The sequence below is a fragment of the Larimichthys crocea genome, chromosome III (assembly GCF_000972845.2).
Source record: "Larimichthys crocea isolate SSNF chromosome III, L_crocea_2.0, whole genome shotgun sequence".
In the NCBI taxonomy this organism is placed as follows: domain Eukaryota; kingdom Metazoa; phylum Chordata; class Actinopteri; family Sciaenidae; genus Larimichthys; species Larimichthys crocea.
In genome coordinates this window covers 26,948,207-27,082,603 of record NC_040013.1, presented here as the reverse complement: position 1 = coordinate 27,082,603, position 134,397 = coordinate 26,948,207, and the positions used below count along the sequence as shown (strand labels likewise).

The 134,397-nt window shown below is 39.6% G+C and overlaps 1 protein-coding gene across 3 annotated transcripts; it reads right to left on the bottom strand.

Annotated features, from left to right (window-relative positions):
- Window positions 1–12,707: 12,707 nt before the first annotated feature.
- On the bottom strand, window positions 12,708–115,594 carry edil3a (EGF-like repeats and discoidin I-like domains 3a). Of its 3 annotated transcripts, none has more exons than XM_027278011.1 (10): window positions 115,144–115,594; window positions 89,817–89,846; window positions 78,554–78,682; window positions 59,713–59,826; window positions 51,507–51,688; window positions 44,805–44,960; window positions 43,574–43,718; window positions 43,181–43,365; window positions 24,731–24,886; window positions 12,708–15,940 (listed from the first exon to the last, which is right to left on the bottom strand). In XM_027278011.1, the coding sequence occupies exons 1-10, from the start codon at window positions 115,205–115,207 to the stop codon at window positions 15,791–15,793; spliced, it is 1,311 nt and encodes a 436-aa protein (XP_027133812.1). In that variant the 5' UTR covers window positions 115,208–115,594; the 3' UTR covers window positions 12,708–15,790. The 3 variants fall into 3 exon arrangements, with proteins under 3 accessions (XP_027133812.1, XP_027133813.1, XP_027133814.1); XM_027278012.1 differs by having other exon boundaries at window positions 89,817–89,843; XM_027278013.1 differs by lacking the exon at window positions 89,817–89,846.
- Window positions 115,595–134,397: the final 18,803 nt, after the last annotated feature.

Genomic DNA, 134,397 nt, shown 5'->3' with positions numbered 1-134,397 from the left:
AAATGTTTACACCTAGATTCAGCAAAGCACACAATCGACAGAAAGAAGAGGATTACATTTGTGTTACAGTATATCCCCCAGTATACTTCTAAAACAACATTTGAAACATCACTGAAGATTAAAAGATACTACCCTTATTGGCATTTGGCCTTCTGACACAAGTTGTCAGAATCACATTTGCCACCCTGGAGCATATTACAATCTACCTGCTGTTTACAACCATTAACCAGCAATCAGCTTTACCTTTCTTTCACAGGATAATATGTCTCGCACGCATATCATAGCTCCATTTAGTTTCTCTGAACCCAATTTCAGCGCTGAATATATTTCATGCAATGAAACATGTATGACTGCTGAGATGATCTCAGCGGTTATTCCTTTTCATTTCCTCTTCATGTCTTTTGCTCCCTCTTGATGTCGATTTCAAGTCACAATTTTTCACTCTTGATAAAACTACTGAGTCGCTTCCTGTGTTTTGGCATTAAATTTTAATGACACGCAGCATTCATTGGCAGAGATGAGAGGGCGGCTGGTTTGAAAGGCTCTCTGATGTGTAACGCTGCACCCAAATGGCTTTCATGGCAATTTGGTATGATCTCTGCCATCTCAAAATGTAAATAAAAAAAGCTTATGCAAATGGGAGGGATTTTATATTTCTGCAAGGATTTAAATGTTTGTTTACTCATATGACTCTCTGGGAGGATACATGTGTTTTTTTTTTTCATATGAAGCTGTTGGGAAAACTGTATGAATATGCAGATAATGTGGCTTATTTTAGCATTCTTTGGTTTTGATTATCTTTGTGGACATGACATGCGAAAAAAGGGAAACAGAAACAGATATGATACATTATTATTATTTATTTTACAAGAGGACAAAATTAAGATGCCAGACAACATTGCTTTTACTTGAAAGACTAGGAATATAGTTACAAGTCTGAAGTCAATTTCTTTTGGAGTGAAACGCCATGCCTAGTTACATTTTTAAAAGTCAACTGTAGACCTATTTATTCATTAGTTAATGTAGTACTTTATCCTTTTTTGTTGTAATTTTTCTGTGCCTATTTATTAAATCTTTTTTGTATTTTTTTTCTCTGTTGTGTTTTGTTTTATAGCCACTTTTCATCTACTATATATTGTGTCTTGTTTAAATACCATTTATTGTTTTGTTTTTAAAGCACAAGAGCTGCATTTCCTGTAGCGCTATAGAAACAGTAGTAGTAGTAGTATTATAAATATTGCTGTTAAACTTGATACTCTGCCTTTAAAGTCAAAACACGTTGCTTTCTGCTTGTCACTTATTCCTAAAAGATGCTCCTTTGTTTGGAGGAGATCAACATTTGAAAAAAACAAAAAAAAAACATGAATATTAACACAAACCAGAAAATGACCTGACACTGAAATGCCACGTTAAATTAGGTTGTGCGCATTCACTGCCGTTGTGCCACTGTGTGTTATCAGTGAAAAAAGCCAGTGCATCCATCACAGTGACCCAGGCATTCAATCTCCCTCTCTCGTTAAAATGTCCTTGACGTTCTGATCATGAATGAGATAGTATGTTTACCCTCTAGATAACAAAATCACCCTTCAAACATCCCAACAAAGGGCATGCATTCAGCTGTGATGTTAGAGGACAAGCTCAACATTGCACATTTTACAAGGAAGAGCCTCCAGTTAACCTCATGCAGCTCAGTCAGTTTGTGAAGCTGTTTAGCTGTTATGACACTATTATGCTTGACTCTAAACATTGCATTGCTTTAGCAGCATACACAGGCATACATGCACATAAGAACATACACATAGTGTATGTACACTATGGATCCTGCTGATGGTCTAGGACAAAGATCACTAGTTGCTACAAAGGAACCCTGCTGTTAAATCACTAATTCAAGTTCAGTCAACTGGCAAAATATAACCATACGTGGGAATCTATGAGAGCTATTAGACACTCAAATGTGCAGTGTGCTAAAGAATATGAAAATAAACTATACACATAAACAGTGCTAAACTATGAAGATGAAATAACTTAAATGATAATAATCAATCAATATTGAATATGATGTCTAGAAAACATGCGAAAATGAAAATGCGTTAACATTCAACTAAATCAAACCATGTCATAGTTTTATATTACATATCACATGTTTGTTTGTGTGGCATTGTAGCTGTTTTATTGTATTATTTGACGTCTATGAAATGTGTCCTGAATTGACATGAATCTGGTGCGTGTATTAAGAAGTAATTATGATAATATAAGTTGTAATAGACAAATAAAAAAAGAGGTTAACAGCATTTGTCCTATGAGCCAGAACCAGTGAAGGCTTGAATGTATTTAATGTTGGTGCTGTTGTGTTGCAGAGTCAAATATGAATCAAGAAGCAATAGAGGACAATCCCAAATGTAAAGTGATGCAAGGCCAAACTATTGTTACAGAATATATGCAGTGAAAGTGCCGTAGGCTCCGATAGAGCACCCGATATCACTGCAGATACAAATATCCAAACCACGCTTTTAGTACCTTGAGGGATTTTGTTTGTATTATTTGATTCTAATTGGGTCCACAGAGGGTTTAAACACATGCATATTTGAACTGCCAGACAAAGAAGCAATTTACACATGTTGGCTGTGTTTCAGAAGCCTACAGGATCAACAAAACATACGAGCTGCTGTACTTCGTTCTAAAACTGTAACACTTTTTTTTTTCAAAAGTATAAAACTTCATTCAAAAGTCAGAGATGGCAAAGCAGTAGATCAGTATGTGTGACCTTGAAAGTACTTTTCTCCTCAGAGCAACAGAAATATGTCAGTGTGTGAGAAAATAATTAATCAGATTTTTGAGATGTCACACCAAAACATGTATTAATAATATTCCCTCTGATGACAGCAGAAACAGTAGACATGAGAAATAAGGCACATGGCAGCAGGGTAGTCTTACCAGACAAACACGAAGCAGCCATTACATACCCAGACTCTGATTATGTTTGATAAAATGGTCTCTCACATTGTACCATTTAAATGAATTGATGTCTGTAATATAAATGAAAATAAAATCTGACCTTCAAGAAGTTGATGCAGTGGATACTTCAGCGGCAAAGGGCAGTCTTTAAAAGCCTTCTCGTGTTATTAAATGTATTTTACAGTAACTATTTATCTCTTTTCATCTGGGGAAATATGTCTGTTGAAGGACCAATAAAGTAAAGAGCTCGACTGTGAAAAGTGAAATGTAAGTTGACACTGCAGTGTGAAACGCTGACCTAAAGAAGTGCACTGTACACAGGTCTCCAAGGACTATTTGCCCTGATTAAAGCTTTCACTGCGTTTTCAGAGCTTTAAATATTAAAGTACTGAGAAGTTGAGACTATATTTCTGCTCTGGCTTTGTGCGAGTCATTAAAAAAAGCGACTCTCATAGGCCCTAAACTCTCACGCTCCTTTTTGACACGGACTGCAGGCTCATTGGAGCTTGGCTCATGTATCTTTCACAGACTGCCGCAAAGTTCTTGTCACCTACATCAAACAGTCGCATCACGGAGGGACAAAGACTTCAGCTTCAAACGTCTCATCTATCTTGTTCTGTCTTGAAACAGGAACCACATTTACCTCTTTGCTCCTTTAATATATTATATGATTTTTATAATGCATGTAGCAAACCACACCTTGCTTATATTTTAGCTTAGCATGAGAAAAGAAGCTCAAAGGCTGCAAATATATTAAAAAAAAGGGCCTGAGTTGTCACAATTCTTTTATATTGATGTGAAACTAATGCAATGCAGCAATTCATTTTTCCATATCATTGAGAATACCTATTAAGAAAAACTGTTCTGATCAAGTTTGAACATTCAGTAGGTAATTTCAGGCCATTATTCCCTCCCAACCTCTGCTTTCCTTCAATTTTCTTACCAATTATTTGGGTCCTTCACTGTATTGTCTAATTAATCTTCTCATTAACCTTTCACATTCTGTGGCCAGAGCCCACGCTCAGCCCTTCACCACACACAGAAGAATGAAACATTAAATTTAAATCATGACAAAGCAATGAATGAAAATTATATCCAGTCCAGAACCTGCAGATATTCATCGATAAAGCAAAAATGGGTTATTTTGATGATGGCACAAATCACAGGCTGTATTGATATTCATCAAATACATCATAACATCTTTCACAGAACATAGTATACATCTTAAACAAGTTTAACGGCGGGGTTTACCAGTCACCACTCTTCTTCACAAGCTCTCGAGCTGTCACACAGTTTCCTTGGAAGTATGATATTGGAATAATTTCTGAAATCTTGAAATCTCACATTGACTTTGATCTTAAAGTTTGGATAGTGGGTGATGTCAGTTCACCTAACATGACTCATCATGAGAATATTTATTTTATCCAGCGTGCATGCACTGCGGAAAAAAATATGTATACTTAAATACCAGAAGTCTGAAAAATCCTCAGCATGGACACACTGGATCAGTGAACTTTTATCCTATAGTATTCCTGAGAAAGTATTTTATTCCGTCAGAAAAAATCCACAAACTTTGACTCTATCTGGATCCCTTTTTTAAGATATACATATTAGGATAGTTGTACTATCCTAATAATGGACCAATTTTTCTACTGTATAATTATTATTACTTTTATCAATACAATATACAATTTTGAGCCAAGTATGTCATTTACGTTAATTGTTAATGATGAAAAAAGGGAATCTACTTATACTTCTACTAAAATAATTACTACTTACTAATTACTGATATCACTACTACTTCAGTCTGTTTGCTGTTAGATACTGAGCAGGCAGTGTACAGTCAGTTTAATGGAGCTTCTTAGCTGAAGACAGCTGCCTGTTGCAGATGGAAATGAAGGTGATGAGAGCAATGAGACTGAAACAAAACAACACAGCTGCAGACTGTAAAACTAAAACAATGAGATGAAAGATGCTAAAATGTTCTGTAGAGTTTTCTACTGGTTCTACATTACACATAGTCAATTCATCAATTGTTCCAAACATACGTCAATTAAAATGCCTCCAGACATTTTCTGTGTTTGCAAAATCATTACAGGCGAGTTGTTAAACATAGGAAATATGTATATGAAATATAAAATAATAATGACCGATGTCTAACAGCTTGTCTAACTAGCAAGTCCTAGCCCTTTCTGAATACATTTCCTGTGAGCACATACTTGCATTGTTACGCTGTGAAATAATGACTTATCCAGGAGTCATCAGGAAAAAACATGTAGTGCAAATTGGCTTGTAGATGTGCGCCTCCATGAAAAGGTTATAAAAAGTAATGCACGCGCTCCTGTGACATGGGGTGCAGATTCTGGACAAGATGCCTCTTAATATGTCCGTGTGATATCTATTTGAATTGGATTAGGCTTTTGTTCATGTGTTCTCTCTGTAGAAGTTGTTTTATCACCTCAGTGAGGTGAACTTGCTTCTGCTGTGCAAAACAAAAGAAGGTATCCAAGTTGACCTCGATATTAAATAATGAGAATTAGTTTGACACTTTCGGGAAGCTTTTTAGCAGTAATTTCTGTCCCACTTGAATGTTCTACAGGTAGAAAAAAACTGAACCCAAAATAACATTTGCATCAGTTTTATTACAGAAGTGAACAGTGAACAAAAGACTGGCCCAGTTCTGCCAAAAGAAAAGTCCCCAAAGACTACACAAACAAGATAACAAGAGAGATATCACGGGGCACTTCGAACACATTTGCCCTGAATACTCATTGTGACAAACAAAGCGTTATGCAGACAAATTTAGTCCATATGATAAGCCACCCTATGTATAGCTCAAATATTGGGTGGTGCTGTAGAGTTCCAGATATGAAACGCTGTGGATAAAGAACGATGAAATCTGTCATAAGACTTTTTAAAAATCGGGTAAAAACGTTTGTCGCATGCCAGCAACAGCAACAAGAGTAGTCATTTTGGCCACACACAGGCTTTGGCTTCACACAGGAGGCTGTCCTTATTGGAAAGATGAAAACACGATTATAATCACTATACGAACTATAATCACACAACAACAACAATAAATAAATAAATTGTGTTTACAAAACTGTACATGCACGATTAGGGCTCCTAGGTATCCTTACATACATTGGGGGCTGTACAGATGAGCTCTTGGCTGGTGGCCTCCCATCAATTATATACTGCATATTGCTTAATGCTGTTGAAATTCCCTTTAAAGGGACTCATTGTCTGTTTGTCTTTCTTTTCCATCTCCAACACTGTCAAGTTGTTTGCAGAATTTAATGATGTCAACAGAGAATGGAATCATCACATCAGAAACAGGGCTGTCTCCCAATACGTGAGGACTCCAGACATTTGCATTAGGCCCATCTTCAGGGACATGCCAATCACTTTCTCAATTTCCTTTGTATGTTCCATTCTTTTAAAAAGCGGCATGCATTTGTGTTTCTGTCAGAGCATGAATCAAATCTTCTGACACAAACTTCTTTCAGATGCTTTCTAAATTTCAATTTATTGAGCCATCATGGAAAAAAAAGATAATTGGATGGTGAGTCTTATTCCCAGGTCATCAAATACCAACGCACTGGGTCATGGTAAATGGGAAAAATACATTAAATACAATGTTTTGGCAACCCATATATCATTGTTTTTAATGACCCGGGAATGAGACAATCATGCCATTTTTATATTTCTTTGTTTTGCAGAACACACTGTATATTTTGGTATTGGTTAGATTATGGTTATGAAAAGGTTATATAAAATAAATTTACATTTGTTGGAGATTTTAGTTCAAATAACTAATTGATATAAGTTTAATAGTCAAAATAAACAATGTTTAATTACAGTGGTGATTTGTAAAATTGGATTACTTAGTTATTTTGCTCATGTCATGAACATAAAGCAACTCATTGTGACTAATTGCTTTTATTAATGGTTGATAAATGATTCACTAATGGTTAACAGAACAGCCAGGTTGTTAATTCATTTCAGAAGCCCTCTTTCACAGACCACTTGGATTATCTTCTGGAAAAAAAGCTGCAGGGCATCTGGGCCTAGAACCGGTGAAGTGACAGCCCTTTGCCAGGGCTTCTGTCTGTTGTTGCTACGTTGTGTGGGTGTTATCGTTCAGTGTAGCAGGTCCTTGGCTGGTTGGAGCCCGAGGCCATAGGCAGCTGGCTAAAGTCTCCAGGTTACATAAGACCTAGCAGAGAGACATCACTTAGTGTTACACTGGGGTTTTTAAGTAATTTTCTTAGATCACACATTAATACTAGCACATGCCACACAAGTCGTCTTGTGAATAGTATTTGTGTGTACAATATTGTTAACTTCATTTTTTAAACACCATTACAGACCATACATTTACCTCATTTACTTCATGTTTAAGCTTGTAATAAACTATGTAGAGTGTATCAAATATTTTTAACTCATCACACTTCCCTTATTTGCTATGACCCCAGAGCCATAACAGTGGTTTATGATAAGGTTAGAGCTATATGCTTCATGCAGGATAGTGTGACTTTTGGACAACTGTACAGCAAACTGTCTCGCCTTCCAGTGGATGTAGAATTCAAAAAGGCTTCATGAATCGAACGTGTGCGATAAATGGAGCAAAAGGAGACGCTGATTAAACTTAAATTCATTAAGTCACCGTCCCTCGTAGTGCCCCTCCGTAACATCCTGTCACTTAGCTTTACATTTTGAAACATTTTCCAACGCTCTAAGCCACTTGTCAGAATGATACACGAACATCAGTAATGGGAATATTTCATGTTGTAACACCTGCAATGTGAGGCAGGCATCTGCCAATTGCATAGTTTGGTAGTAAATCTTGTTAAGATAGCTACCTTGACCAAGTGCCTCTATCAGGAAGATAATAAAATGACCCCATCCGTCCCTACTCTATACTTACGTTAACACACCTCCAGATAGGAAAGGACCAAGAAATACTCAGAAGCATCCAAACCTGGATTTACAAATGAACAGAACCTATTATATGATCAGCATAATGTTATCCATCACCAGAACTGGCTTATTTGTCCTTGACAATACATTTATTTTCCGTAGCTGTACTTGATTTTGTCTTGTCATACAAAACATACAGTGTTATTATATACAGTGAATATTAAGAGGAGCTACAGCTTTCAACCATATCCCAGTCTTTAAAACTTTCCATTATTTGTATTATTTCTACTATTTAGTTCAGAATAATGGAAAATTCCTTTCCTACACTGAGTGCATCTCTTCTGCTGAGCTAAGGAGAATAAGCAGAATTCGTGGACCTTGACTTGAGTTTGTGTTGTAAGATAATTATTTTTTTTTCTCTTGCCCAAGATAACTTTATAACAGACAGACAAATGTAAAAAATGGATTTTCAAAACAATTTAATAAGCTTTTTTTTCTGTACTGTAGGAGGCAGCTGGATTACACTTCTCTTTTCTTCAGTCCCTCTCTTGCCAATCCTGTTACTTGCCTGTCAGTCAGTTACACATGGGAACAGCGGGAGAGCATTTAATGTAATCCATGTCCTGTCATTTCTGTTCACCTGATAATGTAACATTTTACAGCACAGGGGTGGACATGCTCCTGATGGGAACAAGACCTTTAATTTCTACATGTTCCTACAAATAGCTTTTTGCACATACTATGCACAGGCAGTCAGGAAGAAGCCAGATCACACTGCACTCTCTGCGAACATTTTATTCCTCAATCTTTCCGTATGGCCTTTTGACATCTCTGGATCATTGCTACTTTTGAAGGCTATGCAACATCTATTCTGAAACTCACCTTAAACTTGTGGTTGATTCCACTGATATCTCTGCTTTTTAAAAAATGACATCACATATACAGACATACTTTATTAATCCCTCAACAGGGAAATTCTTTTTTTATTTACATGCATTTTTAACCCAGAACACACACATGCAGTACAAGGGCTACAAGGGACATGCAATGTGGAGAGAGATGTTGGAGTGATGGGCAGCCCCCCTGAGGAGCGCCCTGCGAGTGGTTGGGGGGTGGTGGGGTTCGGTGCCTTGCTCAGGGGCAGTGCCCAGGAAGTGAGCTGGCACCTCTCCAGCTACCAGTCCACCTTCCATATTTTTGGTCCATGCTGGACTTGAACCAGCCACCCTCTGGTTCCCAAGCCAAGTCCCTATGGACTGAGCTACTGCCGCATCTTTTTCTTTTTCCTCAATATACTGTACACTATTTAAATTAACATCATGTGCACTTAGCACCTCCAGTCCCTTGCAATGCCATGGTTGTAACAGTCTATGTGTAATTGTTGTGATTACATTACATATAAAACTAGTCCTCTTTGCCAGGACTGAAACATAAAGCAAATGCAACAACACAAGGCATAGCACTAAGCTAATATTACTTATTAGTCCAACAGGAAGAAGCCCAGCTCGGCGTCTGTCTTTCAGCCTTTTATTTCAGTCCCAAAAGTCAGTCCTAGATTTACTTTACGCCTCTTGTTTGGCCACTTTCTCATTTTCTCAGCTTCCCCTGTCAATATCTCCTTTGCTCTTTGTTCTCTGTCATTATGTCCATAGAGGCTGCTGGGCCCAGTTACATTGCCAACTTGCCTAACCTTGGTTTTGGCATGACACCAGTTCTGCTCCCTGTCAGCATTCCCCTGCACCTGAGCCTGAAAACCTCCTCTCTTTCTGGTGGTCCAAAACGCCTGTGCTACAAACATTAACACTCCCCCGGTGCTCTGAGCTCACAGTCCAGGTAGCCCAGCTAACAAAGTGAGCTAACATGAGCTAACAGCAGCTATATATCACAGCAGTTTGATTGACTTAGTGGGTTACTCTTGTGGGAGAAACCACTGCATGTTTTTTTTTCTACTTCTTCATTTCATCTTCATCTTTTGTAAATTAATGTGTCTCAACCTCCATCCACCTTTAGGTTTACGCAGCTCAGTGATGCTTTAATCTGCTGACTCATTTCATCAGTTTGCAAAACTGAATTCAATCAGTGGGTCACCAGAATAAATACGACTTGCCTTTTGATCGCAATAATAGAATTATGCCCCTTGCATGAGAAAAGATAATGGAAGCGAAATTGGAAGGGGAATAAAAAGGTCAGGTAACGGTTCCAAACAGCTACGCAAATGTGGAAACTGAGATGGCAAAACATGACTGCTCTTTTACACTGAACGTTTTTTTTTTTTTTTTGCATAAATACAACAGCCTCTTTAAACGAAATGAAGAAACAAGAAATTGTTGTACATTCACAGATACACAGGTTGTAGGATGTTGAGAGAACAAAAGTGGGAAGTGAGAAAAGAAGTAATGATGTGTATAGCAATGAAGGGACAAAACAGATATACACCAATACATTTCTTGGCCACAAAAGGGAGCTGTACTAGCAAGGGACAACAAACTGAATTCACAATATTAAATATATTGGTTTTTTTTTTTTCAATATTAAATGTACATTTAGGTGGAGGGTTTGAGTTCTAGCAAACATCTTCTTGCTTCCTGTTTTCCTTTGCTCTGCAGGCTCCACAGAAAGCAATGGAAACCACTGCACATTTATAATACTAATAATTTCAATGTAATGGCTTTAGATACTTTAATACTTTGAATCCTTTAAGTATTTATTATGAGTTCTGTCCAATCAGTGGACTCACTTATTCCAGTAACAAACACTTGCAACTTCTTGAATCAGACAACACGAGAAGACCACTTGAATTCAGTGTTAAGTCCTGTCTGTGTTCTATACTGGTTTGGAAACATCCGTTTAAAGAGGGAACAATTCTCGTCAAAGACCACCAAAAAGTGTCCACTCTCACTTTGAATGTACAATCTTTACTAATCAAGCTTTAATGGAAAGGACAACCCGACTAAACTGATTGTTTTCTAATAAGCATTTAATTGCCAAGTAGCTTCTCTCACCTGAGTTACGAGGCAATTACCTACCCCTGCACTGACACTTTGATAAGAGAATCATTACTGGATATTTCAGCTTCCACCACTGTGTCGGCCCCGAGACTCACACTTTGATCCCCCTGCCACAACTGTGAGAGCTCACCTGAGACACACTGAAACTGGGAATGGCAGGACAAAGAAAATCAATGAAAGCAGCTTAATGTGGTGAAACCATGTTGACACTGAGACAAGCTTGATGGAGTGGAGAGGGCCAAACAGTGCAAAGCCAACAGACTCTTTAACAAGAGGATTTGTATTGGATTAATTAAACATTAAATTGGAAAGCTACAGTATATTCATACTAATTTGTTTGCATAATAGTTTGCAAATGATTTAATTTTTTCAGTTATGTTAACAAATTTAGAGGAGGGTTATAACTGAGTCAGCTATGGCTGGAACATGCAGTCTTTATGTGTTGCATGCTGTTATATACTGTGATTATAGACCTGTTGGATTATGGACATGATGGATAATAAATCTTGAGGTCACAGTTATCATCTGATGCTTCCTCAGATGGCCAGTAAGTTCCAAGGGATCAAACTACAATAATTATATTTAATATAATACATGCATTTACTTGGAATATGATTGTTGCTGTTACACTTAAGTAAAAGGGACAGGACCAACCACAGCATTACATACTTATTCTGCTGAAATCCAGCTGTTATAACTATGATTAATTAGGAACTACTTTCCTTATGTGGCCCTTGAAATAAAGTGGTGACCTGGTCCATCTTTAACTCTGGTAATTCAAATGCAATTATCTAATTTGCATTTGCATAATACATAATGCCTAAATATACAGAAGGGCTGACATCATTTGAAGGGCCACAAACATGATGAAGTAATGAAGAAGTAATTTTGAGTTAATCGGGATTGAAACTCAACAAATGAGCAGCAGTACACATACTGCTGTGACTGGTCAGTTTTTTTTTGGGCCCTTTAACTGCAGACTTACTAATGAAGACGACGTGAGACTTGGAGCCGAGCTGTTTCCCTGTTTTCAGCTCCAGCTTCATATTTACCAAACAAACATGAAAGTGGCATCAATCATCCAACTCTCGCAGTAAGAAAGCAAATGGGCTCACTTCCCGAAATGTCTAACTATTCGTTTAACGAGCCATCTTTAGGTAATCAATAAAGTTGAGCACTGTAGCATCAGCAATGCATCATGAGAGCTCAATTTTTCTCTGAGAGTTAACTCTGGAAATCCCCCACTTGAGTCATTTGTTGGGATGCTGCAGAGACAGTGGTCTGTGCGCTGTCAAGACTTACCATTCATTATTTTTTTCTTACATACACACACTCAGTTGGCAAGTAAATGTCTATACTTTTGGAATTTCATTATTTATTTAAAAGAATAAAACCACAGTGTGCACAGCCACAATCTGCCATAACTGTGTGTAACTTGGTTGTTAGTATTCTCCCCATCCCCTATCCTTGGCATGGGTATAGCTAAAAATGTGATTGATTGTGGCTATCGAGAGAATAACAGAAGGAATGGAAAATGTAACTTTAGAACAAAATCAGAAAAAAGGCAGTCAAAATAAAAAAAATACGATTATTAATGATAATTTCTTTCTGCAACACTTGAGGTATGCCTGACACCTCAGCCTCAGGCTACTGCAGGCGGACCTCTCAGCTCATCAAGATGAGTGACAAGTGCTGAGGTGGGGACTTGATTGACTGAGAATGAGGAAGGTGGAGCAAACACCCTGTACCGATGTAATGTTTCACACTGAAGGAATAAACAGAAGAGGAGATAGGACATTTAAAGAAGACAAAGCAACGACCTTATTTTCACAGATATGTTTTTATTTGTCAAACTGAAAGAGCTTTTGTTTGAAGCAACACATTTTTTTTTTTTTTTGTTGACTGTACACAGTTTCTTACTCTCCTCTGCAGGCTTGAACCTAACCAGCATTTTAACAGGTACGTTTTCTAGATAATGATTGACACTCAGACCGAGGAGGTAAGAAAAAAAAAATACGTGAACAGCGGACACATAAAATACAAAGACAGAATGAGCTTCCACTTGGCTGCTCTTTTGAACTCATGAGATGAAGTTTTACAATGCACAAGACAATCGATGGTGAGTACAAAGTAAAGGCTATTAGATCTTTATGATATGCACGAACATAATGTGCCTGTGGACATCTTTGTTATACTGTACTGTTCAAACTCATACATCATGCAAACTTCCTCAAAGCTTTGTAGCAGGCCTGCTGACAGGAAGCGGACTACAAAGACCAATCAGAGCAGATGCTGGCCAAGATATTAAGAGTGAAGAATCAAAATGGAAAATGTTTCAAGACAAATAATCAGTGAGAAACAACATGTTAATGTTCATCCTGTGTCCATGAACCTAAGGAATGACAGTCACTGATTCACACCAATAACAATTTTCACATATTGGTACAGGAAAGTCTTTCAGTGTAACTTACATTGAAGTACAGATCGAGTTTGGCAACATAACAGGAGATATCCCTATCTTCAAACACACCAGAGCCTTTATAATAGTATCATATACTGTATATCATATTGCAATTTGCCAAACCAGACTACAACTGGATATATTCAGTTCCAATTATCCAGATAATAATCGAAAATGTCTTTGTTTCATTTTCAGACTTCGTACAGTTACTTGTCAACTACAACAACGTACATGTTGATGGCATGACGGCTGAGAATGCCCCGGCACACAACAATACAAAGTAAGCTCCAAAACATTTTTTGACGGTCACACATTTCTTTGTGTTTTTTCTTGCTGTGCTTTTCATCAGTTTTAAGTCCTAAAATGTTTGATTCCGATGCATTTTTTATTTTTTATTCGTTAAATATAAAGTGACGAAAATGACATCTTGTTGGCGAACCAACATTATGCGGAAAGGCTGACGCATTAAATTAAATAAGGTATTCCTGTAAATGTCTCACTTTCTCTTTAAGCATGGGCTGCAATCTCAGAACAAATACACGGTTCCTACTATATGAAATAATTGGGTCGTTACGAGACTGAAAGCTGACAAGTCTTAAGTGAAACATGAAGCATAAAAGTAGACATGGCTCTTATTGTGGCACTTGAGAGCTTTAAAAAAAACTAGTCAAGAGTGGAAACTACTGGAGTATTCCAGACCTATTTTTAAGCCGTGTAGAATGGGCTGTAAGGTTCAACACTGCTGTGATACCTCAGGTACTTGTTTGCTTCCATTTATTTAACCAGCCAAGCATCAGTGTTCGTTTACTGCAGGACGCAGCCAACAGCAGAACCCAGTGAAACATACAGTGAAAATTGCATAAACAGAATGTTTTGACGTGATTGGCCTAGCAGCATCTTTATCCCCGGTTACCTTAATGTGTCTCAATATTTTTTAGCATCCATTTGAACATGCAGACAGCTGCAGTCATGTCATGTGAAAACACTCATGTTCTTTAACATTTTATTAGTATCATCTCCCATCCAGTATTATAATAAAGATCAGAACCCCTGAAATGAAACACTGTCTGTATTTAATTTAGAGCTGTGTACTGATGCCACGGGTCATCATTGTAGGTTAGAGAGAAAATGACATATATTAATATATTATTCATCTTGGACATTTGAGCTCTTTTAAAATTAAAGAAATAAATTTATAATTATTTATCATATCAAAGGGATTAATGAAAATAAAAGACTGCTTTCAATATTTGAATTATGCATCTATGGACATGATTTAAATAATTGCTCTCATTCATTTGCCATTTTTTAAAAAGTTATAACACACAGAGAACTCTTTAAATAGGTGGCCAAAAATCCTACATTTGCAGGTTATTGAATGACATCTATCCTGAGCTTTTTAATTGAATTCAACTTAGATCGCCAAGACAACACAAAGACGCATCTGACAGCTGAGACAAATAAACGTAAATAAATACAAAAAAAAACACACAAACAATAATTCCAAATGTCTTAGAAAAACTTGTAGCGATAATCAGATACAAATAATAATAAAAAAAATCCTTATGAGAGCATTAAGACATTTCAACTAGAGACAGCCTATGAGCCTCAGTGTCAGTGCTGCAGCACCACGTTTGACTGCAGTTGTCTCACATATCAGTCATCTTCAGTAAGCTTTTGCAGTGTGTTGTAATGTTTCAGAACTATTTAAAAATGCACATAAAAATAGGTCCCTAAATCAAAGCCGTTGCTTTCAGGGCTGGAGGTTTTAAATGATTTGTCATAATATACATTTATAATTCACGCACCATGCAATTTCTTAGTCTTTTACATATAATACAAGAGCATTAATAGTGTTTTGATTGATGTAGTAATGTCAGTGTCCATTAGGGTAAAAGCATGGCTTGAGGACGTGTAGTAATCAAAGTAAAAATATATTTGATAATGTGATAACGTGTGACCTCTACATGGCATTTTAGACAATTAAGTTATGTTATGGAGTTGGTTAATCATGTCCAATGAAGCACGGCAGACAGATTTCACATCTTTGTTAAAAAGTGACACTGTACAATAGCTTCCATGGCAACAAGTTAAAACCACAGCGAGACCCCCCTTTCCAACTCCACCCACAACCCCAACCCTCCCATATATATTACAGAAGTTCATTCCAAACAGGATGGTAAATCTTGAGAAGAATAAAAAGACAAAGATCACGCATAAAAGAGGAAACTGAAAGACAAAAGTGGATCAGGGGCAGGTTTTAAATCATTGTACAAAAAAAACAAACAGCAACCCACCACAACCAAACACGTATTCTTGAAAAATCCATTGGAAATTGATTTCTTTTTACAGGTTGCACAGTTTACTTTTGAAATACTGGGTGAGATACTCCAGTATGCCAAGGGACGGGGGGACAATGGCAAGAAAGATGGAGGAAAAGACTTCATTCTTCCTCTGTGCATCCGAGTATCTCTACGCGCAAAGTGATTCTGCCGTACCATGACCAGGGAAGGATCCGGATGAGCCGAGCGTAGATGGGTGGATCTATCACATTCTTTCTGTGTGTGTCATTGTCAAAGTTCCCTTGAAATACCTATAAAGACAGGAGCATGGAGGAATTATTATTTTTGCAACTTATTATGACTGGCCCAAAACAAAACCATCAAAAAACACCAAGAAAAAGAAAGTGAAAACCAATTTAGTGCAGCAGTATGGTAATCAAACACTTTAGAAGCCAACATGTTGTGGAAAAATCTGTGAAAAACAACAGAACCCAAACGTGATGACTATTTACTGAGAGGCAGGTGCAGAACATTCATGCTGCATTTCTTGCCTGATTTCTCCAGACTGCTAGGTTGAAGGCCTCATGCCTGAGCAGGTACTGAATGAAGTGCAGCCAATCACAGCTTCAGTTCAAACACTGCCAATAACAGTTGCACATTTTCTGAGCTCAGCCCTGTCTTTGGTTCTTTTCTTTTTATGCACCACACATGTTCGCACATCAACAGTTTCCCCCTGTGGAAAATTGCGAGTTGTTAGAGCGACACAGCTGGAAGTCCCACCCTCACAATTAGTACCAGACATCTTCCGTTACTTCTCCTGCTTACTGAATAGTATTATTAACATGCAGCTTATGCTTGCTGGTCTTATTTTCCTTCAGCTTTGCAGTGCATGTTTTTTTATTTATGTTTTTTTTATTTTTACCTTGGCAATAAAAGAAAGGTATTGGTGGCTGCCAGAAAAGCTGCTATAAAAGAAAAGCCCTGTTTCTTCAGCATTGGCTCTGAAAAACTCAACATATTGTCCAACAGACTAATACGCATTCTGGATGAATACACCTAAAGTGTTATTATGTAGCCAATGGAATATCCTTTACTGCAAGTACTGAAAATCCAGTTGTCTAGCTTACCACGAGTCCCCAAGAGACATATTTAAGTGTGCACCATCTTTACAACAAGTCATTTAAGAGCCTTTAGATATGCCTTGTAACAACAGTTCAAGGGTTAACCAACTACCAGGTACAAACAAAATAATTGTCATGGGATATGTGCTCTTTTGTTGATTATTACAAGCTTAATTTTGTTGTGTGCTTAATAGACATCAGAATGAAGTATATTAGGAAGAAATGTATCTACAGGGACTGCTTCATTGAAGGATATGATCATTTCAATTAAAGAGACACAATTATGCCTGTGTAATTGGGATGTGATGGGATTCAGTGTTGTGTGGAATAGGAAAATCAGTGGGCCAAATCCAAGCAGGTGCTGGAGACAGAGGTTGACCTTTTTTAAAGTAAAGCTTCAACTAATTCTCTTTCAAATAATCATAAGAACTGGTTTGGATTCAGAAAGTCAGACAATAGCTTCAAGGTTTTATTATAACAAATGCTAAAGAATGGCCATGCACCAAAAATCACATAAAAGATGATGGAGAAAAATAGTTTAAACTTTGTTTGGTTTAACAAAATATTCACACATTATTAAATAAGAATACATTTTAAGCATCACAGACTGTGAAGGACAGAAATAAAAACCTTCTTGCCGTATTTGATGCTACTGATTGTGTCTCTGTCAAAGGAAAGAAACCATTCAAACCTCCCATGTAATTACAAATAGGATAATAGAAATTGACAATAGGAATTGGTCAGACAAATTGACTTATTTCTAAACTCCACCCTGTTATTGTTCACTGAGCTTTAACAAAACATGTTCACACTGTCCACAGACTCAAAAGGCACAATGTGGAGAAGGTCCAATTTTATCCAACCTGGTGACAAGAGTGCTCATGAAACAGAGCATTTTTTTTCTAAAAGACAACCAGAATATAATAATATATATGCCTTTAAGCTACAGTAACATGATATAGTTTCTAGCATGTGAAAAATGCTTTAACAATGCAACTTTAGCCTGATGTTGGTGCTTGTGAAACTAGAAATTCATTTCATTTTGAGCCTGATGCCTCTTTAATTCTAAAACATTAGCAAAGTGAAGCACATTATTTTATAGGTCTCAAGAAGGATATAGTGTGTAGAAGCTGTAGCAAGAAGCATATGGTTTACAGATGTATGAGCCAGTCTCAGGAGAGCACTGCCTACCCAGCAGCTGGACATATAAGATGTAATTGTCTCTGATCAATATGCAATAATGTGTCAAAATATATGAAACCTCTGCCTCCTCCTCCTAGCATATGTTTTCCATTAATATGACTTCTTTAGTGTAATTCTTTACTCTGTCATTTTCAGTGTTTTTTCTTGAGTTATTCGTGCTGCAGACTAAAAGCTGAAATCATGTGACAGGTGCACACTTTCATTACTATCTTTATTTCACATGTCTAACACAAACGAGTACAGGCCACCTTTTCATCTTTTCCACATTGTTTTTCATCATTTTCCACCTGCAGTGAAACCCATTCTCTCCCTGTCTTTCTCAACCTTTTTTTTTGTAGCATGAAGCTTGGACTGTAGTCAGATATGGTTTGCATCTGCAGATGAGCTAACAGCAAAACAACACTACATCAGGAGGCATTAAGTCCTCTGTCATTTCTCCCTCTTTCTCTATATGTGTTATAGTCCTTTGAAGTGACCTAAAAATATTCAAGCTTTCCTCATCCTGGGTGTTATGGTTTCATATTCGAACATTGTTTTTGCCTGAGAGATAATATAAAGACTGTGAGTATCTGAATATAATCACTTTTGAGCAAAATGAAGAGGTCATTTCTACATATATGTCTGAATGAACGTAAACAGCATTGTTACTTCAGAGGAGCCTCCAATTGTAACTTGTTAGGGGAGACCAGGAAAATCTTTCTTGAACACTGTTTGCACTGTCGTCTTGTTAGTGAAGAGAAACACAAGAAATGGTCAGTTTACAGTGAGTATAGATGCAACTATTGGTGTCTTTGTGGTGTTGGATATTATTGGCGAGCTATGGACTGCTATTAATCCTTGTCATAATTGTATATTCAGAGGCTTGCTTACTTTGAAATGGCCACTGTGTGATGAAGAAAGTCTTTTTTTAATTGAATTAAATTGAAATTGAATTGAATATCACAGTGAGCATCAATGAACCTGTGGGATGTAGTGTGGTTTCTCTATGAGGTACACGAACACAGTCTGTTGCAAGTGCAACAGTCTAACAACAAAACACAATTGATTTCCAATCTGGGCCAACAAACCCAAACTACAGATACAACATTTCAGAATCTGAATCAGGTTTATTGCCAAGTGGGTTTTCACACTGCTTTGGTGTTTTGGTGCATAACAAACACAATGTGTTGACTGTGTTCATGCTGTGTTCGGGCTACAGAGCTGGCATACAGGCCTGATATTGACATTTTAATAGAGCTGAATAGTCTGCAGTGCAGTTTACCGTGTGGCCAACCCTGGTATTACACATCCTTGCCCTTGTCCTTTTAGACCACCATTATACAGTAAGAGGAAGCCAGGAAGCCTTGAATAACAATGAGTTATTGCCGCCTGTGTTGTAAATTGTTAAACTGAGATGATTTAATGTTGGTCAAACTTTCTCAGAGGCTGGAAAAACTTATTTTTGGTCACATTTTTTAACATCTCAGTCGGTGTTAAATTTATGGTATGAGCCTCTGAGAGTTTCTGAGAGTCTAGAAACTGCAGCACGTATTAGAGCAGCATGGCAAAGCGATAAAGTGGCGGAAACAGTTGATAGAGCAGCAGCAGTGTGTGTTGGCTCACACCTGTTTCAGTACATGTTCATAGCATTTCCTAACTGCATACTGCTTACATTATGCTATATTAATTATATAATAAACCCAACAGTTATACCAGATTCTAAACTATACTGTGTTGACATGTTTTTTTCACTTTTTACTATATTTTAAAACCGCAATATGTCAGATTGGAAAGTGTGAAATGTGTCACTTCCAGGAGTGTTGCTTGCTATGTGACAACCAGGGCACATGATAGGACAATATAAACGGCAGAGCAGGAAGCCCATAAAAGCAGCAGCTGATTGAAATATGACGAGAATCTGTTGTAGACTGTCTAGGGAGCTGCACAGTGTCAGAGGCAATGTCTGTAAAATAAACTGTCTGGATATGTGAAGAATCACAATAAAAGGACAGACACTGTGGTGCTTGAAGAAAAAGAAAAGAAAGGGATGAGCAAGGTAATGAAAGCGTCCTCAATAACAACATTTTGGCAAAGTTTATGAAATTAATCAGGGGCGGAAATATCAATGATTCACTAATCGCTGATGATACACTTAACAGAGGCAATTACACGCAGCTACTGTGAAGAATGGGTGTAATCCAGCGTTTTAAACAGTGTTGCTGCCATATAAGCAAGTTTCACAAGTATACTATAGCTCTATGTGTATAAACATCATAATTAATATCTGTGCCTTGGTAGATTTTGGTGGATCTTGCCAAATTTCTTTAAAACTGGATCACTCGTACAGCAGGTTGGAACAGCTTTCCCTACTCTGAGCAGGTTAGTGGATGTGGGACATGATGCATTAATTTCTGAATACTTACATATCTTGGCCACCCAGTGATATTTTAAATTCAAATTTGCTGTCAAAGATACTGTCATGTACAAATGCCAAAACAACGTCTGGACATTTTCTGTGGATCCAATTTCAACTGATTATAGCTACTGAAAATCTACAAAATGATGTATATAAATAAATAGTAATACGTAATGAAAGCTGCTCTTGTTTTGTCCTGCAATACTTTTACTGGGTATCCACATCTGTACCGGTTTCTGATCTAGAGAACAGAGACCAAAACTCCAAAGTGCATAGCTTTAACTTGTGACCTAATTGTAATCTGTGTCCCAATAGAGCAATGAGAAAATAACACACAGATACAGCATATTATAAACGTGGGAGTCGCTGCAGCTGAAGTCCAGCCTGCCTGACAGCAGCAGAATCACCACCCACCAGCCGCTGACTGCTGGAGCCCACTGGTGGAGCCCGCTGGTAGTCTTTGTGCTGGACGCAAACTGAAATCATCTCACTTCATCGCCCCCAAGTGTAATTATTTCATCCCGCAATCGAGACACAAGCGTAAAGGGTTCTGTGTGTGTCTTCAGACTGATCCAGGAGCCACAACTCTGCTCCCAACTATTGATTTTCCAGGCGGGTAGTGTCTTGGCTACGTATTACTAAGGGAAGCCTTGTTTGCCTCTAGAGATACAACACTGCCCGTTCTGGTGCAGGTCAAGGGAACAGGTCACTCAGATCTCTTTGCTCTCTGCCCTCATGTTGCCACGGTGATACCAGAAAACTCAGCCACATCTTCATTGAAAGGTTAAGAGTGGCCATCCGGCTTAGAAGAGCCAGTTACACTCAACCAAACCAAAATGCACAAAGGCATCTTCTAAGAGGACGGCAGTACATCCAGTTATTTGTGGTTTTAATACTGAAGTGCATTAAGGCTTGCAGCTAATGTTATGTAGTAAAGAAAAATATGACTTTTAGTGGTTCATCTTCAGATGATTGTATTCACAGCTATCTAACATTTAGTTACCCTCTGACCTGGAGGGGATTGAAGACTCTAATGGCTAATTAACCTCGTGTCACCTGAGTGAAACACTATTAAACATAAATCAATTACTTTTGTGCTTGATGGCCCCCATCAACGGAGTGTGTAAATATTGACACGCAGGAAAGAGCAGTGGTGCAGGAGTGGGAGAGTAGTGACCCAGGTGTGGAAAGTGTGTCCATGCTGGAAAGCAGCCGAGCCGATATGTATAATTATAGAATGTATCCAGGTTTAATTATGTTTAAACAATGGGCTATGTTGTTACTTCTCAGTGCACAGGTATTTGGGCTTTGTGTGTAAAGAAAAGGCGACAAGGCACTCTATGGATTTTCTAGAGGGATACTGTTGTGTGTGTGTGTGTGCAGCTGCTTTGACAACATCTGTATTCTGACAGAGCCTCCTCTCTCAATCTAGATCTAACTGCCTGCAGCCTCTGCCACACAGGAGCTGGAGGGGGGGAGCTGAGGAGAATACTTACAAGCCTCTACCACTGTGCCCGCACCAGACACCCAGACGCATACACATACACACAGTGTACGCCTGCCAAGTCAAGCATTGTGGTGTGGCAGGAGGAGCCTCGGGAGTCCAACAGCCAAATGTGTCCTCTAGCATTAATGGCTGCTTCAGCTGACTGAAGGGGGAAAACACCTTGAAGAATCATACATCTGAACAGCCCCTCGGCTCTGTCTAGGGACAAACTGATTGACATTCTCAGAAGCCTTGCTAAACACGCCCGCCCTCTAATACGGAGCACGCGCGCATACTTTGATTGACTGCCTATCCTTGGTGTTGCTCTGAATTACACAGCAATAACAACACAAGGAAGGCTATAGATGGTTATAGAAATGTCTTATAAATTCATACGGCTTGATGAAAACGTTGCTTTTTTCTGAAAATGTTATTTTCCATATAATTTTTCTCTCCCTCCCTTAGATGATGCTTTCCATGATTTAAAAACTCGTCCAGTGCTCAGTATTCAAACCGTTTGAGTGGATATCATGCTGAGCATGCACTGGCCTGTATTCAAAGATCATCATGAGTGTTGAAATTATAACTCCAACTCCTCAAGCAAGGGATTTGAGCAGCAGATACTGAAAAATATTTCTGAACATTGGCTGCTGGACTGACTCTGTAACAAGCATAGGGGCATACATTGGAATGTAACTATTGAGGGACATTATTTGCCTTAACAATGCGCTATGTATTGCAGCTTTGAGGTCCACCACAATGAGCCAAACAAAACAGAAGTCCTTCTAAACTGAATTTTCATTGCTGATCCTTTTATGCACACAGACGACTGAAGGGCATGTGGTGAAGCTGAACTATGAAATCAGGTATGCCGACAAATTAAAGACTCAAGAATTTTAAGCTATTCAAAACCATCCATAAATGTATCGGGGTTATGATTTTAGAATGTGTAACTTCAATTAGCGTGAATAAATGAGAGTGTTAGAGATTGATCGAGTTTTGACTTAGCCACAGAATAGATTTTAAAGTTCTGCTACTAGTTTACAAATCACTGAATGGTTTAGGCCCACAATACATAAATGACATGTTAGTAGAATATAGACCCAGTAGGGCTCTGAGATCTACTGACTCAGGTCAGATAGTGGAGCACAGAGTTCAAACCAGACACGGTGAAGCAGCATTTAGCAGTTATGCTGCTCACAACTGGAACAAACTACCAGCAGGACTGAAATCAGCCCCAACTCTTAGCACTTTTAAATCCAGGTTAAAAACTTTTCTATTTTCACGTGCTTATGGCTGAGCTCTTTTAAAGAACTTTTAAAGAATTTGTAATCATAATCCAGTGATTCATTTAATGTTTTAAATTGTTTTCAAATTTGCTGTTTTAATGATTTTAAATGACATTCTGATATTTTTAATTAAATTTTCCTTCTTTTTCATTTTTTATTTCTATTGCTATTGCTTGTCTTAATGTCAAATGTTTTTCCTTGCCTCTGTAAAGCACTATGAATTGCCTTGTGTACGAATTGTGCTATACAAATAAACTTGCCTTGCCTTGCCTTGATCTAGCATAATCTAAATCGATATATTTTCAGTTATTAATCAAATACTACACCAACTAAGGTTCTAAACTTGCACTCACACTCCCACATGTAACCTTTACTCAATACTAGTTATGTTTGATTGTTTAATCTCAGCTGTACCCAAACATGAAGACATTATCATTGCATCTGAAAATCTCAGAAGAACTCAGATGTGAATTATCTGTGGAAACTTTTCCACAAAATGTTTTGTACAACAACAAATCTTTCGATTCAGAGGAGCAACTTTGACAAATTCAAAGAACGGGAGTTTTTCGTTAAATCTTCTATACTGTACATATTTGCTGTTATCTATACATGAAAACATCTCCCATGAGTTAAAAAAAGGAGTTTTTATATGGTCGGAAATACTTTAAAACTCAAGTTCAAGACATAGATGAAGATTGCACTGCAAGATTAGAACAGAAGAGATTATCCAGTCTATTATACTGTACATATATCATGATCTCAGTGCACACAGAGTTATTTCAAGCACAGCTACATTATTTACCTCTTTGTGCAATATGTATGTTTGGATTCTACTAGATCTCGGTTTCTTTTTTTCCATAGTCAACACATCACCAATACCAAGTAGTGCTTATCTTTCAATAACACAGCAAGAGAGAAAAGTAAACACTGCCTCTCTTGCCACCAGCATGTGAAAGACAAGGGGCTTCAGCTTTAGCCGTAACACTGTGCCTGTAGCTCTCCTGATATCAGCAGAGAGACGGCTGCAGCCCCGCGCTGTCTCTCTGCTGTCGTGGGCGATTGGAATGGACACGTAATGTTGAAGGGCCGTAAACAAGATTTTCAACGTAGCACTGGCTAGGCCAGGTTGACAGCACGGCCTTATCTGATCCCAAACCAGAGAGTGGCAGTGGAACAAACCTGGCCAACTCAGTTTGAGCCTCAGATAAGAAGATGCTAAAGGGAAATGGAAAGGAAAAGTAGACTGTCCTGGAATGGACATTTTCACTCTTAATACTTTTTGACATTTGCTGCTTTGTACTGTACGTTTGTTGCTTCAGGTTCTGGTCCTTCCTGTGCATTTTCAAATCTGTTAACTCTGTTTTTCTCTACCTTGAATGGCCTTTATCTCTGCTGTGTGATATATAATTCAGAACTTCAGTACTCGCTGTACCCACATACATGCATTTATGATTCCACAGTACTTTTTCAGTATGTTTGCTGTGATTGCATGACAAAAAAAAGATGTTTCATCAACTAAAAAAAAGATTAAAGTTTTGTTAATATTTTGTCGTTCATAGGCTATGATGTGACGGTCATGGTTATGATGCGCTGTGAAATCTCCTTACCTTGTCCTTCCCCTGTTTCTCATCTTGATATACATTCCACCGCTCTCCATCATTACTGTACGCCACTTTGTATGAGCCGACAAACTGGACATGGCCAAAGTCTTTAGCGCCCTGGGTGATGACACCTGTGACCTTGGTAGGAACAAGCAAGTCCACCTGAAAGAGGGAAGAAGCAGAGAGAAAGGGAGATGAAGATGATTAACGTCATTTTTTAAGACACTTAAGCTTGTGAAGAAGTGTCACAGATGCAACATTCTCTTCAATCTAGTCAGCATCTTTTTTTATTTTTTATTGATGCCATCAGAGGATTTACAGTAAAAAGACACTGGGCGCAAAAAGTCAGTTTCAATTATTCACAGAATATTGAACAACAAGACTAAGTCCACAACCTCGCCTCAGCAAAAAAAAATAAAAATCGCACAGCGCAGCAGCTTCTGAGACCCAGACTGCTCCATTTGGGTTAATTTTTAATAGCTTCTCATTTGTTGCAAACAATTTACAGCACAAGGGTGCTAGGCAGTAAACACAAACTTACTTTCATTCACATCTTAGTTCATTTGAGTTCAATTATACTTCATTATGTAGAAAAGAACGCAACACTGCTGGGTTCAGATTCAAAACGTAGTTAAATTGAACCCCACATGCATGACAACAAGAATAAGTACTAAAGCTTTATACCATTTACCTGGTTTGCTCCACTTCAGAGAAAAGTTGGTGCAATTATGTCTAAAACAGGTCAAGCAAGTAAGAGTTTTTCACCACATTAATTATGTCAAATGAATAATGTATGTGAACAATCTAAAGTAGAAGTTAAGAGGAAGGCATTGCTAATGTTGCTACGAACATGGTCAGTGCAGTGCAAAAGTACAGAGCATGTTGTAATGGAACATCAAGGGTAGCATAATAAAATAAGTCAGTCCTTACTGATCTTTCATAAGCAAAAAGCAGAGGATGTTGAGTAAGGTTAGAGTGCTTTCCACATAATGGGAACTGTACAGAAATACCTTTGCATCTCTGAAGCACATTAAGCCAAATGCATATTGTTGTTGTGCTTCAAACATAAAAACTTTGATACATTAAAGTGACAAATTAAGGGTGTGAAATTTACATAAAGTCCCACGTGATACTAAATAATTGATAGCACTGCCTCGTGCCTTTCCGACTCTTAAAATGCTCATAGCCTTAAGTCACTGTGAAGCTGTCCCACTTATCACATGCATCTACGTGGCATCAATTCACAGTCAATACAGCAGGAAAAACAAGGTGCGACTTGGCATTTTGCTGTCACATGGGAAGATAGTGGCAAAATTTAGACGCACAAGGAGAGCAAGAGAGAGAGAATCATGTGCATGCAGATTTATTTCTTCTGCTGAATGTACGCAACAGCGAGACAACCATACATCACACTAATTGGCCTGGTCATAGGCCAACACATACACCGACACCCTGCTCCGACAAAACAAAATACTGCCCCGCGTAGATTAAACAAATAAGCAAACAAACCCAAGTAATACATGAGTTATGACTCAGTTTCATTCCACCTCCTGGTCTCGACACATTGCAGAACACGACTGTGCATCTCAGCACATCACAGCACACTTTTATTGCCAGCAATATGTTAGAAAACCCTGAAACTATTTTTTTTTTCTGAGCAGCGACGTGAATGAGCTCACTGAAAGTGTTCATCTCTCATCACTTCTCTTTCCTCCCAGCTACTTTAAGATTGAGGACTGCTTCCTGGGTACTGGAGAATGCAGACCCCTCGCTGTGTACATAAGCAGGCATAGACCTGGATTCTGACAAGAATGTAGACAAAGCCATGCCTTAGTGAATACAAAGCAAATTCTTGGTTTTCTAAAAACCATCCAAGCGGATAAACTCACTGTTCTCCATTTATTAGACATCAAGCTAATGAAAGTAGGACAAAAGCCACTGATGTTTGCGCGTAGACATAATTTAACTCTTAGAAAATGCTGTGGTTACAGGTATGCAATTATGCAGATGCCACAGTGCGTATGCATGCTTCATTTGTTACACTATACACTATTTATAAAGTTTCTCCTTGGGGCTGTGGCAGCAGTGTGAAATGTTTCCCTGTAATGTATATGAATACTTTTAAACAACAGCTCTGTTATAATGACAATAATGTCACAACAACCCTCCGGATAAAAGGGGGCCCATAAAGAAACAGTGGCAGAGTGTGCTTGGTTGATTTAGAGGGGCATGACACCTTGCATTGTGCGGCTTTGATTATGCTCCAGTTGCAGAATGTTGAGGTAATCTCGTTCTACCAAAGCAGTCAAGTCTGCCACCAAAACAAAGGCAGGCTTGAAGGGGAACCTGTAATTGCTGTCACAGGTAGCGGTCAAAAAAATACAACCGCCCCTAGCGACGCCGGCTCTCAACACATTGATGGCCCAAACTGAATTAGGGAGCAAGATAAGCTTGTTAAAGCAAGGCCTCTCCTCCAGCCTCCACCGTCTGCTCGTTCCTCCATCACACTCTCGACCCCATTCCCTCCACCATGAGCTGTTAACCCAGACATACCAGGAGTGTGTTAAGCCTTTGTAGCAATCACTGAATGCTCGTGGCAAAGAAATAAAACACAAGAATCAATTTTAGTATTTTACTCACTGACATTCAAGATTCATGTCGTTCTAATCTCAGCTAACCAACACAACTGCACATGGAAAATGACTGGTCAATTACTTATTTGTACTTCTCTTTGATGGCAGTTTGTAAAGGGGCAACGTTTCTGCACTTCTGCCAGACAAACACTCATCTCCCCCTGCTCATTAAGACGAGACTTGGTGTGTAAATCTTGGTGAGTCCCTATTTGAAGTGGCTTTGCCAATGCAGGATAAAGAGATTAATGCAGTGAGAGGGAGCCTTATGAGGAGGCGAACGAGCCCCAGTTTCCTTTTTTACGAATACAGCACATGCATACATAGCATCCTGCTGACATCCTCCCTCCAGCTGTGCTAATTTAACTATGTGTTGAAGACTCATTTAATCTTCAAAGCCTGCAGGAAAAATGCGAGTGTGTGTGTGTGTGTGGGTAATGCATACTTTCTATATATTCTCTTAGGTCACAGTGCAGCACACAACTGACTGAGCCATGAGAAGGACATTGTTATGGTCCATCAACCCCACAACAGGGCGGTCATTACCGGAGTGTAATGCTGTGGTGAGAGCTTGAAAACACAAACTCGTTTCATGGCTCTTTTCATTTTCATAAACTGAGAAACCACAACATGCTAAGTCTTTCCAATGCAAAATTCATGTGACATTGCTTAACCCAACTCATATCACTGCAGCTAGCCATTATCAGGTCTGTTTAAGGCTCCTGGGAGACCTTGTTCCTGCCAACATTTGTAACAGATAGGAGGTTTGCGGTTTGAAAGAAATGGGCACTTAGAAGGTAGGGAGGATCTTATGACAGATGCTATTCAGTTGCTTTATGGGAAATGTAGGATCCAGCATTACTAGAGCTTGTCCCACACTAGAGAATGACCAACAGTAATATATCTTTACATCTGCTACTTTCATTTTGTCCTAACTTTATCGACGTGCAAAACCACATTGTTGCAGCTTCCTTTTGGCTCACATGATGTTAATTCAAAGGAAAATAAGTTACATAATTAAATCAAATTAGTTCTAAAAAAAAAAGAAAAGAAAAGCAGACTGAAAACGAACAAAGACACGAGGGATGAGTCTGAAGGCAGACAATTTCCAGACAGAGAGCTGACTGAGTAGAGCACTTTTCTACTGAGTGCAAAGAAAAGCCTGTTTATGTCATGACATCTTTCTGAGTTTAAAAATGTGCCATTTTTACCCAGAGGTAAGCTGGCTGGATGAGCCAATTCTATGAGATGAACCAGGAGTCTGAACTGAGTTTGAGATGTTGTTGTTTTTCTGGGTGAAAGCAAATAGTCTTAGTAACATGAAAGTGAAAAGGAAGAGATATAAAATAGGATGCGGAATACTTACAGACCTAGTCAGTGTTAACATCAGCCCAGACAAATTACTGTAGACTGAAACTCGTATTCATTAATTCTGTTTGTTTTGTTTATGATTGCAGAAAAACAAACAGCCTGTAGCCCTTTACAGACTTAGCCTGTTGGACAAAGAAGCCCTAATTACTTATTAAAATGTAAATTCTAGGGTGCTGATTATAAATATCTGCAGGTCAAACTGAAAAATAAAGGAGGAAAAAAAGTGTCACGATAGCTGAGAGCTTGCTGGTGGCCAGATTTAAATATTCTGAGAAGGTACAGCATTTCACCTTCAGGCAGCCTGTAGCATGAGGCAGAATGTTTGGTAACACCTCCAAAAGCAAGTGCTTTAGGACGAACATTCACAAATGATTATGTCACATCTGACAGATGGAAAACGATTTTTTTATAATGATAATAAACGACAAAGACGGAGCACACTAACGATTAGAGCGCGCTAATTTGCTTTTCTTTTTTTACAGCAAACAAAGCAGAGGTGTCTGACTTAACACCACACAACGTTCCTGTGAGCGCCTCAGGTAACAAGTTAATTACACGGAATGAAAAGATTCCCTGTTTGGAAATGTGTAACTTAATTTAAGGACAGCGTTAGAGTTTGACTTTAATATCACTGTCATGTACTTTGGGTGTCACCAGATTTTCTTACACAATTTAACAAAACACACAAAAAAATCAGGATATATGCTTTAAAAAAAAAGCTGCATGAATATACGTGCAGCCACACTATACGAAACCTGGCTGACATTTCTGTTCATGTTCTCTGAGGAGGCAGTCTCAGCCTCCATCACTACATAATGACTCATTATGACTCATTCTTCGTTGAGATGCACACACAAAACTCTCAATTAACTTTTTTTAACTCTACAGTATTGTCTGATTGATTGTTTTTTATGTTACTATCTGTTTCACTCAGTGGTTTGTCATGTTGTGCAGGACTTTACATCAAAGTGTGCAAGTTAAGAGAGTGTGCACACAGTCACATTTCTGTGATTTCTTTTAAATATCAGTACAGCTTTCATGAGACACACACATGCTATGGAGGACAGACACACAAAACACACACTTCCTCTTCTTCTAACACCTTATTTATTTATTACACCCTATTTCAGCATAGGGTGGTTTGATGTCAGAAGGTATAAATGGCTGCTGAGTGCTCACACATTGAAAGAAAGGTGTGCAGGCAGTCTGAAGTGTGACAGCCTGTCTTTGATTCATTTTTGGATGGGGCAACACTTTATTTCAACTGCCTGATTATAGATAGTTATTACAGTATTTGTAACATTTCATCGGCTTAATAGTTGACAATTCACAAAGAATACCATTTTCTGATATTGCACCCCTGTATTTAAAGAACATCTTGGTTAGGACGTAGGTTCATGAATTGCCACATGTACCCTAAAGATAATCTGTTAAACAACTACAGATGAAGTAACAGCTGAATTAATAATATTCTATCCAATTAGATGTCTCAGGCTGGTCAGGGTGGCAGTAACCAGCTTCCAACATAAATTTAAACATTTTCTTTTTTTCCCCCCAAACATTTGACTTGAATACAGTGTGTTATTTGAAAGTGCTAAATGAGGAATGTAAATCAAATGCACTCTGCTGAAAGAATGTGGAATGAGCTGTCCGGACATGAGGATAGATGTCTTTGTTGCAACAAGATGACTTGTTTTGGCAGAACATTAAGAGAGTGAGCTGGTTGGCTGGTCACGGCACATCTTACAGCCAAAACGCTGGGGATATAAAGATGGGAAAAGCGCTATGAAGTGACTCACAGGAAATTGCAAAATGGTAACAGTTTTACATGGCATGGACATGCTATGCATCGAGCATCCTCCCCCTTTCCTCCTCCTCACTCTAGTCTTCATGCCAGCACACTCATACGCAATAGATGTACATAACCCGAAGCAATCTGCAAAGACCAGAATGAATCTCTTTTTCAAAACAGAGGATGCTCATTGTGGAATCTATCATTTTTAGCCATGGTAGCAGCACAGCTCCAGCTACTTTGGCCATGAAATGTTGAATAGATATCAATGGTGTCCAGAGGATGTGAATCCTACTGCTTTTTGGATCCAGTATTTCTCATCTGGCATCATAAGTGGGTCACAATTTTTATTTATTCAGTGAAATATTTTAATGTCTACCAGATGGAATAGCAAAGCATTTTGTCCAGACATCCATAGTCCCTTCAGAATGAAGTGTAATAACCTTGGTGACTGTCTACTGTCCAGTATTTTGTTTCATGTAAAACTAATGACAAATGCAATTAGATGGTAAACTTAGTAAACATTATACTTTGCATTGTCATTGTGAGCATGCTGAAGTTATCATGCAGCTAAAAGCACAGCTATGTCTAAACATGACTGTAACCTCATAGGGCCCTCTCTTAAATGGGGGACATTGCAGCTCATCTGTGCGGTCATGGTTGTGTTGGCCTTAAAACGAGGAGTAGTCAGGGTCATTGTTGCTGCATTGCTGTGCTCTTGAAGCAGCAGGAAGTGATTGAGCCACTAACCTAACAACAACCTGGTCTGAAGTCAATGGCACACTATTTTCCTTTTATTTAAAGCACACACTATTCATAATAGTAAGATGCACCTACATAGACAGGTGCACACTGCCTGCACACAGTGGATTTGCTCATATGCACTCACATGAGTGTGTGGATGGGTCAGGTATCTCTGTGTGAATCTGCATCTTTTTGCAAGGTATCAAACGTGGAGCTGCAGGGGGAGGACAAGAAATATGGTACTGTACATAACGAGGCCCATACAGGTCACGGTTGTATTATAAGATTAGTGAAGTTATTTTTACAGTGAGCGGAGCAGTTTCTGCAGCTGTCTCCAATGTTTCATGCTTTTCTCCTCCTTTTAGCACAGAAATCGGTCCGTAATCAAAACCGCAGAGACTGCAAACGTCACGGCATGTGTGGCTTTAGTTAGCAGAGGTGCACACGCACAGAAATCTCCAACATTACAAACTGTGGGTCAGATTCTTTCCTTAGACTTTACCTGCAGCATCGCACAGCAACAGAAATGATAAGTGCGTCTAAGTGACGTGCATTTACGCATGTGCCACAGCAGCAGTAGCTTCATTAACGCCGTCTGGGAGATAACGACATTAAACAGGTGTAAAACACAGACTTTGCTTATCCCTTTTCTAAGTCACATGAGGTCTCCTGGTAATACTAGTTCTGTGTGCAATCACTGCATTTCTTTTTAAGTGAGCAGTTTGAGGTCTGTAGTAGAGGTAAGTGCAAATGGAAAGCAGGTATTAGTCATCAAATCATCTGACAGATGCCAGGCAGGGTAAGTACGCCAGCAGCTCCTTTTCTTTAACGGAAAACCGTTCACTTCTCCAACTTGCCGAATCAGCCATTTAAATATGCAGAATGCACTGGATTTTAAAGGGAATGGGAGATGATGCGATGATTAGTTTAATTCATCTCAGTTTAATTCTTCCCAAAAGACATCTGTGATTAATTAAGAGATTAAATGCACCTTGCTGTCCTTACGTTGCACCCAGATTAGAGTTGAACACACCCAACATGCACGTGCACCAATGCACTTTAGACCACGCACTTTTAAATAGGGCCCTTAGTCTTGTTCATCAGTAAAACGTGTAGGGAAATGATTATCCTGTGAGCTTCCTGTCTTATAGATTTAGTCTGTTTCAGGTCTTAATAAATGCTGCTCATTAAAGATTATTGTTAAGAGCAAGTGGAAGAATTGACAGTGTTGTTAAGGCTGTGTTATGAATTGCTGACATTTTTTTAATAAAGTCAGTAAAGAAAAGTGACCCTCTCCTTTAACAGCTTGCACAAACACCTGCATGGTCAGCTTTTTGTTCGGTAGACGTTTTCTCCATCTATAATTTAACACGACGACTTAAGTGCTTTAAAACAGAAAGTGTGCATTTAGACCATTAAAGTATTATTCAGTTCCTATTCTTTCTGCCAAAAGAACGGCAGCCTTTCGTCAAAGCCGATACATTAAAGTACAAAGATTCCTACCTGAAGTTCTAATAGGGCACTTAGACAATAAAAAGAAATAGAACCTTAGTTAGCATGTCAAGTCTAAATGGTTGCACGAAGTGTTGAAAGGAATTGGGCATGGCAAAAGGAACAGAAAGGAAATCAACCATGGTGGTCTGGATCATTTAAAGCTATTACAGCAAGTCTAGCAGCATCTGTAGAACTAGCGGGTTGCATAGCGTGTCAGCGTGAGTGAAGTGAGGGACTCAGATCCATATGCGTAAAAAATGGCCTTGACGCTCTACTTGTAAGGGACTTGTGGGATTTCACACTCTGTTTAATGTTCACTGTGACTAAACATGTGATGGACACTGATAAAATTTAAAGTAGTCTGTCTCCCTGTGTGATCTAGTCTGGAATCAAATTGGTGCTGGAGGGAAAATAAAAACTGTTTTTTTTTTTTTTGCTGTTGGAATATTAAGCAAATGTAAAATGTGAAATGACTTAATGATCTAAAGTGTGGTGTTCTCATTCTAACAGTGATGATACAGGTTTTTAAAGGTCCTACAAAATAGGTGAGTTAAAAATAAAATCGTTTATGACTGGCTGCTGCACAGCTCATCATACCTCTCCCCTCTCCTGCTTCTCACATGGTGTATAAAATATTCATATCAAATTCTCACACGTGTTCACACATACACACAGGCACTCTCTACACAAAAAAAAAAAAAACATGGTGTGCTTCATATGCAATGAAAAAGGACACCGTGAAATTACAAAATAGATTACGTTTATGGACTTATGGAGTTCAATATGATACTTATCCTGAAATCAGTCAATGCCCAGTTTCCTAAGGACTTCCAGCTCACTATAAATGAATCATTATGCTATAGCATGCATACAATATGTAGCAGCGCTGCTTAAGTGCAGTGCAAACTCTCCTGGGTGAGCAACATAAAGATGTCTGTTTTAAATGTGGGGAAGTGAGTGAGGGATACCCCGCTTGTCGATGATGGCTTAGAGACACTCTGAGACCATAAGATACACATGCACAACACACTCGATCCAATCTCAGCTGCACTGATTTAAGCTGTGGCGCCTTCACTTCTGACAATTCCTGCAGATCCTACGATTACAGCAGGCGCTATACTGCAGACTCATGAATCACTCATCCCAAGATGAAACGGATAAATGCAGGGACTGAGAGAGGTAGAGAGAGGGAGAGGGAGATGAGGATCAGGGTGGGGTGTTGAAGGATAAGATGGCTTCCTTGGCTAATGAAAACGAAGGAGCAACATTACACAGGTTCCACACAGACCTGTATATTTAAGGGTGTAGTTGGAAGGAGGGGACACTAAAAACCACCCGACTGAATCAGGGAAGCAGATGGATTTACCATCCCTTCCGTAACTTCATTTGGAAGCTAATTGAATCAGCATACTAGCTGCAGGGAAATTGAATAAAATAGAGCAAGAAAGAGCCGTATTGGTCAGGATTAAAATGAGAGTCTGACGATAATGCCTTAATGAAATTTACATCAGGCATGTTTTCAAATGAGCGTGGATTCTTTCTAAGATTCTTCTTGAATTCTACGATAATGCTCTCAAGATGATTGAATTAGCAATAGCTGCAGGAACCATTTTTGAACCAACATGCTGTATTCATGTCTATTCAAATTAGAATACGTTTTGTAATATGTAGGAGTCTCTAATTTGGTAGCCAGCAGTTAGATATCTGGTATCAGACGGGTCCCATCTGACACGATTCTCCACAGAAGTCTGATAATGACAACCAACAATCCCCCTTTAATATGATCTTCCATATTCAAAAAGCTTGCCAAGTCTTATAATCATGCACACACAGCTATGTGGTGCAAAGCTGATCTTGCCGTTCTGAAACTGGGCTGGCACATCAGCCAAAGCAAGTGCTAGCTGTGCAATTTGCTGTTATGGTTACATCTGTTCTCCTGGCTTCCAACTGTTGTATCCATAGATAGTGCCATAGCTCAGATCCTGTCTACCAATTATGGAAATAAACAAAAGAAAAAAAATATATGTATATATAGGAAAGCAAATTGTTGGTGTTTGCACTGACAACCTGTTCAATTCCTCAGTTGGAAACGTGCAAATACCAGTCCAGTTGGATGATTCATATCGTCATGTAAAGTCCTGTGAAGGTTGAATCAAGGTTACATGTGCAGATGTGTGCCCGATAGATTAGAAATTATGCTTAAGCAAGTGTTCGTACATTTCATACTTTTTTTTCAGCATCACAGCTGCGGCTAAATGGCCGTGTGCTTCTCACTGATTGCAACAGAAACCACCTGGAGACGTTGTCCCTCTAACATTCTGTTTCTTTAATTAGTTCAGCAAGAAAACTTGGCTGCAGGTGCTGTTTCTATTGATTCAGTTTTGTGTGCAGAGTGGTAGGACAAATAATGTTAAAAAGCTGAGCAGACGGTAGAATAAAGGCTGTATCTAACGTGATTAGAACTTTGAATAGTCAGATCTGTGAGGGCTTTATCTTGTTTCAACCAGTAATAAAATTGCTGGATTTAAGGGGGATACCCTCTGTGCTTACTAACAATTCAAAGCTTGAAGGATGCAGAGGATGGCTCACCCTTGAAAAAAATCTTTTGGCCCATTTTCCCATGCAAATAATTTAAACAAAGTAATAGTCATCTCTTGTTCTTGAAATGAAGACATGATCATTGCTATTCCAGATGATCTAAATCCCTCTCAAATCCTTTCATGCTACAATGCTTTACTCTCTCTAAGGCAGCTTTTCTGTTTTTTAGAAAGGACACGCTTCATCTTTGCTGCATAAACACTCTAGAAGAGATGAGAGTTTCAATGGGACAAATTAAAGCCATTCTCCTCCGTGGACGGATGAAACAAACACCAAACTAATTCTATTGATTAAAAGAAATAGAGTGTGTTGTCAGCGGTGCTGTATTTGAGGTAGCGATTTGATTAGGAAGCTGTGCTCGGCAAAATTGTCGTAATGATAATACCCTGTTTGATTGCAACAAATGCATGCTCACAGGCACTGAGTGGGAATCAATCTTGCATTACGTCTGCTTATTGCTCTTCTAGCTGCTACTCCACACGGGACAATGCTCTATGTGAAGTGTCAACATGCATTTATGCTTTACAAACTGTTGGTGAATATTTGGGGTAATTTACTTTGTATAATAATTTCAGCAATTGTAATTCACAAGGATGTTTTGAATTGGACTATTAAATAAAACAGACTTTGAAATTATTATAGAGTGATGAGCACTTTGAAGACAATTAAAACCAATTTCAGAAAAGCATTTGAAACATAAAAGAGACACTTCAACAATTCTGAAACTGATTCACCATTTTAGTTGTAAATAATAATTTCTATGACAAGCCCATACTTCAAATGTACCATGTCTTTGACCTCAAACCTATGGTAAGGGTTAGAACATTATTTATTTTCAGTGAGGATTATTTGAATAACTACTATTTTATTGTTTCAATACATTTATATGACAAACTGCACATAGTTTATCATGTAAGGCATGTGTACTTAAGATAAAATAAAATAAAGACAAATAAAATAAAGACAAATTAAATGTTTGCAAGCTCTAAGGTACACTCCAGTACAGAAATGTAACATTCATTTGATTTAGCTTATTATTGCTTCATCTTAGGAACTTAAAAGTCCATTAAAGATGACTCATAACAAATTAATTTCAGTAATATATTTGCTGTCTGCAAAATACATTTCAACTTTGGACTTAAAATGTCCTAAATGTGTCCTCATTTGCCTCTGCCTCTCTTCCTGTCCCTGTTCCACTATCTGACCAACAGAGGAACTCACTAAGGTCCCTACATGCATTCAGTGCCTCATCTCTCCCTGCCACTAATTACTTTTATACTGTCTGTGTATATCTAAATATACACTGTATATCTGCAGTTTAGTCTGCAATTGATAAAAAAGAAAGAAATAACTTTTATACATGTACATGTATCACATATATACACACAGCCACTGATCCACAAGGCGCAAATCTGCTTGACTTGGTTTGGCAATTACAAGTTGCCATGACACTCTTATTGAGATTAATGAGACAGAAAAGGCTCTGTCACTCACAAGACAAGGAGAAGGTGAAAAGGAGAATGTGACCCAGTGCAGCTGGGCAGTACAAGATTGATCATCCCAGATCAAGTGTCGGGCTGCATCCATCTGAAGTTCTGTATGTACTGTGCCCAGGCTGAACATGACAAGACTATTCTCTGACATTCAGCCTGCTGGCACTCTCCTCTGGCAAAACCAGTGCCACCCCCCTCGGTTCTAGTATACTTATGATCCAAGAACTGCTTTATTTATAGAGGCTTGGGCCAAGCATTAAGTCTATCCACATTACTTTTAGGAATTTAGCCAGTTCCTTGGATGAACAATGTTTTTGGACATCTTATCTCCAATAAAGGCCAGTACTACTGTGCTAAATGTCTAAGTTATGCTACCATGGTATATTTTTCTGACTCCATGGCCTTGACGCAAACCTTTGTAGTGTTCTTTTAATATGCAAATCTGTCATTCAATCAGCACTAAGTGACCATTTTTGCCCACGGCAGACCATACCATTCTGCAAGGCACCACTCCGCCTACACTATATTATTTCACCAAGCCTAAATGATACCCATGGAGTAATAGATTGAGAAGGCACTAGCCACAGATATCACCATCTGCCTTTTATCTCTTTTTGAAGCTTGGCTTTTGCATGCCTATCATCTCATGTTCATTCATGAAGAAAATGAGCGGAAGATGGCAATTAAACTTCACAGTACCTGGTGACAGCATCTAGGATCGCTTACCCTCCTACAGCGCTCAAAGCACAAAACAATGTTTATCATGACATGTTGGAATACTTCGGCTGTGGTCAGGTCTCTTCAAGACCACGGTCAATGTGTTTCCACCGGTGGGGGGGAGGATCATTTTCCTGTCATATCTGAAAAAGTGTGACCATCTCTTTGCTGTGTTTCATCATCCTTGGCAATGGTTTTTACCAAAGTCAGGAAACAAATGGCTGCAACCCAATTCTGTCATACAGTTGGAATGTTTTCTGAAGTCTGCCAACTTTGATCACCAAAAGCTACACTCTGTTTATTGTATTATTCACCTAGACTCCTGAGACCAATACAGTGCTCCACTCCTTTGCATGCCTCTCAAATCGTCACAAGTAGAAAGAAACAAGAGATGCATGCAGCTAAACTGGTGCTTGAGTAATAGCAGTGACAAGCTGCTCAACAGACTTGATACAGCTGTGACTGTGATAGGTCACTTTATTTACGTCTCTGCACTTTTCTTCGTCTCCCCTGTCAGGGTTTATAGTCTCCCACTGTGCTTTCTCCTTGGTCCTGTGCGTTCCAGCTGAGACACACTTTTCCCTCATGTGCATGCAGTGCTGAGCTGCCACTATTTACCTCATCAGCATCTGCCTATGCAAACCTCCACTCTCACAGCACCCATTTGCTTAATTGTTATGTTTGTTATGTCTCTGCATATGTTAGTCAATATTTACTCAAATTCGCAGGATCCTATGATTTTACTGTTGTGCCTTAAACTAAAAAAAGAAAAACAACTGCAGAACTGGGTGTTTTCTTTTTGGTCTAAGCATGAGTGAAAACCAAACAATGACTGCACTTTTTTGGAGAGATCTAATAATACACCCTAACCCTACCCTTTGTTCACTTGATTTGTTCCTCACTATACAGTAGATGCCTAGAATTTATGACAGAGAAATCAGCATCAATCCTATCTCTGATCCCATAAACACACAAATGTATGCAATATATATATAAAGTATATATAAAGTATATATATTTATGAAGGTATTAGGTCTGGTTCCCTGGTTCGTTGTCATAGCGATGTCATAGCCAAGGTATGCACTGTGACAATGCCTGCGTGCTGAATTTTACATTTGCAACAATGTGGCATTTGCATGTGTTACTGTAGTTGACTCAAAGTTTTCAGACACAAGTCTAAGCTCACTCTGCATCATCAGAGGCAGAGGTGATTATCAGGGTGCCACAGCCACACGCCACACATATTTATCACTTTAAGGAGATAATTGGGTGTGAAAACCTCGGAGACAGGGGATAACAAATGAACCACCAGAATGGAATTACTTTCTTAGCTTGTTTTGTAACCTTTGCAGGCGACAAATACATTTAACAAGTCGTTAATTAAGTGACACATTTTGCACAATCTTTTGATAGTTAAGACATTTGTACATTGCATGTTGGGATTTTATGTAAAAGATTAAAATAATGTACGATGCAAGGCAATTGGGCTGAATTAAATCGACTCGTGTGTTCGTGTTACTGTGCTTATGCCTCTTTAACAAACACAGCTGGCTAGATTAGTGAGGGACTGGAGATCCTGTAAGGCAATAGCCAAAGAGTTACTAGAGAACTCCTTCTAAAGAGCTGGGCTGAAGCTATGTGGAACGGCAGTGGTTGTTATGTGGAACCTAATTTGATTATTTGGATGCTGTGTGACAGAAACAGAGTATTTCTTGATTTTAAAGAAAACAACAGCAAAGTATATTTAATGTTAAGTGTTTTAGTGATAAATCTCTTCTGCAGTGAAGTGTCTGCACAACACTACAGTAGCTTAAGGCTACTACTGTACTGTAGCTAAACTAAAGGGTTAGTATTAAGTTTAATCTGGTATACAAAGCTTCTAGATGAAACCTGACCAAAGCAAACTCAAGAATCATTTCTTATTTCTTCTGCTTCGCCACAGGGATTTTTAAGCTTATAAGGATGTGAGAAAACATGTTTAAAGTTCCTCAGGAGAAGGTAATTTGAGACCTGTAATCTTTTCAACCTACTTTGAAAGACAATACTTTGTCGACCAGCCAATGTCAAGTTCACGTCTATACACGTTGAATTATTACAAGTCTGTCAATGCTGAATGGATCAGTGAAGATATTTATAACTCAAAAATTACTTTGAGACATTGTCTCTAAAGTTTTCTGTCTGCAGAAAGGCATTCATTCCTTATATAATACTTGTCTGCAGTCTTTTGAGGGTAACCAGTATCTCAATGTCCCCACTGTAAGAGACTGTTAGATATCTATTAGCTGATAAACTGATGTCCTCAAACTTGATTCAGATTAATGTCAGCATGTCACTACAAAGTGGACCCACATTAAACTTATTTAAGGTAAAGATATGAATAAGTTTGGTATAAGAATTTGAAGTTTTACTTCAGATATTTGAAAGAAATGGCCTCAGAGACTATGTATTGGTGTAACACATGCTAATCTAGATGTCAAAGCGTAGGAAAAGGAGAGGATGACAAAGACAAAGATGATATTGTCCTGGTGTGTGGAGCATTTCTTCTCTGCAACTCAGGAAACAGCACAAAACTTATTTCCAGTTTTCCTCTTCTTCACTTCTTGTCATTGGAGATACCACTCGGAACATGTTCAGTGCTACCCACTAACATAAGATGTGATTCAGAATGAATCATCATGATTCAGGAACAGCCCGGTCTCATGCCAAAATGAGTAATAGAACCACTGATGATACCGTATCAGTGCCACTTTTTTCCTACCTTAGGCGTTAAAGGTTCATACATGTATAAAGGTGCAGTACCAGTGCGGGATGATGATAATGGAGCTAAGGACATGATTCATTTCCTGTGTGAAACTAATAGTAATTGTTGACTCATTTTAACTTCTGTACATAACGCAAGTCATGCCATGACCCCAAACCATGATCTTTTGCTAAACCATTGCCTGAAATGTTTCTCAGGAAGCTTTATTTTGAAAGTCCAACTGAACTTTTCATGTTTGTTATTGCTAGCTTGACCACTGAATGAGAATGTGTACTTTGGATTCCTAAGCGAGGCAAAACGTGACACTGAGACGGTGCACCGATGGTGGACCGGTGGGTCTATTACATATATTGGTATGATAATGGGTGGTTCAGGAAAGTAAATCTCCATCTAATTATAACAAACCATTTACAGTACCAGCCACTCTAACCCTACCGAGTGACGTGTCGCCTTGTGCCTTGTCTTTGGATCTGAATCTAAACTGTTTAGAAGTCTGGGTTTCTGCCCGTGTCAATAACCTACTTATCTACGTCAATTAGATGAACAATGTGACTTTCTGTTGCCATCCTAGGAAAAAAACTAAAATGTGCTAGAACTTAAGAAAAACTGTAATGTACGTGTTGCATTAAGAGGGACATTGTGAAATTTAAAAGTAGCTACTGTCTCTTTGGCAATTTCTCTTTGCAATGTGGACATGTTAATGTGCATAATTAACTAATCAGCTTATGCCAGCTGGAACACTTGGCAGCTCGGTCTGACAGCCTCAGCTTCTCTCTTGAAGACATCTTGAAAGATTCTGGTTCTCCCTGTGTAATTTTATCTACTGCCAGGCCAGAATAACTTTAGCACGGGCAGTCCCCAAACATGTCCATTTACTGGTGTTTCTCTTTAGATTTGACAGTGTTTTGTGGTCCAAAATGTCTATTCCTAAGTGTTCAGTCTGCTGAAAACTATGTCCTGAACTTGTTAATCAAATCATTGCATTCAAATGATCCGTTGCATGTTGGAGTTGTGCATTTCTGTGATTGACAAGACCACTAATTGAAACAATGTGTCGATTTAATTCCTTGTCTCAAATGATGAAAAATAATGTGCTGTCAATGTCTTGTTAAATTTTAGAAGTTCAGTCAGTCAGTTTACCATGTCATGTCACCATGGACACACAAATCTTAAATAAAAATTACAAAAGACCACCAACGGTGTAAATTTATATATGGTTCAAATGCTGTAATAACTGATAAATACATATTCAGAATAATGTAAGAGAGAAAATCTGGGTGTACAGCCCATGACTCTGAGGTTTGCTTTCGAAACTATTCAGTCCTGTGTGTCAAGAAATCCAGTTTAACATTCAGTGTCTGTAAGTTGAGTTTCCCACTGCTTCCATTGCACACAAGAGCAGTTGTCTTGATTAATAGGAATACTTAATTTGTCATTAGGGCTGATTAATTCCATTAATCTTTAAGGTTTAAAGTCACTCAGTAAAGTCACTGAGAATCAATTATCTGCCATAGCAACCAGTATAAAGAAGACACTGACTGTGAAAGTTTAACAAATGCATATGAGATGATCACCTAATGTAGTCAGTTCCAACAGCTGTATCAGTATAAATGTGAAACAGCACTCAACAGTGCTGTCTACCTTTCAGAAGCTAGATATTGTATATGCCAGTGTGCGCAGAAATGGTCCTTGGCAGTGGAAGCCATTGATTTTCTCACTGCGTCTGTATAGCATCTCTCCTTTCTTGCCTGCACAGCATGTAATATGAGACCACAAGTTTTCCTTTACCCACAGCAATCAATTTTGCTTAGCCGAGCTCCCTGGCCTGGATGGGGCCTGCCTAAGTACCTGTCTCCTCCGTCACACAGCCCCGTACAGCCTCACCCTCTGCAAAAAACCTTTCAGCATAATAAAAAACATATCTGACTCGAGACCCGGCCAATCTAATAATGGCCAGACAAGCCGGTGTGACTTACAGAGCGCTAACTGTGTCACTGCTAGGGAGGTGGTATGCATGGAGTGAGTGCTGCAGAAAGGCCAAAGAATCAAAGAAATTCCTCTGATCTTCAATTCCCTGAGAAGATGATCCACATCACAGTTTCTTCTTTACCAGTTTTACAGCTTTAAGTAAGATGTGGTTTCTCACTCTAAAAGCAAAGCACATTTACAGCTTTTATCTTAGAATAATAATTTAAAAAATCCAATATATAAAGCCATACGTGAGGGCATACTGAGCATTATTGAGTCTGATTGATATGCATCTTGAACGGGCCCGGGCTTCCATCAATCTTACATATTGTTAAGCAACAAGACTGGGGGTAAACGTTCACTTAGAGACGTGACTTGTCCCTTTTCAGGAGACATTTTCAGCCATCAGTTACTGTAATGAAAACAAATGGATTGGCTGTTTTCATAGAGATAGGATGCCTGCACTGCAGCCAAAGATACCAAGACTAAACTCTTCCAACACAGGCACTGTGGGTGCTGGATTCAAAAGGACTGAGATGAAAAAAACCCAGAAATGACTATCTATTACTGACCGTTTCTAAGAATAATACTGAAAGCTAGTAAAAAAAAGGGTAGGATTTCAAGATGTAATTTCCTTCGCCAATGACAGTGCATACATCAATGAGGTCTTTCCCTATGAAATATAATTGAATCCATTGGCATGCATTACCATGTACACCATGAATTACTATGCCAGGGTAATCCTGCAGCAGAGTGAAAAGCAGGTGACGGCAAGAACCTGGCTGCCTATTATTCATTTCCCTGCTAATAGTGTACACTGACTAATCTCTACACTAATCTCTACAAGAGCTACAACAGATAACAGATCTAGCTCAGAGAGCATCTTACCTGTAGCCACTGAGACTGGTCACTGTGTCCAGCTGTCCAAGCATTGACCTTTCCCTGTTTGTCCAACCGGGCCTTTCCAGGCTCCCAAGTGAACATATCCATGTTGAGAGTCCTGAAGATGCTGGAGGCCGTGACCTGGTAGTCCTGGATATGGCCTGACTTCATTCCCAGTGGTTCAGAGCAGCCTGGCAACAACACAAACAAACTGTTTCATTCTAACCTTCCTGACCTTACAGCACCCACACCCATCCTCCCCACAATAAGTGTATATTCAGTGTTGTTACCACATACGAAAAAAATGCAGCACTGTGCAGGAGACACAGTGCAGTTGTTTTTTTTAATCAATTTATGATACACTTGTGTGCACAGTGGGATAGAGCTCAGCTCACTCACCTGTTAGCTCACAACCAAGCAGCTCCATGCGTAAGGTACAGTGCCTCCTGCAGACTTGGGGGTAAATGCGCACATACTGGGCTTCAATGGGTGGGGTGAAGGAGTTGGCTGATGGAGCGTTGTTATCGACATTTCCTCTGAAAATCTGTTGCAGGGGATGAAATAACATCAGATGGGGGCGGGGAGGATGTTAAAGCGGATCAGTTTCGCCGTAATGTGGCTGTCTATCTGCCGCTGTCTCTGGGGTCTACTCTACACTCAACAAATTGCTGTCATTCAAGGTCAATGAGCTAGAATTACAGGGAAAAATAGACAATTTCTCGCACCATTTGAGCCCGTAATTCATAAGAACAGTGGTGTGTTTAAAATTAGTGCTCCAATTATATCGCTATACCTTCTGGAGTGTTTTATCCAAATGACCTGAAATAGTCTGACAGAAACTCTCTGATTTGAGTGACGCGCTGCATGGGTGAGGCGCAGAGAGAGGGCGCCAGAGGAAGAGAGAGTGAGGGAGCGATAGAGCAGTGTGTGTTCATGCGATACAGGAAATAGGAGCTGTCACCGGGTGGGCAACAGGTCAAAGTGAAGAAAAATCACCAACTTATATTAGGTCAAGGAAGAGGGCATGTAACTACTTCAAACACACTGACAGCTCCTGCTGTACAGGTGTTCCCAGTCTGCTCATACGGATACAACTTACACCTCCAATGCTTTCTGTACACCAAATTTTGATTGACAGTTAAAAAAGAAAACTATAAAACAGACCGCGAACAAAACTGAAATCACAGAATATTTAACCCCAGACTCATTGTTCCATGTGATAAATTCGAGAAGAAGTTCAGTGGTTTGGGGTCATTCGGAGCTCGGCCAAATGGAGGACAGCCGTGGTTTGCTGTCAGGAATGATAGAACGCCGTGTGGCCTATTTGGTGGCTGTTCATCCCCAAATAGTATAAAAATTCAATCTAGAAGTCATAAAAGTGGAGGGGGGTAAGGGGCAGCAAGATGGGCCCGGTGTGTGCTAGCTAATTAAAAAGCCATCTCATCATGTCCTCCACCCTGCCCTTGACTGAGTGCACAGTCTCTAGTCGATGTGTGTGCATGTGTGTAAGTGTGGGCATGTGTGGATCTTAGTCCGTGTATTACAGAGTGAGTCTAAAGGGAAAGAGCGGAGAGATGACAATGAGTGTGTATGCCTGTGTTTGTGCGCCCACGTGTGTGTGTGTACTCACCATATCCTCATCTTTGCCCTTGACTTTGTACGTTCTCCAGGTCTTCCCGTCATCACTGTAGGCTACTTTGTAAGACTTGACGTACTCTGGGCTGCCGATACGCTTTGCACCCTGGGTAATTAGTCCTGTGACTCTCATTCTCCTCTGCAGGTTTATCTGTGGAGTCAAAAAAAAAAGGCAAGAAAAAAAAAAGGTTCATTTCAGACCGCTTGAATGTGTGCATATGAGACACAGCAGCAGTGTGTGCATGCAAGTCATGGGAATCAATTCACATCCCTGTATCTTTTCTGTCAGGGCCATCCGTCTTATTCAGAAAGTCTGTGATCAAATGGAACATTTAATCAATCCTCACGTTCCAGATCCAGTCTGTCAACCCTGTGCAGACTGTCAATATGGTGCCAATGTAAGCCGATGGGAAGAGAGAAAGTTAAGAAAAAGGGAAAGTGATGAATGTTTTCATAGATCCTGTGTAACGCACACAGGATCATTATTATCTAAGCCCGACGGACATGCTACACATCAGTTAAAGGTTTGCTGTGACATGTTTTCCCACTTTCAGAGACTGCATTGATGCACGATTACACCGATTCCCTCTCACAGATTAACAGCGGCATGTTTGGTAGGCTTGGGACTGTGCCATCATTACAGGAGGGTTCATATATGTAAGTTTAAGTGATGTTTTTGTTGGTCCACACTGGTCCATAAAAATGTAAAGTGCACATGTACAGCTGCAATACATACAATTGCATGTTTCATCTCTTTAATTTCTATCTTTAAATTAAGTGGACATCACACTGTATTGTCAGAGCTAATGGCAGCTACATGATGACTCCTAAATGACCTTTTCATAAAAGGACCAGCGTCTCTCCCAAAAGCCAGTCTACAAAATGTCAGGTTGGCTGGCTTTTAGAAAGAAGGCCCTGTAAAAATGTCTCCAGAGTTATTTTGTTATTTTTCATAGCAGCTGATGACAGCTCACTTCGCTGCGACAACGTGAAGAATCCTGTGGTGGTGCTGTGTTGGGTTACTCACACACTGTCATCAAAGGCACACACACACAGCCTAATTTTTACAGTGAATATTAATTTTGATTAAAAAAAAAGTAGGGCAGGGTAACACAAGCCAATGTCAGTTTTATAATGCTGTAACACACTTGTGAGAGTCTGTGACAAACAAGATAAAGTAAATAAACAGTGATGGCAATTACTCATTAATCATTTTGGCACGACGTTCACAGCAAGTTGTTTCCTTTACAGGAGGAAAAAAAAGAGACTTTGGCTTGTCTAGCTCACCCTCTGACAAAATATGAAAACACAGCTGTCAAGTCTTTCATGGCTGCAGAACAGAAGGCCGGCAATAAGTATTGAATATTAAAGAAAGGATCATTAATCTAGAATGGACAAACCTAAAAATGAAATGCAGACTAAAAAAAAATAAATATTTAAATTACTCTAAGTCAACAAAATCCATAACTTCTGATATTGCAAACAAACATTTCAGTTTATGTTTGTGAGGCTGCAGTTTCTATGTCAGAACATGAAGCATTTTGAAGCTAATCCACGAGAAATGGAGTCTAACTTCACTGACAATGTGACCACATTCAGGATGGTATTCTGGCGGCTTGAGCTCATTTTCCGCTGCAGAAAATGTTACCGTTACTATGAAATAAGGCAATTTACAAGTAAAATATTTGAGAGCGAAAGCTCAAACAGACAATCTCAGCCCACTAAGTTATACTCTCCTTTTGAGTTAATGAAAAAACTCTAAGCTGTGTCTCCTGAGGACATTAGAGATTAGAATATTGGCTCTTACGGATCGAGTAAAAAAAAAAAAAAGAACAGTTTACGTTCACCAACCTTGTCTGAACTGTCAAAAACTAATATAATAATGTATAATAATTATATTGCAGCATGGATTTCTTTTCTAGTTTCCATTTGTAGAGACAAGACTCAATTACACATATTCCTCAACATACCTAAACCAACATATCAAGTTAATTATACATAAGAACCCCTCTTATGGCCTCAGAGCTGCACTGGTCTGCACTTTCTCATTTGCAGCATTTCTTTGCTCTCTTCAGTTTTCTACATAGAGATACTCTCACACTAATTAGGAGTCCTGTCACTAGAAGGACACAGTGGGGGTAATTGGGGTGATCCTTCACATTTTTAATGACCACTCGGAAACATAAGTCTGTCATCTCAGTGCTAATAGTGATGCATTTATTTGTTTGAGTGAGGCATATCCTCCATCAGCAGACCTTTGTCTTCAGACTGTGTCAGCGCCTCAGTGTGAGAGTCACTTGACCTAAAATGCTTGAATTGGCAGGGGGAGAAAAACCACACTGAGAAACACAGATTACATCACAATAAATGTAGTACGTAACATGTTCGTATGACCCAAATACTGTATGCAACTGTATTTTTATTAACCCAAAGTTGCAGAATTGTGTGTCCTTGGCATATGCATGCACTCTACATTTGGTTTTGGGACAACGTTTAAAATGAACTCTTACCCTTTCACCAATTCACCCTTTCCTTTTTCCTGTGTCTTTTGTATAAAGTGCTTTGCATAAGCCTCAGGAGAATATAGGCTACCTTCTGAACTTTATTTGCAACACAAAGAAAATACCACTTGTTTGGATGGTGTGATGTAACCGGATTTCTCTCTGAAAAACATTCACTACTGTGAGAAAATGTTGAGCATGTAACCTCTGGCAACATCCTCACACGTTACCTTCAGCAAACACAATTTTGTCAATCACTTCAGGTCATGGGCTTTCTGACAAACGTGTCTTTGATTTTCTATTGGTCCTTTGAGATCACAGGTTATACCATTTGTAGCAAAGATATTTATTATGCTTGTAACCAGGTAGATCTTGACTTATAGTGAACAAAGACACAGTCTGTGCGAATATGGCAGAAATGCAACACATTATGCAAACAGTACATGTTAACTGACTATTCGGGTGATTCTGGCTTGTTGGTTTGACAAGACAGGTAATTTGAATAGGTCACCTTAGGCTCTGGGGAATAATAGCTGACATCCTATAGACAGCACAGTTGATTGATTAATCAAGAAAATGATCAATAGTATAATCAATAATGAAAATAATTATTAAATGACTGAAACTTGAATTCTTAATCTCAAATGCTTGTTTGGTTTTAGTCCTGCTGTGAGGGACTGGTACACTAACATGTAATATAAAAGCCCTCAGCTAAACAATGCAGAAAAAAACATATTATAACTTTTTTTCATATACATTCCATTATATTCACCCCAGACCTCATTATCTACAGAGGCAAAAACACATTTATTCACAGTCACAGCCTTTAGGTGAAAACACAATTGGCTATAGCTTCCGGTCCTTTATTTTGTGAAGACCACTAACTATTACTAAATAATCAAAATAACAAGCAAGACCTCGCACAAATAGGCTTGCAAAGGTCAGCCGCATATATGGTAAAAAAAAAATATCCTCTGTTGATTACACACCGAGATGAAAACTGTTGAGGGAATTGCAGCACTATTGTAACAATTAAACTGCCCTGTGTCCTTGAAACTACCAAAGAGCCCGTGGCATTGTTGCGTATAAAAAAAAGGCATGCGAGCGCATGCACACATTCAAACAGGCTTGTTTGTCTATTTTTAATAGAGCACTATAACACACACACGTGCACACATTAGGTGCATACACAAAATGCATCAGCCGTTGGATATGTTGGTGGATTTTTGGTGGATTTATATGATAAAAAGTTACATGTCAAGAAAAAATCTTGAGGTACTACTGACTCATTCTAAGACTGGCAATGCAATCCTCTAAGAGCCCCGTGTAAAAAATAACTTTGACTGTGTCGCAGCCTCACAGTAATAGCCAGTGATGTGCAATCATGTTATCACTGTGATTGGTCATGGGGGCATTGCAGTCGTTTAAAGGATTTGAAATAGCGTGAACAAAGAACTCTGACCTCAAACGTCACTGGGATGTTGTGGCAGGATCCAGAATTTGCAGCCCTGTCACTGTCAGTGATTTGAAGCTGTTCTACCGAAAAAGATTGGTCGTAACTGAGATTAAGTGCTGAAGGTGCTTTATTAACTTCAAGCTCAAGAAATCCTGACTCATTTTTACCTAATAATAAGTGTTGGTACGAAAGATTTGATAACATTCTGTCCATGAATGCACTTTTTATACAGCAATGTATGTATCCAAAGGCGTTATCCAGTTACTAATTATTGCAGTCATGCTGTGATCTTAAAGTAAGCCCTGATGAAAAAGCATTTGTCAGGGTCACATCTTAACCACAGATAACTGTTTTAATACATGAAGTGACACTGGAATGAAAAGGGACAGACAGACACAGAATCAGAGTGTAAACAGGTCTCATGTATACATATCGGCACATGCCAGCAAACATCAACACCCTGACAGTGATGTGCATCTGAATGTTATATCTTTAACTGTTTCTCTTAAATTATGTCTAGCCCCTCTTAGCCTTCACGAGTGATTTGGATTGTTTCATTCCTCCAACACAGCCGGCTGCAGCTATATTTTGCTGATATTGGTCAGACTGGCAGCATATTTCCCTTGAGTCTTCAAATGCAATTTAATGTGTGAGCTAGTCGTGGCGAGGCTGTGGAAAACTGATATTCTCATACTATAACAGATGTGTGAAGAATAGCGCACTTTCACACACACAGCTCACAAACATGAACACAAACAAACAAACACATATACAGTGAATGCTTTGTATGCACTTCTGTGATGTATTATTCAAAGTATGTTATGTTTGATTCATTTGTTGAGGTTTATGGGGAGAGAGCTGACTGGCTGGCATCCAAAGGCGCACACTGCACCAGAGAAAAAACGTACAAATAGCCAGACAAATCTGATCCCCCATCCTGATAGGGTTGTCATCTGTCACTACAACCTGTTTCACATGACAGACATGCAAACACAGTCACACCACATCGCTCTGCACTCCAAAAGCACACCACCGACTCCTTAGCATAATCCCAAACCAGTGACATGACTGTACACCTCTGTACTCACGTCCCAATTATCCCGGCCCTCTGTAGAAACACACAATGCCTACAGCATCCCGTGCAACATCCCGCGTGGCATCATTAAAGTCGAACAAACCGCCTGAATGTTTTATGTGCCATTCTCCTCAGCCTTTCCATGTGCCAGGCTCCTTTTCTCTCACTCATGTCAGCTGGTTCTTTGACTCTGTCTCACACATCCATTTTTGCCCTGTCTTACTATTCGCTTGTTGTTAGGTACAGCTGCACTTTCTTCATCATGCTGTCACGCTGTAGTATGTTTTTCTATTATATTTTGGTCACGGTCCACTGGCTCTGTATCATGTATCTGATAAAAGCCCACTTCAAAGGCTGCTGTCAGCATTTCTGCCAACACAACAGTGACTCAAGAATTATTCATATAATAGTTAAGTCATTAATTAAGCTAAATATTTCATTACTTCTACTCATAGTTTGCTTTCTGATTAATGCACTGTCTATGAGATGAAAGCGTCATTGGGACCGCACCAAGCTGTCAGACTGGACTTGGAGGTAAAATTTAAACATCACAGCTATGCATCATCTGAGTTGTTTTATATGCCACAGCGGTTTCAGAACGGAGGCGTGATGTATGACTGTTTACTCAACATAAATCCAGACAATCAAGTTCTACATAGGTCACGTGTTCATAAACTGACAGCATTTTATTTCAGGTGGTGGAGCTGCTGCAGCTTTATGCATTAAATTTTAACAGATCAGGAACAGAAACAGAAAAAAACTGTCAGGAATGGTGAAGACAGAGGTTTGGGGTGTGACGTGCAGCGCAAATTCAGGACCACCAGGCGATCTATGGCATTGATCTGTGTATGTAGTGCTTTGACAATAAGCACTGACTAACGGCACAAGCACGGATGTTGACTTTAACAAAGCTTAAGTAAGAGGAGTGCTTTGCTTCTCTAAACATCTCATTTATTTTCATTTTACAATTCAGAGGTCCGTTTTAGTTCAAGGCCCGAGGTGGTCATAGAAACACAAAAGGACAGAAGGGAGGCACTGAGTTGTTGAACTGAAATCAATCTTTTTTCCTGGTTAACAGAAAAATGATGGTTAATGTTGAGTGTTGTGTAAAATTATACATCGAATCTCTCTCTGCAGCACAGTGATTTGCATATTGGAATTCACAGAAGACGTAACAAAGCATCAGTGCATTGAATAATTACATTACTGTGCGCTGTAGTCCTCTAACACAGGAACCTATAATACTATTTATATGCCAAGTGCCAATTTAGTTACATTTATTAAAAAAAGGTCAAAACAAAAGATGACAGCTGAGTAACTGTTAGCAAATCATCAGCAATTTTCTGCTGACAGTTGTGCCTTCTCACATTGTTCCTCACACTTGACTACACCTGCATCTGTTCAACCCCCAGCTTACACTTTTTATTGCTTTTTATTACCAGTAAGTGAGCCATCAATTTTACAATGTCAGTAATTAACTCTAACATTAAAACAATTGCATTTCCACATTCAACAATTCACACTACCATCAGCTACCACCAAGTGATGTTATATGGCAGGGAAGTTCTAGTGGAATCTATAATTAAGGCTGTATCTTGTCTTAATTCATCTGTGTCTGACCCTGGCTTAGCTTTGTGCGCTTCCTGTCCTGTGACTGTGCTTTACCTGGATCCACGGCCATCTGTCATTTTCGGCAGCAGTCCAGGCATTGACCAGGCCCTTCTTGTTGAGGCGTGCAAAGTACGGGTACCACTTCTGCAAGCCGAACAGAGCACGGTGGGTGGAAGAGGCTGTTATCTGCTGGTTGGAGATTATGCCGCCCTCCATGCCCAGTGGTCCAGAGCATTCTGAGTGAAGAGAGGGAGAAAGAGACAGATGAGCCTTCACATAATTTCAGCAGTCAAAAAATAAAGTAAAAGTCAGTCTACGGAATGCATATAAATTTTTGAAAATACCACAAAGATCGCATTTTCTAATGTCAGTGATTTTGTCCTCCACGTCTTGTTTTATTTTTCTCCAAAACGTATCCACATGAGAGTCGATAACCTTGTTTATCTCAGCCTCCTCTACTTGTACAGAATCAAACGTAGATTAAAACTGCAACCCATCCTTCACCCTCTGTTGTTGTATCTTTGTTGTGGCCTCCTCATCATAGATTTGTTCACCCTGACTCCTGTCTCCCTTACTATAAATATTGCTTTGATTCATCACAAGAATATTTCTAATGTTTCCATGATGCCGAAATCCTTTTGACTCGCAGCGGTCAACGAGAGGCTTCAAGCTGTCCACGTCTGAGGAACGGACAGGTTACTCCTTCATCTCTTCCATCAGTAACAGAGCCCTCAGGCTTCAACCTATGGAGCTGCGGCCACTTTTACGCAGCATCATCCCCCATGTGCTTCTGTGTGTTTCCATTTTAAAAAAAGACTACTATTATTATTTTCATTGCATCTAAGTCTGCTGCTCCAGAAATGACATTTTCTTAATTGTTCACCCGCACGCATCTTTTTCTATCAAAGCCCATCAGAGCTTGCAAGCTTCCACCAGCTGGGGATGGATTGATTTGGATTGTCATATGCATACAAATTGTATAGTTTGCCTCTAATTATAGGATGACTCAGCCTGTGGCATCGTAACTGAGGACTCAGGTGTGCCAAGAAAACAACACAAACAGTTCAAATGGGGTTGAATTGTAGCTCCAAACAGCTGCGGCGTATTGCCATCAAAAGTAAATCAGATGTGTTTACAGGTCTTCAGCCTGAATATATTGTGGTACAGAGCTGTGTAATTGAGACTGTAAATGAGATTGTTTCTCCATTGGATATCATTCAAATCTTAAGTTGCAGTAACTTATTCACTCACAAATGGCTCAGAAATTGGATTCCCACGCTGTGCAATTTGAAGGAAAACAAAACAGCTGAGAGGTGAAACAAACTCCGTTTGAATTTTGCCAAACAGGCAAAATGCAAAGACCCCTGCATCACTGCATTTCCTCTAGCCCACAGTGTCTCGTAAACTTGGACAGCACCACAGCTGTATTCGAGATGTGCCACGTTAGCTGTGACAGATGCTTATGTTTTAATTAGTCTTTAATCCAAGCATGTAGTTGACATAAATGTAAAGATTTCTCGCAGCATTTTTTGTTACCTCCAGCTACCTCCTTCTCAACTAGTACGTTTTTCACTGTATTTAAAAAAAAGTGGCTTGGCAGTATGCAATTCATGGTCTGAAAAAAAAAAAGACGAACATTCATTGCAAAATATGCTCAATATGCTCAGAACAACTGCTAGCCTTGGCTAAATAGTCTACAAAGTCTAAGGAACATTACGAGGAGAGTATAAATGTAGTGGCAAAAAACTGTGCGCAGAATGGAGCAAATTGCAGTCTGGGACATTTAATTCTCTATCAGAGTTGAAAGTCATGGCGTTGAGCAGAAACCTCATGTGTGTAGCAAAATGAAATTTATTCCCCACTGATTTTCTTATTCTAGTAACAGCAGTAAACAAATAGATGACAGTTTGAGGTATTACTGTGATCATTTTTTCATTTATATTTTGCTCTTTAGATTTATTTTCTGAATGAAATAATGGTTTGGTATTACATAGAAGAAAAATTATTACTGATGCCATATTTAATTTCATTGATACACAGTTGCATCTAGTGTATGATGGATATGATGTGGGAAGGATTCCTCCCACTCCGTACTTGGTGTTTATCTCTAATCACTGAATGAATAAAATTATTGGAGTAATAAAAGAAGGAACAGGAAGAGTTTATTATACTTCTTTTGGTGAACAGTGGGGAGTCTGATTAAAAATGTACACAACTCATTTGATATTTCTTTAGTATGTCTCTGGTCACAGATGATTAAATGTCTAAAACCACAAGGGTTGAGAAAGCTGAGACAACTTGGAAGTGTCCCAAAAGAATGAGGACATATGAGTGTTCAGTTCAGCCGGAGGCACTGCTTGCTCATGCCGGCTGAACTGTAAGTGTCCGTCTAAACCAGCCTTCAGGGGAAGCCTGGAGCGATGGTCACCGTAAGGCTGTGATGCTGTCTTCGCTATTTAAGCAAAACACCTAAGCATTTCAAACCCAGCACTGACACACATACAGACAAGGCACACACACACATACACACACACACACACAGATACCAGCAGACAATGACATTGGCAGCGCTGAGAGCAAGTGAAGACTTTCACCACAGAAGAAAGCCAAGAGTCAGAGAAGAATGGAACAATGAAAACAACCCCTGCATGGCTTATCCAGCTGTTAAGACAGTGGGGTTCTAGGCAACAGGGAGCTGGGGAGACAGTGAGTAATGTCTGAGGACAGTCCAGGGGGATCGACTGGAGGCTAGAAGGAAGCAAAGAGTATATCTGTGTGAGTGTGTGTACTGCCAGAGATGTGTTTATACATTCCACTATGGTAAATTACTCTTGCTTCACTAGTTCTTCCTTGTGTGTGACTCATCGCCTCTAGACTGATAGCGTAGGTGGATGAGGTAGCCTACTGCTGAAGCTTCTGATTTTCCAATATCTGTTGGATGAACTTCATTCGGTTCTTTAAAGAAGTCTTAGAAAGAATGAACAGCTTCCATTTTGAGACAATCCAGTTCAAACCCGTGATGCAAAAAGATGGGCGACTTTTCTTTTCAGATTGAAGGCTGGGACTGTAGTCCAAGTCGCATTTGCATTTCAGCATTCTTGGCCTAATCCTTTTAATGGACACACAAGGGGCTTTCTCTCTTTAACACACAGTGAGAAAAAAAGTAGCTTTCTATCTCAACTAAAGTTGTTAAAAAGAAAAACAAGAAGCGTCTACAGCCATGCAAACAGTTCTGTAAAAAGCTGTGTGCATCTCTCTCTCCAGTGCTCCTCTGTGCTGAACCTTCAGCCATCTTGGGACCTCCCTCTCAGCAGGCTTTTGGTGCCTCATCCAAACACTTGGATCTGGATCATCACCCCCAGGAGATCTAGCCTCTCCCTCTTCTCTCCCTAGTTTGCTTGTTATCCCAAGCACCCTCTGTGTATTTGCCCTGCTATAGGTGTAAATGCTGCTGCTCTTCTGTGTTTTTTTGTGCCTTGTCCTTTTGCCAGGTCTCAACGGTGGACAGGATGTTGTGCAGTAAATAAAAGCTACATGACTACCTAAGAACAGTGGTGCTTCAAGCTAAATGCTAATTTCATGTTGTCACATTGTCTTGGTTTATAGTATTGGCAAGCTATTTGCTACTTGCTTAGCGTTAAACACAAAGTACAGCTCACAAAAGATATCTGGATGCAGAACATTGTCCGGAGACCTCAAATGTTACATTGTGTGACAATTCTTCCTGCAGATTTTTGGAGAACTTGCAGCATCACCAGCAGTGCCAAAGGAAAGGTAAGAGGATCATAGTCATTAGGTAACTTAGGCGACTTAATCCTCTGGTGAACCGTGAATGTCTGTTGTAGAGAGATTTCAGCAAGGATGCACCAACATACTAATGTTGCCATGTTTCAAACAGTGCCACAGAGGGCAGAATATCATCAAAGTATACTCTGTCTTCATGAATAATCAGAACAGAATTTCGTTTGTGCCATTATGCATCCATAAGCATCAGTTTAAAGGATGTTGTTGAGTTGAAGGTGATGTCTCCTTGGATGGAAAAAAAGAAAATGTAGAGGGGCGCAAATTAGTACTATACAACATTCTTCATGGATCCTGACTTCCAATTTGTTAGGGCCTCTGTGAAATTTCACACATTATTCTGGCACAAGCACAAAATGGCATATCACCCTGATTTAACTCCTGAAAGTAAAATGGGATCTATTTTTTCTCGTTATGACAGATATTAGAGCTGCGGTGCAATGTAGCATCAGCGCAGTATCATATTTATCTAGATGTTGTACCTCTCGGGCAGCTTTCTTGTAAGATATTCTATCTGGATGTTGTGGCGAGACACTGTTGCAAAGTCGCGGTCCTTCTTACCTTGCGGCAATGATGGGCCACTCTTAACGAGCTGCCTGCCAGTCGTCCGTCAGAGCCGCAGAGCCAGCCAGCCCCTGGGCCTTGGCCTGCTGGCCCCTGAGCATACATCAGCCCTGCGACAGCACACATCACTAACACCACCACTACTGTGATGTGACAGCTGAATCCATCTCCCACAAGCCCTACCTACAGCCTAAACAAATTAGAGCTCCACTGAAATTAATGCCAGCACACCAATACTAATGAGCATGCAGCAGAGAGAGGGGATGAGGAAAGGAATAATAAACACACAAAAGAGACGTCGGCCATACACAAGAGGTTCCACAGGTGACAAATGAGACTGAATGAAATGCAGCTGCATGTATTATTTTGGGTGTATGAGTGTGTCAGCATATGTGCAGTTATGCTTCTTACAGCGTGCAAGGCAGCAAGAAATATTTCAATGAAAAATAAAGGTCATATATTTAGATTTTAATTAAAGAAACATCAAAATTGTGACTTACAGTTGAAAAAATAATGTGTCACAACTCTCTAGTGGAAAAAACAAAACAACTAGTGTTAAAACTTAGCCAACTGCATATTTAATACAAATGAGATAGATCAAGTTTGTTTGCAATGTCTCGCTACATTCCTAATTCTCTTAGTTGTCTTAAAAGTAATCAATAGTAATGATGGTTAAACTAAAAGAGATAAAAGATGTAGATTCTTTAAAAAAAACCTGAGTCAGTTGAAAGAATTAAAATCAGATTTGAAGCTGGCAGGCTTCACATGGACAGGATAAGGACACATCTGGGGGAAGCACTGTTTTTGTTAAAACCGTTGATGCAAACCACATTAGAAATCAAGAATAAATTAAATACAAAGAAAAAAATGAAACAAACAAGACAATAAAACTATTTACACTTTACTGGCATCGTGAAAATGTAGGCTAATTTGCAGTAAACAGCCAGAGCTTTCAGCTTCTTACAGTTTATTTGATACAGGGCCACTGGGTTTTATTTGGTCTTACAGGGTGGATGTAAGTTTTGCTTCTGCTCAAGACAGATGGTTCTACAATCATCTTGGCCTTAAGGTGCTTTTTGGAAAACAGTGCCATGAACAGTCATCAAATTTCCCTCATTGGATCTTTAACCAACCATTTAACCCACATTAGTGTCTGAGTTTGAATGTCTCTGGATGATTACAGCAGCGTCAATACCAAATTTGCTTCAGCAGAAAGACAGTGGAAGTTTGTGCCAAGTGTTATCTCATTATGCTTTATGCCTTCTTGTATATTTTACTGGGATTCATGTTGGCAAATGATATATATGATTCTTCTCACTTCATACTTATTGAAGGCAATTATTTCAGAAAAATCAGCTAATCAGTGAACAGACAATGACCAAGAGCTCGCTGCTGCCTTCACATAATATTCTCATGGTTATTTCTAGTATAGCCAGAAAATGTACAGTGTTTCAGTGTGTGTGTGCAGTTCCTGCCCACACACAGACACCGTGGGATGAAGAAACAAGAAAGTCTTTGCATTCAAGTGCATTCCAGGATATCGACCGCTTTCTTTGTATGTGATATTCATTGGGGACCCCATCGACTGTACGTCTTATCATAAGGCTGCAGCACATTCAATGTTCTAAAGGATTTAGATCAGCTTCCCCATCACATGGACTACTGCGCCGCTTGTGAGCAAGTTGTCCTTCCAAGCTCTGGACAAGCTTTGTCAAATATGGAAATAAAACTCAAATTATGTCACAGTGATGTTATCGGGGTGTTTGAGCAACCAAGCTTCATTTAGCTCATCTCAGCTCCACATCTTTGCTCATTTTTTTGGATAAATGGGAAGCCAGCGGAGACAGGACAGCCGAGATGGCCGAGCCCAGAGCCACCACATTTCACAGAGGCTCTTCAGGATACTGGGGGTGATGTCACGAATACTATATATCTATGTTTTATACTGTCTAAGGTTTGAAGGCTTTAGCTGGAGGTCTGCATTAAGTAGGGCTGTTAAATTTGTAAGATGTGAGTGTTTACAAGGCAGGGAGGGTATAATGAAAATTTGATGGTCACTGATACTAGCTGGAGTCTTTCTGATGTTTTCTTGTAAACATTTTTTACCTTTGTGTTTCTGGTAATCCAGTCCACTGATTCAGGCAGTTTTTTTCTTACATAAAAATAAATAATAAAGCAGCTTCATAAGAAAACAGTCCAAAGGTGTTTCAAACAAAACAAACATCTATATTGGGTAAACCATGTAGGACTTATTGCCACTTGCACCCTTGGGGGGGAAAGGACTGTAGATGTAGACACCATCAAATTAAAGCTGAGAGTCAGCACTTTTGCCTCATGATCATTGTTTCATTCCAAATCTAATGTGTTGAAGTACAGAGCCAAAGTGCACCTCAGTAATAATTATGGACTGTGCTAGAACTTTGAAAATAACTGAAGCTGAATTAATGGTTGTATAATATGCTGTACAAATATTTAATTTAGATAGGAAAATGAAAATGAGCGTCATTAAACAAATAATGGAGCTTAGCATATGTTCAGTCAGCAAGACTCAATCTTTCTCCTGGAGTTTCTCACTCACTACCCCAAACAGATCAGTCAGGCTGTGCCTCTTTATTCCTCTCAATTCACAAATTCCCCTTTGCCTTCTGTCATTCAGTTCATAAAATACAACCAGCAACTCGCAAAGTTTCCAAATGCAGACTTGTTCAAAATTCTAGTCTGTAACAGAGCAACTGTGCTGCACCTACACTAAAAAAGAAAATCTGATGAATTAATTTGTGAGTAGAGGTACAGGGATGGCTCAGGGCTCTGAGTCCACTGATACATTAATCCTAACATGTTCCTAGACTGAGCAGAAAAAATCCCTGTAACAGCTTAATAAACACATGTGGCCCCTTTCAGTTTTATGGCGTCTTGCAAAAAGAAAGTCACTTCAGATAAGACGAAGAAGCCCCTCTTTCCACACAGCCACTGGGTGAAATAATAATAATAAAAAATGAAATGAGGGCTCACAAGCACAAAGTGGCCATGACTTCTCTGCATTCAAATTCATCATTATTAATATGCTTTAGAGTTTGTTGTGTTTGTCTGAACATGCCTTTTTGTTATTCATGTTTTCTGTTAACCTAATGGAAGGAGGTATCTTTATTTTTATGATGTTAATGAAATATAAATACAAGGTCTGCGCATACCTTTGCATATCTTATGTTGCTAAGATCTCATAATCACATTGTAGGTTTGGAAAATCAGTTAAAGTTGTTACAGCTGATAGATGTAACTGTCTCAGCGGATGGGTTTCGGCATATATTGATGCCTGCAATTCAGAAAATATGAATATGGTGCAGGGTGTGAGCTAGCCACATTCATAAATGCATAGGAGGGATTTTGGTTTATGTGTGCACTTTCCCTGGAATTTATCCTGTCCAGTATAAGAAAATATCCGCTCATACCCCAAGAGTATTTTCAGAAATAAATAGGGGGAGAATATTTAATGAAATTCCACTTCTGCTTGTATGTATTTTAAAAAGCCCTGAACCTCAAAAGTAGTGTGAGACTAAATATATGCACCAAAATAAACAGTCAGCTCTCAAATGGCATGTTCAAACTCAATACTGCTGTTGTATAATAACAATAATGGATATTACAAAACGGAACCAAAAGCAAAGACTGAGCAAACTTGAATAACCTCTGAAAAGTTTTCAACAAAGGGTCGGAGCAGGATCCACTGAAGCACACTTAGATGTTCTTTATGGAAATTACCAACAGACTGTCTTTGATCGATCAGTTTGCTTGGCTGATATACTAACTGCAGTAGCTGCAGGTGTGCTATTAAGAATGAATGGGAAGTTGTAAAAGAGTTAAAAGACAAATAAAAGAAAGAAACATGAGCACTTACTGTATTGACAGTTCCTCCCCATGTACTCCCCGGGGCATTCACAGGAATAGTTGGCAACAAGATCTGTGCAAATTCCCCCATTCTTGCATGGGTCCCTTTCGCATTCGTTAATATCTGAAAGAGCCAAGAAACAAAACAAAAAGGTGCATTCATTTATTTGAAACAGACATGTTGGCAATTAGAAAGACCTCATCCTCATTAGAATGCATTGGTCGAGAGCATATATTGAATTTTCTCTGTGTTACTTGATTCTGTCTGCCCATAGAAGCTCTCACAAAGACACTGCTTTCTTGAAACTAATAAATCACATAGCTCCTCAAGAGACTGTTAATGCTGGAACACAGGCCCAAGTTTTGAAATGTTAAAAATAATTAACCTAGTGTACTTTCTTTGTAATTGAAATAATTATCATACTACTCAACGTACTTGAGTGCTGCGCACCATTATCTTGCTGGGCAAACGATACTTGCTCTATTCTACAAAGCTTTGTAATGTAAGCATCGCAATGGGATATAAGTGGTACAGATAAAACTACACATACAATACAGTTTGGCATTGGCCTGTTAGTGTTTTATAATGCGCCAATGCGCTAATATGGATTATGCATAATTTAGAGAGGCATCTGAATTTTAATAATGTTTTCACGTATAGTCTTTTGTGTAAAGAATTGGTTCTGTTCAATATTATTCCAATATCAGCGGCAGAAAATACTTTTCTGTGCTCAATTTCTTTCCAGACACGAGCAAATATTAATCAGCTGGCATCAGGTTTACTTCATTTTGTGCAAATTGGATGAACTACAGCTGGACTCATTCACAGCTGTAGTGTTATTAAATGCCTGTGCTAAAGGAAAAAATGTGGTGCCACTGACAGTAATTTTGCAGTAGGCTTGGTAAATCTCCTCAGACTCACAGAGACACAGAAGAGCGGGACAGACTAAATACGCTAAATTGTCCCACAATTATCATCTACTGTGCAGCCACCTTTACTTTGTAATTGCTCTCTGAAATAGCATTTCTCTGATTGATTCATCTAACCAATTATAGAAGGTGACAGCCCACCCATCACACCCATTTACACTCAGTATTATTATATTTATAGCTAAGGTAGAGGGGATTGCAGGGATAGTTGATGAAGAGAAGGGAGGAAAAGCGGTAAACTTTTGAATGCATTTCTAATGATTTCTAAACTTGCCAATGGCTGCCAGAAGACTTTTAATCCTTTAAAACATCCCATCTGTGACTCACAGGTACATTTTGGCTTCATAAATATGGAACCAGGCTAGGGATTTGGAAAGCTTAAGAAAGTGAAACGTGATTAAAGTAAGTCTGTCATGGTGCTTCATCTCTCTGAGATTTTATCTAATATCTATAATAGTCACTTGGGCACATTTGTAATATCTCACAATATATCTGTTTTTGTCGAAAGCCTTATGCTCGGGAGAAATATAGTCATGGTCTTCACACATAATGGTCACTGAGGTACTGTGATTGGAAGTAGAAGCATCTTTAATCTGCAGCAGAGCAGAAAAGAAAAATAAAAAAATAAAATAATAAAATAAATAAATGAGAGAGGGAGAGAGAAATGTATTGTGATTCGCCAGAAAATCCATGGGGGAGCCGCGAGACAACTATATTTGGGTGAAAAGATGTTTGATGGCATTGAGCTGTAAAACCTTTCCCAAAAGATGAAACAATAAATAAAAAAATAAAAGTTGAAGCACACATCTATTTTGTTTCTATTCATCTGGCATGCAATAGGAGGTACTGTCTGCTATTCATATGGAATAGACATTAAACACCATCTAATACTGTGTTTTTATTTAATGTATTTTTTCCATTGTGAGAAAACAGCTGGCACATTCAAGACAAGGTCTGTTGTGTCTTGTAATGTGGCGGCTACATCCTGCTTCAGATATAGACAAAACAGCCCTGCTACCTGTTAATCCTCTGCCACCGTATACGACCATTTAAATAAAATACAGTAGGTGATACATCAAGTATACTGCACATGGAATGAACAGCAAAACACCAATTCTCCAAAAGTGATGTTACTCATCTTGTACATTTTAGTGCATCATTCTCAGGAAGATTGAACAAAGCAGTTTTACTAGCCGGCATTTCATCTTCAGCTGACAGAGCACAAAAGAGCAGCTTTTCACAGTTGGCGCTAGAAACACAACTCTTTAAAGACGGACTGTATGAACACGCAACTATGCTGGACACGAAGCAGATCAAACACATACTGCATGCTCCACTGAACTTATAAATTATACTATAACAGAGAAAAGTTAGACCCATTGTGAAAATGACGTTCATATGACATTTATTATGAGGGGTGCCTTATTTTTGCATTTTGTCATTGCACAAACAGTTTGTGGTTGTCTGTATATTTTTCAGTGTCTACTTCCCAAGACATTTTTGAAGCCATTTAATTATGCCATTAAACCCCAATGCACAGTTGATTTACAGTCCCCCATCTCTCTAAAATTGGCTGCATCTATGCCATCTACACTCAGCTGGGGACCATGTAGTCATTCTACCGTACGGGGCTTGCATTACAGAGATTCAACCAATATGAGACGACTGGGAAGATGCATTGCATACATGATACTGACTGGAGAATGACGACAACAATGTCATGATCTTACTTCAGCAATAACAACCTCATGATATTTGCACAATCATTACAAACACCTAAAAGAAGATTTAAATCAACCTTTCTGGCGCACATAAGAGAGCCAATTGCTCAATCAAAGACTCAAGATCTCATTAATGGGGTGGGTTTTGGTGTTTTTAGGGTGTGTTGCAACATTTTAGGCAGCTGCTATAATCAGATGCAAAATATACAGCAATCAGTTGTTATTGTCATTCTCGATAGCTAATCCTGGTACCTGTCATTGATTCAGAAACATGCTTCAGGCCAGTTTCCTTATGCTTGCCTGTGATCTCTGATTGTACTCATACTCCAGCCTCCGCTGTTACTGGGAGCTTTGATGAGCTATATCACAGGACAATCCGATATAATTACAAGTCGAAAAACAACCAACATGACTAATACAAGACACTAGCCTCCTACTGACAGTACATTATTAGCATGGAGATGAACAAACAAGCACTTGTTTGAAGGAAACATCTTGATTATGGGAGGTTATTGCAATCAGCGGGGATTATGTTGTAATTATAATAATCATAATCCAGTCGGAGGGGGGCCTACGATCCTGTTAAGAACTGTTAACCTAAGAAATGCCACATACTACAGCTTGCCTTATGGAGAACAACAACGGCCAGTTCTCATTAAACAATTCAGTTTTTAATGGCTGTAATCCTCAGTAACCACTAATTGTTAGCAACTGTGACAACAATAATAAAAATACTAATACAGTTATTAATCAAAGCTACAGCATGGCCACATGACACACCATCCACTCATTTCATAGTGGAATCATTTGTACAGAGAAAATATTTGGTGTTTAGTAATTGCCGTGGCGGAACACTCAAATGGAAATATGATAACCACTTGTGAACATTGAGATATAATGAATTTAATAGATTAGCTGAATGTGGATTCATCTGTGACTAAATGCAGTGGCATTAATGTGAATATCATTACATAAATGACACAACTGTTGCTGTAGATCTTAATTAAACAAGTTCTTAAGTATTACTACAAAGGGATCAAGAAACCAAGAAAAAGAATATAGAAACAGGCATGTGCATCCATCCTTCAGCTGTACATTTATTCTTAAGGCTTGTGCAGGAAAGCACAACTACCCAAGACCTAAGGTCGCCAGTATATATAGTAGCACAAAACACCAGAAACAATCCTCATGTCATTCTGGACACAACACAGTCCAGTGTTTTTTTTTTTCTACCACTGCAATCATGCCACTTAGATAAGTGATTTCGGTGTTAACCTTTAAGTTCATATACTGCTTCGTTGCCACCAATACTCTAGGTTCAAATACAAAAGGTGAGCCAAAATGGGCAAACCAGTAAAATAGCCTGAGGCACAACATACCACAGAGAGAGAAAAACACAGCTAGAGCATCTTACAATTTGCTTCCATTTTATGAGGGGCCATCAGCCCCTGGGAGATCAGCGCAGGGAAAGTGAGACTTAAAAGCGGTGTATTGCCAGTAAATCAGGTGGGAGAAAAGGGATTACTTCAGGGAATGCAGTTAATCCACACGATAAAAACTAGAGAGAGGAGGTGAGAAGAAGCGTGGTGAGGAAGGGAGAGACAGAAAGTGTGACAGAAAGACAGGAGAGGGTGAAATAAATGTACAGAGGCAAAGATGTGATAACCGAGTGGTTAGGTAAATAAACTCTGTTTACACAACTTCTTTAACACAGTAACAGGCATGCATCCAAGGAGTTTCCCTCGCCAATAATAGTCAAAGTCTAACACTGTGCATTCAAATATGCCACTAAAGCCTTAAGCATTGTAAAAAATACAAAACAAACTGATGTCTTGAGCTTAATGGGAATGGTGCTATCTTGGTTGTAACGATTTAACAAGCCAGTTTGAGTAAAGGTTTCCACAGCGCATCAAGACAATAAAACTACCAGGCGCACAGTTTAATGCAATACAACACACTGGCTCTCCAATAACACTGCTTTAGTGAAGCTTATAATGTTAATTTTTTTTGTTGAAACTGTGCCAGAATGATGCCGATTCAACTGAGAGTGTAGTTTAGTGGCATCACATTGGATTGTAATTCTTTGCAAGGTGCTTATCTTATTTGTCCAGCACATACATTCATTCATTGGTTGCTCTTGTGAGAGATGTTTAATTTAAAATTAATAAAAGATTTAATATCATAGACTCTGTCATCAACCTTAATATTATCGTCTATAACCCTTACACAAAAGGCACAGTCACCTAAAACTATGCCACTGAACCCCAAAATATATTTCAGATTCTGACCATGCTCTCATCGGTCCACTGGAACGTCTCGCTCCCTGGCTTTGCTCCTCTATTGCTCTCTAAAAAGTGTCTCAGTTTGACAATAATGAGAGCAATGAATAGTGCTATGTGTCAGGAACTAACACTGGCTGTGAGCATTAAATTGGCTATAGTCTGTCCAGAGAGCAGGAGCAGGCCTGCATTGGGAGGGGTCACCTGTGCCCTCTCCACTGGGCTGCTCTGACCTCTACAGTGCCTGCACCTGCTATCGCCACACCAAACACACGGCCCGGTGAATCTGCTTTCCAGTTCATTCAACAGTAAAGTATTGTGTCAAATCTTGCACAAAGGCAAGGACAGTTATTGAAGACATAAATGTGCCACTAAAAAAAATAATGAAATTCCATCAACTGTACCTTTTGTGCCCGCCTGAGTGGAAATAATTGTGAGGTAATTGGTATTGGGACACTATTCAAATAAGAGGATAGAGAAATGACACCAACCAAAGTTAGAAAACAGACTTTTGCAGCCATATATATATATACATATGTATATATTTACTCACACACACTGTCTAATGTGCGATACATTTATTTGTGACATGTTGGTGCTAGACCTTCATCAGGCAAATGGTTTACGATAATGAGAAGGCATTTTAAATAGGGAGTGGCTGTAGGTCTGCAAACAATCAAGATCCACATGTGCAATAGGGACACATAACTGCCGACCATCAATTGACTATACGATGATATCCATCCAATAACATACACAGTGCTAGAAAAGTAAAGCCTTTGTAGAGTATAAGTCATAATACCCCAGAATTTCGGCATCACATGGGTAGATTCCTCTAAAATCTAAAGGCTAAACTGCAGGTTACAATCGCAGACGAACGTTCTTGGCAAGTGAAAGATCGGCATCAATAAATAAGATGAACCCTTCATAATAAATACAACAACCCCCTCACAAAATCACAATAGGCAAAGAGTAGATTAACCAAGTATTTTGCATCTTTTCATCCACTCGTCCCTCTCCCGTCTCATGAAACAGATGTCCAAAATGTTTTTGTTCCTTTCAGAAATGTCACTGTATCCTCCAAACCTCCTGTTGGCATTTGTAGGTGTTTTTTTTTTTACACTGTCCAAAATGCTAGAGCTGACAAGCTAACAGTTAAATATAGCCTTCAAAATGACGCCGGCATGTACACGTCGTCTCCCACGTGGATGTCGAAAGTGTGTTCAACAAACCAATGTGCAAGACGAGACGTGCTTGAAAAAGATTTCACAGCTAGAAAACTGTTTGCTGCAATTCACAGTTCACGGTTCTTTGTCTGTGTACACGCCACCATTTTCAGATGAACTGGCTATATGCAGATTTTTTTGCCAGAGATAAAGGAGTTTTCCACAATAGAAAATTGAGGGAACTGAATTTACAGAGCGGATTTATAGTATTTAAATTTGTTGGACTTAAATATATATGAAATAGCATCAGAAAACCTAAACTGGCTCCAAACAACAACATAAATCACATAAATGATTGAAATGAATGCCTGCTAATAGCCTGTAATCCTCTCACACTTGTAAAGCCCCAAGTCTTAATTAGCCGAATGAAAGGTAATGTCCCAGCAGTATTGCCCCTACATCTCACCCACTTCCTTCATTAAATTACAGTCAGATGTTGGTTAAAACTCCGTAAAGCCTTCTTTCTGCCAAGACACTGTAAGCCACACAATTGGAGGTTAGTCAAGACTTTGATTTCATGTGGAGCTGTCTCATTATGTTACATCTCTGCATCTGGACTCAGTTTAGCTCGCATACACATTTTTCCTTGGGGAAGTTTCATCTTATCTCATCTGTTTTTATGTCAAAGCCGGTGGATCCATAAATCTTTGGTAAGTGAAGTGATCCTCTTGACCTCTTTATCTAGACAAGACTCCATGGTTTGGTCTCTACGGTCAGTGATCGACAGGAATGAAGTGGACAACGGGTTGTTTTTGCCTTCCACATAATTAACCCCTGACCTTAAACACTCGTACTTCCTTGGAAGTAATCATCCTATTTTTTTTAATGGCGGTTATGGTTTCCCATGGGACAGGCTGCTGCTGATGCCCCGTGATTCATGGTGGTACTGCAGATGTTGGATTTGAGACTGAAGGAAAGATTGCAATCTTTGGCCACATAGAACAAATTCACCAGGGGGAAAAAAAATGAAATAACACACTGTCTGTGATTAACATTACTTGGATGTTGGTCTGAGTAGGAATAGTATGAAGGTATGTTATTCTCTTAGTTATGTGAAAGAGAAATGTATTATGAAAACAAACATGTTATGTCTGAGGATATACATCATTTGATATAATTATATGGGATCCACCTTAAGAACGTAATATACAACACTAGTTTCAGGCTTAAACACGTTTATGGTTTCATTCATTGTCCACCCAGACACATCTAAGGGAGAAGACCATGACATATGACTGAACATGCTTAGAGATAGCATGAAACCAGCGTAGTGCAGCATGTTCTGCCTCCCTTGACATGTTATAAACATGACATACTGTATAAACATACAATACAAAGACATGTTCAGCCAATAATTGAGTTGCAGTTCTGATAAGAACGACACATCTTGAGCTGTCATATCTTCCATTCCCTCGGTGATTAGTTTGCTCATTATCTATGCTGCAATCCTCGCACTCTATTACTTATTTATTTCTTTGGTGAACATTACTTTCCCACCCCCCCCATTCCTTTTTGCCAGTTTTGATGTAACACAGCACACGCTCCAGAGGCAGAGATAAAACGGCTACCTGCTCACGTCTCAGCTGGAAAGACAGGACACCTCAGTCGGCTGTAAGTTTGGATTGAGGGCTTTATTGCCAGTAAAAGTTCATGCAATGTTTTCCCACCTGCTTTTCACTATATGTCATGTGGGATCTCAGTAATTTCATCTTTCCTGTTGCTTTGCCTGTTTCTCACTGATTTTTTTCACGACTGATGTTCCCACAAGCTTTAGCATATACTGCAAACGCAATACACATACATAACCACCTACTGTACAAACAGTATCTATGTTGAATGGATTATTCCTGTCCCATGTGAATTCCAGTCTTGATAGTTCTATAATGTTACTGTACTTCAAGAAGTGCTGACATCCTGACGTCCTCAGAGCTGCATCTCTGTATATGGGTGATCGGCCTTGGATGTTGTGTTTGACAGGTCCTGGTGCAGTAAAAATATGTCTAGTCCACACTTCACAAGGCCAAGACAAGCCCTGTCTCTCCAAGTTGAGTCGGAGGTAGAAGATGGAACATGGAAGTGCCTGTCTCCACTGTCAATCTATCCTGTCAATCTATCCTTCCCTTACCCATGCCAGTGAAGTGACTATCACCACATAAGGCGGGTTTTTCTAGCCTGAGTCTGATGAAGTCACACAACCAGTTGAAAGAAACATTTAAAATCACTAGATGTATCCTTGAAAGGTGTTTTCACAGTGATAGGTCTCAGCCTTGCTCATACGCACCTAGGCTTTGCATGAGTATTGATTTTATTGATCTCTCATACAGAAATTTCTCATCCTAGATGAAGGCTGGCTTTCACAGTGGCACATGCATATATGTTTCAAGGGATATGACCATGCATGAAGCTGTGAATTCAGAATTAAGACCAGTGCATTCCCTGGACTGGCTTTTTAAAGCGGGATTAGCCCACTGAGAAGTTATTCAGAGCAGCACTCCACAAGCCCTTAAAAAGGTATCTTAGGATGCATTGCAGAGAGGTTCTGAGAAGCAAAACACTCATCATTTTGAAGACATGCAGACCGGGGGGCTCCTCCAAAGCTGCGGTGTGCAGAATTTGAAGAGCCCTCAGCTCGGAGACAGAATGACACTCAGAGGAAAGCCTTAAGTGTCATTTTAAGCTTACAGATGGAGGTGCCACAGCAGGTGTGTGAGGGGAATACTGATCTCTCTTAGAACACCACCGTGTTCCACAAGCTCTTTAACATCACAGAGGTACACTTACTAGACGTGAAGTTTGGGAACCATTGAAATGATATGAGGTATCATATGATGTAAGGACAAAGAGCAAATACACTACAACCTTGGCTACATTTTAGTGACAAATCTCAACAGGGCTTTTGAAACAATATATCAATCTATGATGAACATGAATTAATACTGATGGCTCTATGTGATGTACTGTACATACATAATGAAGACCATCAGCAAGAAGATTGGCTATTTCTTTACAGTCATTCTTAACTGATAACTGATACTGGGTCTGTATCAGTCAGACTCCCCTTGAAATCAATTGAACAAGGCAGTGGAAATGCTACCACTCTTGCCCACAGGGGGCGCCAGCATCGACACAAAATGAAAGTTCCAGTAGCGGCTTGAAATAAAAATAAAAAATGAAAAATAAAAAATGCCGACCTCATGGTAGTGCTGGAGGAACAGTCGGGCAATCATCAAAGCCTGTGGATTGACATGCTGGTGGTGATACAGAGGATCATGACAGCCATTAAAATTTATCCTCCAGAGACCTTGGATATTTTTAGGAAAATTCATGGTAATATATTCAAGATTACTGAAATATTTTAGTCTGGACCAAAGTGGTTGACCGACCAACCCACTGAACAACATTGTCATCCATGCCGCTAGCACAGCTAAAAAGTTCCTCACAATCCAAAAAAACAAACAAACAAAATATTAAAAGTTAAGAACACGCATGATTGACCTAAAGAGAAGTACTGCAGGCCTAAATGACTGAATACGTTTAGTTTAAAATGTAACATCTGAAGAAAAAAGTTGCATCAGGACTAAATGTTTAAAATCATATCCACTAAGACCTTTGATATGGGTCGGATTTTGAATTTCTTATGCCGGCTTTAATATTGATAATGCTGCGAGCCACTTCAGAGTGTAATTTCAGAGTAATTTCACACCGTTTTTATTAATTCATTTCCATGCTGACACTCTCTCTGAACTATCATTTTCTGTGTCTAATGAACACAACAGGAGAATTCATGAATGTTTTGGAATAAAGTATCATCCCATAACCACCATTCACACATATTTCCTTGCATGATTGAATCAAAGGTGGAATAATAACAATAATAATAACAACAATAATAATAATACGATCTCCCTGTTAGGCACCAGCCAAACAGGTTTTGCAAAGTGCACATTTTCACAGCATCGACCTTAGTCTGTTTTTTCAGTCACATTGAATGAACTCAGTTTGTGGTAAAACAACACTGATACTAATTTGGCCACACACTGACCATCCTGAATTAATGTAGCTCTGTGAAGTCGAGCTGAACATTTATCAGTGCTCTGTTTTGGCTTGCAGTTCCAGCCAAAAGCCCTGGGCAGGACTGAGTCTAACTCTTTTCCAACACCTGGGATTTGGAAATGCATCTCTATTTATGCTTTGGCCATCTGCCAACAGCTCCATCCTTACAGCAGAGGCTAGGAGGTGACAGCACAGCTCAAGTGTCCGAGGGGGCCTTACACAATTAGGCCCTGGTAACAGCTCGTTCCCAACAACTCCTCCACAGGAAGGATAAACCAGGTGAATGGGTGCTCAGGGACTGGGAACAAGGAAAAAATCTCCACTGCATTGAACAACTATGCCCAGGCTCCTTTTTGGCAATCCTCATCTCATTATTTGCTGTTTTTCTACAGAGCATCCAAAGGACACATTTTAAGGCTTTTGTCGTTTTCTCTTTTAATCTTTACAATCATTACTAAAGAAATCTAAAAAGACCTCAAACTAAACCTCTCCCGAAACACTTCAACACATCCGCATTCTTTCAAAAGCGCTGCCCTTTCCCTGGAAGACTATGCATTGCTAACAAGACCGCACTTCGAGCCACCGGTCTGGCCATTTAATATAGCTTCAACTTCCTGAAGGCATTCTGTCCCATTATATTTGGTTTTAACTGCAAAGTTGCATTGTGGAAAAAAGCTGTCAGACTTGTAATTTTGCTAGCAAAGCATCACCTTGCCAAAGAAGAAAGGTCATCTTTCTTAAAGTATGTTTCAACAGCAGTTTTTATTTGGCAGCATTTGCAGAAACTAGTGCTTACTGAAGGAATATGGAAAAGGTGACATATCACTTTTATATTACCAATGATGGGTCAGTGACAGATGAGGGTGTAAGAACATGCATAAGGCTAACACCGACAGGATCAGGGCTCACCGCGGATATATGCTGGTAAACAGTGTCTGGTATCATTCTTTATATTCAATAAACTTGAGGAAAAAGGGGGTCAGTTTTGATCTGTCAAGCTAAAGGTTCCATCTGGAAAGCTAAATAAAATATATATGTCAGCGGCAGAGAAAAAGTGGCCCTAAACACCTTGATTCTAACCTGTTTCCTCAGCTTGTTATCCAAAAATGCCCTCTGACAGAGGCGAGATAGGGTCAGCTCCTCCTGGGATGGAGGAAGGGGCAGCAGGATACCCAACAAAATAAGACATTTAAAGTACATCACTGATCTTTGACCAGGTCTCCTTCACAAATGCACAAACAAATACACACAGAAAGCAAACAGAACCCACAAAGTATGACTGACAAGAAATATTAATATGAATAAAATACACATAGTGGTATTATAGTATACATTACCATACTCTAAACTGTACAGTACTGTAGGTGCAAGTACATTTAATGATGTGACTGCCCTAAACTGACTGCTTTTATATTTATGAATATTTTATTTTTGTTACACAAATAGGATACAAACCAAGCATTAAGATTATAATAATAAATGACTCAAAAATGAATTACAGACAATAAAATAATACTAGAACTAACAATAAAAACAAACAGTTACACAACAAAAAACAAGGATTTGAGAGGTCACCGCCTTAAAACCAAACACACACATATGAGCAAAAGATATGGCCCTGTTTCTCCGAGCTTTATCTTAGTGTTAATTGAAAGCAGATGTCTTTACTGTGCACCCAGTACAGGTCAAAGCTCAGTTGTTGAGAATTTCTGCAAAACCATCTTTTCACCCACCTACACATTCCATATGTACGGAGGCTCTGTGAGACACACTGCAAGGAGACAATGTCACCAGTCAGCAAAGTAGAATGATGTAACTTTTAAATAAGATGGTGCCACCATCTGCACCCCAGCAGAAGAAGAAAATGAACTATTTAGAAATGATTTAGAAATATATGTATACACACACGTCTGTGTGTGTGTGTGTGTGTGTACTGTATATACATACTTTAACTCAGCAGAGAGCAAGTACGGCCAGACATGCTGTTACTAAGCCAATGTACCCAATGTGCCAGACACCCCCACGATCTTCCCAGCGTGACACTAAGAATGAATCAGTGGAAGTGTCATGTCAACCCAACAGATGCTGCTGACTGGAAAAGGTAGGTGGTCATCCTTTGTCTGCTATGTTTACTTATGGAAACACAAAGCACACACTCCCAAAAGTGGATTCTTGTAGCTTCATTAGACGAGTATAAAAGAAGAGACACTTATCTCAGTCAGAGTGGCACAACAACAAAATATACGTGGTAACCAAACCATCGTATTCTAGTCTATTGTATTCTCTCCTTCATTCATTCTTTTCTTTGCTGAAATATATTGAGGAAGGAAATATTTGTGTGCACAAAGAAAAGTTGGATGCCGATGTTGTGTTTTAAGATATGACATCAGCAGTGATGCATCTGTTTTAGACATTAGTCTGAATTTATTCACACAGAGGAAAAAAAAAACATAAGTCGTCTGAAGGTCATTTTTTACTGACCACATTATGATTGAACCACTGTACACATAAAGACGTGCTCTGCTGTTTCCCTTCCAGTGACACAAATGTGCAGTGCTTTTAACAAAGAAAGACCAAATGTGCTGTGAGCTAAAAACAACAGGATTGCTGGCCCAAAACCATATCCATCTTTCCATTGTGATCTGCAGAGACTCCTGCCAGACAGAAAGAAAGTGCATACACACACTCGCCGTCTCTCCATGAGTAGTTGATCATTGGCGTCTGACAGTTTGGCTGTGGTCGCTTCTTTTGGATGTTTGGTGGACTACGGACCCCTTCCCTCAGGATTCCCTACACTTATTTCTTCCTGTAAATGCAGCTTTCTAGCCACAGACTGAGAGCAGTGGGTGGGCTGTGGGATTGTGAATGCACTATGGAGAGGGTTTTTTGAAAATGGCCGTGTCCTCCACACAGCTCTACATCACAGTAATGGAGCGATGGGGAAAGCCTTGAGGCTTCCAGTGTTCACAATAGTTCTGAGGCTGCTTTTTTTAGAACTGTGATACAATGATGACCTTGGGAAACTCTAGTATGAGTGAATCCATACTTACAAGATAAACAATGTGATTTTTGGAAGAATTTCGCACACAACAAAAAACACTGTAGTAGTAGAATACATTTTAAACTCTTGAGTGAACAACCTAAATAAATGCTATGAAATGGTGCTGTATTGATATGAGGCCAGTACAGACTGTTTGAAATAACACAACAAAATGAACTGCTATGTGTTTGTGACCCAAAGAAGAAGAGCAGAAACCTTCATTTTAGAATATAAATGCGTTATTCTGAGAAACTAGTGTTAAAAGTCATTCATGCTAATTTATGCATATAAAAACTGTGGTGCAGATTAGCATAATTTCAGTAAAACTTCCCAACTCTTGAAACCCAGAGGCTGTGAAAACGAGACAGATTTGCACCTACAAGAACAGACCTCAGGCACTATGACTAAACTGATGCCTCTGTTTATTTTGAAAATTGGTTCACTTTTTCTGGGGTACTCCTTCAGCCTGTTTACCAAGGATTTTTTTTTTCTCTTTTCTTTAACAAACTTTTTCACTAACTTAGACTTGTACTTAAATCAATCTTAATCCAGTTAGCTAAGCCTGCCCCGAAAACGTAATTTGCTTTTCAAACTCAAAGTGAAAATCCGTCCAAAAATTAAATTCAGCTGTATTGCTCATATGATCCAGGACAGTTAGTAGATTTCCGCACATGAACAAGTTTGTCCCCGAGCTATAAACAAAACAGCAACTGCACTTTGTGGAGCTAAACCACTGAGATGAATAGGAGGCTGGTTTTGTGGACACAGTAGCAAACTGAAGCATCATCTGTTGGCTATATGGGACTGATTTCCAGTTAGTTTAGTGTATTAATAAACGTTTAAAGCATATAAAAATAGACTTTAAACACTATATCATCTGTTAGAAAATCAATTTCTGGTTACTAACTGAAAGGATTTGGGATTTTTAAGGCCTGGTGGAGATGCCATTAACATTTAAGGAAATGAGCGCGACATTTTCATGCTTCATTGTGATCTTTGCTGGAGTGACTTGAACGATGCAGCCTCACAGTTAGAAAGAGATAACAACTGCCTGAATCATGGTGAGAGGGAGAAAACCACAAGCCCAATCTCTCTCCACCCCACCTGCCGCTCTTTGTTAGTGGCCCCTTTTGTAGGAGAGGAAGGTATGCCCCCCTGCCATCACAACATTACTGTGAATCCGCCACTACAAAGTCACCTCCTGTGAGGCAGTGGCAGGTTTGAGATGGGCAAGTCATTTTTTTGCTACAAGAGGCTCAGGTAACCACTCGGAGGTGTGCTACTAAAGGGAAGTGGTGGGTGTTCATGGGGGAGTAAGGGCTGCTCGGATGAAACTGTGTGCTTATGTGACAAATACAGTCTATTGTTGCCGTCAAACGTTTAAGAGTTAAGATGAGCATAACCACTGTCCTTTTAATACTCTTTCAAGCTGCCTCAGCCTGTCGTGCCCTTGTCTATCTAAGCAGACGAAGGCAGAAAATGAATCAGATCTCTGTTTCTACCATCCATAAAAATCCATGTGAAGTCACAGGGTCGGGTGAAACATCAGAGAGGAAGAAAATAGACAAGAAAAGGAAATATAAGCACCAATGGAAACGTTCTTATTGGCACGAAAACACACGAAAGAGGTCACTAATGCAGTCCTAAATGTGGTACCAAAGAGTAAGCACAGAGCAAGTCCTTTCTTTCTCATGTGCTGATGAAAGGCAGTCTGTGATGTGTCCCAGGTGAACAGTAATGGCTCCTTGGGGCTTTACAGTCGGCCACAGCCATAAACACTGGCCGATAATGCTGTGGCAAGAAGCTGTGGAGGCAGCAGAGCTAATACAGCATGATAGCAGCTGTCAATACATGATCAAATACAGCGCCACACTTTTAAAAAATCTCACACATCCTACATTTAGCCTCAATCAATCCTGCCCTGCTGGCGTGCTTCAGAAAGAAAGGCAGGGACGTGTATTGATCAAAGAGCGAGGTGGAATCAGCTCAAAGGACTCGCCATGGAAGGATGGAAAGAGAAGCAGCGGGAACACAAAGACCAGGCATCTCAGAGACAGTTTAGCTAAATTAACTTGTTAACTCACTCTTTTTTTTTATTTTACAGTGCCTGTATACATTTCTGCATCACTAACCACCAGCCCAGACTCATAGTGTGGCGAAACAGTTTCTCTATTAGCTTTAATTTTCTCTGGGATTTGCAGTGACTTCCACATACGGCGAGTAAGAGCTTAAAGGAATCTGACAAAACCAACATCTTTCAGAGAGAGTAAAGAAGAAGGAGCGTTCAAGCTTCACTTCTCCAAGAGAAAAGAGGGCAACATATCTTCCTCTGATCTGCCAACTTTTCAAGATATGACTTGGTGTTACTGGGTTCGGATGAAACCTCACCATGAGGCGAGCTGGTCTGTTTATGGTGAAACATTACAGCAAATTTCTATGTGAAGAAACATAAAACACCACTCCATCTCCAATAAAAATCCCAACAGTTTATACTTCATTTGTCCTTGATAGACCAGGGAACGCGTGCCCTAGAAATGATCTGCAACCTCATGTCGACGCAGGCAATCAGTCCCAATCTCCCACACTGTGACAGTTCATTACAATGTTTGGCTACTAGCCCAATAACACGGCACTTGTTCTGTCAGGGACACGACGCCACACTATTCGAAAGATGAATGACTTAGTGCTAATAAGTGCACTAATAACAAAAGAAGTGACACTAACACAATGTTAACCCTGGTTTTCTCAGGTGGTATTGAAAACAGCATCCAGCCAATTTAACATGTTTTATTAGCCCAGAAACAAAACGAGGTAGCGAGGTTTAACTGCATATGAGGTGGCTGAGTGAAAGTGAATTTCCACTTTAACACCTGCTGTGACTTCACACTGCCATCACCTTCAGCTGTGATTGTCTGACGTCCGCCCTTAATATGGAGAAACTGCAAAACCTCAATTTGACTCGTTGATGGCTGTGGTCTGAAAAAGGACAGTGTTGTGTACGTACAGTACGCCATCTCCCTATCAAAAGAAGACTGACATAGCTGGTACTTATCCTAGCTGTCCATGTGTGACATCATTCCTGATCCTGCCTCATAAAACTGGTCTAACGAGCAGGATATGTAGTGTAGTGCATGTATTTAGGATAACGTTCAAAGGTGTGAAATTGGATTTGGCCCTGACAGAGCAAGGCGATAGTAAGAGCAACAGTAAAAATGCACACATACAGTATATTATAATACATTTCATACAAAACTATACACTGATCAGGCCCAATACTGATTTAAAACACTTGATTGAAACAAACCCTTCTCTAAACACTGCATCCTGACTAAAGCTGTCTGTCTCATTAAGAATTTGGTTTAATATTATTTCATGCTTTTCCAAGCAGCACGTGTCATTCTGATGCATTGACAGCTGCTAGTTACTATCATCAGTGGTGAACAGGGGGCACGTCATAAACTGGTTGATATTTATTAAAAATCACACAAACGAGAAGGCAGATTTTCAGCAAGACTAAAATGCCCCTTGATTCTGTGTTGTTCCTTGTAGCCAACATTTTTTTTTTATCCTTTTAATTAAGCTTTTCATCCATTATAAGCCAACACCATACCATAACAACAACAGCTAAGCTGCCATTATAAAGGGAGAATTATTTATGCGCCTTTATCTTTTAATTGCAGGATTTATCCAGACGCTAGATTTGATTATTAATGTCTACAGATACAAAAGTGTTCCTCTCTTTCCCTCTTTTGCTCTCTCACACACTCCCTTCCATTCAACTGTAATGACCGTGAGGAAAATTGGCAGACATTAATGTGTATTCAGTCCATATCGAATCAGTTTCTCACCACCCTAAGGGCTTAATAGGAAACAATAACTGAATTATGACATGAATGCTAGCCAATTGCTCACACTTCTGGCTGGAAACAAACTCAATGACATACCATTGATGTAGTGACTCGCTCCATTTCCTTTTGCATTTTTATAAAATAAGGGGAAAAAAAACAAACAATGATGCCGAAGCAAATAATGACTGACGCTGAAAATAAAAGCCCCTTTCTCCTCGACAGCTTACCTCTGAATTGCTGTCTTTGTTTAACCTTGGTGTAACCGTGGCAGAATTATGAGACACGTATAAATGCTTTCTACAAGTATTGGCTAACATCTCTCTTCCTCTCTGAGTTTCTATCCCTCTCTCTCTTCCAATAATGATCCATCTTACCACACAGTTTGCAACGCGATACATTAAATCCATTACTTACAAGCACACCTGCGATGAAGGACAACTGTGTTGTGCAGGATAATGTAACCCTCTGCCAAGCACACACACAGGCAGGGTAGCCACAGGACTTGGCCTATATATCATACTGCAGGATTTAGCTAGATTTAGCACTTACAGACAGAGCTACTTGCTATTCCAAATCCTTGGATCTACTCAAAATGTACAAGGCTTTTAAGGTGATATATCAATGTATAGATTTGATGCAATGCTTGTGTATTTCTCTTGCTGGCTGGCTGATTTTGATTCTCTTTATTCATTCTGTCTTCTTTTTTAAAAAAATGGGACGTTAACAGGGTTTCTCACGTTAAATAACAAGGGACTGCAAGAAATATTGACACAAGAAAGCCATGACACATCTAATACTTTGGGTTGTGAAACTGATTTTCAACCTCCTGAGAATAGTAACTACTGTTGAGAATACCGGTACTTAAATGTGAAAAACGACTGCATCAGAAAAAAAAAGAAGAAAAAAAAGCAACTTGACTTTTGGAAATGTCAAAACGCCTCACTCTGACTGCTCCTTGCTGTTGCCGTGAACAGTTATCAAGCAGCTCGGATGTGTGTTGTGGGATTTTTTTGAGAGAAAGGCTGGAGGATGCTTTTGCAACAATAATCAATATAGGTTTGTTTTGATTTCGGAAAAGGAATGCTGCCGATTTCCCATCACTGTGATTACTTTTGCTGTAAAAACTTACTTAAAAATACGAATGTATCGAATTATACCATGGTGCAAAGCCAGCAGAGCATTCTGAGACTTTGACAGTGCATGTTCATAGTTTTACATTTCCTTGTGTTTGTTGCATCCACATATATGCTTGTATTTGATGTTTGCATTAGTGTTTACCCTCGTCGACAGTTTCAGGGCATAAGAGGCTTAAGAGTTCAAAAAGTGTGTTTAGGACGGAGCATAAATTGTTCTGAGGTGGAGAACAATGCTCCGGGTCTAACTACAGTATTATCTCATAGGCAGCAAAAACCCTCTGACACTAACCTTTATTAAGAGCATGCTCAACAAAAGAAAGCGAGTTCAGCATTTCTTTTCTGTACCAAACCCACTACTATCATTTTGCTGAACTCGTCTTTTCAACAGCGATTTACTTCCTGTCAGCTGAACATTTATTCGCTGCTCAAGGTCATTATTTGTGTTGGAAAACCTTTGAGATAAAAACAGACAAATTACATTTCATGGAAATGTGTAAAAGAAGACAGAAAGGTTTTCCACAACCTTTGCAATGTCTTTGATTTAATATTCTCTGTTAAGGTGAAATTAAATGTGTCAAGGTTCTTTAGAGAAACAAGAAAGGCAGCGTTCCAACTTACTGTGCTGGCAGTGAACTCCACTGAAGCCTGGTGGACACTTGCAGACATAACCGATGAAGGTGTCGCCCCTGTAGGTCTCACTGATCTCGCAGGTTCCTCTGTTGTGACAAGGGTTTGGATGGCAAGGACCTGTGTGGAAAAAGAGTGTTAGGAAGTAAGTTTGTGTTAGGACCGTGAGACACTGTTAATGAGCTGCATCTTTTACTTTCTCTTTCACTGTGCATAAGTACACGATGTTCTAGGTAATTCTTTCGTTCTGGTCTTGCACGCCGCTTTTCAGTGTGTGCATGATTAAAATGAACGCCAACAGTGACAAAACACATTCTTACACGATCTACGCAGCCAGTGATTTAAAAAATAAATGAATGATGTGTATTTTAGCACGTTTGCAGTGACAAAGTGTAAATGAATAAATGACATATGAGATCTTTTGCCTGTCAAAACAGTTTTACTTATATGTAAAACTGTTTTGTCAGGCAAAACTGAGTATGACAGGAGAGCAGGGTGGAACTTCAACTCTCAGTGACTGCAGCTGGTCTCTGTGGTCTGGAGAGCAGCCCAAGGCACAGTCTAAAAATCACTGAATACGTCCCCTCCAGGAAGGCAACACTTCATGCTCATAACGCTATGAGGGGAGCACAAACTAGCCTCAAGGTAGAGCACTAACACGGCTATGCATAGATCAGCATGCTAATACGCACACAGGAGTGCAGGGTGTGTGAATTGTTCAACCACGTTTGGACTGGCTGAATACCGAGTGCAATTACTTGAATTTAAAACCAGAAAGCCAAAACACAAAACAGGTAGTTTGTAAGTTATTTGTTATAAAAGAAATGAACCAAATGTAACCAAATGATAAGTCCACCCTATTATGCACAATTCAAATGTTAAACAGGCCAAATAGCTCATTTTTGCTCTTTACATCCCCCAATATGGCCTATTTACGTCCACAGTGCAAAACAATGCTTGAGTGACTGCATAGATGTTTCCTGCTCCGCTGGGTATTATGCACAGGCTTGCAGGATAATTAATAACTGACCTTCTGCCACTGTTGATTCTATTTATTCTTTCATAACAGAAGGTGCAGTATAGCGGCCAGTGCTGGCTGAGGACACTGCAGACAGTTATCACATATTTAAGTAGCTTACTTTACACTAATATTCAAATGTAATGTTTGTTAGAAATAAAAATAATGAAAAATATACACTTCTGTGTGTATTACACACATTTATAGGTTGTGTTTATTGGCTACCTGTGTAACATCAAGCTCGAGTCATCAACTCGTTGGACTTGAGTCGACTCGAGGCACTATTATGATGAACTCTTGCGCGATCTCTTTGTGTTCATTTTATGCTTTCAGTTTAAATATCAAAAATATTCAACGTTGTCAATGTTGACATTACAAGTGTCTTTGTAATGTTGCTTGCTGTAAGAGTGCACAATGACAAATGGCATTGTTAGAATTAGATGACTACCACGTTAGTCAAGCTGCTCGTGGCGTGGTTCATGAATCAGATCGACATCATCATGTCTGTTCCAAGAGTCATCATGCCTGAATTCAAGAGTTTTACATCTGAGGAGTGTTGAATGCAAAAGATTTGTGACAGCCAGACTGCAACATCAAATTTTAATGAGAAAGTCCATAAAGTAGCAAAAAGAACTTGACCTTTAAAAAGATATAAAGCACAATGACTGCTTTCAGTATGTGTGTCAGGTTTGTATAGTTTGTGTTAATATATATTTGCTGGAGATCTTTCTTGTTGTAAAATGTTTGGTTTGAATTATACTTCCTGAGAGCTTAAACATTCGAAGAAAAATCTGTCTGGGTTCATAGCTCTGTAATGTTCGTAAGTGGGTGCATCAGTCACGGTTCTTCACGCAGACAAACACTAATCCTCCCTGCGGTTCTATTGTAACCATTTGGCATAACTGTTATGAAAGTTTGCAACACCTTTGAGTATATTGCAAGGTTTATTACACGTGTTTAACTGTAAGCAATCTTAAACAGTGTCACTGCATCAAGGGTGGGAGGAGGAAATACTACCCCCGGCCCGGAATTACAAATTGCTCCTTTAAGTGTACTCAATGACTCTGATCACTTTGAATACGGGCCTGGTTTGTAAATGTTTCCACATGTTGCTGTTCCACACCACACTCATTACAACAGCCCAGCATTCCCACTGAAAATCAAATCTGCGCCATGTGCTAGGGTCAATACAGAGAAGGCTCTCATGCACCAAACAATAATTTGCAAGAGAATTCATGTTCATTGCCACAAAGCACATGCGTTCTTGCTGTGTTTGCAGCACCCCATTCATCATTACCGCTGCTTCTCTGTAATATCTGGGTGGAGTGAACACTGGGAAGCTTTACAGCTGTTAGTGAATTCACACTTTGGGGATTTAACAAAGAAAAGAAAGAATTTCCAAAGAATTATGCTAGTCATGGTTGATAATTTAGTTGGAGCTTTTTTTAAGTGTTCTTTTTTTTCTACTCATTATTTATCTCCCTAGGACCCATGATGATAACCGCAGCCTTGATTCAAAGTTATTACGATTAAATGTATATGATACAGTAATATATTACTTCACTGGCAGTTCCCACAACATCGTGCCATTTGAAATCCCTCTAACCTGCAGCATGGGGCCAAATGTAAATGACAAGGCCTTGACGCAGGGTTATTGGTTTCATAACTCAGGGGCCTGCCAATAGCTGTCTCATCTTTTAAACATCAAGTTGTACAACTGCGCCGAGGCTGTCAAAACTTTGTAGATTGAGATTGGATGAGAAAACTTTAGAGGTCTCCCATTGGATATTAATGCGAACTTGGCTGAAGCTCAGTACATGTTGAACATTAAAATACCAATGTTTAAAAGAAAGCCAGGTGGTTTATGTGTAACGTCCATGAAATGTAAGGTCACATTTTATTAATCTGTTTGTTATATTTTGATTCTTTCTCCTGTTTTACAGGTTGGTGGTGATTTAAACGTATATAACTACCCACATTTGTGTCGATTTTGTTAAGGGTACTGAAAATGTTTGAATGATTTTCGGAACAAGTGGCAAAACATGTAGTTCTCTGTGTGTCACGTGTGACCCAAGATGGCACCGCTGTATACTTGTTTTTCTGTTGTGACCAAACAGTGTTGTAGTTTCTGGCTCCAACACATTTCATTTTGGGTTAAAAACTATTCTTTAGGATACAGTATTTTGTTACATGTGTACATAAATTGAATGTTACAGTTACAGAGATACATTTGGTTAATATCGTCAGCAGTTCCAGTTTTGCCCAGTTGCTAACACACTGAAATGACATGGATAGCACAAATATTTAAACTGACACTGACAGGAAGCAAAACCTCATCGCAAATCTTCAAAACTTTAAACACATTTTCTGCTTTACACACATTTTGCAATTCTAAGTGGCTCTTTTTAAGTGTACTGAACGCGGTTCTCTGCATAAGACACAACAATCTGACATAAAGTCACATGTTTGCAATTTCAAAACACGCCATAAAATAAAATGACACTACATGAGCTCATTGGCCACTATATGTGCCACCTGGCCAAACATGGTGTTTGTAATTGTTAACACTTCAATCAGGAAGTAAGCAATAAAAGACCATAGGTGAGTATCTTTTGATTTTCTGCAATTGTATTTTTCAGCTCACTGTTTTATGAGCACATTTTAGTTCACTCCAATGTAAATATATCTGCTGTGCATACGTTGCACTGACTTGTTTGGTGAAAAATAAATAAAATAAATATTTCAATAGCATGTGTGTGTATCTGCAAATATTTCTGTGCATGTGAACAATCTGAAGAATTCTCTACAGTTTGAACTATGTTAGTATTATGGCAAAGCATACTAAAGATGAGAGTGCTTTTCATTATGCCCAACAGTGTGTAGTTGGTTAGACAAAAATCTACGAATGCGAATGAAGTGTGTGCCATCTGGTGCAAAAGTTTGATTTTGGTTGCAGTGCTTCATTTTGCGGGATGTATGAGGTGTTTTGCAGTTTGGGTGTGTGGTTTGGTGAATTGTGTTAGTATTTTCATAAAACCAGCCTAGTTTTCAAAATTGTGTTTAAGCAAATGGAAAAAACTGTAAAAGGGTCAAACCTTGCAAGTCTTCAGCTCAGGCATTTATCTTGAACCAACAGTTAGGAGCAATATGCTAGTTTCTTTTCATTTGCACTACGAGTGAGGTTAAATAAGGGAACCTGTGAGGGGCTACATGTTTTATATTTCATGGTATTATTTTCAGTAGTTGTGAACTAAAGGGTAGCTCAGTTAATTGACTGAATAAGGATGCATTAATACAGTGGTCCACTGAACTGAAGAATTGGAAAATGTGTGTTTTATTTGGAAACAAGAGGAATATGCTGTAACTAGCCTATATGTATTTTGGTTTCGTTTTGGATATTATGGACGTTGTATTGCTTAATGACATTTGAATATGGAGAAAACAAATACAGAAAAAGGATAAAAGAGAAAAGAGATATTTTGCAAATTGATAAATTCTACTGAGCGGAGCTGCACTGAACAGAAGCAAACGGTTGCCTGTCTCATTCTTTCTCCTGTTTTACAGGAACCTTACCTGCGTACAGGTACTCGGCCTGGGACCTGTTGCATTTGCGATAACTTACTGTAGAGCCAGTTCAAAGCTTGTAAAAGTCTTTCGACAGAAGCAAAACAAACTTGCTTCCATGAGTCCACTTTTTAAGCTTCCTGTCTGTTGATGCAATTTCTATTCTAGTCTTTTTACAGTCATATCTTACCGTTGACAGGTAAACTGTGCTTTGACAGGTCTCTTATTTCATTTTAAGTGATAAGCAGCAAGAAGAAGTCTCAAGGGTGAGACTATCATGCCCTCTTAAGTCAATTTGACAAATGAACAGCCATGGGCACAAAATTTGACAATGTCAAGTAAACGGGCGCAGCCTTGGATTGTATACTACATCATCTGCTCAACCGTTTAAGGCTATCCCCAACACAGAAGATGTGTAGGCTGAAAATGAACTCAGTAAAGAAAATATATAAATAAACACCACTGGCAATCTCATTGTTCTCTTGTTGAAATTGGTAGGCCTCTGGATGTGAATTACAAAGGACTTAATCCTATGTAAGTCATGCCATTTCAAAGCCAGGACCTGTATCAGTAATAATGAGAGCGGTGGCTAATCAGTTGAACAGAGAAACGTATAATAGCTTTCACAGAGGCCCTGCTCTCTGAGAGAGAGAGAGAGAGAGAGAGAGAGAGAGAGGGAGGGAGGGGTGACAGGTTTCAGGGCTGCTTTGACGTGACGATCTATAGTTGCAGCAAAGCATACTGACAGCCTCCCTAATGGAGAGCAGAAAAAAAGCAGAGAGGGAAAGAGGTAGAGGGAGAAAGAGAGAGAGCCAAAGTGAGTGCGTGAGAGAGAGATACAGAGGGAGTGTGTTCTGTGTGACAGCTTTTTTTTTAAAGATATAAAAGGCTCCAAAACATTACAAACCAATATTTTTTTTTTTTTTTTTTAGATTATTTTTTTGGCCTTTTCAAGCGTTATTTGATAGAGACAGCTGAAGAGTGACAGGGAGAGAGAGACGGGGAATGACATGTGGGTATGAGCCACAGGTCGGATTCGAACCCTGGGCTTCCGCAGCAAGGACTGAGCGTTCAACACATGGACATTTTCAATTGCTGAATGAGAATTCTAAACGTACTTGAAGGTGAGGGAAACACTGCATACCTGCAACACCAAAACCTAATGGACTGCAACAATGCTGTGAATCAGGTGCCACAAATACATTGGCATACATGCAAACACAAAACATTCTGACATTCACTCTGCATATTATATTACTAACCGATAAGAGAACACCATGTCTAATTGCCCTGATCGTGTTTGGGTATACAAGACTCCTAAATGTCCAGTGTGCAAGATTTAAGAGGCTCTACTTACAGAATATGGCAGAATTGAAATATAACATATGTAACTATGTTTTCTATGTATAATCACCGGAAAATAATAATGATTTTTTTGTTATCTTAGAACGAGTCTTTCATGTCTGCCGACACCATCAGTCCACTTCCACTGAGTCCGTTAGCCCTGCACAGACAAGCTCAACGCCGACTCTAGATAGGGCTTTTCGTGTTTAGTGGTAACTGTAGTTTCTCCTTCATGCTAGAAAGGATTAATGTGAGGCGAGGGGTGTTCAATCAGTAGCTACACTGCTATATGCCACTAAATCCAACACACTGATCCTTTAAAACTGGAAAATTAACAAAAAAATATGTAGAAATCTGTGGCTGTCCCAAACTTCCTGGCTAGTTGATACAACATGTTTCATTCATGTATTTCCACTGAACATCAAGATGGAACTAGGAACTTTTCCAGGAAAGGCGAGGAGATGGACGTTGCGCGTCATCTGAGGAGATCTCATCAGTCTGTCAGTGGATGCTCTCTTGGTAAGTTGTGTGATGTGTGTCTGTGTGATGCATGTCTGGGGGAAACTTTGGCAGCTTTCTTGTGTGAACGTCAGCTGCTGCTCTGCTGTACAAGCCAACGCTCACTCAGTGATTGATGTGAGCCTGTGTTGTGTCCAGCACCAGCTCTGTGATTTCCTTTCTGGCTGCAAAGAGAGTCCAATCAATCAGCTGTGAAAACCTGACCAATGGTTAAACACAGGAAAGCATCCGTTGTTTCCTTGCAGATCAATCACTGAGGCTTGACATTTTCAGGGTTAAGTCTAGATCTGTGCTCTTACATCTTAGCTGACAACTGTCACAAACATTAGCTTGTTCCAAATGTATGAGCAAATACTAATATTATTATACTGCACCTTATAACATAGGCCCTTATAAATGATATGCACCGCTGAAGCAGAGAGGCTTTAGGTCTTAAGACACACTTGATTTCATAAGAGGGATATCATTAAGTGCTGAGCCTCTTGTTAACATTTTTTATTCTATTACAAGGACTCAGAGACAACATTTCTTTTTTTTTTCCATTCTACAAAAACTGAACAGATATTTCACCAACTATTAAATGCAGAGAAAAAGAAAAGAAGTCTTGTTACAGCTTCTCCAGTTTTCACCCCAAATGTTGTGGTTATGAGGAGGTCTGTTGATCCCAATGAAGTGGATCAGGCTGTGGGGCCAACTGACCATTAACAGCAACCATGGAGGTTTTATATACTCCAACTAACCACAAACAAGCATCTGGCACATGACTTCATGTCCTTTATTGACAGCTACACTGAGCAACACTTCCCCAGTCACACCCACTACCTTCATTGAAAAGGAAGAACTTTATTTCAAGCTCCATAATGAAATAACACGACTGTCAATGAAAAACTCCCCTGAAAATGAAACCGTCGACTGAATTTCAGTTCCAATTTCTCCATCTTACACGGTGCTGAGTTAACAGCGACAAGCAGGCCCATCAACCACCTTGTTAACCTTTTATAAGATCTTTTAAAAAAAGACACATTTTACCTGCCTGCCGAGGGTGAAATTTGCATTAAAGCTCCTCAGCTCTGAATGTGCACCCAGCCACATCACAGAGATATCTGACATGGCCTAATTGTGTCAAATCTATTTTAACCCTCTTTTTCTATGATGGCCTCACTGGTTCAAAGGCTTATGGTCACTGCACCTAGCCTTCACCTCAACTGATGAAAGTTGGCACTGCACCACAGAGATTACACCTGTGCTCTCAGCATCAGCCACTATACATTCATGCTTTTAGTGAATCTTTACCCTCCGGTTCTCCTGTGACCTTGCCACGCTGCCTTTTCAGCCCATAAGCGTTTGACAACGTCGGACAGATGCACTTAGAATTGAAAGTAGTCAGACACACTGCGAAACAAAATGGTTTGTGATATGTAAAATACATATCCAAATGGAGAGGTCACACTGAAGATCAGCATCATTCTTTGAAGATCCAGAGAAAGGAAGAAATGGAGGTCATCCTGTCACAGACTAAATGCCATGAAAATGTCAGAGCGCTGTCCCTGTCTACCAAAGGTCTTTTCTAACAAAGGCATTTGCCTGATTCTAATGTTTGTGAGCGGTGCCAAATTTTATATGCTAGAGAAATTAGCTGTAACCTAATAAGATTTAAGATTATCAGAGAGGCTGGCACCAACCTGTTCAACAGAAGACTACTGTCCAGTCTTCTGCAAAGAGACTGTCAGTTATCCACTTCACTTTGTTAAGTTTCTTGCCGTCTCAGTGGCATCTCTGATAGCATTTCTTGGGGCACTTGCAGCAATATGAATAATTTAATTCAGGTTACACCATCCACAACCTTTTGCAGTGGGGTGGCGCAGCACATATGAAATTCCTGCTGCCCTTGCAATGGGCTTTGCAAAATTTCAATTAGTGGATGGTGCAAAGAAGCCAGAGCGTACCCATCATGGAGCCTCTGCAAAGCACCCTGCATACCACAGAGGACACTGTAAGCATGAAATTAAGTTTGCTTTGTCAATACCAGGAATACTGTGGCTCTGAAGAACTGATGCTGGGCCAAATATTTAATAAAATGCAAGACTCTACAGCCCGTGAGACACAAATTTTTAGACCCAGACAGAAAACCAAAACCCAGTTCCCTAGAATTTTATGCTACTGCTCACAGACATTTAAGCAGAACGGTGACCAGGTTTAAAACTGACGTTTGGCAGTACTTACTAAAAACTATATGAAGTCAAAAGCAGTGGAAGCTATGCAGCATGTAGAACAACCGATGTGGTGCCTAACCATTTGCGGATTAAGCACAAGGAAAAACCAGCCAAGATGGACAACAAGCGCCGTGGTGATGCCATCAAGCCAGAGAAGATTAGCTGGCTCATAAGGAAAATGATAACGGTAGACTAGCTTCCACAAGATGATGGCATTTGTTGAGCTGGGCTACTACTGTAGCTGCTATTGCAGCGAACAAGTGCTGGAGTGGAGAAGATGTGTGAGGTGTGGTGAAATTTCCATCTATAATTACAGGCTATACTGAGATACTTAATGTAGAACATTTCGAATGAATGAATTTTGTACTTAAGATGCACATTGTGAGTTCATATATTAATGCTAAAAGCCACTGATTTTTGAGCATGTGACTTAGAGGACGGATGCTGAAGAGGCTATTTGAGTATTGGAGTCTCTAGATATATAATAAAAGTGCCCATTAAAATCATATGAAGCCCTCAAATGTACTTTTACTAATCAGATTTTGTGATTGTATGTATACGCGTGACTGATCAGACTTGATTAAGAAATCTGCTCATTTAACACATTAGCATTCCAGAGCACACTTAAGAATTTATTTAATCAAAGTAGTAATGTGACTAATTTACGCATATGCACCATTAAAAATGACAGACTCTGTCAGTAGAACAGGTGAGACTCTTAGGGCTCACTGTGCTGCGCACTCATTGCTATTTCTTCGTGGGATTCTTTGCAGTAAACGTGTGCGAAGGCACAAAAAGAGATTTATATTTTTATTGCTTTCAATAGTAATTTTCCATTTCTTACATTATGAAAAGACTTCCCTAGATGTAAAGGAATAATCCTACTTCATGTAGATAAAATGTAGCCAATTTCCTCATTTTATTATTCCATCAGGACGGAGGACAAAATGAAATCCAATATATATTCTGTCATGTTTAACACACTAAGCAGATTTTTCTTTCTCAACGTCAAACTTCCAATTTTAACAGCAGCTTCAAAAGCCATGTGGACTGCGGGTCAGTGTGCATAAACTACAATCAAATCTTCATGGAGATACACACAGGACCTACAGAAATACAGACCAAATGTGCTGAGGAGTACTCCCCTTTATGTGCACAGACAAAGGGTGTGAATATGTAGATTAAAGATATGAAGGCTGTGAAATAGCAGCTGATACAGTGAATTCTCCAAACCTGTCATGAGTAATTTAGCCTCCCGCATCACCCTGTCCTATTTTCTCTCTAAGTCCGGTTCCAGGTCAGTGGTCACACCTAATTCGGGTCATATTCAGATCAGATAATTATTTATTTTGCTTTTTGCTGCATTCTCTCTGTTATCTGAATAAACAGTAGAAAAAAAAAACAGGATTTATTGCAGTTGTTGTTGCAAGCAGATTTAGATTTATAGTGACTAAGTATGCATTATAACCAACTGTACGTCATTTACAATACGTTCACAGCTGGCATTAAAATATGATAAGTAGTGATAAGTAGGGGTGACATCCTGCATTGTCTATGTGCCACATATTGAACTCCATTGCCTTATGTCGTCTGCTCTGTAGTCTATTGTGTATTCAGATCATGTATGTATGTGCCCGGATGTGTTAAAATATAATAAATAAATGCGTTAAATATTAATGAACGAAACATACACAAAGACAGTTAGATGCTGAGGATGCACATAGAACTGGTAGGTTTGCATTCAGGTGCAGTCCTTCCATTTTAATTATATCACTGATGGAGATAAATCAGGTTCTTGTTTACTGTTGTCCTCTGTGGTCTTGCTTTTGTAATGAAACTCTCGTTACATTAGTTCTTTCAATAATGAGAATACAAAATATGGTCTCTGAGGAAGATTGTTTTAAAAGGACGTTTCTGTATGACAATTCATAGATCTTACTTTACTGCAGATTACATGCAGACACTAAGAGCAGCACAAAGCACACTAAATAAACTCTGTAGGGACTGTATACAGCGACTGACACTAATGGCATGCACATAAGAATACAATGCATTGCATTTAAAAGACATTCAGGGTTTGGAGATATTGGAAGTGCTGTATATTAATGCTGCTGTTAAGTTAATGGATTATAAAGTCAAGACTCATATGTGCTAGGAATGATTTTCCAATATAGCCCAAGAAATTATCCTCAGTACTGAAGTAGAAAATTTCACTGGTGATGAAAAAACAATCAAGCTAAAGCAATCAATGGGCTGAATTGGACTGTGAAGTTCTGAAAACAATCTCAAAACTCTGTACCAGACAAAGATAGAGACATTTCTCTTGAGTCACACTATTAGAGAAGGTTTAAACAGGGCTGCTTTATGAACTGAACTACCAAATGATATAATCATGAGTGCTGCTGACCAGGCATGATCAGTGAGTCGATACAGGAATTAAAGTCTGTGGTAATGAAGGAAGGAAAGGGGCTTGGCCAAGATTTAGAAACTCTCTAAATCTCTCCGTCTCACACACACAATCGTGTACATGCACGCACACACGCAGATATACACAAATGAAGCGAAAATCATGTTACCAAGCATAAAAATTTCCCACCTGCTGAAGTTGGTTCCTCACCATCTGCTGCTGTCGGGACACAGAGGAAGAGAAGAGGGAGGCGGGGAAGAGAGAAAAATGATATTAGCTTTATCACAACTATGTCACAGCATTCAGTGCTGCAGCTGTACGAAACACTGCTGATTCAACTATAGCATTAATGGCACTGTGCATTACCGTATGTGCAGTAACATTTTACATGTAATCCAAGGGAGCATACAGTATGTAAAGCCAGATACACCTGCTACCTGTAGGGCACAACAACCCTGCCAGCAGAAATACTTCACACTGGTGCCATGAAGCATAACCTGGCTCTGTGTCACAACCCATCCCCCATTTATACACTCTTACTATGCCATGTCCTGGTCGGTGGCCTTTGACTAATATGTGCTCATCATTCTGGACCAGTGTAGGATTAGCCCCTGCGGCATACATACTGGTTTGCTGCATCCCTGGCTCCTAAACCCCCATCCAGCTCCATAGCTGATATTTGGCCTGTCTACCGTCATTATCCCAACCCTCTATCTCCATCATCACTTGTAAAATTGCTCTGAAAATGTGCCCAAAAGCTGGACACAGTTACAGAGGCAGAAAACCAAGGGCATCAGATGCATGGCATGACAAATAGAATTGGTATTACTGTTGGGGATGATCATTAATGTGGTACATGATGAAACAATTCCCTTGGAAGAGCTCAGTGCCTAGATGGATAGATGGATGGACATGGATGCACTGGGATTTGGGGCTCTGATGACCATATTAAATATGCATGTCTGTTATTTTTCAATAGCTAATGATACTGGCTACCAATGAGCTACTTTAATTAAAGTATGATTCAATGTCATGTACATGTTTTCATCCACAGAGTTGAATACTAATTATGCATTAGCATATGGAGAGGGTTAAGGCCACATAGATCATGAGGCTGACAGGGAGACAGTTATGGATGCCAGCATTTGGTGCATGTGCAAAGGCATCCGACGCCATTACAGAAAACTAATCAAGTCTCATTTCCAATCATAACACGGAGGAACATGCAGGGAGTCAATATTTCTCTCCTCTTCACAAACCAAACATCAGTGCTCTCGAAGTGTGTGTTCCCTGCGGTGTTTTTGAATGTGAAAATAAAATCACTTTGCAAAGTGTTCTAAGAGGGTTTTTAAAAACTTTTATATTGCCAATCTAATTGAATGTGGTGCTCTATTTCTGGGGATGAGATGGTATTCAGTGTTTGTAGCGAAGAACAAGCTGAGCTGATTGTTTTGACAAACTTAGGACACCGCTGGAACAAATGATTTCAAACAGCAGACATGAATCTTTTTCCCAGAATCTGCAAACTAAAGGAGAAAATGATTCACCATTGACACCATTCTGATAAACAGACAATTAAATAGTGAACCGCAGAGCCTTGAATGCTGCTTTGAATGCGAGGTTAAATTGAAGTCACAAGGAGCCAAAGCCAAACACTTTCGCAACCTCTCATCTGTCTGGCGGTAGAAGCTCCTCTTTGTGTTTTCCCATGCACATAGGCCAGTGTAATCCCAGAACCAGGCACATTCCACGCTTCACTCACTGTAGTGCGGTTTCCTTTCTGCCATTTCCTCTCCTCTCTCACCATCGAGGTCAGGACGCACACAGACAGATACTGTATTATAGTGTGCACACAAGACACCCACAAATAAAACAAGAAGAAGAAGAAGAAAGAAAAGAAAACCCTCCGAGTGCAGACAACTATTCACACCCACACATAAATACACATGCTGAGAAGATAGAGATACATAAATTTTTTTTTTTTTTTTGGTTCATCCAAGTGTTGAAGTGGTGAATCATAAGAGTACATAAAATACAGAGAGTTAGGGTACAATACACTGGGCTGTCTTCAGTTGGTGTTTCATATAAATAAGTCAAAAACAGCCCACATGGGTTGCATCACATGGCTTATTTCCCATGGAAATGAACATCACTGTTTATCTATTGTTGTCTGACAAGAGAAAATGTTCTCCCCTTTTAATAAACAGATTAGAAGATGAGTGTCTGCCTCTGCTGTGAGAGTGAAACAGCAGACATGGAACTGCTCAGTTGGTCACAAATACTGAGGAAATGCCTCTGTGGCACACCGCTGCAGATCAAACTGGCTCATGTATATTGTGCGATGTGTAGTAGAGAAATCGGAGGTGTTAGAACTACGAGAGGGAGTATGTTTGCACTTTACAGACAAGCAATGTAACATTATTACAGTCTTAATGGGATGATGGGTTAACAAGGTGCCAGACTATCACACATCTTGTACATTAAATACTGGTTTCTCTGAACCATGACTGTGTTGTTTCTCTAATAAAAGTAGCTTCCTAATCTTATCCAGACTTGAACCATTAAGCAGGCATGAGCAGTTTTTAGAACAACCAGATGGGTTGTTTTTGGAATACACAAGTATAACCTACTTTATCCTCGAAGTATGAAGATTTTTAAAAAAGGTTTTGTTGCAGTCAAAGTTTAAATTTGTCTATTATAAAAGTATTTTATTTGGCTGTCTACATTTATTTCTATATTATCATTCAGTGTTATAAATATTATTATACCAGGCCTTTCAGGAAGGTTGCAAAGATGATAGTATTCAGTGAATCAACAAATGGCTTCACAGGCTGGGTTTTTGAACAATTGCCGTCTTTGTCTGTCTCGCCCTGCTGTTGAAGTCGTTGGAAGCCACAATCATTCTGGTGGAAATGCTTCTAACATTGTACAATATTACAAAGCCACAAAGGAAAGAAAAAAAAACATCAAATGGCATACTACCAGGATAGAAGGAAAGTTGTACAATGCTGTTACTTATACTATAGTAATGATAAGTAATGAAAAGTAATGAAAAAGAAGTTTGTTTTAGTTATATTCCAGCAACATGGCTGACAACGTGCCTTTCTTTAAAGCACTGAAATGTTTCTGTCCTTAAAATCCTGTAAATCAAACATCTTTCAGTTCCCCTCCCCGTAAAAGTCGTCTTCAAAGCCAAACCAGCAGATTTCTCTCAGCAGTGGGGCCATAAACAGATCTATAATGAATCTTGAAACAATCAGCGCTGTGATATAAACACGAACATTGAACAATCGGTGCAGTTTAATGTCTGTCATGTCTTTTCAACCCCCATCTGCACATTAGAGCCATAAGATGCTTAAGATCGAGCAACATAACTTATATAATTCTCAATCATTCAACAATAAAACACTATTATCACACACAACCTACAAATGACTTCATGTAATCAAGTTAATGTGTTACATGGGAATACTGCAGGAATATTTCCTCATGTTTTTCTTACAGTAGTTAACCCAAGGTGCCAAGAGATGCACTTCTTGTGGTTTTACTTCTAACATGATGTATTTATCATAATATAATTAAGACTATAACCACAAGAATACATGATACAGTAGACAGAGGGACAGGCTGGCAAACAAGGGCATTACCTAACATTGTTGTGGGTACAACAGATACTTGACACATGGCTACACCTCAAGACTGCACTAATACATCTGTAAAACATGGAAGGTTCTGGAGATGACTTATTTAAATTGCCCCTCCTCCCCCCAAGGAGAAGGTCCTCTCTGTTGCACCATGAGCCTCCATGCTGGGACATATTGGTTTAATCTGACTGACAGCCGGGAGGCAGTAATAACCATCCATAATCTAAATGGGAACCAGCCAGCCTGTCCAGCATAGGGCCGATATGACCTCAAGGTGTTCAGTGGAGATAGAGGTGCTGGTGTACAGGATGAACAAATACAAAATCCTATAGAAAACACACACGCACACACACAAACACCTATATATAGGAAGGAGGATACACATGCATATATCAGAACACACAAATTAAGGTGTTCACTCATATACTGTAGATGTGCAGGTTTAGTTTGACTCTGTCGCTCACCTTGGAAAAATAATGTCATTTTATTTAAATAAGGTTCAGTTTCCTGGACAGCAACAACTTTAAATGCACACATTGAATCATACAGAATGAATTACATGAATTTAAAAACAAAACATGGATTAACAGTACATTATGCTTTTATCAGCCACAGCAGATGTGAAAATACACAAAGGTGTGTATAACTGAGCTCGTTCATTCAGTTCCACAGAGTAAAGCAGAGACGCTTGTTGCTAAAGTTGAGGCCACTCAGCTGGCGTTGTTTGCCAGTGATAGTTTCGGTGTCACAACTAAGTGAAAACTGGCACATCAGGTGGAACAGGCATGCAACAGATTGCCCCTGTCCATTAAACACAGGGATCGTCTTGGTCCAATGCATATCAATGATTACCACCTCACTGAGAGGATCAAGAAGGACAGAGCAAATAAGACCTTAATACCTTGTTCTTCCGATCATTATAGACCGATATTCAGTGAAAATATGAGATCAGGATTCATGATTCCAAGTCACAGAGTTAATACCAAAAATTGGCACACATGGTATTTCTATACTAGCAGATATTGACCTCTCTAATATGGCGACCTTGCAGAATCCGAGCGGCGACGTACAGCAGGCTCCCTTCCAGTCAAGATGGAGGCAAAACTAACGAAAGTTTATTCATCTTGTATTGCGTGCAACTATAGTGAATCATTACATATCAGGTTTGTGAGCCACGATAAAGGCTAAAATGTTTCCTACAGTAGATTAGGTAAGCCTTGTTTTTAGCCTTGCGGTTGTTGATAACTTGCAGCTGCTATCGGGAGAGACTAAGGAGTCGATATGTCGCTGATATGACTCATAGATGATCAGCAATGTCACGTGTCACACTTTCGTATGACAATTTAAGACGTGAATGGCGAGACATTTGTCACTGCATCATCTGTGATTTGGAGATTCATATAGATGGCGATGTGATATATTTCCGAGGTGCCAAGAAGAAAGTGGAATGTGTGATCACCATTGATGAAACCATGTGATCACAGTATCAAAAGGAATGAGAGGGGGTGAGAGAAAAGACAGAACACTATAGAAACCTGCAGTTGTGTGATTCCTATTAGTTAACCACCTGAACTAAAAATAACAGACCTTTCTATACAGTGAAAACATAATAAATAATCAGTTGGTACTACATGAGGACACAAGAAGATGTGTCTTACAAGAGAGATGTTGTGCGTAAAGTGTTTAATCTGCTCCGCGGTCTGCGGTTCAGTTTTCTTCTCTTTAATGTGGCCACTTCAAATTTAAACAAGCGAAAGCTTAGCCCGACTTAAATTATTGACAGCTGCGACTGTCTGAACAAATTATGTAAGTGATTTTGACGCCAGTGGATACAGACAGTAAAATGTTTACTGATGTATAGAGCACAAGGAGTCGATGTCATATTCCTAAACTATAAGAGCTAGTATTAAGATTTAATGAAGCATATGTAAGATTAATGCTGTGCTTAATTTGTCAATTTTAATAAAAGAAAAAAAATGGATGAAAATTAAATATTGTCCTTTTTTAGTGTTGCTTCCTTAGCACCATAACCCCTTCAACACTTTCATAATAAAGATGATTTGTTGTATTCACATTTATCAGAGTAGGAGGTCAACACAATGGTTTTAAATATTAGCAATTATGACAGCTATCTATCGCACAGTCGTGGGAGCCAGCGTGTTTAGTGATGTGTCTTTGATGGCATTGACCTGGTGGATATTTTGTACGCTGGAAAGGTTGCCTAGGACCTTCAATTTAATGTTTAGTTAAGATGTGTTTTTTTTTGGACGTGAGTGGCTTTTTACATTTAAATATGAAGATAACAGCAAAAGTCTGAGTGTTTTCAGAAATAACAACCTTATAGTCAAGATTGGTCTGGAGGATGATTTAGAGAGATAATTATATATACTTGCTCTACTGAAGAGAATAATGACCCTGTTTCACTAACCTGTCAAACTGCTTGCACACAGCACATCTTAATATATTACAATTTAAAGCATTGACCGTATATTGTGAACCATAATTATAGGTAATAGCTGCAGTAAACTTCTTTGTATTGATTATGTTGCCAAACATTAGTGATTCGCTAATCCCAACGAGGATGCCGGGGACAGCGGTAATATTGAGCTCCGTCTGACATGATGGCTCTGTAAAGCTTATCACTTTTACCTTCATGGCCAGTAAGCCCAAGACAAAGTCAGAAACAATCCAGGTAATGGATCGCATTTCCATTTAGCACCGTAGCATCAGGAGTGACAGGCAGCTGTCACTGTTAATGCTGGCAGCCCAGACACCACTCGCCGGGGCTGACAAATCCTGTTTGCGTCTGTCAAGTGTCTCATGTTATGAATCTCAGGCAGTGAAACTTTTGTTGGGAGTTTTCATTTTGCTTTCCAGCATTTGGCTCTGAGTAGGAGATATGAGCTGTTTTAATCATGATACTGTAGTTTTAAAAAAAAAGATCCATAAAATTATCACACAAGCCAGTTTCATTTGCCACAGGACTGCATTTAATTACTGCATGACTCAAGTCGCAGTTTAAAACCTTCCATGTGTTTTTAGCCATAAACGAGCTGTATTAATTATCACAATCAACTTGACGGGCAGCTGTGGAGTGAGAATGACATTTATTGTTATAGACTTGTTGAAATGGTAATTCCAGGTAAGTGAGTTAAGTGGCGCAATTCAGCAAATCAACATTTACACTCACTAAGTGTTAATGCCACTCACGTTACATGGTCAGAGTATGTGGAGAGGTGGATTCAAATGGTGAAAGAGTGAGAGAGACTTTGTTTTGTTATCAGAATTTATATTACATATTATTTATATGATCTATTTTTGCCTTTTCTGACAGAAAGAAATTATATAACAACGTGTTTTTTTTGCAAATGAGAATTTAGTTAGCTGCACTGTGGCACATATGGCAATCAGTATACATGTGCTACATTAAGCACTACAGATTTCACCTTTCCTTGTACTCCCTACCCACACACACACATTCACACACACACACTCTCCAATCCCCAAGCAGATGCTCACTGCACATTTATCTCCCACATACCATCACCCTTAAAAGTGTTTGTTCCATCATAGCAGAGCTTATTAACATTAAATCATCTTGCTATGGAGTGGGTGGATAACTATGAAATGACTCACAGACACAATACCGACAATAATTAGGGAGGCATTGTTGATGTTCTTCCAACTAATGACAAGGAAGTGCAGTCCTTTACATATCAAGTAGAGCGATAAACACTATCTCTCTGTGTAAGTAAATAACCCATCCATCCTCATTTTATTTTTTTTGTCAGAGGAGCAGGAGTGCAGAGTAAAGTCCTCCATTAACGAATGGCTCTTTGACATGGGGGATGATGGATTTTTTTCCTTAGAGCTCCTCTGGCTTCTCGGGATGCTTTACATGACATGTTCAACCTCTTTTAATAAAGTAATAATACATGAAAGCATAATGATATATATACTTTGACTGTGGTTTGGTTTACAACGCATGCTTGCTTTGGAGGCTGTATTTTCTATTATAGTGATGAAACTATATTATGTGAAAACGCGCACTGCTAAGTAGAGCTGCGATGGATGATTTGTGTATCAATTTTCTAATATTTATTCTACTTTAAAAAACGACTGTGGTGAAGTCAGCCTAACAAAGAGCACTGCAATGGAGGAGACGTTGAATAATCCCAAACCACATTAGTTTCTGAAATGCTGCAAACTGCAAATATAATTGTATTCTTCTTTATGCATGTGGTAAATAAAACAAACATGAGCAAAACACATTTTCTGTTTTACGACATTTGGAATATATTTAAAACTAAAACAGTTAACTCTGTGAATAAAGACAACTACAAACACATGCTGATGACATGCTACTTTCATGAGCAGCTAATCCAAAATCGAACAGGGAGACTAAGTCAGTACAGTCTGTAAGTCTTTGTTAGCAATTAAAACAAACAGTAAAGCAAGAAAACTGAATTTTTGATGGACATATATTGTGCTGTTGAGCCAGGGTATCAATATCGATTTAACATATTGATCCTCTAAACAAAACAGTGATCTTAGGCACACTTGTCAAAGGGAAAAGTCTCTGAGTCGAATGAAAGAAACCATAAAACTGTTTAAAAATCCATATACCATAGACTGTACTGCATGTGATTGCTTGTAGATGGGATGTTCAGTCAAATAGAGCACGGACTTGTTATTCCAAGCATAACAGAATAACAGCATAAAAAGAAAAAAAAACACATTGGGTCTGACTGTCTACAGGAAAGTGTTTTTGTAATGAGGTCAATACATAGTGCAGCCATGTCCAAGGCCTGATTCATACTGCGTTTCTGACATGCAATCAATATGTTTTTTTTTAAAAGTCTGCTCTCTCAAGTGTCAGTGTACAAATAATACGTGTTTTCTATAGTGCCCTGGTCAGTATTGATTGTCCATATCCTATAGGAGGCTTCCTCGAGATTACACAAGTTTTTCTGACAATCGTTGATAAAATAAACGCCTGGTGCGGGTAACTGTGGTGGTGTACACATTTTGAAATTTGATCAACTCCTTGGGCAACAGATAGAAGACACAAGCATGCTGCATGCCATCCGGTTTGAAAACTAAACTATTAATTCACAGATTAATTATTTCTATTCTTCCAGAGATAATTCCAAACTGAATAACGGTTGTTGCACTGTTTAATGAGCAACAGCCAGATGCCTTGGCACGGAGGCTGACATGCATGGCAGTGCAGCGCAAGTGTTCCTTTTCCTTTTCTGTTTTTGCATCTTGTGTGTCCCACTCTGCATAAAAAAAAACAATCTTATACCCAAAACATCTATGGTAGATGACATTTATAAAATAATAATAATAATAACTTGGGTGGTGAGGGTTCAAATCTGTCAAGTTAGAAATTAGCCCAGGAGAATTTGATGGGAAAGAAATTGCAACCTGCTTTAAATGTTTGGTGTTTCTATTTGGAAAGAGGAAACCTACATAAACAGTACACTATAGTATTGCCGCATCTGTTGCAAAAGTTAAATATACAAAATGCCACAACAACACCTGCAGTACGAACATGTGGGCAGATCAAAGTCCCTGCTTCTGTGGTTTCACTTTCCGCAGCATTAAAAACTGCAAGTAAAACATAAAGTAAGACAGTAGATATACTGTATATGGAGAAGCCTCCCCCCTCTCCTTCCAGGATGAATGTACGTATACATTTATTTGATCTCTGTATCGAAATGAATAATGCAAATAAAGATTATAACCGCAACAGTGCCAAGAAGAAGAAAAATGGAGCAGGGAGAAAGGGAGGTAAGGGAGGGGAAGCAGAAACAGCAGACTATAGCAGTACAAGCCAAGGAGCTAATACCTCCATGTGAGACAGCACGCCACCGTCTTAAAGGAACAGTTCAGACCAAATGTTACCTCATGTATGTAAGTATGTAAGATAAGTTCCACCAAAGTGTGTACAGACAATAAACAAAAGCAAATAAACTCCCTAGCCAGAAGCACGCCAACCTCATTATGTTGCTCAAGCTGTTTTCAGAAATTTTATGGTAATTTTCCGCCCCCTTTTGGATCACAAACCGTTGTTTACTTCAATTATCTGAGATGGAACTCAAAAGGTTAACACCCATTGTCTTAGAAAAGAGAGTTATGTACAGCTTTCACTGATACGGTGAGGATTTCTATTATTAATATTAATTATTTGTCGTAGAAATGTAAACACATACTGTGCAAACGTTTTTATTTGAGGCACAGAAAGCTGCTGTCATGGGCTCTGGATGCACTTAATGCAAACACCTACCAGAGCTGCCATCTGTTTTGGAGGATTTGGTTTCTCAGTACTTGACACCTACAGTACAGAACACAATGACGCACAATCCTGGAGGCAAAAAGATTAAACAAAACTATGTATTCATTCCACTTCTTTCATTAATATGGGCTGTAATGACAGTGCTGATGAGGGTTGCAGAGCCTTTTGTGCACTGAAGTGCTCTTTAAATTGTTGGAGGCCGTGGATTTTGCAAAAAGAAAAAAAAAATGTGCTTAAAGGTCATCTTGAATACACTATTCATGCAGCACTGCTTAAAATTCAACTGAAGGGCCTCTCAAAGTAGAATTGTCCATGCAGAGATTTGTCTTACGCTGTATAGAAAGACAAATAAGCAGTGGAACCACATCACCCTCAGTCAGCATAACTGACATGAATACTATCAGAACAACTGACAGTGTTCAAGAAAAAGCTTGTGCTTCAGGGAGAGGGCTTACCAATGCGATGATCATAGCCTGTGACCAGTTATACTGTTATCATCCAAATCCAATTTTAAGCAAGATTTTTTATTTTCCTTTTTAGTTGAAAGAGAATAGCTGAAATAAAAGAAGCGTCAATCCACACCAACCGATCTCTTCTTCCATTGTGTATCTTGTTGTTCGCCAAATGACAAAGAATCCAAACTTGAAAGCACAAACTGGATCTTTGTTCCCTTGCCAAGTGTGTATCTGAAGTGTAATTTGTTCACATCAAACACGAGAGGAGAAAACCCTGACTCATTCCACCGTATTCCACATTGTTAGTGTAGTAAAAGGAGGAGGGGTGAAACTCTCACTCCTCCTAATTGGATGTAATAGCTAGAGGGAATAAGCTAGCTTTGGCCTCGGGGAGGAGAGAGGCAGAAGAGAGAGGGGATGTTTAGGGAGGGCTGAAAATGCTAAACATCCATTGGAGAGTAGAAAGATAGGCAATGTGGTCCTAGGAAGCTGAACACATATAACACACAGTCTACTGTGCTCTATACAGATAGCACACCAAGGAATCAACACGTAGGATTGTGGGCTGGAATTAGGAGGCGCCAGAGAGGAGAGAGATAGAAGAGAGAGAGATTTTTTAAAAGCAGCACATCAAACACATGAACTTGGTATTGATAACAGAGAGCATACTGGCCCGCTAACTCTGTGAAAGCTTTCAGGAGGACCTGATCCACAGAGATCTAGGTCTGCATTGCAGGGACATTTTGATGATGAGAGAAACCTTACGGGGCACCCTGTGAAGTCAGTCAATGACTGAGGGCAGTCCTTTAAACTTCCCCCCTCATTGAGTTCAATTGATTCATACAGCTAGTGGAACTGAGGCAGAATGGGCCAGTATTTGTATTTTAGAGAGGTCCAATCAGTGGTTTCCTCCTTTTCAAACAAGTAAAAATCTAAGGGCTCATTCAGACTGGGAAATATCAGATTGAAGATATTTGCCTGTGATGGAAACTGCAGTGATCAGTGGTTTTGCTCTCGGCTGCAGAGTCAATCTGTGCAGAGCTTTTGTGCAACTTTGACATGTAAATCTGAGCGGCTGACTGACTTTACAGTGCTGACCTGAGACCAGACAGTACAAAACAGTTTGCAGAATAAACCACTCCACAAAAGAGATGCGTCCATGGTTTGCAGTTAACTGTGAGGCAAGAGTGGATGAGGCAAATATATTCTGTTGGCCATTTAGCTTAGCTTAGCAGAAACACTAGACGAGTGATATGTTAATCTTGTTCCGTCATGTTGTCGGCATGAAACAAACTTTTGTTTCCACTCAATGAAATGATGATGTAAGCTCTGTGCTAACCAAAAACCTACAGCAGTCATGGCCCAGAACCAGCATCAACCATAATAAGTATGGTGTGGTTGAGTGTTGGTCACTGTGGGGTTAGAGGCTTCACCCAATATAATCATCACCTCAAAGGCTTGCACACATAAAGTCCTCTTCTTGGAGTCCTTGTCATGAAAACAACTTCAGTTGCCACAAAAGCCTCCAACCAGCAGCACTTAGCGCACTGGGGATCTTTCTTCTCAGCAAGAGGTATCCTACCCTCTTAGGTCAGGATAATCTCAAAGCACTCTTTCTGAGAAATGCTTTTAATCGTTTAAGACCACCTCCGCTGGTCCTCTAACTTCATACTGGGAGTAAACCAGATTTACTTTTCAGACAGTCTGTGCTGAGTTATGTTCCCAGAGGAGTCCTAAATTCCAGATAAGACCATCAAGGCTATACTGCATGGTGTGGTTAAGACCTAAACTGTGTCTCAGACAAAGAAAGGACAGAGTTCAATAAAAACTGAACTAAAATAAAATAAAATAAATGGCCACCTAGCCTCTTTCTTTTCTTTAGTGTAAAGGTCCCCATCCTTGTTAGGAATAAGCTGGTCCCCCCCATTCTGCCCTCTATTGCTCTCATTACTGTGTATCCTGCTTCAGCCAACTCTAAGCCCTGCAGAAGTGCACAGAGGGCTTTTGTCTGAGGATAAGATCGATACCTGTCCTCATCATAGGCCAGGGGCAGCGATAATGCACTCAGCACAGGGTCTGGAGGGTTCACAGGATTTTCCAGCAACCTGGCCCACAAGATTCCAGCTTTGCCTGAGGTGAAACTGTTACGCATGTACAGTATGAACCATGAAGTCACCACGGAATACGAATGTGCCAAGACTTTAAAACTATGGTGATATTTTAGATGCACAGGTTTTAAAGATTTTATTGCACCACACTGCCATTATAAATCACTATAAAACATGAAATGATGCCGTAGTAACACCTAATATAAATGCCAACAGGGTTAATTATTCAGTGCTGGTGTCGTGCCCCTTTCATGAATGCATAATTTGTCTAGTGGTTCAAAACTGGATATAGCAACCTTCAAGCGCTTAACTTCCACAGGGCAGAGCCCAGGTGGTCCAACCCTGCAGAACACCATTCGCTGTACCTGCACATTTTCTTTTATATGCAGTATCCTCCATCCTCCCATGACACTGCGGTCTCAATAAAATATAAATTCAGACCACAATAGTAAGTTGAGCCATATGAGCCACCCCTAGCTGGTCTTACATTGTAAAGTGATTTATTGTATGTGATAGCCTCAGCAGGTAACTGATAAAAACTGCTGAGATGTCAGTTACTTGCTGGGAGTATTTTTCTATTTATTTTTAGGTTTACCGCTTTAGGGATAATTAATAACGATCATGCCACTTGTAATATTGTTACATGGTTATTTATGTGTTATAAGGTTTGGCAGGAATACTGAATCGACTAATATGACTCCTCTAATTTTCTACATGAGTGTAGCCATCCCAAACTATGAACTCTGCAGTGTAAAAAGTAGAAAGGTTTAAAATGTGCCTTAAAATTCTTATTAACCGTCAAGCCAAGAGTTTCTGGGAAACACACAGTCGGTAATTATCGAATTTATTCAGTATCTCCTGTTGAGTGGGAGCTACAGTATGACCGACTGGACAGCTGATGTTACAGTTTGTGGCTCAATTCAGCTTTGCATCATGCCCCTCTCTCTGTTCTCCCTGCCCCCACCACCTCGTTTCTGTGCACGCTCATTACAGATGCCCTAGTTTGCTTGTGAGCCAGGAGAGCCATGCTAGCCTCATTACAAACTTGGAAACCTCCCATCTTTTGTACCTTTTTTTTTTTTTCTTCCCCAGACAAGATCTCACACATTGATGATTGTACCCCAGAAGCAATATAAAAAGATTCATCAAACATGTATAAAGAAGTGGAGCTCACATCTCATCTGAATCTTCACAGCAACTGCTGAACAGGAAGGTGTCGGCGATGGAAAGCGCCAGTGCCGATTAACAGGCGAAGGAAGAAAAAGGGGTGAGGGGGAAAAAAGCATTTTACTCCAAAACTGTGTCAGTAATTCGCAGGATTAATGCATATTCAACAGCACATGCAGGCAATTCTGTGACCCTGTTCGTTAAATGTTTACCTCATTAGCCCTCTTGTTGTCATGATGTTTTCCATGTGGCATTTTGGATGAAAGGGAAATTATGCCACACAAATACACTTTGACTGAGCAACCCGCTGATTTAAATTTCACAAAGGATGACAGTAGTACGGCAAACAGGGAGACACAGAGAACCCTAAAGAACGAATCCACTTTGGTGCATATTTTTATTATTATATTATTATTATTATTACATGCATGTTTATTTGCATTAAAAGAAACATTTTGGGGAACATACTTACTTGTATATGAGACTGATGACTTGATAATGAACAATCTTATGTCTGCCTGATCAACATGTAGCTGGAGCCAGTAGCTAGCTCACTTTACCTAAGCTTAGCACAGACACTGGAAACAAAACGATGAATCTAGTCCGGCACTGCCTGGAGGGGTCAAAATATGCCCCTAAAACTCACAAATTATCATTTATATCTTGTTTATTTGATCTGCACAACAACAACAACAACAACAACAAAAGTTCGTTGGGGGTTATGTGCCAGACTATTTCTTGGCTAGGAGTTGTGACTTTCTGGCATCTCCGCTATTTTCTTGGCAGAGTCATGGTGATAGCAAGACTCCATGAAATAACCCTGAGCGTAGCTGCCTGTAAACCAGCAAAACATTTTCAACCTTGTTTGTTTGGATTAAACAAATGAGATATGAAATAAGTTTGCTGGCTCCAGCTACATACTGAAATAAAAAAATAAAAAAACACAGGGAAATGATATTGACCTTCTCATCTAATGCTTGTCAACAAAGTGAATAAGCGCATTTCCCCCAAAATGTCAAACTATTCCTTAAAAATCCCCTTTTGAATGTCATCTCACACAACACATGGTCCTTAAATATGCTTCATCAAAGCTTTATCACAGCTAATTTAAGCCACATTGATTTTAAAAGGAGAACATATGGGTCATATAGTCACCTTTACGGGGGGAGTTAAATTGGGCCTCAGTGCTGGCACATAAGCCTACGCTCTTCTGCTATGATGCAGAGCCAGGCGGAGATATATACGCTCCCCCCACACCCTTCTTGTGTTAAAGCAGATGCCAATGTTAACGACTACAATGAGAGTGAAATACAACTACTCATTAAGTTGCATGAATGCCAGTGGGCAACAGTATTTGTAAACTGCAATGCACATGCATAAGCAAAAGATGATCTGGTTTAATTGGTGGAAAGCAATGGGTAGGCATTGACATGTTGACATAGTGGCCAGTATGAATGCACATCTCTGAACAAATAACCTTTAAGCATTTAGCCCAGTCATGGCAGTAATAGTATTTTGTATGTGAAAATGTATAATAATGTGAGGACTGGACTAATTACAGCTACACAGCGGTTTGCTGTGGTTTTGTGCACTTATCATTTTAGTGTTCAGAGCAGAGGGTTTTCTCACCGTGTTATATTTTATTTACAGTTTGTCAAATGACATCAGTCACATATGTGCATATGGCGACCCTGATACCACAGAGCCTTCCCGCTCAACAAACCCCAATTTAACCCCTGACTATACAGTTAACATACTGCACCACTTCTCCCTGCACAGCGGGTCTTTCATACTTTCTTTGGTGAAGGTCATACTGGTAATTTAAACTGTGAGGGAAGCTGCATGTGGTGTTGCTCTGTTACCCCATATGCATGTTAGGACATGAAGAAGTAGTTAGAAAATATCTTCTGATCCTTGCTCGATTCATACTTCACACTCACTGGCCTAAGCTGTGCATTGCATGTACTGAAAAGGGCAGGCCTTGGCAAATTGAATTGTTTCATCCTGCTTACCCCTTGGTCAGTGAATTTCATGTAGCAGGCACTACTAAAGAGCCTCAGTGCTGAGTAAGACAAGACTAGTACAGTAGCTTTATGAGTGATGAGGTCAGTCACGGGTGATGATTTGATAACATAAAATATAAATAAATAAATATTAATCTCTAGCTTTAAATGCATATTGTGAATTAATAACGGGTGTATAACCAAACACACAAGCATCAGATACAAATCATCATCAGACAGGCACAAAACTGAAATAAACACGAGTCAACACAGTCCAACACATCTATCCGGTAAACATCAAACCAAATCCTCGCCCAGCTGTGGAAGCCACCAAAGAACCGTGGTTTGATGTGTTATAATTATAACTTCTAGAGTTTGTCTGTATGTGAGAATGAGGAGGACAGACAGAGAGAAAAAGCGAGTGAGATATCCCACAAAGATTCCTCTTTGAGGCACAGAGCCCGGTTAAAAATACGCTCTGTGATTTAAACTTTTGACCCTCTTCAGCTGCTAATTTAACTTGTCAGGCACGGCTTGGAGACAATGGAGAGCGAGCTCTATAAGCACAAACTCCATCCTCCATCTGCAGTGAAGCACACATACCTAACAGCTGTGGCAGGTTGGAAAGATCACACTAGTAAATATTTCATATACCTCAAACGGTGATGAACAACACAGAGTCCATACAGTCGAGCTACCTGGTTTCGAAGCGAAACGGGAGAAGCACGACAACGTTCAGCATGGAGAATTATGTCAGCGGTATTAGACAAAGCATAGGCAGTCCTTTTCAACCTCTCCTTTCCTGTTCCCCTGTGCTGTAAATAGACACTGACAAGCTCTACAAGCGGCTACAGCAACACTGATCAGCTTGTCCTTGGTTTTATTATTGAACTAAATTTAAAAGAAGCTATATAGCAGAAAAATACAAATTGAAAACTGTCCACTGGTGAACCGCATCACCACCCATCGACATTAAGTTGAATTCAGCTTCTTCCTGTCAACAAGTAAGAAAGCAATCATGCTGCTCAGTGTCACTCCCTGTCCTTCAGTGCTCATCTGAAACGAGTGGTTAAGGGCTGCCTTGTCGTTTGTTGTTGCTGCCTCAGAGGAACGTGATTGCATATATTTCAATTTATTAGGGTTTGCCTCCTACGACCCCCCGAAAAGAGGAATTTTTGGGCTTATCTAATCATCGTTTTCATGTCTGTACTTAACAATTACCAAAATGGTGCAACTTGCTGCAACCCTTTTTATAGGTGACAATAGACTATGATTACACAGTGGAGAAGATGATATCTTTTTTCAGCTTTCTAATGGGCTTTACTTTAAAGTTTGAAGGTGAGTGATTGCTGTTCATTGAACTTCACATTAAAGTGAATTTTCATCCTGGCTCTGTGCTCTCTCCCCGTCACTCCATCCCTCTTGCTCCCATGCCTGGTATTACATAGCCCAAGGGTAATTTAAAACATCTGGACTGGAGATATTCCACTTTAAAAAATTGCACTTCACTTCTCAATGGCTAGCATATACTTTATGCCATTATCTCAAATAAGCCCACCAAAAGGTACTTGGCACTAGTCCAGGGCAGTTTGTTCATATTTGAGTTGAAGTGCAGGCTTCAAGTTGATGTATAATATGTTTATATCAAAGAACATATCAAGGACATGTTTTACGATTTCGTTTACCACCCAAACTAGATCTTCAAGACACCGTCCTTGTTCTCGGTTACAAACCAAACACCCCCTTGTTGGCATTCAGCACTATTTAATATAAAAGCAGTCTGGCTGACATGATAAATAAAGGAATGTTGTTTTTGTTTTCTGGCAAACGACTGAAGTATGGATGCATATCCAGTGCAGAAAAGCCAGAATTGCTGCCTAGACTCTGTGTGATGACATTTCTGGGTTACCTCTCCGAGCGGTGAGCACACAAACCCACACAACTGCACACATACAGAAAAGAAAACACATCATCATCAGTACAGGTATTGACATAATCAAGTACAAGTTGAAATGCTGTAAAACTACAGAGCTGATGAGTCTGGGAATGATGAAATGAACAAACAATGTCTGTATCTGCTAGAGTGAGAAAGGAGAAAGAAAGATACAATCAGAACGACAGATAGAGGGAAAGAGAACAGTAATGGATGGATGGCACCTGACACAATATACTGTAGTGCAATCATGCAAAAGAAGGAAGGATGTTTCTAACCCTGGTGTGTAGTCTATGATTTAAATATGCCTCTAGAATAAGAATAAGTAGACCACATCTTCTTAGAGCTTGTTGGAAGTAAGAACTTAAGCCACCTGCACCCATCTGATCTCAAATACGAGGACTGGGCTTATTGAAAATGCAGTGGCATTGAAGAGCCCAATGGAGAGACATTATCAGACCAAAGCAAAGCTCATTGCTTTAACTCCACAATCTTATTTTGTCTAAAGCAGGCTTAGCTTCAGTCTGCAGCATCTAAAATGTGCGTGTCCAGTAAATAAAAGTATAAGTGTTGCAGGCTTTGAGTTTATTTGAAAAATTATCCACAAAATCTCCTCCCATTACAAACCTAATGTGAGACGGGGTTGGCCTACACACATCTGACGGCTATAAAAGTGAAAGCATTACACACACATTGTTAGGAAAGAGTCTTTGAGAGATGGAAAAACTGTAAATCAGGAGAGCATGCTAACACACTTCACATAAAATACATTTGTATCCTCATACACAGCAGTTATTAGTTTGCAAAAATGGTGGCAGGAGCCGCCGTTCTGTGTAAAGATAACACATGCAAACGTGTCGTTGCGTATACGCATTATACTCTGTGAAAATAAATGACATTTCAGTTGTAATCCGTAAGCTTTGGTCAATAAAGTTTGAACAGGGTGAAACTTCTCGCACCCCACAGGCTGCTGCAGTCTCGTACTTAATCCAAAATAGTTTATTCTGTTTATTGATCCGCTGGGGAAAGGTGGACTCTCACTTTCACTCATGGCGAACACTGATAATGAATGCCTGATGCTGTTCTTACGCATTCCTGACAAAAAGGGTGGGTCCAAGGCACTCTGTATCCACTCACACTAATACCAAAATATGTGCTTGCATAAGGAATGTAATGAAAATCCGCCCTGATGCTTGTCAGTGAACTCCTGCATTCCTGCCTTACAACACACACAAACAGGTACTAACAGTCTGGCAAAATCTTAACACTGACTCCCTTGTGTCTGAAGGTAAACAAAAGAATTATAAAAGCAAAAGGGATTCAGTGATACTGTAATTACATGATCCTGTTGTTGAGGCAGACTGCAGTCTTGAACTAGATGTGCTTTTTTTTGGTTTCCAGTGAATAACTATTTAGTCAGTACTGTCTAAGCTGGACTCCCATTTGCGAAATTGGACTGAAAATACAGTACTGTTGGCATTCACACAGCTGACATGTAGCCTGTTTGTAATTGCAAATAACAGACAGGTGGATGGTGCAAAGTAATTATACTGTATAAGTTAACAAGAGCACAGGATGATGAAATTTCTGCCTTCCCATTTCATAAGCAGAAGAAGCAGAAAGAAGATAATGAATGCAGCTTTAGGAACGAGGCCAATCTAAATTTCTTTGGACTGCATTTCTGAGATTAAGAGCTCTAATCTTTTTCAAGTGTTGTTTTTAAAGAATTTACACCGTGTTTGATGATGCCAGGCAACTGTGCGGATGGTGGAGAAGACTAATAGTTTCTTTTTCTAATGCAATTAGCTTCTTGCACCCTAACCCCCTCAAATGTTATTTTTGTGAAGGATACAGGAGTAGCCGAGTGCTACTTATTGCAATAAGCATTATGAACATATTGCAGTGTTGACAGCGTGAACCCACGTTTGTGTTTGGGTGTAAATTCATTGACTCTAATGAGCATTTACCCACGCCTCTATATAAAGTCATTGCACACGCTGTGATAAACGTACGGCGTATAATTATGTTACACAACAATATGAAGAAAGTTAGAATAATTTGAAAATAATTCAACCGTATTCCCCAGGTGCATCCAAAAGAAAATGTATTGGAATACATAACAATGTGCTGTTCATCTTCTCCACAGTTTATAGTCCTAGCACTTGTGTAACTGTGCAAAGATTAGCTTTGACTTTCTGGTATCAAGATGAATCTCAAATAATTGTATCCAGTACCACAAGTTTTACATCATAACACCTCATTAAAGTCGGGTTGTGTCTGATAAACCCTAAACATGAATTTTAAATATGCAATTCATTCATATGGATTTGAAGAAACCTTTTCTTCCCAATGTGCAGGATATCCTTGCACATCCTTGCATATGCATCTTGCTCTCTTATCTTTCGATGGCATTTTTATGAGCTTCTGGCAAAAGCCCATGCTTGCTGAATCGTAGGCAGTCAGACGAGCTTGTACACTTTGCTCTGCTCGTCTTTTTGCCTCCAGTGCCTTACTTGGGTGACAAGCTAGTGGGTGAGTCCGCAGATTTGTTGTCATTGCTCCTTTGTTAGTTACTTTGCCATTTATTATGATGTAGAACCTAAAATACTTCCTACATTCACATACTTTGGTGTTGTGATTGGTCATATTGTGATAGGGTCCTTTATTTTCATAGCAAACAACATAACATTAATAGCTTAGATGTGTTTGCAAACTATATATATATACATAGAGTGATTTTATGGCGTTTTGTCATGCACATATAGCTTTACATCATGTTATTGGTTACCTATATTAGCCACTAACAGCTCTGTAGCTGCTGTTAGCTAATTAGCTCAGCTAGCCGTCCTATTAGTTGACTCTGCCCAGACTGGAAGCACAGAGCACTGGGGGAGAGTTGGTGTTTACGTCTCTAATACAGGAGCTTTAGACTGCCGGTAGAGCCAGAGCTCCAAGCTCCCATTGTGTTAGCAGTTAGCAACTTCAGCAACAAGTAAAGCTATATATCCATCAGTAAACTCTGTAAATCTTTGAAAGTTAAGGCCAGAGAAGCCTAAGGGCATCAGAAACCATGTAACTCCCTCTTACAACCAAAAAAAGCACTTTCTGTGAGACATCGAAAAACTTGAAGATTTGTCCTGAGCGGAACAGTCGAACAACTTAGACATACTGAGCGGGTGGATGGAAATGTCCCTGTACTTCGTGGGCGTACTGTGTGGAGCAGATGACCATGTAAAGAAATCTGTGACAGGTTGACGGCAAGGTGTGCGTGAAATAGAAAAGGCTGTTGGAAACATTGCACTGAGGGCAGTCCATTGTTCACAGATATTGCTTTTACAGATATTGACAAGAAGGTTATTAGACCACCATATATCACTATGTTGAATAGTGTGTAAATGTACCTGCTGCACATTTTGTGTTAAAAATGATTTGTCTAAAAACAATTTAAGGCCAACTGTACCATAAAATTGCATTATCTACTTCAGACTAAATGTGTTCTGTCTGGATGGCTTTAGATGTTCTTTATATAGTACTATTTTAAAAGGCCTGCGACAACAGAGTAGTGGCTTCAACAAACCCATGAACAAACCCCAACAAAATATTATAGCTGCTACAGTACATGTATTTCCAACAAGATATCATAACTTCATAATGTGTTAAATCTTTGCCACCCACATATACATACTATGAGCCTGCTCGTGCCTCCCAAAGTTGAGTTATTAATCGGGACAGAGTGGGATTACTTAAAACCAGCATGTGGTCCTATGAATGCTCGGAGCATGACAGGATGGGCTGCTGCATGTTCTTAGCTAAAGTACACTCAGTATGAAATGACACTACAAATGAAACATTCATGTAATCTTTGTAATGTTTCGGAGCGCTCTTTTCGGCCTTTGTATTTCTTCCAGGCACCGTCACGGTCTGAATTTTGACACTGGCATTAATAGAACGCTAAGAACATTGCTGCTTAAGCCAGCTGTCACAATGTTACATGCTGCTTTTGGTAAACGTTAGACGTTTAAACATGTCTGGGAAGGTTCATAAACGATTTTTATGAATAGAAACATCACATATTGATTTAAGGAGTGGGAGAAATGGCCTCGCATGAAAACAGGCTGATCGGGCTTTGTACAGTATGTCTTTTGTCTGCACGATGGTTTTATACACTGTTTCTTTTAACTCTCTGATGTACAAATGTAGAGTTGATAAGCCTGAAGTCACCTTGAAAATCTAGAACTGCGCCTAAAGCGTAGTACTTTGCAAACACTGATATTTTCATTGGGTGAGACACTTATGACTAGTCAGGTCAAGTACAAAGACATAGCAAAACAACAGTGACACAGTCATTTTGTTTCTGTCTGAAAGTGCACGAGTGTGCGTTGACTCAGACAACTCATTTTACCACTGTGCTGCCCATCCTCATCTTTGGTAAGCACTTCCTGAGGATGTGTCCTTGCAACCTCTATAACCGTCCCTCTACTGCCCTCCCAATAAGTCAAGCATGAAATGTAGGCAGGACAACAGAGGCCAGACTACAGCCAAGACAAATAGCACTGTATCCATTAACTTGTCAGCACAGGAGACAAATGAACTCTCCTTCAATTATTAATGGGATTAAGGAACATCTGCGCTGACAATGAATAGCCCAATCAAGTTCCGCAAACATGAGGAACATAAAGACAGTAGCCAATGTCACTACAGCAGCAGGCGTAGGCTTTGTGGAAAGATTGATTCCCGTGTCGCATTTCCTTATGTGTGGGTTGTCGACCAATGAGCTGCTTTGATTCCTCTGGTTATCATGGCCGCCAATCTGACAGAGGTCAGACCTCTCTCGACTGATTGAAGACAGTGCCATTTAAAACCAGAGTGAAGGACACTGTAGAGGTAGTAACAAGCCATTGTTACTAAAAGTCACTTGTACATCAACCATAACCTTCAGTAGGGAGTGTGAATGTAATGAGCATTTAATGCATACATTCAACATCTTCCATTCATTTCTCAACCAAGGATGATTCGTTAATAGACTCAGTCATACATATTGTCTCCAAGGGAACAAAATCAAAGTTTATCTAGGGTTATTTAAAAAAAAATGTATAGATTTTTTGGCCGATTAATTCCTTGGTTAACCATTTTGTCTATAAAATGTCCAAAGAGAGAAAGTTGCAAAACCAGAGACAATATATTAATATTGCTTGTTATATTTAACCATCCAAAACCCAAAGTATGAAAATAGTTGTTTCATTTTCTGTCGTTTCTCTAATCAATTAATCAACTAATCACTGCTCCCAGCAATTCTATACTGCTGCAGTAAATTGTTTATAAATCTGAGGTCATATATCTGCAGTGATCAATACATCATGGAAATTATAGCCCACTGTCCATATACTGTAGTAAAATGATGTGCCGAGGAAAACGTAAGTGAATTAGCCTGCGCTGTGTCTTAAGTGGTCCGTGGCCCCATGATATACCAGGCAGTGTTAAGTTACAGCCAGCCAGCTTTTCCATCCTTCTCATTTCCAGCCAGGTCGATTGTTTCTCCAAATGTACCAGATGCTGCTGGCAAAGAAGTAGCTTTCTCCCCGTCTTCCCCTGAAGTTTTACACCGACGACAAATCAACAGTCTGCGAGCGTGATGAGCAACCGATCGAGCCAATCTAAACCCACAATCAAGCTACAAATGACAAGCTTCTTCAACTCTGCTGAGCGCGCGAGAGACCTCTGAGCGAAATGAACAGTGACCAACGATATTAACACTAATCATGATTTACCAATAGCAGACAATCACATCGCCTCTCCAGATGGCTGTCCATTTGCCTAAAAGCCTTTAATTGCGCAGCCATTATAACGAGGCTGAGACTAAAATTAAGATGCATAAAATTCATTAAAACTGACTCTCTAAACAAGCACAAAAGCATCTTACATTTCCATACAGAGGGCCCACTGGTGCGGTCATGTGCTTTGTCCAGGCGGACAAGCAGAATCCCAAACAATGTGTGGGAGTCAGCACCAGTAACCAACCAAAGGAAGTGATGTATTGCACACTGACTTGGAACAATGCAGTCTGTTTTACCTGAAGGCGAATGTTTCTACCCCATCAATTTGTTTCAGTGGACAGAGGCGCCCTGTGACATCTTCAATAGAGTGTTTGTTAGCAGCTGTCTCCGAGGACACCTATCTTTAAGCAATGAGAAATGGTAAGTACAACAGATCACAATGCATTCTTTCTCTTTCTTTCTTTATGGCGAAGAGTTTGAATGAGGTTGGGTCTTTGGAGCCATTTCACAGGATGTCTCTGGGATATCTGAAAGAAGAATAAAAATACATCCCAGAGCTGTAAAATAACTGAAAGGGTGACCACAGTAGCTCCAAGGATGCTCAGGCACAGATCAGATATTGTTAACACCCTCTATCCACCTCCATCTGCTGCTAAAAACCAGCCCCTCGCTGTGGATGAGGTTACAGCTATACTCCATCTGGAAACAGATGGACAAAAATCCCTTTACAATACCACAAATTTAACAGGTATATGATTAATTGAGGGACAAGTTCAGGGTGTATTTTTAACTCACTGAGCCTTGAAACAAGTCGACCCACAGCACCACGGCTCCCTGCTTCTCCTCTGCATTCATTATGCCAGCCTACCAGGGAGTATTACGTCTTGTAAAGGCTGACTCGGAGTTGACACTGCGAGGCTTATAGCCTTAGAAAGTCTGCTTAAGGCACTCTCCTGGTGTAGAGACAGAGGTCTGTCTGACATGTGTGACTCCTGAGGCAAGCATGTTGCTAAATGAGAAGAGACAGGGAGGATGGCATGACCCACTTCTATAAGGGCTACACTGCTTTCTTTACACAAATCCCACAGGTACTGCTCTGCAATGTTCGTAGGAAAATATTCAGCGGGCATAAATATTCCCATCACCAGAAAACTGGATGGGCAAATAATGGGGAGGTGTTTGTGGAATGATATGAATGCTGATCCGGTGTAAGCATTCAACAATCCCCTCTCTACATGTCCGTTTTTTTTTTGTACATTAGACCTGCAATGCATAATTGACCTTCTCTCATCCTGATCAATAATGGTACCACGATGCAACTAAAAAACGGGAGGCTCTCGAGCATATCTCCTCTAAGTGATAGCATCTGGGCAACATGCAAGAAATCTTTCCATTTATCTTCTTTTCTTTTCCTCTTAATTCAGTTTGTTGAAGAAAGAAAAGTGGCGTGTTTTCGGTCTTAATCGACCGGCAGGCTCTAATCTGCAAGCTTCTTTTCTATCCTGTGGAAGGATCAGAGAGGAGCGAAGCGGAACAGCTGAAGATGATCACTGCGAGGGCGCACAAAAACACTGGAGCAGTGCACGTTTAATGCCTCCAAATGTGCGCGCCTGATGCACGGACCCTCATCTCTTGAGAAATTACGCACACACAAAAAAACGACTCAAACAAGTGTCCTTTAAGGAACACAAGTAAACCAATTAACTAACGAGTCATGTACAGCTGCAAAAAAAACCTGTGCTGACAGTGACAGGGCTGCTCATGTGCCGCAAACAACACAGGCTCCCCACGCACAGAGATTTGATCCAAATGGACATGATGGAGGAGGATGCAGACATGATTTCACACTGAAACTTCACGGGTGGAGAATCTATGAAATCACCCTTATTATGTAGAGTCTTTATTATCTGCCGTGCCCTCAGCATTTCTCTAAGCACATTATATGTTGCCCTGCTGAACACAATCAATCCACTTGGCCACTTTCATCATGTAAATATGCTGCCATCGCTATTGATCAGTCTGTGGTGCGTTCCCACGCTAAATGTGCATGTGTGTGTGTGTTTTTGACAACGATTATGACAGACAGTCACTTTTTATCCCCCCCCCCCTCTCTCTCCTCTTCTCCACTCACCTTTCACATGCTGCGGGACAGCGACGCTCAAACACAGGGCGATGGAAAGGAGTAGCGGTCCCATCCTCTCTCGCAATAAACAGGTCTGACTTCCAAGGTTATGTGGAGATGTGGTTTTGAAAAAAAAAAATATATCACGGAGCAATAAGCCAAAAGTTCTCCTCCTCCGTTCGCTCTCGCTGAGCTGTGGGATTTGTCCTCCGGGAGCTTTTGTTATACGTCCTCTCAGGTAAAGTCCTCCTGTGTGATAAAGTCAGCAGTGAGACGCACACACCACCTGGATTCTGTTTTTTTTTTTTTTTTTCCTTTCTTCTCCTTCTTCGTGCAGGAGCAAGTGAAGTGTGCCTGCCGGGTCCCCCTCCTCCGCTCCTACCGCAGTGGTGCGATGTAGTGGAGAGAGCGACGTGTGCGCTCAATGCTCCCGGACAACTCCCGTCAAACCTCCCCGAGTTAGGTTAGTCATCACTTCCTGCACTGAACTTCAAAATAAAACTCGGCCATTAATTGATTCTAATAAAAAAAAAACGATGCATTTGACTCCTAGCTTTGTAAAAATTAGTTCAACACTACCCATGATGCTTATTATTTATTTTATATTTGGCCATTTTATATACACAAATTGCTCATTTTAATCTACAAAGTTCAGTGTTTCACTAAACAGGCTATTTATTGTATTTATATTTGTATTATTATTTAATGACACATATAGTTCTACAGCTATGGACTCCTTAGCTGTTTATTTTTCAAATTAAAAAAATAAAATAAAGTTTTTGTTTTGAAATACAGTCATCTAACATCCCGGTGAAGCGGTGCTCATTGACGCAGCTTCAAGGACAATCCGTTTGGCTCACCGGAGGATGTGCGCTTCACGGTCGGTCACAGCAAACCGACTGGGGCGCTGTCTCGCTGATGGAGACAGCTCTTCCTCCTCCTCCTCCTCCTCCTCCTCCTGAAGAGCACAAAACGGCTGCCGGGTTGGGACTTTAAATTGTATAATCAGTCTCTTCAGCCTTTCCTTAACCTCTTTTTTTGTTTTTGTTTTCCATTCCCCATGGCTTCCCTTTCAAGCCCGAGGAAGCTGGATGTCTCAAGTACCCTTCTCTGCAAACGCCTTGTTGAGTTTTAAAGTGCAGGTCTTCAACCTGCATTACCCCAAAATCTTTAATTAGGCGATTCGTAATGTCAACAAGATGTTAATGCAGAGAGTTCCTTATGAACATTCATAACTATACATCTCTACATCTTATCTCATAACATCCATTGTGTTCTTACTGTGATACTGAGGCACAATAAAGACACAATGAACACATTAAATAGTTCTCCCACATGCTTATTATGGCTCCATGAATGACAGGAACACCAGTCTAGACTATTTCATATCCCCTTTCATGTTGAAAAGTCACTTCAGCCACTTAGAGAAATGAAACATGAACTGATGATCCCTCTGAAAGGTTGATCCTAATGACCAGCTTGGGATTTCATCCTTCCATCTATTCGGACAACGCTGACAAGGCACTGATGAAACTAGAATGTAAACTGCGGTAGGTGTCTCAGTGAGCGGTGGCATTTTCAAAATTAGATTATTTCCACCAGCGTGGCATCACACTGATTGCCCATGTGCCATGTGTGATATTTCAGCCGCCCCTGATTGGATTTTGATGAAAGTTGGGGTTAAACTAATCTGACAATTGCACTTTAGAGAGCTCAAATTTAAACAGATTAACTCTCGGCTAGGACTATAATTACAGAACAAATCAAAAGATATTTTTCGCTTTCAAGATTTCAGTGGAACAACGTTCTTTTAGATTTGATGTCCTTCATAGGTGACATTTACTGTAGATCAATACCGGGTCGTTCGTGAGAACACATTTTTAATATTTGTGAACTCAGTCTCAGACTTTAAGCTGATGTCATCCAACAGCTCATAGTTTTTAGCTTGACCTTGAGGTGTTTTGGAGCTCCTCATCATGAATCATGAACGATATCAAGTGTCTTATGGGATAATGTAGACAGAGACCTATAACTGTACACGCTTGGTAAAGACCTATAAATCATCCGCAGTGCCCACAATAAAGTCAGCTATCATCTTAATGAGAGGCCGCCCTCTATTCCTACAATCACAGCACCTCCCTATGTTTCCTTCCTATCATTCTCAGTGGAAAACGTGATCTCTTTATCACCACTAAGGAGTATTACTAATGAAAAGAAAACTACAAATAGTTCTGTGGATCAGTACAATTTATGAATCCATCTGATGCTAATCCTGCATGTGAAGACATTCACTCAAACTAAACTGAATCAGATAAACATAATAGCAGTTTTCCATCTGATTAGCTAGTGCGCATTTAAAATCCTAAAACACAAGACACAAAACTCCTCATTAGGCTCCAGTTTCATCTGTGCCAGAGAGAAAGAGAGAAAAACCAAACAACAGAGAGATGATCAGAGAGAATTGGTCACCAGCACAGAGGCTCGCTGGTAAATCTGTAAACAAGTACAGGCCCCTTGACCTCCTCATGGTCTCCGCTGCCAGCCTACACACTGAACACGGCTCCAACAACTGTATTCTGTAAATCCTCCGCATCTAAACCTCGCCACGTCCAGTCCAGTCTTCGAAACTCAACTCATCTCGTCTCCTTTGCCCTTGTGTTTCCCTTGGCTTGTCGAGAGGCTGCAGCTCAGACCAGTGAATCCTCTTCAGCTCACATCCATCCTCATTTAGGCCACGGGGACCCATTTAGGATGAGCAACGGGCTGGAAAACACAGTGACCTTCTCATATTTGACTCATTTACTGCTTTTTTTATTTTATATTTCAGACACTAAAAAAAACGGACGCCGTTTTTTGATTTCTAGCAAAAGTTACAGACTTGGGGAGGAGTGGTTGCTGTTTCTCTTCCAGCAATAATCCACACCTTGAAGGGCGTAGAGATTTTATCCTTTCATCCCAGTGAACAGGGGGAACGTTAAAGCACCTTAATAATGAAGACGTAATCTCAAATTGAAACTTCATGGGTGAAGAATCTATGAATTCAGCCCGAAAACGTACTATTGGCTTGAGACTTTGTTATCTACCGTGCCCTCAGCATTTTCATAACCGCAGTTTTAATGAGGTTAACCTCTCTAAAACAGTGGATGAGGGTTTTTTATTCCTTGCCTGGCCATGTTTCTATCAGTATGCTCCCTCTCCTTTCTCATTCCCTCTGTCTCTCACAGGGGGGAGACGAGTCTTTTCTTTTTTTTTCATATCCACTCACTCCCTCTGTCATCTCCCATGTCTCCAGGTTCTCGTGCTCTCCTTCCCAATCAGACTGCTTGAGTTATGTTCAAGGCCTCCCCTCTTTCTCTGTGCGCTCACCACAAAGACAGCCTAACAAAGGCCTAAGGCAGAGAAAGAGAGGAGAGACAATAAAAGGGAATGGAGAGGGCAGTGGTGGTGGTGGTGGTGGTTAGAAGGCTGCCGATGGTGGTGGGAGGGGGAAGAGAGGGGCACAGATCAGGATGGAAACAGCGAGATAGTAAAGGAGATGAATGAAGAGAGCGGGAGAGACAGAGAGAGCGAGGGGCAGATTGAGACAGTAAGAAAGGCAAGCAACACTAAATTAGATGCTCTTGGAGAAGAGACAGTGAATTAATTCCAAAGAGAATATTGCATTGTGCCGTCTCTTCCCTTTCTCTCTCAGCACTGGGACACAGAGCGAGTTATGTGTTCCCCAACAGGCTCCTCTGTCTCTCTCTTCTGTTCGTCCCAGACAGTTCACTGTCATCTGCTCATCCCTTCCCTCTCTTTGTCATTCTGCTTGTTATTTCACTTCTTTTTTTTTTTCTCTCAACAAACAGAGTGTGAATAATACAAATGCACCAAAAATGAGATTTTGATTGAAGCTATGATTGTGATTTTCAAATTTCTTTAAGCATTTGAACTTTTTTTGTCTGCTCTAATAGCACTGGGTATTTCATCTCTAAACAATGAACAAAAAAAAAAGAATAGAAACTGTCAAGACACTGCGTTAACAAGTTTGTTATACTCTTAGAATGTCATCCACATCCACTGATTTTCTTTTTTTAGTCTTGTGGAGTGAATGAACCATGATACATTGCCTCACAAGGAACATTTTCCATAACTCGCCCCCACTGTGTGACCATAATAACGATGATCTGCCACTGTGCACCCCATCCCATCTGTTTCCACTACGAATACGTCCAAGGCAGCAATCTGGTGGTTGCCTGAAACACTGGCCTGAGCCCCCACATCCAGAAACCTGCATTTCATATTTAAACTAGGGGTTGGAGAATTATAATATTTGGTGGCTGGGTTTGCTGAGTAGTCAGCTATGCTCCGCTGACGTTCCACTCTACAAAGTTTTTGTCGGTTTGTGCTGAATGCATAATAGAGTGATATACATCAGGTTCTACTGAATGACTGACACAGGATTTCACATTATTCTAAACTTTCCTTCTTATAGCTTATTACCATTGGCTAATTAGACAGGAGTTCAGACTTTGAGTCTTGTCAGACATCTCTTTTGTGATTGAACATCTAACAGATTTAATGAGCTGTGTGCAAGTATCCTATACAGTACATGTGCGCATAATGCATCAATGGCATACTTTCACTTCTAAGTTTTTAAGTGACTGCAAAGATCAATTAGCATCTGAAAATATTTTAATTTCACAGGCATCACAGGCAAGAGCTGAAGACAGCAACAATCAATCGTGTGAGATGCTAAAACAAATGTTTCAAACAGTCAAATATTGGTTGCCCAGCTCCGCAAAGCTCCTTTTAACTTAAGATTCCTGAAATCAAGACGATTTAGCAGGGTGTTATTTTAACAGACTCAAATTTCTTCTTGGGCTTCGCACTGCTTTTAATTAAAGACAGCTTCGTTTATTCAGATTTCCAGGATTCTGTTTTGATTATAGTTTGGATGTGTGTAAAGACTTAAAGGGAGGACGCATTTTAAACAGACTTTGTTGATGTTACATAACCGCTGAGGATCGAGGATAGACGTTTACCTGCAAGTTAGCAGTTTTTTCTTCTGAGACTGAGCAAATCTCTTCTTCACGGCTGCGGCTTGGGACGGAAGAACAATTTATAGAGATGACGCTTTACTGAATACTTAACTTCAAAGCCTGCATAAACACACATTGTAATCATGACATACACACACACCTGTTTGGATACACTAAGCAGGCCATAGTTAAAGCACAAATGCACGGTTATGCCGTGGAGTGTTTCTTTAAATCTGTGAGTCTCAGTTCCCACACCACAATGCCACATATCAACAAAGGCAAACGGCTTGGAAGCACTATATTTCTTGTGCAAAGATCAATACGCTGTTCACCTGCATGAGACAGCAGGATTTATAATGTAACAATGTGAGTTATGAGAAGTCCTCCCATCGCCCTCCTCCACTACCCTGATAATCAAAACCTTGCGTAAACACTACCCTCATCAACCACAAAATGCCAAGCTCCCCTCCCATCGCTTATTTCTTAACTATTAGAACCAGGCCCAGCAAAATGCCCACTAATAGCCACTATATAGGCCAAGAGGAGCCCTTACTGATTAAAAGTGTTGCCTTGTTTTGTACAGATCCCGAGTGAACTGAGTTAATTACAGCTTGGTTAGTTTGAATTGATCAGTATTTGAATCAATCATCCGTTCCATTGCTGGCAGGCTGATCAGATCAACAGCCGCGGTATACGGACGTATTTGGCTCTGCTCTGCTTTGCATCTTTTCAGCTGTGAACACGAATAAATGCAGACAATGGAAGGTAGGCTGAGGGATACAAATTTAATATTGTAGTAATATACTACAATATTAAATTTGTATCCCTGTGTATCTTACGTGCTCTTTTTAGAGAGTGTGTTATGAAACAGGAAGACCCATTTAAGTGTTCCTGATGAATATGCTTTATAACAAGTAATTAAGGGAAATATATTTCAGTGTCAGCTGAGATGTTAAATCTTGGTTGAAGTTTGTTTTTTAGCAAGAAGCACTAGCAGCTGGCCCATGTTTGCCCTCTGTACTAACCTCAGTCTAGACAAACCTCTTAAAATCCATTCTGCCAAAACCAAAAATATCTGGAGGAAACTTGAGTCACAAAGAACTTGGGCTTTGATTTGGATTTTCCTAATGGAAGAGTTCCCTCAAGGGTTGCTGCAATGTCCACGTCTGAAGGACGTCAGCACGAGGGTGGCGTCAGAGCACATCTTTAACCTAGGCAATAGATTCAATCAGGAGAATCATTGGTCTGTGCTACAACTGCCTGAAAATAAATTGCATCAGTGGTAATGTGAGGGATAATGGTTAGGGTTTCAGGTAAGGAGACATCATGCTTCAGTGAACTGCTTATAGAACCATTTACAGAGGCTACTGAAGGCGTCTGTTCCAGTGGAACCATGGAAAGCATTTACTGACACCCAGAGGGTCTCACATATTATTAAGCTGCACGCAAAAGGCATTTTGGGAATCACATGAGTGTGTATTTGTGTGTTTATTGCTTGTCGAGCAAGCGTGCTCGTGGATTATTTGCTTGTGATTGTGTTTGTGCAGTATTTAAAGTGTAATAAAAAGACACCATTCGGTTTTATGGCAGTTTGCTCAGAGTACTAAAATAATTATGAAATACATCAAAGGATTCCTAAACTACTCCTTTTAACCAAATGGTGACCAGTTAAACTGACTATGTAAAGTGTGTCTGCATGCATGTCATCTCATGAGCTCATATGGACAACAAGTTTGGGTTATTTGAGTCAAATGTAACCTTAAGCCTAAGCATAACCAAAGAGGTCAGTAGTGTGTGAAATAATTCAAGGAAACAGACTTGATTTTTTGGAAATCCAGTTTTTAGTTTGCTACTGCTAATGCAGCCGGCATAAAGCATAAAGACTGACAACAGGTGGAAAAATCTAGCCTGGCTTTGGAGTCTCCGATGGTTGCCAAGAAACTGACTCAAACCAAGAAATAAGCACCTAACTCCACGTAAAACAGCAAATCTAATCAAATATTTACATTTTACAGAGATTAAATTACTGCATAGTGAGTTTCCCGTTATAAGCTAAATTGGCTGGTGGCAGCTTTGCTGAATGCTATCGATCTTCTCAATTAATTGTCAACAAAGCAAAAATGCATTTTTCCCCAAATGTCTAACTATTCCTTTAACACTAAAGAGGAAGTTTTCTCATTTATAGTCTTTTATGCAGAAAAGAGTGCGGCTGCTCTACTAACTGAGCTAAACGCCGCCCCTGATGTGCTGATTTTCAGCAAGTGGAAGGGCTTTTTCCTACTTTTCTCTAAAGGTTTCTCAGGGATTCCAAAGCCAACAACACTGAAAAACACACTGTAATGAGCTAGTTGCCCAGTGGCTCTTTTCTACTAAAAACAAAGAGAACACCTGGGTTTGGATTGCGCTGAACTTCAGTCATTCATTTCAAATGCTGTTTTAAGCTTTCGACTCAAAGTATGAGTAAATGTTCCTGAGCCTCTGAGCACTTATAAAGCTGTTTTTCTTCCCACAGGCCAGGCGCAATGATGATGATACATCTTACGCCAAGGCAAATGCAGTCACTCTGTGGGTGGAAAAGGAGGAGATGAAAGAGAGAAACATGAGGTGACACACAAGCTTCCATTTACAGAGTAAACAACGGCATCCCAGTGTTTACTTTCTCACGTGTGAAAACTTTTTTTTCTGTTTTATTTCTAAGCTGGATTATTGAATAACCTGAGGAAAGTGTCAACATAATGACAGCAAATGTCATAATATTAAATGTCAGTTTGGCTCTTTAAAAAAAAAAAAGTATTGTTCAATTCTTCTGTGGGAGGATGTTCAACTAAGATGAACTTATTCTTGCAAAAATTTAAGCAACTCATGTACTCTGCGAAATGTATTATTCAGAGACTATGTAAAGACTATATTTAATATGTCAATAACTTACAAAGCTGTGATAACAAAGCCCTTGAAAAATAAAACAGGAAACAGTAAAAAGAAAGGAGCCAAGAGCAATCCACATTGACGTGCATCCCAAACTGAGCACCTCATTTATAATGGAAACAAGCATATGGGTATGTTCAACAATCCAATGCCCTTGTATTAGTATGCTACAGTGACATTCCTTTAACTTGTATTGATAGAGAACAGTACCTTGGAGACCAGAATCCTTGAAAAGCGGTCTTTTCATGGCAGGTAATCATCCAGAACAGAACTGATTTTTTTGTATTTAGTTTCCAATCTTAACCGTAAAAACACAAAATACTTTTGGTTCAAACCAATGAAAAATACAATGCCTTGACATCATGTGCTCTGCAGGTTTATTTGGAGAGACAGTGGGAAGGTAGATGTTAAGGTTTAATCCCTGCATCGCCATTGAACGCCTTGGCAAAAACTATTAAATGGTCGATAAGTTAAGCAGAGCCAGGATGGCCACTGACATGACAGCGCCATTGGTCCCTGGGTTACGATCAATATATCGACCCTGCTTGCGGATACTGTCCCTCTTTTCTCAACGGATTCTTCCTCCATCACATGGTCTGAGGCTGAACCCTGCAAGATGATAGCTGTCAGGGATTGTTTGCGTCCATTCTCACCCAGCCAGGCATATAAAAGTATGTTTATGTGCCCCACCGGAATATGTAAATAATTCAGAGGTTATGCAAGGGATTGTCTTGGCTGGGGCTGTGTCAAGCAGTGAGAAACTCTGCTAGGCAAAGGGTTTTCAATTTTCTCATCCCAGCCCCCTATACAAAGCAATACACTTGACATTTTTCCATTCCAATTCAAGAGCCATCTTTGAGCAGAGTAAGCCTTCTAAAATTTGTTTCTTCTTCCCTTAGAGGTCTGGAAAACAGCTGTGGGAAGCCGAGGATGCTGCGGGTAATTAATACACTGTTGGTGAAAGCTGGCGACACAAAATCCACTTTTCCTCATTGATAAGGAGATTTTAGCCTTTCACAAGACTTCTGAAAATGCCAAGTTACAATGCAAGAATATTATTTCTAATGAATTTGGATACAGTTCAGTTGGCCTCAACCCAACAGTACAGTAAAATGTTCAAAAATATACACAAGCTGTCCTCCTCACAAATTACAGTGTACAGTTTAATGTTTTAAAATTGCAATCATATGCTCTGTGTTAATTGCAGCATATTGCTGACTATCAGCAAACATGATCCTCCAAACGCTAAGAATAATCTAATATACAGACATGTTAAGAAAACACATTAAAGTGAATGAATTTGGCCACATAATATTTGATAAGCTGCTCACACTCTGCAAAGATATTCACTTTCAAACTCTTAAAAAAAAAAAAAAGTTCTTCACATCTGTGACCGAGTTAAGACTCAACAAAAAAAAACATGCACTCAAGCACGTCCTACCAGCAGCTGCTGGATTTGAATTAATATCAGCATCCAGGCTCTGAATTATCATTTTGCAAGGCAACCCAAATTAACCATTCTGAGTCAAAGCGGGTCCATAAGTACAGCAGAACCTGAACGGGTCCCCACCACTAACCACCCACATAGGTCTCCATGAAAAACAGATCTCAGGGGGCATAAACTGGAAAATTCTTATACATTTTTCTTTTCCTGCATATTTACCACAGATAATCGCACACATTGCTTCTAGTGTTTTCCCCCCACATGGTTGATATTTACATATTTGAGGTGTGCACACAGACGTACAGTACATGTTCATACAAACACACACACAGACGTGTGCAGTTCTGTACACACACAGTGAATATTTCGTAAATGTCAGTTCAATGTCAACAAATGATCACAAGCACAAATACGATGCTTTGATCTGAATCTAGCGTCAATACTTTGGCAAGAGAATGCCAGCATGGATGATGAACTCTGTTATGAAATGGTTCAATAATAAGGAACACTCATTGTTCCTAATTAAATAGAAGCCATCCCAAGAATCAAAGTGAAATTTAATGCATTATTGTCTATTGCTTTCCATTTTTTAAAAATTATATATGTATTTTCTACATTAAGTGGATTGTTTTTCATTATTCATTTCATTGCCAGATCATAACCAAATCAGATGGCATAAAAGCACTGAACAGGCCATTTTTTTCTCATTAGGGAAAAGCATTGACTGTGACTAACTTAAATGCTTTTCCCTGGGATTGTGCTTTGAAATCTACTCACATTTTCACGGCAAAAAGAAATCCAATCCAATCAAGTTCGAGGTGAACAGTGAAACAGTGTCTAAGACTGTACAAGGTTTCATTGTTAAATGACCTTGATGTCTTGTTGGCCCGCTTGACTGAATTTAGAAATTGTTATTTTAAGTTTAGGTTTGAGCTGAGACCTTGCCAAATTGCAATAATTTTACTGTGTGATCAGGACAAACCCAAAATAGAAAAACAGGATTTGATCCCCTCGAAAGTGGTTCCTCTGGTTTGGTCAATACAGTGGTGAGCAGTTAGAACATTTAACTTTGTTGTTGCTGGCTTTTGTTTTTAGGGGGCATGCTAGAGTGGAGTTAACCTCATTAATCGAGTTTTCAGTTGAACTAGAACAAAAACAAACTGAGTGGACAATAACAAACAGAAACAGCATGGATGCGAGTGCATATAGAAGCACTGTAGAGTGACCAACACAATAAGAACCACTGACCTGAGACAAACCACAGTTTGCATGCAATAAAACTGTAGGCTCCACATGTTTGGATCGCTCTCTTGTTTTCTCATGAAAAGTTGGCAGCACTCGTGAAAGCAAGACTTTGGGGAGTTACACTTGTGTTTTCTTACTATCTGAGGAACTGCAGCTGCTTTCCACTAGAACGCTTTGGGGAGTGTACAAGGATTTTGTTCTTGGTGTCAGACATGCTGCTGACATGTGACTGTAATGTCACAGTTTGAGATAAGCAGAGGAAGAGATGGCATAGCAACATAAAACTCATAGCCTCTCACTTTCCATAAGCTGCAGGCCAAACACCTGACTACTCATTTAAGTCCAACCCGCTATTGTATTATATAAATTTATGATTAGAGTAAAAACAAGCTGCAGTTCACAATGTGAGCACATTTTACGACACCTAGTCTCTGCTTCATAACAGTATGAGCAGCATGACCTGTCTTTATCAGTCCTAACCGCACATGCTCTATATAAATCTGTGTATGCTCAGCTAAGCTGTTGTGTCCCACCGAGTAGAGAGTGCACTCTTCCTCAGTGTTTTACAAATATTACAACATAATTGATGACTAAACACATTAAAAGTTGCACTGACTGCACGGACAGGCGACATCCTCATTAGACAAACTACTTTGGGAAAACACCGGTGGCAGCAACTTGATGATTGCACAGTAAGTACAGTAAACTACTGAAAGTGATGCATTTTCCATATGCGACTCTCAGATGTTTACGGGTTAATGAATGAAGAAAGAAATTAATGAATTATGATAAACCTCACACTGAAGATGTCAATAAATAAACAAACACAAAAAGGTTTTATGATTCTTAATTACCAATTACAGACATAAGACCAGTTATCTGTTACAATAATTGCTTTATGTTTACAATCAGGTAGGCAAACTCATTAAAATATGCAATAATTAAGGTCAGAGTAATGAAATGGCGGCATTGAAATGGTGAATCTTGCTGACCTTTTTTTCCTCACTGCCTGCGATGTGGCGAAATATTAAAGGTTTGTTATTTCCTGTGGAATACACATCCTGGTGTATGCTTGTTATTCCCTGCTAACTACTGTACGCATGCAAAAGAAGGGACACTGAGGATTTTTCACAAGTAGATGCGAGCTTTTATAATTGGAATGAAAAATTGAGAACAAAACCATTCATGGGATTTGATGACAATTTGGACTGTAAATAGACTCTGAGCACATCAGAGACCCAGAAACGAGCGTACAGTAGTCTGAATCCCCAAAGTTATTTTAGATAAAATGAATCCCCTGTTGACACACAACATCTCAAACTCTCAGCACAATGGATGAGTAACCGTTCTGTTTACCTGTCGCCTCTGAACCTCTCCTCCTCCCCTCCAACCAGCCAATGAGGCTGAATCTTGTTCATGGAATCCTACTGTACCTTCTCATTTTCTCCGTGTAGATTTCTGTTTGACTGATTTTCTGTCTCCGATGCCTCCATCACAAGCATATACGCGCACCCGAACACGTCTCACGCTGAACACAATCGAGCCCTCTCCCTCGTTTCCTCACAGCACGTCTGTCATGGTCTTTCTTTTAAGTGTTTCTCTTGTGTTGTCACCCAGGAGAGACGTCCCTGCATCTGTTTTAGGTCACGCTGAACATGAACACACAGCACTTGGGGGAAAAAAAAAGAAAAAAGGCTGCATTGTGTCAGATATCCACAGACCACAGGGTCACAATGGGATTGTCCAGAATCTATAAAACTACTAAGGGCAAAAGATAAAGTTCATCTGAGTCGAAAATGAATAGATGCCTTGGAAGAGAGTGTCTACAGTTCACTTTCTCTCTTTTGTTTGACTGATGTTTTCCCTACGGCCCTGAAAAGAAAGCACGAATAATAATGGATGAGCCCTTCTGCAGTTTGGATTATTCCCACCGGGAGTATCATGCGACTTTCAGGAACTGTGTTAAAATAATGAGTAATATAAAATGAACTCATGTGTTATGACATGAGTTCATTTTATATTACTACTCAGCCTCGCTTCGTTTAAGTCGAAGTCATCGTGGTAAATTGTCTTTGCTTCAACATTTTGATAGTTATTGCACGGTGTTACTCGTAATTCATCATCAACCTTTAAAGTGTTTCATAGTTACTGTTAAAAATGATATATCCGTGCTCATATTTTGCCTCCTGCTGGTAAACGTCAGGGAAGTGCACATGCCTGCGGGAGGGACTTGGAGGTGGGTGGAAAAAATGTAAGTTATGTTGTGCCTTTAGACCAGAGTTATTTCTGTGGTTGGAAATTCAACACAAAGAACAAAAATGAAAGAGGAAAATAATCTTTTCGGCTAATGTAACATCTACCTACCAACAGAGAAAATACTGCAGTTGGGTTAAAGGAAGACTTTTTACACATCAGTCTACAGCTCTTAAAAGTGCTACTGCACATGTGAAACAAGTTGGTTAAAACCTTTTTGGGTCCAGGGGGAGCTGCATGAAATCTGATAAATAACGTTGGCTGGGGTGAAGACTACAAGTTTGAAAATTTGAAGAAAAGAAAATCAGTGTGAAGTTAAAAGAAGTGAGGTTACCAGACCTCTGTTGCCTGTTCCTCATCTCTACTTGAGGCTAGCAGCTTGAGGCTACATTACTGGGATAACACAACCAAATCTTCAACCTAACTGTAGGCTGTCGAGTTGCCTTGTGGGTAACTTTTTTTTTCTTCTTTTTTTGGTTTTGCTGCACTGATTTTGATCTTTTTTTATATAATGTGGTGAATTAAATGCTCAACTGTAGAGTAGTCTTGTAATTAACAAAATATAAATGCTCAACTGTAGAGTAGTCTTGTAATTAACAAAATATTAATTAGCAATTTTTCCCTCTTTTGCCCTTTGAGACAAACAAAAAAAAGATTTACTCTGCGGTGATTTGTGCTTATCTCCTATCGGTTGCTTTTAATGGTACCGTTTGTCTTGATCATCCAGAAATGACTTTCATGATCCATAAAAAATAGATATTAAGCAAATATTACAAACATTTTCAACCACAAGGTTGTCATAGTCATATCAAGACAGATTCATGTTTTAGGAAATGAGAGGAACTTTCGTGCTACATTGGAATGAATGAGCAGCCGTTGTACCTCTATCATTGTATAAAACCTTCATGTGTCTCCTTCCATCCAAACCCACCACTGGATCTGGCAGCAGTCTGCAAACCGCTTCAAGAAGGCTTGTCATGGGAATGAAGTGGCTCTTGTGAATGAGTGCCACTTCAAACCCAGGAAAATGGTGTTTCCCTGCCCACTTCATCTTCAGTATGGGTGGCTCATTTCCAGAGGGTCTGCATGCATAATGTCCCATCACTATTGAGCATGTCTGAATATACAGCCCCCATGTTCTGTCTCTGACACAGATTGATAAGTCACCAGCTCCAGTCTCATTCGCATAGGTGCCTTGTGGCTGAGTTGGCTCACAAGCTGAGGACTGGAGACGTGCAAATCGGCATAAAACAAACTGACTGATTCCAGGGCTGGAACCAGACTAGTTTAGTAATTCTTACACTTATCAATATTTTGTTCTTTCAAAGTTAATGCACTGTGAAAAAAGTTGTTTTTTTTTAATTGCATTTTTATCTCACCAGGTGCCAGTCATGCCTTCTGGGGCTTTGTGCTTACAGCAGTATATGTATTAGAGGGACTTGAACTTTCTTGGCCTAGATTAAGACTCTCAGACTGCACTTAGTCTCATGCTGTGAGCCTCTTGAGGGAACTAGACAGCCTGTGAGGAAGTGTGCCTTAGAGGCTTAGCTCAGGGCACAAAACTTCCTTTAGTAGTAGACACCAGATTAGCACAGGCTCGTTTTATGAACCTAACCAGCATGTAAACAATATTATGACATACGGATGTAAAAGAAAGGTGAACTCTCAAAGATAGAACCTACTTGGAATATTCTTTTTTTTGTCAAATCAGACTTTAAAACTTGTTATTTGACAGCCAAAACATGTGTCCTGAATGCATCTTACTGTTAAGATTGTGAAAGAATATACTACTATTACCAACTATTTTGGTTTTTGGCTTTTTTTTTGGTTTTCAAGTCTGACTAGCATGTAGTAAGCAATCCAGTTATTCAAGGTCATCTCACGATTTAACACCTACAGAAACATGTCTGCAGAATATAAAGGGAGAGGCAGAAAAGAGCTGCTTTAAATTCGGATCTTGTAACAACCTGATGAAAATGGAGGGTAGTACTGAATCTAAAAAAAAAAAGGAAAAAAAAGAAAGAAATTTAAATAGTCATCTATCTGGGGTGTTCCACATTGTGTTCAGAGATGTGTAGTAATCTTAGAAAGCCACTGATGGTCCATGATATCCAGGGAGCAGTCTGTGCTTTATCTCTACAGACAGTATGCTCTGTAGTGCTCTGCAGCAGTGCCCTGCCTTTCCATACATCTGTGAGGGTTGCTGGTGAAAACAAAAGTAAATGCTGTGTGTCTGTTATGGAAACTCAATTCTGGCTGTACAGAGATGCTAAATGGTTACAAGCAGTACGATTTACTTTGGAAGTCATATGGTTTGGCTCTGTGTTGGGCTTTGGGGGATTATTTACAATGCTCTGTGCATGTTCGGTTGCCTGTACATGATTACAGCAGAATCGCTTTGCAATTTGAGCCATTGTTATCCTACGGTGAGAGAAATGTCAGAGAACTTTGCTACAACTCTCCTGTGAATGTTTCAAACCACAGCAAGTTTTACACCTCGCCACTGTTCTGGAAGTGAACATTTCTGCTGCTGACCTTTTCAATGCACGTCCCAGTCAGATTACAGATGACCCTGAAGTTTAAACAGGGAACAAGGCATTAGAGTTTCCAGTGTGTCAGATTTAAAATTAATTATTGATTTTTCTTTAACATGGATTTAAAGGAACAGTTTGACATTTTGGGAAATAACACCCATTTGCTTATCAGAACAGACTGATAGCACAATCAAGGGTAAATATGAATGTATGGGCAGCACTTGGTTAACTTAGTACATATGCAGAAAAGCACTAGCCTGGTTCTGTCCGAAGATAACAAAATCCAGCACCACCAAAGTAAGTTCGTCACAAAAGCGAATGTGTCTTTTCCAAAATGTCAAACTATTCCTTGAAAGTTTCTGATCGCAAATACAACCAATAGAACAAAATATTGCTACGTTACAGCTAAGGTAGGGGACACTGGAGAAACTAGGAAAAGTTGGCTAGATTTTGTGTCCAACAGAAAAATCCCACCTTCCAAAAGTCACTCCCAAAAAACATATTTCCATGTGTACGGACAGAGTACATGTGGGTAGGCATGTAGAGCAGACAATCATTTCATTTCATTCTGGCTGAATTAATCAGTTGGTTGGACTTGGTATATATATGTCTTTACATATTAGTACGTTGAGACAATTTCAACCTATATAACTAAAAAATGCTTCTGAAGCAGATCACCTATTCATACCTACTTTGTTATATGCAGAAGGTGTTTCAAACAGAAATAAACAAAAGCTTAAACTGTGGAATAAAACCCATATTTTTAGCCTTTTCTCTGTCTAAGAACAGCTGTGACCTGCATAATGCTCTTATTTTGAAGTCTCTTGCTTACTTCATCTTAACTGCTTTATTTATTTATTTATTATTTTTTTGCTTTAAGTCTGGGTTGCAAAGTATCTTAACCTCTTAAAATGTTACACTTAACTGCCTCTGCAGTCTCCATGTCACTTACATGCAATTACAGCATGCAGTGGGGATGTAGATGAACTTCCACACAGCGTGGAGGTCTTGGCTGCAAGCCAATGTCACATGCTAAGGACACCGTCTGCAATTAATATGTTGTGGTAAATAAAAGTTAAACCACTTTTTAGCTAAATTGGGCAACAGTGTTATGATCAACATAGTTTGTCTTCAGAAGCAAACGATACTGTTTCAGTGAGTTCAGGTGTAAATCTTGGAAACTGTTTTCCTTTACTGACCTTGACGTGGTACAACTTGTTGACAGATAAATGGCACCTTGTTGTACGGATATAAAAAGCAATTAAATTATTGTTATTTTCACGTGTAAGACCTTGAAAAAAACAAACATGACATTGTTACCTTTTCATTGCCTAATGTGATTTCTCTTGTCTCCCAACACTGTGTCTTTGTTCTCTTTGCTCCCTCTGTGCTCGTAGCCTCTCACTCCAGGGACAGCATGTGAACAACACACCAAACTTCTGGTGGGTGTCAGGAGAGCTGTCGCTGGTGACGTGTGCTGCATTTGTGTGTGTGTGTGTGTGTCTGTGTGTGTGTGTGTGTGCTTGCGTGCTCTCGTGTGTCTTTGCTGTTCACATCAGTGATATGTAGAGTGAGACAAAGCGTGAAGAAATTGTGTGTTGGTGTGTCTGCAATGAGAAGGTGTCTGTTAATCACAGCGTTTGTTTGTATGGGTAACCATGGCTGTGTGTGCAGGGGTTACCACAGACGCTATTTGCTTTTCCGTCTCCGTGCGAGCCTCTCTCCTCAGTTAAATGTGTAATTCTTGACTTTGATCTTGTTTTGCCATTTTAATTAAATTGATTTTTTTTTTTTAATGAATGAATAATTTATTTGATTTTACAACATCTCGGCTACCTGAAAGAAAATCACATTTTTACATAATTTTTAATAAATAAAAGAAAATTCTAAATGTAATAATTTTGGGTTTGGGGCCACAGGTTAAACAAGCCATACATATTTTTTAATACATAAGAGACAAAATAATTAATTGATTAACAATGATCAAGCAGGTCAGATTCGTCAATAATAAAAACATTTGTTTGTTTCATCTTTCACATACAATGGTCACCTAATACAGGCAATACTTACAGAAGTGTTAGAATGCTTTTATTTTTGTAGTTAAGTGGTATTGTGGCACGAAGCTGATGTTGGCTGAACCCTATAAACCAATAGAGGTCGGTGAAGCAGTGCTTTTACTTCAGAGCAGATTAAGTGTGAAGATGCTCTTGAAGAGCCTCGCGAACTCGATGCCACGAACCACAAGATCTTCGGAGGAATGGATCTCTAAGTGAGAGGCCCCCCTGCCACTCAGTATTTTATCACAGTCCATTTAATGTTTCTGTGGAGACCGGGCTGTGTGAGTATTTTAGCTCACATCACCACCAGTGCACCTACTATAAACCATTGTGTGTGTCTTATTTCTCCATGATATACGACATGGAGCTTCAGGCTTAACAGCAATGACTGATCAAAGCTGTCTTTATGGAGCATGACTATACCTGCTGCTCGTATAGCGCACTAGGCTATATGCTTTTTTTTTTTTTTTTTTTTTTTTGAGTGTTGATGTTATCAATTCCCTGTACCATAAAATGAAAACTAACATTGGCTCTTGCAAACATATCACTATAGCCCTCAAAAAACACCAGTGTACTGCATAATCCAGCACATCAGGAAAAGGCAAAATGCTGATTCCAAGAAACCTGCTCTCTGCAAACTTTGCTGCCTCCCTTTGCCTTTTTCTGCTTACTCCTACATTTTAACTGCATGCAATATTTACCCACAACATGGGCCTTCACCACACAGACAAGATGATGCAGGCCTTAAGCATCTGATTTCTCTGTTTCCTGTTGGATCTGTGCTTGATTAATATTTCTTGCCCATTGAAAGACCTATCCCTATAGTTGCCTTTGATGATAAATGGGAGCCGTGTAAACAGGAGATGTGGGATATGTAAATGACTTTGTCTTTGGTGTGCTGCTTGGTCCCCAGTCAGATATCACACGGGAGGATATTCCATGTCTTGGATACAGAAGAGAGAGGGAGGTTGATATGAAAAGGGTTCCTGAGGGTTTGTACTCATGCAGGCGCATGTTACAGTGGGAATTAGCTCTCCAACTGATGCAGGCAGTTGTCCTATCAAAGGGGACTGCAAAATGAACCCAATGTATTATGTACTGGGATATGACTGAATTATCGATGGCTGACATTTTAAACAGTGAGTTTTTTTATTTGTGTTTGTATGGACGGATATCTTTTTATGACTTTGACATTTTTGTGGATTGGGTAGTTCTTCAACTTGTTTGTGCTTGAATTCTCTGCATTACAACTTATATCACGTTATACTGGATTTCTCTGGTTTATCTGCATTCCAAATTTAATATGAAATCTGCATCTTTAAAACCAAACACATTGGTTTGCAGAAGAAATACGCTGTCAGAATATTATTCCCTTGAGGCCTGTGGTGTAGTTGAGCTGCTGGTATTAAACCACCAATACAATTTAGCAGTAAACAGACCAAGACCACTTTAAAAGCTATTTGAATGCAACCGCTCATCAGTTTAGTTTTATGTCCACCCTCAAGGATGTGAAGGTTTTTTCTCAAGCTGTTCAATTACTCCCAGTATCCCAGTCAAGCACATCCATGTTATTAATAACATGACCTGGCTGACCCTGGTCAAACCCAAAGAGAGAAGGTGTCAGATAGTGTTCAGACAAACAACATGACTCCAGGGAGACAGCGTCCACCCCCTCTTTCCCTACAGTTGACTGTGGTGACTGTAAACTATAAAAGATATGGACCTATCGATTCCTAAAGGGACGTTTACAGGAATTCACAACCCACCACAGACGCGGCGGATTC

Bases quoted from the DNA above. Each gene is read 5' to 3' on its own strand.
- edil3a (XM_027278011.1), bottom strand. From the start codon at position 115,207: ATGGGACCGCTACTCCTTTCCATCGCCCTGTGTTTGAGCGTCGCTGTC. The intron at 51,689-59,712 runs GTAAGTGCTCAT...CTCTTCACTCAG, and splicing joins GGGGAGGAACTGTCAATACA to AATGCTCTGGACCACTGGGC. The intron at 44,961-51,506 runs GTAAAGCACAGT...TTGACTCCACAG, and splicing joins ACAGATGGCCGTGGATCCAG to ATAAACCTGCAGAGGAGAAT.